This window comes from Larus michahellis, chromosome 4 (assembly GCF_964199755.1).
Source record: "Larus michahellis chromosome 4, bLarMic1.1, whole genome shotgun sequence".
Lineage (NCBI taxonomy): Eukaryota > Metazoa > Chordata > Aves > Charadriiformes > Laridae > Larus > Larus michahellis.
The window spans coordinates 45,500,793-45,640,517 of NC_133899.1; the positions used below are offsets into that span (position 1 = coordinate 45,500,793).

The window sequence follows — 139,725 nt, forward strand, 5'->3', positions numbered from 1 at the left end:
GATTTCTGTGGAGGCAAGGCCTCCTATGTGAGAACGATGATCCGTCAAGCCTGCCAATCTGCTCCTAAGGACCTTGACCCAATCTATAAAATCATTACTCTCTTTTCCTGCTTGAAGAGGTACCTCTTCAAGCATCACTTTGCATAGAGCTGTAAAAAAACCTGGTTTTTCAAATCGTTTAAAAATTACCTTTGAGTTTATAAACTCTGCATGCTTCTGGTGGGCAGGAACAGAGGTGACGCTTCCTCCTGTCCTCCATCCCCTGTGTTTTCCTTTGTACCTTCTCTGGGATATGTCAGTGCATTCAGAGGGCAGAAAAAGGTGTAGGGCCTTGCGGTTTTACAAATTCTTGTCATAGAAATAGTAGGTGCCTCTGCACTCACTGGGGCGACTGAGTCCAGAGGGATGGATCCAGATGGTGGATTCACCATCTCTGGAGGTGTTTAAAAAAAGGGTAGATGGGGCACTGAGGGACACGGTTTAGAAGTGGCTCTTGTCAGGGTAGGCTAAAGGTTGGACTCGATGATCTTAAAGGTCCCTTCCAACCTCAACAATTCTATGATTCTATGATTCTATGATTTATCCACAGAGTAAGAGGGTAGTACTTTGCCTGGCCATGTAAAGAGTTTTTTGTGTACAGTGACAGCACAGTAAAAATATTCAGGAGAGGCTGTTTGTACAACGTTAGGGTATGTCATGAGCATCTTCTTTCCTTCCAGTGGTGTGGGCCTGGATGTTGAGTTGCCTTTCAGCTTGCTGCTGGTAAGACATAGCAATCCTCGTGCCTTAGGCCTCATCCTCCGAACCTTTCATGTTATGGCCAGCTGGCCTGACCAGGATCTGCCAGATCCTAGCAGCTTCTTAACTCTGCTACTGCATATTATTTCCTTACTGGATGAGTGCAAGGGTGCTGTAATTCCCCAGTCCTAGGCTACTTATGTCCAATGTCAGGCTGGGAGCAAATGATCCAGTGTATGCCCTCGCAAAAGCACAACCTTAGCTTGTAACGCAGCAAGTCACTTTGGCAGTAAATGGCATGTCTTGGCAGAGTAAACGCCAGTCATTGGAGGCTAGTGACATTTCGCCTGCCACTATGTACAGATGCTCACTTGTTACAAGTACATGTTGCACTTGTCTCACGCTTTGTAGCAATCAGCCCTTTGCTTGGATTTTAGGTGAAATGGTCTGAAAAGGGACAAAGATTCATGGTGTGGGAGCAGCAGCTTAAGAAGTGGTTTTGATATCTGCCCAAACAGCCATTAGAGGCAAAAGAAATGCCAATCCAGAGCTGGCAGAGTGTTTTGAGTGCTTTGAGTGCACACAACTGCATGATGGAAGTGACAATCAGATGGTGCCCCAATCATCTTTTCTCATTGGAAAAAGCGTAAATGCACAATCATTCTCTAAGAGATAAAACTATTCTCAGGAAAAAGGTTTTGTTTGAGGGCTTGAGGGGGCTACTGAACAAGCCAAAACATATTTTAAAGAAATTGTTCATAACCAGTGCTTCTATTAGAAATTTCTAGGGGAAAACAAAGCATATCAGGAAAAGTGGAAGGCACTAAAAGCATAGACATGAGTTTAAACCTCTACTGGGAGAATAAAACAATCTTTTAAAGAGTTTCATACCCGATATAATTCTGTCTTTTCATGAAATCCAACCCCTAAATTATTTTGGTTATTCCACTCTCCAGAAATGGACAAGAAAGAAAGAATTTTAATTCTCAAAATAAAATTATGCTTTCTAATCAGCCTACAAAACTTTCAGATCCTAATGTTCCAAATACTACCATTATAATTTTTCTAGAACAATTCATAATTTGACTTGATTATCCCAAAAGACTGTTTCTTCGGATAATCTCATGAAACCAGGGCCTTCTTAAACTATTTCAGTTTTTCTGTTGACTCTGGCAAGGTGTTCCTGGAACTGCTGCCATCTCCACCAAGCTCGTCCAGTTGTCACTGTGGGGCCCTCTCCAGCATATGGCAAAGGAATAGATGCCCACACACATCCTTTATCTGTCTGCAGGAAGAGCTATGCTGCTACAGGCACAGCTGTGGATGGAGCATACAGCAGGGATGGGCATGTTCTGACTTGATTTAATACTGCATTTTGCCGGGCAGAAAAATATCCTGGTATAAAAATGTCTTTGGCTGAACCTCAACCTGCAATGTCAATCCTCCCTTCCATCCCCCTGCATCTCAAACAGCTGTGGTGCACTCTCCAATGTTACTCTAACGCCAAAATTTTTGCTCATATCACAGAAATTTTAGGGATACAAGCAAGTGCATGTGTGAGGATTTTTGGAATATCTCCCCCACTGTCGGTGGAAAGGCACCAGGATGGTAAGGATCCAGAATCCCTGCAAGAACTGGTGAATTAGTCACCTTTAAAGAAAAAAGTACCTGCCAGAAATTATCTTTAACACTCCACAGACATCTCCTTCCTATCCCATGTCAGCAAAATGTGCTTAATGGATCATACTGAACCTTTGCAAAATAGCAGCTGCTCATTTTACAGATTTAATAAATTAAAGGCCAGTTTCAATGGGCTATGGATCTGCTACTGCCAGACACGAATTGCTCCAAAAGCACATGTTAGATCTGGACTGTTCTGTGGTCTTCGTTTTCCCAGACTACAGGCCAAGAACTCAAGTTAAATGGCCAGCCATGGCAGTAGTGAAATAAGAGTTTGTCAAAATCAACAGAGAAGGTGCCACACTTGTGAGATGAGCTCAATAATACACATTTTATGGTTCCAAGCAAGAGCCCAGTTTAGGAAAAAAAGTCTGCATTTATTCAACAAAGGACTTGTAGTATTATTGCTAGTGTATTCTGAAAAAAATAAACATTGTTGAAGAGTTGCCTGAGCCTCTTCAGTTATCCACTGTTGAGCTGGGTTCTTAGCCATATAAGTCAAGGTGAAGTATTAATGATCTTCATCTAAGGAAGCACTCAATCACATCCCTAACTTTGGTATTATAACTAGTCCCATTGGAATCTATTGCACAGCACAAACGCTTAAAGGTAGACACATGTCTAAGTACTTTCCTGCCTAAATCCTTCAACTGAAGAGCTAATATTTATAAACAGGAGCCAAGCTGAATAAAAACAGAAAGTGATCCAGACCAGGCAAAAATGGGGACTAGTAAGTGCGATTGCAAAGTGTTTCCAGTCAAGGAAGAAAGTAGAGAGAGAATAAAGGGATGCAAGAAAAAGCTCTAGATGTAGATGCTAGACATTGTACAACGATTGCACTACTGAGTATAATGCAGGAAAAAGACAGCTTTCCCCAAATTCTTGAACACAATATTGCCACTGAGGAAATTAATTGAATTAGATGAATAAGAATATGAAAGTCCCCTTTGCAAACATAACTGCTCACATACACACGAATGCAATTATTTTGTGTTTAACTGACAGGAGAAATTTGTGTGTGAAATTAGCAAGGAGAAGAACTATTGAAAACAAACAACTAGCATGGGAAAGTGCTAACTGCACAGTCAATGCGGCAAAGATCCTGTGTTCTGTCTATGACTCAAGGAATAAAATAGAAAAGTTAAGAGCTCACACCGTGAGCTCCCAGCAGCGTGACTGTTTATGTGCAACAAAAGGACTAAATAAATACAAGGAAATGGTGAGAAAAAAGTTCCATCAGCAATTTTTAACCATATGTTTTCTAAAGAAACAGCCTCTGATGGAGCTTTAGCTCCACTTACTGGCTGTAAATTAAAGTCCTTATATACACTCAAATGACAGCTCTCAACTAATTTTTACTGCCTTCAGTCTGATCTCCTGCACTCTCCAGCTAAGCTGCCCCGACTGACCCTAGTGCGGCATAAATCAGAGGCACAGCAGTCCATAGAAGTCGATGAGGTCCACCTGACCAGCCACACCAGCATTCACCACATTCGTGGTGCTCCGAGTTCCCCTAGGCTACCCGCTGCTGCCAAGTGGGTCCCCACCTGGCAAGGCAAAGAGCGTAGCTGGGTACGTAACATAGCAAAGGCAAGGCAGGGTGAATGCAACTGTGATTCATGAGGCAGAGAGATCATGTAAGAGTCCTCATACAGTTGCAAGACATGAGTATTTATCTACACGAAACAGTGGCCCCGCCACCTCAGCACAACCAATGTCTTTTTAAATGTACTGCTAAAACATGCAAGCCTCATATCACAGAATCATAGAATCACAGAATGGTTCAGGTTGGAAGGGACCTTAAAGATCACCTAGTTCCAAACCCCCTGCCATGGGCAGTGATACCTCCCACTGGACCAGGCTACTCAAAGCCCCATCCAGCCTGGCCTTGAACACCTCCAGGGATGGGGCATCCACAGCTTCCCTGGGCAACCTGTTCCAGTGCCTCACCACCCTTACAGTAAAGAATTTCTTCCTGATATCCAATCTAAATCTGCCCTTTCAGTTTGAGGCCATTACCCTGTGTCCTATCACTCTACTCCCTGATCAAGAGTCCCTCCCCATCCTTCCTGTAGGCCCCCTTTAGGTACTGGAAGGCCGCCTCTCCCGGCTGCTATAAGGTCTCCCCAGAGCCTTCTCTCTTTCAGGCTGAACAACCCCAACTCTCTCAGCCTGTCCTCATAGCAGAGGTGCTCCAGCCCTTTGATCATCTTCATGGCCCTCCGCTGGACCCGCTCCAACAGGTCCATGTCCTTCTTGTGTTAAGGACTCCAGAGCTGCACACAGTACTCCAGGTGGGGTCTCACCAGAGCAGACTAGAGGGGAAGAATCACCTCCCTCGCTGTGCTTATCTAGCTTGGCTCCTTCTCAGCATTGCAACTGGATTTGCAGACTGAATTACCTTAATCCTCCTCAGTCTTACCATAGAGCACCTATGCAGCATGTCAGCACAGACGCTTAGGAAGAACCAGAAACATCAGGCATAAGATGAGCTGCAGTGGCCAAAAGTGGGTAAGGAAACAGCTGGAAGTTGGAGTTACCCATGCACGAAGGCCAATGGTGGACCTTTAGTAGGAATAGGTACAACAGTACCTATAGACAGTTGAATAGAGAAGAGCAGGGTAGCCTGAACTTATGGAATGTCCTATGAGGAGCAGCTAAGGACTTTGGGCTTGTCTAGTCTAGAGAAAAGGAGGTTGAGGGGCAAACTTATTTGCTCTCCACAGCTTCTTGAGGGGAAGAAGTGGATAGGGAGGTGCTGATCTCTTCTCCCTGGGGTTCAGTGACAGGACCCCTGAAAATGGTTCAAAGCTGTATCAGGAGAAGTTCAGACTGGACATGAGGAAGCATTTCTTTACCGAGAGGGTGGTCAAACACTGGAACAGGCTTCCTAGAGAGGTGGTCAATGTCCCAAGCCTGTCAGTCTTTAAAAGGCATTTGCAGAAAGCCCTTAATACCATGCTTTAACTTTTGGTCAGCCCTGAATTGGTCAGGTAGTTGGACTAGATGATCGTTGTATGTCCCTTCCAACTGAAATATTCTATTCTATTCTATTCTATTCTATTCTATTCTATTCTATTCTATTCTATTCCCACAATACTCTTTTATACCAGCAATATTCAAGGCAACCCAGCAGTTACCCATTCAGGCACAGGGAAGCACAGGTGATCCAAAGAGCTAGAGAGGAGCCCACCAGCAGAAAGAAGACAAATCTCTTCCAAAATAGGGAGAAGCACACATGCTGTCAGTGGTCCATGTAAGGGCATTGCACTACCCTAATTAAGCCTGAACAGTAAATGGCAAAAATCTCCTTACACAGCTAGAAAGCAATAAAAGGTGGACTCAGAAAGCTATGAGAAACTGTCTGCCAAAAAAATCCACACTCTTACGATACCTGTAGCATCATATTATCCTCAAGAATGGAAACAATGTGCTTAGTCAACCTCCTGTTCTTCAGTACGTGTATTCTGGACATGTGTATAGCTTTACAGTTGCTAATTTTCACAAACCTTTTCTGACCTTCAGCAGGGTGAAGCAGGCTGGGGATTTCCCTACAGATTTCCTAGCTGTGCTCCAGTTGTCGTGGGAGGAATCTAGTGTGAATTAACCACCTGTTGTTCCTGCTCACAGTCACATACTTCACCCAAGCGCCTGGCTCCCGTCACGATCTGACAGGCTGTGGTGGTACGTGCAGGCGGTGGGTAAGGCAGAAGCACAGGTGGTAGAAAACACTGTTGCTGTTATCACTCTGAGTCTGCAGGGAGTCAAGGCTACCTCTTGACCTGCTCATTTGAGGTAAAAAGACATCGCCGCACAACCATACTAGCCAAGCAGTCATCTTCAGGTCAGAGTTAACCGAACCCAACATGACCTTACTTCTGCTCATTTTTCTAGTGCAGAAAAGCTCAAAGGCATAATGCAAAGTCACATGTATTAAAAGGGACTACCTTAGAAAGGTTAGCTCTTCATTTAATCATACATTTCAGTTATTGCTCAATTAACATACCTCATGCATTTTCATCCCTCTATTACAGCTGCAGTATCTTTAGACCTGCGGCTGTACGGCTCTGTGCCAGGCATTTACTGTTATCTGCTCAGATAGGTAAATCACTTCCTCCAGTACAGACTGTCAGCACGTATCCTTTCAGAGGATAATTTCTGTGGTCTTTTATGAGGAAGTATGCGAGGTATGTAATACCGCGAGAGGACCCTCGTTTCTCCTCACCTCCCTATCTGCACTAGGGTTGAAGGTAGGGCAGGTTGTGTGCAGGTTCAGGACCCAAGATGACAGCACAGGATTCCCGTCTCTAAAAGTCTCCCGCTCATCAGGAGCTTTGGTCTCTATACACTAGCTAGGAGCTAGCTTCTCTGTCATATCCATGAATAAAACATCCAGTACAACACTTCAGAAGTTCAGAATGAGTGATCGCGAATTTCACAAGGAGATTGTCTCTATTAAAGATCAAATTATCTCTGAGATAATGATGAAAGATTTTATTCATTTATACAACAGCTTGTCATCATGACTGTATAGTACCATACATTAGAGTGCACACACGCAAAGAGCTCCCCAGGCAGTACAGTCTGACACAGGTCCAGAGAGAGTTAGCTACAACTCGTACAGGGCTTCTTGCTAAGGTGATCATGCTGCTTTCAGGACAAAAGCTAGTGTCTCCAGGCAGAGCTACTGCCCTCCCTATATGTACCAGCCTACTTAGTGGTCATGCAGAGGCCTCGGTCCCGTGCTCCACTGCAGTGTAGATGAGCTTTCTGTTGCTCATGATCTCAAAGAAAAGCATTTGTAAGCATTGCAAGTGAGTCACAGTTTTTGAACTCTAGAAGCATAGACTGTTTTTACTGCATCTCTGTTTTGCCTCTCCCAATGAAGCCCATCCATCACTTCACATTCAAACTTTACTAGTTTATGTGCAGTACAACTACTGCCCTACCTGCTTGTCACTGTAAGTGGATGAATCTTAAAAGCAATGTTATGGAAAATAAAAACTGGTCAAAACAGGAATACTGCGTGCCCATCTTTTGGGACATGACCTTCCAAATCCATAGGGAAGAAACTGCATATTAAACAATGGATGCACACTGGTGTAAAACTACTTTGCACAAGCAACTACCATGTTCAAGCTTAAAAGGCTGTTTGAATCAGCTGATAAAGTTGACATGTTGCTGTCTGGTGAATGGGAGCGTGAGTTCCTGTTCCCATGGCTCCATATGCAGAGCTCAAGGTCTATCTAACTTCATTTTCCAGTATAGAGCACAGAGGTCTTATGCTAGCTATCTCCACAGGGAAGAATTGTTCCCAACAAAAGCCAGGAGAAAAAACACAATCACAAAAGCCCTTCTAATAGAAATACATAGCCTTAAAGGACAACTTTGAAACTGAAGAAGGCTTTGCTTGCCCAGAAACATTCACCCATTTAATATAAAGCCTCAGGAAGGAAATGCAATAATCTACAATATTATCACTGAATTGCTGTATTATCTAAAATATGCATTAAAAAGTCACCCTGCTGTGAGACAAAATATCATTAACTTCCTGATCTTTAGAGCAGCCAAGTTCTTCAAGGGATACTTAATATCAAAGCATAGCATATCTCACTTCTTTCAGTTGACACGGCTAGGTACAAAGAATAAAAGAAACATAGGCCTTACTTCTATTAAGCATGAAAGCTGAAGACTACAACAGAATTTTTTGATCCTTCCATACCTCTGAAATGGAATAATTACACAGAAGAACAAATTCATCAGGAAATTGTCCATCAGTTTTCAGTTGGAATATGATCTTCGTTTTTCCTTTTTTCCCCTTCCTTCTCTATACATTCCTTCTGGTGTTTCAGATAAAGTTAACAGTGACGAAAATACACCTACTAGCTAGAAAAGCCTCAGGAATAAATGGATATGGTGTTCCCTAAGTGAAAATGAGTGGAATAGATTGCAGGATACATAGTTCGCAACTTGTGTGCAATTATTGAGAGTGGGATTCTTGTTCAGAAATGGGGCTCAATGTCTCTGTATTGCTTAACTCCTACAAAGAGTATTAAAATGGTGTAGAGGCCTTGAGCTGGCCAAGTGTACAGTTTTTCATACTATACATTCATACGTTATACTTATGGCAAATTCAGATGAAATTGGTAAGGATTAAGGGATTAAAAATCAATTTAACATTTAAATGTAGATTTTTAAAGTAATTCTTACCGGGTTCTGAGTCTGATATTCTTGAAAGACAGTGGGGGAATAGTAGGCACACTGTCAGGAGTCACAATCCGTTTCTACTTGCTGAGCATGGAAAAAAAAATGCCTACTGCAAAACAGCGGCAGCAGTATTGGAATATCTAAAAATATGTAAAGATCAAGAGATTATGGGAGAAGGCCTGCATGTCATCTTCTCTCTTCCCTTACAGGTGGAAATGAGTGAAGGGGACAGACTTCTGAGTCCACCTTCTCCTCACCATGGGATTTGTCACCTGCTCCCCCATCGTGGTACCACACACGCTTCTCCTGTGAAACAAGGTGCTGCACATAAATAGAAGGGAAATACAATCTAGTATGAATTTGGGGTCACTGTTCCATGAGGATTGCTCAATAATATCATGATTTATAAAAGGGTAGTCGTTTTGTCTTGATTACTATTACTAATGTGGAAAAGATAGTGGGATGTGGAGAAAATGGCCCAGAACAGGGAAGGGAGAAGTCTGGGCATGTAACTTGACTACTCCTTTAAAAAAGGTCTTTAAAAACTCTAGGTGTGTAGGCAATTTGGACTTCCAAGAAATGAAATGCCAGTATAGGGTGCTGTTGTACACTGGCTCATTTTAAGCTCTAGATACCCGTAAATGTCTCCTTGTGTTTAAGGGAGCTTAACTAACACAATATTTAGACACCTGAGAGGTCTATAAATCAAAAGCACATAAAGTAATCCCTTAGCATGCGTGTCAGATGGTCCCTGTTATAAACTGACTGAAACCTTAGATCACATTTGCAAACGTATCACTGTTTTCATGGGCTGCCCCTCTCCAGCATGATATTAAGTGATATTCATTAAAACCAGTGATGCAGTTTGAGTGAAGGGAATAATCCAGAGGTAGTTCAAAAGGAAGACACAAATAGCTCAGAAGCCAGCATAAAGCACGAAAGGACCATCTTTGTATCCCACCTGACAATGCAGTTTGCGGCAGTCTTGTCACAGCCACACTGCAGCACCAGGAGTGGTGTCAGCTAAATGCGAAGGCACTTTTCTTTCTCAATTCTTAGTCATGCTCACAGTTACTGTGTAGCTCTCACTCCTGCGGGCTGCGATCTGACAGCAAAAAAATAGGGCTATTGGATGAATTTCACTTGTCTCTCTGCTTAAGTCTCGGCTAATTCTTCAGCTGTGTCAACTGGGACTTGAGTGATACATAAAGCTTGCAGTGGCTCTCTGCAAAAGAATAAATTTCACTCTTTGGTACTGTATAGTTCACAGTGCCTGATTTTACCATTCATCTGAGAAATCTTTAACAGAAATCTTTATACTGGAAATATAAATGTTGGTATGAATGAGATATGAATTGAAATGTGGGTACATGAAAGCACCAGGAAAAAACATCAGAACAAGGGTCAAAGGGCTGGTGTGCATTAATTGATATAGAACACCATACCTGTGATTTTACGCAAATGACAAAAAAAAAGGAAGAAAAAATTAATTTAAATATAAGGTGAAGGTGGATAACAGTGCTGGAGCCATAAAATACTCAGATAAGAAAAAAGTGAAATTCATTAATTTTATCTAAAACCTGCATGGGGCAAGAACAAATACAAGGCAACAGGTCCAAACACCATGAAATCCACATAAAGGCATATGTATTTCTTACACTCCTCATTTTTAACAATGATAACATACCACTGCATAAAATTTTCAGAATGAGTCTATATATTTACTTTCTTCTTCATAAATAACTAATTTTCTCCATCCCTTTATTGTCTGGTCTCATTCTAGTTTATCAGCATCCTCTCTTTCTGGGATGTCAAACAGTGAAAGAAATATTTCCAGAGTTCCTTTTGTGTATACCCTATTCCAAAATTGTGCCTTCTGATCTCCTTGGATCTGTTTGTTTTGTGAGTCTGGTAACAAGCAGGTAAGCAGTTTGCAGCACATAGGGTAGAGGTCTTTGTTTGCAGTTCTGATGTTACTTTTTTAAAAAGGTGTTAAAAGAAGAGTCAATAGGTCCTTGTTGCTGCTTACCGCATGTTGCATAGCCTCTGGAGTGATGGGCATTTCTTCACTAGAAACATTTCAACACCAGAGACAGACCTAGGACCGCTACTGCTCTTTGCAGCATTTGCTTCAATAGCAGGAGCAGGAGATTTTGGCTCCTGCTATGGGAATATTTATGGGTGCTCTCCCTGGCCCTGCCACAACTCACTGTGAGAGTTTAGGTGAGCTGCCGACACGATCAAAGCACGGAGCAGACACATGTGTGATGTACAACTTCTACCTGTGGCAAGTTTGGAATAACCACTGTTGGCCCAAGAAGACTGAGTCTTCCTTTCATCCACAGAGCTATACATATGTCCAAATTCTAAGTTACAGCTGAGTGAAAGAGGAAGAACTCCATGTGACAGGTGGGTTATGCTGACAAGCTGGTGGGGACAGTTTGTTATCGTGCCTCTTGTGACTGCGGTAGCAGCAAACAGGTCATTCTCGCTTCAGCTTGATCTCATCAACAGGCTAGCAGCCAGCTGCCAAGAAGGTGGAGGCAGAAGCACGCTGTTTCCCAGCCTTGTGCTCACTGGGAGATGAAACAGTTGAAGTATGCGGGAACAAAGGCGTGCACATTGCACGTGGGCAATTCTCAGCCCGTTCCTTTGCTGTCTCTGTCTGGCACTGGTGCAGTTAAAGAATTAGGTCAAGTAACAGAACAGTCAAGTAACAGAAGACATTCTCTAAGTTTCTCTTAAAGATGTAATTGAAGACAGAGTGGGTTTGGCTGCCACATGAAACAAGATTCATGTAGGAAAGGAACTACTTACCCCATAAAATGTCACATTATTCTGGTCCATGAAGGAGTCTGCTTACCAACTTAACAAAAGTACATGAGGAAAGCAATGGGTTAGGAGCAAGATAGAGCATAAAGGGAAAAGGAGGAGAGATTAAATAGAATGAGGACGTACAACTGAGCTCTCTTAAGTCCACTGCCACATAACATAACATACTCAAACTGATTGATTGAATATAATGTCGCGATGCTAATGCAGAAACAAGAGAGGTGACCTGGCCATTTCACTATCTGCAGCTAATGCAGTTAATCAAGTTTCGACATTGTGGTTTTCTTTCCTTTTTGTTCTGCCCCACACTGAACCAACACAGAGACAGGATGTTCCTGCAAAGCAGCAGGGGCCAAAGAAGCAGATGGGGACAGGCCTGTTCCTCACTGGTCCTGGTACGCTCCTCACAACATCATTTCCTGTGCTTTGCCTTGTGCTGTTAAAACTCCTGCAGGCAAGGGAGAGGGGATGGCTTGTAACACAAGCAGAGCATGTGAGCTGTGACTTTTGTCTTTATTTCTTGTCCAGGTCCCTGAGTCATAGGATATGTGTTAATTCTCAAAGCAAGAAGATATTTCTCAACTGCTTCAACAGTCACATTTTTAAAAAAATAAATCTTCTGTTTCTTCTAGCAGCTCACAACTTCAGTTTCTGTTTAGATTTCTGTATTATTCTTACTATTGTTCAAATCAAGGCAGCAAATTTACTGGCACCAAGAACTGGAAGACTGACAGTGAGACTTGCACAGAGTATGCATTTCATATGTTCCGCCACGCCTGGGCTGGACTGACTGCATCCTCCCAGAAGAGAGAGCTGTTTTTCTTGCTTTTGTCAGACCTTTTCCAGTGCAAGGTTATACAAAGTTATACGCACCAGCCCATTGGAGCAGCTCTCATGAGGAAGGCCCTTACTGAACACCGTGGCATGCTTTCTGCAGCAATTACCTGGCTGGTGCTGTTTCCACATCTCTGCAGATTTTTGATGACACTAACAGAATGCTAAATCAAACAGAACTACCTTCGTTTCTGATGCATGAGAAACATGGTCACTGTGCAGCCTAAGCTCGCTCTTTTTGTGCACTTGAAGACAGCTTCTCCTATTTTATTCTGGGTTATGCAACAGAAGGGAGAACACCAGATGATTTGCCAAATGGAGAGGAATTAAACTGTGCCAAGTGCTATCTGGAGTTTACTCACAGACACATACGCCCATATCACAAACTGTCTCACTGCAATATTTTTCCACTAAAACTAAAAATGGTGCAAGATACATTATTGTGTACTTCTTCATGGATCACAAGCATCCTACATACTCCAACGCCTTTGTACCGGTAACGTGTGCCCTGCTGGTTTTGAAATGCATGTTGGTATGTCAGAAACTGGCTGCTATCTGTCAGCAGTGAAAGTGTTAATGCATCAGATACAATAAAGCGTCATGAAAAACAGCACCCCCACCAACTAAAGCTTATTTCTTGGGAGGCAGATAATGCCTTTCTTATCATTTTGACTAAAGTGCTATGAGTTCTCTTACAGTTCTGCTGATTTTTTACACCACACCCCAGCACCAGCTGTTCACATGCAGTGGGCACCCCTGTGTCCTGCAAAGGAAGAGCATTTGCAGGTCTGTAAGTATATTAGAAATGGCTGGGCTTTCAGAGCTGGGCTTGTTCAAATACATAGTCCATCTTGTAATTGACTGTCAGCTTGATTTACAATGGCAGTTGTGACGGGTTTGGAGATTTCAATCCAAAAGGCTCTCTGAAATAAACGAGGGGTAAAGTCAATCCAGTGAGGCAACTCGATTTGTTAATATCATCAAAGAACAGGGAATGGTTGAGGCAACACATCAGCCCCAAACAAAATGCACTCAGGACAGAAGCAGCCCAGATACAGGCAGTTTATAAAACAAATCACAACAGCTGTAGAAATTACAGAAGCAGATGGAGGAATGAAGGTCAGAAAGGGAAAATAAAAAACCCCATCTATTCAAAAGCAAAGCAAGGAATGAGCAACAACATTTAAGTTCTGAAGATTTTGACCTTTCAAATGCTTTATGTCATTTGTGGAAAAAGCTTCAGAGAATCCAAATTGTATGTTATGGGCTTGAATTGATGGCACTGTGAATCTTCCAGTCAACTACAGTTTGCTTCAGAAATATTGTGCCTGACCATTTAATTTTTGTAAAATCCTGAAACTCTGGTTAAACATTAGGAAGGGAGGTACAGGGGAAGGGTAGAAGATGCTGATGGAGACCTCCATGTTCCTTGGTTCGTCTCTGGAACAACAGACCCTCATCCTCACTCCCAAGGATGTACCTCTGAACACCTTGCATTTTGCAGCCATTGCCTTTCCATTTTTAAAGGGAATAGAGACACCCCAGATGCAGTAAGGTTATCCAAAACTGAGAGTATTAAGGGAAAACCTATTTTGCACCTCTTGTGAGAGCTTGTCAGCAGGTGGCAAATGTCAATATCTTGTTTTCCAGCGACTACTTTGTCAAGTCTCACTCCTGTGTTTAAGCTAATTTTCTTTTTTTAGACTAACACACATGAGATTTTTGCTGAACTAGAATCATTCGTGGGCATTTTTGGCTTTGTTCAGGTATAATAAATAGCAATAACAAGTAAAGCAAAGCTGACTTCAAAATCTATCACATGTTTTATACAGAAACTTATATATTAAAATACGACAGTTTTTGAAAGAGACCAAACAAATTAGTACACGAATTATGATCTTGATTCTTCATGTAGACCTGACTGACTGATTTGGATAGTTTATTACTTTGCCACAGGGACCTTCCCATCTCCCATTTCTGATTTCTGTGCTTTGCTGTTAGACTACAAGAACTCCATAAGTCAAACAATTAGCCACGTCAGCAAGCAGCTGCTTGGTAATAATACTTTATGCATGTCAGTTTTGAACTTGACCTTGCAAACTGCGAGTGCTGTGGTCCATCTCTAGGTTAGTACTAATGCTGTTGGTCAGGCAGGTTAACCCCTTTGGTAACTAACTCATGCACAGACAGACATTTGGTTCAAAATCAAAAGTTTCTCCAAAGTGAACTACAGAACAAGTCTCCTTTTATTAGCACTGCAGCAAAGTCACCTCTGTCCTCTTGCCACTGAAGAACAAGGACTTTTGAATGCCCGATTCCAGTCAGCAAGGGGACCATATACATATGCCCAATATCCAGTCCAAAGTCACATTCCTAGTGCTCCAATTTCTTTCTTCCCTTGTATAGCTTCTTCACTCCTTAAGAAGTTTTAATTATTTCTGGATTTAGAACCCTTTTTCTCTGTTGGGAAATTATGTCCATATTGTTTTCAGTGACAATGTTTACAAAAAAGTTCTTTTTGCAGCTAAAAAGGAGTATGTTTTTTAAAGAATATCATTCTGTTCCAATTTCTGTTGAAAAATATTTTACCTTAGAAAATCAGAGGAAAACATAAACTAAAAACTGTGTGAAAATATGTGTTTCAATTAAACTGATATACGAAAAAACAGATGGTGCTTTTCATCAACCTTAATTCTCCTTCTTTACAGCAACTTCACTCCTGTTCTCCTCATCTTCAGAACTTAGTGCGAGTTCGTTCAAGACGCATCACCATTCTCCTTCCACGACTTCCTGTCTTTCTGGCCTCATCACTGAAAACTCTCTTACCTTTCCATTCACACGCATCTCCTAATCTCATATCGTTACGTCTTTCCCGTTTCTCACTACTGCCAGAGTGCCTTTCAATCCAGACAAAAAGCAATGTTCTTGCCTTAAGGCTCTACCACAGTTTCTCAAAATATATTAAGCTATAACTGTGCTCCCTGTTACACAAACCCAGATCCATTAACTAGACATTTTTTTATGATTCCCTTGACTTAAGTCATTGAATTTTTTGTTTGGATATTATCACTTACCTGGCAAAAACCTATGGGATCTCATTAAAATTGCTTTCTTTTGCCCTTCTCCCAGAAGACAATGTAGGACAACCATATTAATTAAAATACAGATAGATCCCAAAGTCTCAACAACACTCCTCATGAGGATCATGCTCATAAAATTTTACCCATTCACATTCCCCAGGATCTGGGTTTATTTTTTTGGCTGCCTGTAGCTCTCTTGGGATTGTTGGCTGGGGACTCTGGGGGAAGGAAGGAACTGCTGCAGCTGCATAATGCTACTGAGATAAATCATTTAGCACATTTCCATATACAAAGGGCTTTATTAAAGTCATTTAAATACGGCCAGAGATGCTGAGGTTCAAAATCTCCAGAGAGGTTAAAAATAAAACCAAGATGAATATGGGATTTGGGATTTGACAACAGCAGTCTTCAGGACACTATTACAGAAAGGGACAATGCAAAGGAGATTCAAACATGGCATTTTGGGATGGTAGAGAAACAATGGAAATAAAGTATAAAGGAAAAGACTAGGAAAGAAGATACATCTAAAACAGAAGTTTCTCAAAATATTGGAAGTCTTTGAAAACAATCCAAAATGAGCATACACCAAATATGGTATCATCATTGTGTTGTGATTGGGAAGTTGACTTAAACTAGACTAAAACATGAAGAAGTAGATGCTTCCTCCAAACCAGTTGTTCTCCGAAATCAAAAAAAAAAAAAAAAAAAAAGAGGAAAAAAAGAAAAGAAAGAAAAAAGAAAGATGAGAAAGGATGAAACATAAAATAGCTGGAGTTCCCCAAGAGATGAGATGCAGCTTTCTCTGGGAAAGCTTTCTTTACAGGTTTCTGAAGAGTCACTGCTTTTTAACACAGACATCCACTCCCCAGGAAACTCCACTCCTCAGGACTGTCAAACCCACAGCCTGGCTAGCAAAGTGCAGTTGCTTGGAAAGTAAGTTTCACTCTAATTCTGAAAGAACTGGCAATTGTTTCTGCCTTGTCTATGCTCTGTTCAAAAATGCGAAGACAATGTCTTAGACTAAGAAAAGCTCCTGTGAAACAGTGAAGGATTTCAAAGGATAGCAAGGGAAGACAGTGTAAGAAGGAAGGGCTGGCAAAAGCCAGCTTTCTGCAGGATACTGGAAGCCTTTGAAATAAATTTGGAAAGGACATTCGCCAAGTTCGGTAGCATTTGTATGCTGACATCTGTATAGAAAAAATCAGATTTTGAGTTCTGTATCTCCTTTGGATCCATCAGCTTCTTGACTGCTACGTCTAAGTTCTACTTTGAAGCTGGTGTTTTACATGCTGAAAGGAAGATGAAAAGATAGATAGAAATTAATGCATATGCTCAGTAGAAGGTTCCTGTGAACATAAAGGAGGGAGGACTGAGAGCCAGAGACTAGCTCAGTGTTCAAGAACAAATCCAAAATTATGCCATTGACATCAGAATGCCTATTCCGGTTTTTGCTGCTATAACTGAGACCAGAATCCAACTTTATTTAGCGCTGGTCAAAATTTCTTCATTGTAAAGGTATGTGCCAATTCTGGGTGGTCCAGCATCTTCAGAGAGAGTCTCTACATGCACTGCGGCATTCCTGTTCTTGGGACAGAAAACTAAATATAATCTGGGGTTTCCGAAGCACCAATGTTCATACGCTATCCCTCTACAGGAGCCATTGCTCTCCAGCTGAGGTCAGACTTCCTGTTTCACAAATAAATGTGAGCCAGCAACCTGTTTTCTCACCTTCCGCTCAACCTTCTTCTGCTAATCCATGTAAAATACAGTAGGAAATCTAAAATGAGAGGGCAATACTACAAACAGACTAAAAAAGCAAAGTTCTCCAATGGAGGCTTTGAAAGTAAGCACCAGGAAACTGGAACATAGCCAGGATGTACTGGATACCTCACTCCAGAGCCTGATTCACTCTAAAACGCCTGAGAGAATTTGTCATTGCATAGTGGCTGCGATGCTCCCCAGCCAGATGTCCCATAGCACAGCCCTGCCAGCGCGTAAATGCTGCTCTGCTACCCCATTGTCTACCACGGGGGGATTTCTGGAACACATGGGACATGCATATCTGGTGTGTCCTCTGGGTAGGAAGCTGTTGGAGAGAGCAGGGGAAAGACACTTGTATCTGCCACTCAGAAACAACTTACCAGGTGCTTGCTTGATTTCAAAGCTAGCGTAATATTTCTTTATACTTTTTTTTGGCCTTGCTGCTGAAAACGTTCTTATTTCTCTTACAAAAGAGAGCAGAGCTTATTCAGCTCTCATGAAAATCCATTGACTCATGTTAGAGATAAATTTGCCCCTCAGGACTCAAAAGTAAGCAGTCAAAGCATTCTGGCATGCAAGGAATCGCTCCTGGTCCTAAAATCCTTCCTGGGGTAGAGCATATTCTTCCTCTCACCCACGCAACCAGAGAGCTCTGCTAGCTGGTACGGAGTAGGAAGCAGAACAATATCTCTGCATCTTCTCCCTCTCACCTTGCTTTTTTCCAATCACTATTCCACCTGACTGTGCAAGAGCTGCATGCTGAGTGATGCTCAGCCCTTCCCAGACAGGGAAAGCAGGAAGGCAATCTCCTGTCCTTCCCTCCCACACTTCCCTCAGCCCCAGTCACTTGCCTGAATACTACCAGACCAAAACTTACCCAGAGACTGTAAAATCTTAGAGGTCCTCCCAGCTGACAGGGGCCGTGGAAACATAACATGAATCTTAATGCCCTCCTATTGGAAGTGTCTGGGATCTTCCTTGCCTGCCCACAGGCATTTATTGAGGTCAGTAAAACCACTCTGACATTTATGTGTTGTTTGCAGAAGGAAAAGGGTGGGTAAAAGACTTATGTTGGAGGCTGAGTCTCCATTTTATCAGGAGCTATTTGAAGAGTGCTATTTGAAGAGTCAGACTAGATTTAGCAAGGTGGTTCAGGAGGGATCAAGGGAGCTTTATTTCATATAGTCCCAACTTGAGGAGCAGGATTGCTTTACCTGAAATTGCTCTCGAGCTTATTCTGAGCAGAATACATGTGGATTTTATGCAACTTGCCACCATCTTCTGTCCTTAAAACCCTTTAGCTGATGTCTCAAAATTTCAGCCTTTGAGGATGCGTTATTTGACTTTTACAAGACAACCTCTTTGAAGCACCAGGGTACACACAGAAGCCTGATAGTTTCAAAAAGGCCCAAAGCGACAGTATTAAGTAAGCACAAAAGCCAGGGTTTTCTTTGACATATAAATAAAAAATACGAAATTTCCAGGGAGAAGTTCCCATCTTTATTTGTCTCCCAAGCAGCTCAGGCAACGGCAGCCTTTATCAGATCACCAATAATGGGGATAACACTCTGCCATTTTGGACCGTCACTGGAGAATAGAGCAATCAGGTCATCAGACAGGAGCACCTGGTTCGGCCATGGCAGCGGCAGCTCTGACAGGCTGCTCTGCAGCTCGGTGAAGCCTAGGTGCCTCACAGAGTAAGTCCCCTCCAACTCTTCTGTTTGTCCTTTTGAACCCATCAGAGGGGCTATGCTAAACTAGCCTGGCCTTCTCACCTTATTGGTGAGGTTCAGCAGTTTTCCTTAGCCCAAAACAAGGAAAAGGAGGCAAACAAGGTTTCTGCTGAGAAATCACATTTGCTTCATCCCTCCTTCCCAAAGCCCCAGAGTGCAGGAATTGGAATCTAAGACCTAGGTCCTCTGCTCTGGTGCTCACAAGTTCTTTGAAAGTTATGGCCGGGTTTTTACCAAGGACCTGAAAAAGTCTCTTAACTAACACAAGGCTTAAAAGATTAACTCATTGCTGAGACCAGACTGCGATTCTCCTGATTCAGCAGTACTCGCTCAATGTGCTCAATGTGCTTGTACATTTCATCACTCACAGCCTACGTAGATGACAGATGGAGACAGACAAAGTGGTGATGGCAGGGGTCGAGGGTGCAGTGTGTCTTTTCCTTTTTTGTTCCTTAGTCAAACAAATGGCCAAATAACACCCTCCAAACTCCCCCATCTCTGCAAGTTAGGGGCGGTTACAAGATGTAACATTCATTAGTTCAATGGTTTGCAATGTACCTCAAGGCTCAGCTGGTATTTTTCATGTGGAATTAGGTAAGAAAATATAATTGGAAGGCTTCTTATTTCTCTGATTGTACTTGGGAGTTAAGTGAGAAATTATGCATTGAAAAAAATATTATGTCATAGTAACAACCCAATAAACCTGACTGTGGAGGTTTTAAAGAAGCAGAAAGCAATGAACTCTTACTACTCACTTGTAGGAGCATTTCAAGTAGTCCTTTTAATTAGCTTTTATCCTTGACCACTTTTTCCAATAAATTAATTTTGCACTGGTAAAAAATAAGGAAGCAAGAATCTTGGAAACCAAAGTCCTCTAACCAAAGAATAACTGTAGCACATGCAGGAGCAATACAGTCTCTCCGTATTTCATTATTGTCTTTATCTTCTTTCTCTTGGTGCCAAAGAAGCAGCAAAGCAACCTGTATCCTTTATTTCTACAACCTTTCTATCCTATATATCTTCATCCAGGTCTTTGGGTGTGAAGCAAGAAATGCAAGGCTTGCTTCTAGGTCACCTCTCTTTAATGCACTGATTTTAATCCATGGTCCAGCTCTGCTGGCCTGTTGTCTACATTCTCTTTATTCTTTGTGTCAAAAACACTTGCCGTAGGTGCCTGAAAGAGCTCCTTGTGCCTTTTTTTCCTGATCTTCTTGGTTGCTAGATTCTTCCAGCTTCTTCCTCTGCATCTACACATCTATTATCATTGACCCTGTCATTTTCTACATTTCATTCACTGTGAACACATCCATTGTACAGTTGTGGCAATTGTGTCTCTTCATATCCAACAGCTGCATCTCACCCCAGCAATGTCTGCATTTGGCAATCTGCATCTATGAAAATGCAATAGTAATGGACTATAGCAAAGATTCTGTTGCTACCCATAGTGGTTCTCATTTTCTGACCTTCAATGGGTTTTCTGCTCCTGCAGAAATTATTTTCTTTGCCAACTTGGAAGCTAAAACTTTGCTATTTTTTATGGTGGTTTTTTGCTTAGCTCAGTAATGGTCTGTTGTTATTGTCCAGAAGGGAGCCCCAGGTGGGATCTAGGCCTGAGACATCAGCTGTTTAAACAAGTGGAACGGCTGTCATTAATCTTTGCTTCTGGAGCTCATAACAGGAAAATGGAGCAAGCAGGGAATTGGTTCTCAATAAAAGAAGCGTCCTTCAGCCTCACACAGCTTCATGTCCAGCCACTAATCAATATATATTGTTCCCATAGATCACAGTAGCAGCAGGTGAGAAATTGCTTGGACTAGAGGCTTGTGTAGAGTGGACATGGGAGGATTTCCCATGCACACTACAGACAAATCAATCTTCTAGAATAAGACTTGAAAGAAGTATCAGAAAAAGGCAAGAAATGATACCAAGGATGTTTGGGAACACATCTTTTGGGGGGGATGTTTAAGACAGGAAGAAAGTCTGGTTCTTGTCATAAGGGTTTTCTTGTACTTCAAAGATCAATACAAATATATTAGAAGATATGTCTTTGCAAAAATACTGGTAGCTGAGACCTAACTGAAAAGTGTCACCCGCCTGCACACCAGGCCCTCCTTGTCTTAATGACTCGTTCTTGCCGGTGTCTCAAACACCTGCATCCTCTGGTCCACATAGGCCACGTTCCTCTATATTGCTTCTTTGACCTGCCTGCTTCATCTTGCCCCTTTCTCCTCTCTCCACTGAATCTCTCTTTGCCACACAGGGGCCGTATTCATCAGTAAAAAGTGATTCTTCCCATCTACTCGGGAAAATTCCTGAGTGCTCTTAAGCCGATCCAGCCTCCCTTCTGCACTCTTGAACTGGCAAAGCAGTTGCTACAGCAGCCCGTAAGAGTGGCCCCAAGACGCGGGAGACTGATACTGCTTAGATATAGGAATGTAATCTTCAGATTACTGCTGTCTGAGCCCACAGAGCTGAGTTCAGTCTGGCTGAGGCACCACACTGAAATATGACAGGGCGATGTGTTAACACAGGTTCTGTGTTAACAGCAACCAAAACTCTGCAGTTTCAGAACTACACTTCTTACTACAAGAAGGCTTTAGCTACAAGTAAATCAATTTTTCTTCAGGAACAAAGTAAAATATCAGCAACATTTAACTGGACCTGGTGATCAAACTCTGTGCAGAGGCTGCTATTTCATGGCCCATAACAATCTTTTATCTCTTTCCACTGCTGGACAGTAGGGCATGTTAGTTCTGGCATACACTGGGTTGCACAACTCTGAAGGAATGGTTTAATGGCCCCAACAACTGCCTTTTCTGTTAAGAACAGAGCGTACCTTAAAGTGGGCCATGAAGGAGAGTAGAAAGGTTTTAATGGCTGAGAATTTGCCCAGTAGGTAATGCAGCCCCTGTGTTTTCAGCTGCTGCGCGGGAGAGGTTACAGCAAGAGGCGTTTCAATTCCCAGAAGGAAGAAAGCACTTCTGGTTATATTACCAAGACAAATAGTGCAGTGAAATCAGTTCTGAGAGACAAGAATTGGTCCCGAAAGATTGACTGAGTAAATTTTCAATACAATTCAATTCATATGCTCCTTTGGTACTTTCTATTTTTCCCTCATAAGCAGCTGGTAGGCAGTGCAGAATGTGGCAAGCTTTTTTATATGATTGATGGTTTAGACTCTTCAATTAAAAGCATGTTCGCGGGTTTGAGCAAATCTCTGTGATGAGGGAGAAGGAAAAGCTCCCTGTGTGTAAAGTAAAAAGTCCTATTTTGTGTGTCTATTAGCACCTTTGCTCCTGTTTTAATTCTGTCATTATTCGACCAAGGGGATAAGGCACTAGAGCACGCTGCTGTTGGCTGGAATTGTGATATACAGCTCCTCTCCAGCACAAAGTCCGCACCACCCTGCCAAGGACATGGGGAAATCGAGCGTGAGCTGGGAGTTTTGCCATTGCTGGTTGAAACTGGGTGCCACTGTCACACAAGGACAGAACATGCTGTTGTTCTTGGTGCCTTTTGTAACCCGTCTTATCATTTTCTAAGGGCCTGGCTAGGAAGGGATAAACTCAGGGAAGCTGTGTGCCACTACGAGCGTGAACATTTTTTAAAAAGTGGGAAAAAAAAGATTATTTCTGCTCTGGGCTTCTGCCCCTCTACTCTACTCTTGTGAGACCCTACCTAGAATCCTGTGTCCAGCTCTGGAGCCCCCAACATAAGAAGGACATGGACCTGTTGGAGCAGGTCCAGAGGAGGGCCATGAAGGTGATCAGAGGGCTAGGGCACGTCTCCTGTGAAGACACGCTGAGGGAGCTGGGATTTCTCAGCCTGGAGAAGAGAAGGATACACCTTATAGCAGCTTTCCCGTATTTGAAGGGCACCTACAAAAAAGCTGGAGAAGGACTTTTTACAAGGGCATGTAGTGGTAGGTAGAGGGGTAATGGCTTCAAACTGGAAGAGGTCAGATTTAGATTAGATATCAGGAAGAAATTTTTCACTATGAAGGTGGTGAGACACTGGAACAGGTTGCCCAGAGAAGTTGTGGATGCCCCATCCATGGAAGTGTTCAAGGCCAGGTTGGATGGGGCTTTGAGCAACCTGGTCTGGTAGGAGGTGTCGCTGCCCATGGCAGCAGGGTTGGAACTAGATGATCTTTAAGGTCTCTTCCAACCCAAACCATTCTATGATTCTATGATTTTATGATTATCATCCAGTTCCCATTTTCTCCTTGAGAGCACTGTAAATGCCCACTGCTGGGGTACCTCCTCTTCCAAGCTGAGGAATACACCACTTTGGTTTGGCAGATCTGGGGTCACAACCCACCCCCAATGTCCCTGCTGGCTGCTGGGGCTGCGCGCATGGGCTAAGCGGATACTGCCGGCCTGCTTCTGAGCACTGGGACATCACACACATGCCGCTTTGTTTTTACAGACTTTTTAATAAGCGCTGAGACCAGACACCTTGGATTACTGTGCTGCTAAAGAGAGCCTGGCTCCTGACAGTAGGTTTGAAAAGGACATTTCACTTGTTGTTGCTGAATGAAAATAACTCATTGAGGACAACATGCAGTGAATATTCAGATTCCCTGCAATTCTTAAGATAACTAAACTTGCATATCCTATAAATGGTAGCCTGTAACTTGTCCCTAGCACATTTTTTAATGGGATTCAGTGTGTTTGGTACTTGGCTATTTCTTTTGCTCTCTCAAAAATGAGATTTTGATTGATTCATTTTACAAATTGCCTTTTATTATGGTCAGGAATGCTGAGAGTGATCATACGCAAGTTTTTTTCTTTTGTTTTCACAAATTTATTGCAAATTACACTAAGGAGCATCTTATTGAATGGCCAATATCTTCACTGCCTAAACAGTCCCGGGATGAAAAATGCCTGCTGTCTGCTGGCTGTGAGAAAAGCAGACTTTTGTAACCATGTTGCTATTGGCTGTATTCTGAGATGGGAATTCACTGACAGTTATTTGCAAGGTACCGAAACAACATTGTAAATTGGCTTGGCTCCAGCTGTACTTCGGAAAGAGTGCATAAACAGTGTATATCATTCAAACCCGCCACATTTCTGAGATGTGCTTTTGTTGTAAATTTGGGATACAAAGCCATGTTAATGCATCTATATGGCTTCGGGACTCCAGGTGTTGTTACTTCAGTTAGCTGTCATGTTCTGTTAATCTAAGGGATGTTCCTACAAAACTGCATCTCACTAGCTAAATCTGAGTTATCCTCTGGAGGTGCCTCTCTTTCTTTCCCTTGATTCTAGATACTTCAGTATATCTTGATCCCCAGTAAAGTACCTGACTTAAACATCTCAGACTAGATGTAATGAAGACGGTTGAGTGCATCCCCACTGAGAGCCATGGAAATTGATGCAATCCTGGTGCAGTCAGAGAGATTAAGACTCTGCAATTTTTAGCAAGATTGCTAAAGTGGGCAGCATACAGTGGGCACCCTTTGGGGTGCTGAAAATATTCCCATTGGCACAAACATTATCTCTGGTTCAGAGGTGGCTTGGCCCTCCTGTATTCACTTTAAACATATTTAGAGAACAAATCAAGTGAGCAGTCCTTTGTATGGACTTCTGTGGTATGAGGCAGGAAGGTGGTTTAATCAACAGAGGCTATCACGGAGTATAAGCCACATTGTTGTATCATCTCCACCACTCGAAGCCCCTTGCAGGTTGATGGATTGCTTCTCAGAAGGGTTTCTCATGGCCATAGGCTGTGTTCCGGGGTGATAAGCCTGGCCTTTCCCTCTTCTGTTGTCTGCACTGACTTAGGTCTGAAATGTACATGCCCAAACCTTACTCGAGTTTCCCTTTATGGCAGCAAAGATAAAACCTGAGACATGCAGCAAGGACATAGCATTAAATTATTTTGACAGAGCTAAGATTACTTGCCCAGAATGTCAGTCAGGAGAAAGCAAGAAGACAAGCATAAGTACACTGATAAGGCAGCCAAGACTGGAGTTCAGAGAAGCATCTTTTGAGGTGGAAATGCAGCAGCCTGGGCACAGAGAGCTTTTTGGAAGAGGCAAACCTGGTAGCATCTGCAATACTATGCCTTGAATCCTGCAAGACTCTGAGAGCACCTGCCCTTTGAATGTCTATGGCTGTTGAAGATAAGCAGGACATGAGCAATGGTAATTAGTGTCTCCCTATCTTTTGTATGCAGTCACACAGTTCCCAGTACCATGGTACATACACCTTAAAACATTACTGTTTAAGAATGACTAAATCAATTTTTATCGGGATTTCCATCCATTTCTTATAAATATTCATGTATTTAGTTTCACAACACAGCTACAAGGTACAGAAGTATTATTATTTCTATGTTGTGAACAAGGAGCATTTCAGGAGATGCAATTTTATGCCTGTAGTTTAGATCACATAGATGTCTGACTCCCTTATTGCTCCTTCAAAACAGGGATTTAAGCACCTGAATGACCTAGGCTGATGCGAGCACGAAGTATTACTCCTCTGAAGGGACAAGCTAATGCCCCAAAATCTCACCACGTTCTGAGTTGACGGTCCACATCAACTCAGAAATATGTGCAGTGTGGAAAAGGGGGCTTGCACGATCTTAACTTCTTGTGCCATTCCTTAGCCAAAAGACCATCTTTTCTGTGTATTGTTGTTCCAGTAGAAACTATGAGACTGTATCTTACTTTGTTTAAGTGGAAATAAGTCTTAAAAGCGTGTAGTGAAGTAGCAAGTGAAAAAGTTCTACTTAATATATACGGTTTAAGCTCTACCTGCATAACTTCATTAAATCTTTTCAAAAAAAAGGGGATGTGGGAGATATTAGGGGGTTTATGCAAACAACCTCACCAAGCAGAGGGTCCTTACTACAGCCTGTGAAATTATTAGCTGCTGACAACACTCATCATAACTCCAGGCACAGCATCATAGCCAGCCATGGCTTCTGACTATTCACTTGCAAAATCTACATCATGCCTTCAGTACCTTGGTGATCAGTAGTTTCTTTGCCCTTCCCTGAATGGATGAAGGTGTAGAACTAAAGGGCTATGGATGTTTTTCACCTGTTCTTAAAGTTAGAATTCTCGTTCATAGCATTGCCACTAGAATAATTGCTTATTAGATTTGTCATTAATTCTAGTTCTTTTTAATGCATTAGCATAGAGGCTCGAAGAACCAAGGGAACAGAAACATTGGAAGCTACTTCTCACACATCAGTGAAATAATAAAACACTATGAACTGAAAGAGGAACATGAGCTTAAAAGAACAAATTGCATCTGGAAATTTTATTTATGTATCAAAACTAATTATTGCAAGTTCCACCTCGATAACACTTGAGGATTTCATTACAAAATCTAATTGGACTTATATGTGCTCTAAAAGTTTTTTATCTTTTAATTGGTAGCAGAAATCAAAGCAATGAGAATGAGAGACAAACTTGGTATTTGTTCCATAAACTCATCTGGCTTCATTTGCATTTACATGGTTCTTTGGAGCTACTCACAGCACAGGCTTGTATTAGCATGCCAAAAGAGAATCTGCTCCTGGTCCTTCAGTTCAGTGCTTCAGAAATTCGTCAGAGTCATTCAGCCAGTCAGATCTTAATTACCAAAGGATGCTACTTCAAGTCAGTCCTGAGTATCCTGCCTCTCCTCAAGCTTCTCTGGAACACGTTTGGAAAAAAGACAAGTAGCAGCTGCTGTGCCGCACTGTCCATGATGGAGCTGCAAGCCTACTTTCCCAAGGACGAGTGAGTCCTTGAAATAGCTCATCTGAACTAAGTTCGTGGGTCTGGACCATAGCCCTTCTAAACTTCACCCAACCTGGCAGCATGAATATTTTTGGTTGATTCTGCCTGAAATGTAGCCAGGCTGAAACAGCTCCTTCAGAGCCCCTGGATGTTAGGAATGAGAGTGACCAAATTCTGTCTGCACTGCCCAGTACTCTTTTGTGCATTGACCCCCACTAATGCCCACACAGCAGGCACCAAAGCCAGAAGCACTAGAGCTGTTCTGTCTAAACGGCCCAAGTTAAAAATGAAAGATATGTAAAAATATACAAAAATGAAAAGCCTGTAAGAACTCCATCCCCACCACCGCTTTTCACAGTACCATACAACAGTTACTGGAGCTGAAACCACTATGAGTGAGGGTAAGTGAACTATGTCTTGAACTGGTGCAGAGACGCTTCTAGAGTCAGTGACGAGGAGATGGATTCCTCCAGTTCAGTGAATCAGTAATAGCTGATTTCATTAATACTGAGGTAGCAGTACCAGCAACAGGGGGATGTAACCCACCGGCACCTTAGGACTGATGTGCAAAAGCTGGCTAGATGCTAGTGCTACTGACACGCAGCACAGCGTGACAAACAGCGGGGTAGAGGTGGCCTACATGGAGATGGAGATGGTAACTGCTCCAACGCTGGAGGCAGTAATGAAATGGTGGGCGGCTTTAGGGCCCCAGTGGTGAGACCAGCAAAAAACCACAGGTTGGTGACACCAAAAAGTCAGGCAGCATTCTTCCTCTGAGCTCAAGGTGAACTGGCCTGGGTGCATCCCTGTACCTTATGTTATAATATCTGATATCAAGCTGTAAGTGGACACAGCAGCAGGAAGGGGGAAAGTGGTATAAAAGGGCCTCTTGAATGTTGAGCATTTATGCTGGCAAGTTGGAAGGCTGAACGAACAACAGCTGCCAAAGAGACTGAAGGGTTTGTGTTGTACTTATCATTCACTTATTCTTTACTTGATTTGTTGTATTTTATCAAAGACTAGCTGTGTCCTTTCTTCCTTTCTGCTTTTATTTTATAGGAAAACTCAATGTTTATGAAGGAAGTATTGCCTGTCAAAGTTTTCATTGGGAAGTATTTAATCTTCCCAATTTTCTGTGTGTTTGGGCTGTGTATTAGATCTGTAAGAAGCCTGCACTGGTACTAGTGACCCAGCCTGGGAGAAAGGTTAGAAGTGTCAGAAGTGTAACACCTCCCAGCCTCTCCGTTTGCAACTGTGAAAGTTGCCAGTCCGCCTTTCTGGTTCTCCAGCAAAAACAGGGTAGATTTTTTCTAAATTTGCAAATACAAATAACTGGCAAGCTGCATTCACACCACAGACGGAAGCAGAGAGCGTGCAGGAACATTTTTTTTCGGAGTCTGTTGATCTCTTTGCTGTCACCTTGCTCTGTCACCTTGCAGTGCTTCACTTTGCCAGGTAGAAAAAGGAGACCACAACACTTACATACAGATTTCCAGAGGGTAAAAGACCAAACTGTCATTGTTCAGTTGCTTTGTGAACCTTTAGAAAAAAGTGACTCAGGAAAGACAAAATGTGATGCCGACCCCAATGACACCATCATTTTCTCTGTGTATGTTCCTGGGATGTGTCCTCCACTGAAGAAACATTTTGCTTCCCATGGTGTTTGGTTATAAATTGAGTATAAAGGAGGAAGTCTTTCAGGAAGCTACTTTATTTCTTTTTTTCCAGTTAATTCTAACTCTCACCCTCTCCTTGAAATGGCCCAAGGGCTTCAATAGTAGATCCTTCCCTTTCTTTTCCAGATATTAATTAAAGAGCTCAATCTTCAATGCATTTATTATAATAAAATAGCCATGCAGCGTAAAGCAATCTAATTTTCCCTGCTCCACAGAGGCCGACAAAATGCTCACTTTGGGGCCTTAATATAATGAAAGACCTGAAGAGTTATTTAGAACCACGCTGAAGATTCACATGTTTGAGTGAGTCACGGGTGTTTTATTACACCCTCATCATTACAAAAAAATGCTTATTCTGCGATGAGTTCCAGGGTGACAGAAAGCAGGCACAGCATGCTTTATAAAAGCACTTGTAAGAGAAGCCAACATTTCATAGAAAGAATGTGCAGTCCTGTCTCTAAATTTTTAACTTCTCCCAACGAAACAGCTGCAATACTGGTTGTGGCCTGTGATACAGATGGGCTACATAGCAGCACATTTCTTCCTGAATCAAGCAGTAGTGCACTGTACCAGGCCATATAAATGGACAGATGGGAGGGAAGGCTACAGCTTCTTTCTCACAGTTAGTATGCCCAGTGGCGGTGCTGGGAAGTAAATTTTGCGCTTACCTGCTATTTTTCCTATCTGAGAAAATGAGGATTTTTGAGATATGATTGTCCTCACTCAACATTAGATATTCCACATGACAAAAGCTGTCTGAAATGTCTCACCTGCAGTTTGTACGCTACCAGATACAAAAACCAGAATACGTTACCACAATACACAAACCCATAGGAAACCAGACTTCATTAGCTCATTTGCTCTCAGAACTACATGTCTATTTACAGTGGTAATTCTCTTGCAAAGAAGCTCTTCATTGCGTGAAAGTTCTCCTGCATTTATAATCCTCTGCCTGGAACATCCTAATCCTCTGTTTGCAGAGGGGTGTCTATACTTTGAAGTGTTAAATCGTTGAAAGAGGACACTTCACAGATCAACAGCCCAAAAATGGCTTTGGAGCTTTGGTGTATCAAAATATATATGGGGGACTGATTTCCCCTGCCTAGGTAATCATTTTACATCTGTGCAAAATGAACTTCAAGCTCTTCCATTCTGATTCAGTTGAGTTCTGACACCCTTTATGGGTTAGTTTAAATGACAGCATAAGCGGCAAGACAACAAAAAATCCAAGTGCTGTGATATGGATATGCCAGCTTAAAATGGATAAAGCAATAATAAAAAAGATGAGCATTGTGGCTTTCATGCCAGCAATCCTAATATAATTTACATGCTCTACAGGAGTCACAGAAAAATAGGGACATAGGATTGGCAGGGGCTGCCTAGGTCATTGAGTCCAATCCTCTGCTATCACAGGCAACAATGTCATATAATCCCTTTCATAAATCCTTTGACTTGCCAATGAAATGCAGCAAACACAGGGGAGAACACTGCAGCTGTTCAGAAGAGCACAGAAAAACCCACAGCCTGTTTACAATTAAAAATGCAATTGAAGTTATACCGGCTTTTAGTAGGGATGAACCAAAAAGTTTGGTTTAGCTCATCTCTGACTCTAAACTTTTCTGACATCCAGATGGGAAAGGGTTACATGTGAATATCTGATGCAAGAGATTCCCATTCCTCTTTCACATATAAAGCAGGACTATGAGAACTGAGATTTGATTTGAGCACCAGCGTGGTCAAAAGGTGCCCATGGATCTTGAATAATCAAGATTGGTTGAAAATTCCCCTTTATACATCACTTGAAGTATATTCAAGATGACATTTTACTAGGTTGCCTGTTCGCTCCAGGAGAGGCTAAACAAATCCAGAAGAGAGAACAGACCAGCTTAATTCCTGTTTTGCACGGGATATCAGAGGCATTCATCTCTGACATGGAGAGTTCTGAGAAAACCACAAGTGTTTCCCATAAACTTGAAAGTCTCTGTTCTATTTGTGATTCAGACATTTAATTTTGTCTTGCTCCTTTGCAAGTTACGTATAAATAACCCACTGCTAGTTGAGTTGGCTGCCAGAAGGGCCAAATTCAATGGCAAGAGAAAGGGATTAGCTGGAATGGCTCGCTGGGACCGATAAGACTAATGAGGAAACAATCTGTATTGTAAACTTCTATAGAGTGCATGTTAAGCAGTTTAACCTTTTTCTGTCTCCTTGCCCATGGCTGAGATTTCTGTCTGTATCTTAATAGGGGAAGCATAGGTCTCTCTTTCAGAGCTCTTCATGCTCCAGACTGTATTATTAGCCAAACTATAAGCACTAAATAATCAAGACATTTGAACCCATGCCAGAAGCAGAAGGTTGGACTGTTTCCTAAGCCAAAGAGGGCTGGTCCCTACTTGCGCCCTACAGGAGGTGATTCTCAGTGCCACACTGAACAACCAAGGAAGAGATCCACAGCTGCAAAGGATCTTCTCATCAGGCTTGTTCAGTCTGGACAGAGAAATGGCTGTTTTGGTCAGCAGGAGGTAAAAGCTGAGAAGGTGTTTCAGTGGCTCCCTGTTGTCACAAACTCAGAGTAATAAAGGAAGAAGTTTAGCCAGTCTACAAACTTTGTCATGAACTTTACTCTTTACACAAGCTAGTCACTGCTTCACACATTTTGAAAAAGACAAAGTGGGAATTGAGGCCAAGCCACTGTGCCTCTCCCAAACTGTCGTGAGATAACATGACGCCTGTAACGTTGTTCTAATGTGAATATTGCACTTTTGCTGTGTATTGTACTCAGTTTTCCCTAGTATGTGTAAGATTGTATTGTAATTGCAGATTTTCGTTATGAAAGGATATAAATATACTAGAGACCCAGTTGCTTGAGATTCTCTAAAGAATGTAGAGACAAAAGAGGCATTACATCAAGGAGCTGGTGCTCATTTGGGATATATTACAGATGAGATGTTGGGGAGAGAGGAAAATGGCCAGTTTATAGAGTTTATAGAATTCTGTCAAAGATGTTAAAGATAACAAGAGGGTGTACATAATGAGCTCCTCTGGCCTCTGAGCTTTGGAAAAGAGATGAGAGAAACAAAGAAAGAATGTGAGAAGTACATTAAGAGTTAAAGCACTGGCACAAAATGATAAGTGAATAACTTCTAGCCTGGTTTCAGCAGCTTTTACAGAGCAGATATGCCAAGGAAAATTATGGAACTGAAAATCTAGGAGAATAAAAGAAGTAAGAAGAGTGAAGTTTAGTGCTAAATTTATCTGGAGTGTTACAGTAATGGCTTGACTTACGAGGAAATTCCTCTTATACTTACTTTGCTCAAAATACAGTGTTGGCATTTCTCTGTGTGTGTATGACAATAATTTCTTGATATTTATACTCAGTAGACTAACCTTTCTGCAACATTCCCGTCTACTTCTAAAACTTAAATTTTAGTGTTTTTTCTCATAGGAATGAACTGACCTACAGATAGGTAACTGTTCCCTTGCATGTTTCCATGGCCCACACAAAATTAACCCAAACCAGTCATGCACAGAGAGCATATGCTTTTAAGGGAGGTCAAGAAATTTAGAGGTGAAAAGCACACGGGCAAGTAAGTCTCAAGGAAAATAGCCTGGGTTTTGTCAAACTGACTGCAGAAAGAATACCTGAGTGCAAATGCACATGGCAAACTTAGGAAAGGCTTTGTCAGCAGGCAAACTTATTAAATACTCACACTTCTTTAAGAAATCCTTAAAATACATCTTGGCAAGAGGTGGCAAGGCTGATATTTCCTGAGATTAAAGGCAAGGAAGGGAAAATTTCTAACAAGGGTAACAACAAGTAACAAAACAAAACAAGGTGAGAAAGGAAAGAGAAAATAAGATAAGGCAAGGAGGTCTTCTAAAGGAGGTCCAAGCCCAAGGAGCATAAGTAAGCAAACCAAAGCAGGGAGAAAAGGATCAGGTATATTCACCTTATTCATAATACTAGGAAAATTGCTCAATGCTGCCATATGTTGGAGAACAGAAAGAATAAAAGAATAAGGGGTAAAGGAAACAGTAACTAATTATTATCTACTTCGTGCCTCTCCTAGTAGCTATAATTGCAGCAGCAACTAACTTGCTTCTCTTCCTCTGTCAGGACAGAGGAATACTGACGATAAAATGCACTCCAGTAGTGAATGGTTCCCAGTACCTTTCCTGCAGACTAGCACTGTCTATCCATGGAAAAAACACCTCCCACATCAGTTATACCAAAGACACGCTGGGCTGTTCTGGAGGGAATGAGATGTGACTCTGGTCTCTGACCATTCAGTCATCAGCTTCCCTGTTCAGTGCTCTCATAAATGCACTGGTTGATACTAATAGGGATGGACCGAGGAGAGGAAGGACTTGTTTCTTTCCCAACTTCCAGCCGGTGCAGCAATGCTCACCTGTGTACATGACATAAATGTAGTCTGCTGGTGGTTGTCTCAAGTCTACCTCCTGCTGGGCAGAGTTCATTTCTATCTGAAGTACAAGAGCAGAGCATATTGCAACTGTGGAAATGTCACCAAATTACAGCAAGGTGAGCATTTGCAAGGGAAAAAAGGCATGCTAGCCAGCAAGCCTTTTCAAAGCATGTTAACAAATCCAGCTTATCTCACATGCCAGCTCTCCCCCGCCCCATTCTCATTCCCACTGAATAGACACTAATTGAAAATTATGTTTTCAATGTGAAGCCTTTTTCTAATTTGGTCTTGTTTAGAAGCATTTAAGGATCCTATGGTTTGTTGTATTTCAAAGTGATTTGCATGAACTCCCTGGGGAAGCCAACAAAGGGCACTGTCAACATTTTGCTGGCAGACAGCAAGGGTTTCTACTCAGCACAGAATATTCATGTGCTCCAAGGAGCACAGATTCTTGGGGTAGAGGAGACAGCTGCAGAGCTCCAGTGCAAAACATCTAGGAAAATGCTGTAATATCTGTTTCTTTCCAGGGTTTTTTACAGTCCTTTAGCAATCCTAACTTCCCTGGTAGGCACAGGAGAGCTCTATTGAGTATTTAAATAATTAAAAAATACTTTTAATGGGAAAGGTAGACTTGCCAATGCAGTACAGTTAGATGTGCTCACAAAGATGCTTTCCGGGCTTTAAGTCACATGTATGCATGACATTGCATACTCTAAAATCTTTTCATGGAATTCTATACACTTCCACACATTTATGACACGTGGGTATGCAAAGTATAAAACATTTTGCAATTTACCCAACAATATATATAATCATGTACCCAGGCTTGCGTTACACATGTGCCTATATATATGGCACACGCATGATGCCAGACATTTTGTATATACACATATGTGTGCGTTACATTATACACGAGTGTCTTTACAGACCATACAAGGCACAGGAACAGCTTGCACCTTACAACATGTACCTGCAGGATCTGCATGAGGCCAGCCGTGCCAATAAAGTTCAGATTGCTTATAACTGTGTGCGTTAACAAAACCTGTGTGGTTTATTACATCTTCCAATCTGTATGTACACAATACTTGCCTGTACATTCATTTACTTAATACAGTATGGTATTGAGGAGAAAAACATTAAGGAGTACAGGGAAGTCTTCAGAAAACAATTCATTAAACACAAAGCCCAGTTCCTATTTTTATGAGTTTTTCAGGTTAGTGTAAGACCTGATCTACATGCAAAAGTTTAGCTGGCGCAACTAGGTCAAGAACATAACAAACTACCCTATTAATTGACATCCCCATGACAACAAAAGTCTTAGAGCTATGCCAGAAAAAAATTCTTTGGCAGTCTAATTTCTCTAGTTCAAGAAACAGAAAAAGGTAAAGGAATATTTTGCTTCTCTTTTAGGGTAGCTGGAGATAGAAATTACCATCAAACTTTTTCCACTGATAAAGGCCTAAATCTACTTAGGATGATTTTTCTCAGTAGAGTGGCTCAGAGCATTAGAGGGTTATTATTTAATTCAAATCTAGCCAAGTTCCAAGGAAAGAAAGGGATTGGATACTCAGAGATCCTATTTTGAACTATGATTTGGAGCACAGTAAGTGCTGCAGACTGTGGTTTCTGTTGCCAGGTTTACACAGCTTGATACAGCCCGATACAGCCCACAATATTTCATCCAAGTGGCAAGGACCTTTTATTATTAAGTGCTACTTTGAACATATATTCCAAGTATTCCAGGTATTCCACCCCCACTGCTGGGATTTTTCTGAAGTACCTCTGGAGAACATTGTCAAAACCAGCTAAAACCAAAACCCCCAGATCTTCATCATTCTTCTCTCTCTTTTGTCACCGTCTAGCTCCTTCTGCATAGCCGGTGTCATTTTCACACTCTTATCAGCCAGCATAGATGAAAACACTGCTCCATGCCATCGCAAATGCCACCGCAGATAAACAAAAGCTGTGGAGAAGTTTTCACAGCTTGCTGCCATGTGGCTTTAGCACTGCCAATCTGCCGCTGTGCTGTGGAGCCACTCTCTCGGTTTTGGAAGCAGTGGCAACAGCTGTCTCACCAGCAGCAGCCTCAGGAGCCCTGGAAGGCATGGGACGCCAGGATGCTCCGTGTGGGAGCTGGGTCAGCATCCATGGCTGAAATGCTGGTTCTGAATTTATCAAGCAAGAGGGAAGTGGTGGGGAAGGTCCTGGGACAACCATCAGCATCTGCTGAGTTCCCGGGTAAGACAGACCAAATTTTTGGATGTTTGGGCAGGGTTCAGCTCAAATTCACTGCTGCCTGCCCAAGCACCAGAGCTCCTGTGGGTAAGCTTGCCGTCCTTGTTCGCCCCGGCTCAGTGTGGTGCAGACAGATCGGACACAGGTGGGCAGTGGCATTAAAAAGGTAGTATCAACAGATGTTCAGAGCTTGTTGAGGGCTTTGTAAACACATGGTTGGGCACCTGAAAAAAGAAATGTTGGATGTCTGTTCTCTCTTTCTCCTGCACAAGGTGTCAGAGGCTGTTAGTAGAAATGGGTCCCATTGCCTGGGGCTGCAACACCTGGATGAGCACAATGGCAGACTTACTGATATGAATGCAGATGGTCTAGAAACAGTCCTGACTCTGATAACGCCAGGGACTCTCAAACTCATATTCAACAGAACTGCTGATTTGTTCCTGTCACCGTAAAAAACATTAATGTTGTTGTATTCTCCCTGTAATCCTGGAGAGACTTCTCACCCTTTATGTGTGATTAAATCTTTTATTTGATAACATGCATGCTAGAAAAAAAGTTGTTTAATTATTTGTAGCTAAAGAATAACATTACAAAGCAACCGAGTGTCAAAAGGGGAAATGTTGCTGCCTTGTAGTAAATGAAAATGCTGTGGAGCACATGTGACTGTGTTGCTTTCTTTCTGTAATATTCCATTAATATTGCTATGAATTTTAAGACTTCAACAAGGTATTGAAAGCGAATACTTCATGGATGGTAGCACAAATATTTTATGCAGTTATTTGAAATATTTCACAAAACATTAGATGAGTATTTTGTATGGTCTGATTTGTGTGACTCCAAAGTTACATCTTATTCAAGTTGTGGAAATACTTCCTTGGAATGGCAGGGAATATTTCATTAAATATACCATGAATATTCATATGAAATTGCATTAAAAGTTTCATGTCTAGCCATACTCCAACGTTTGGAAAGTATGTTTTATGGAACTTTCCTTTTGAAAGTTTCCTAAAAATATTACTACCACTTTTCAATTATGCTCATGTTTAATTCAAACCATTTTTGAAAACAGTAACTTTCTTTTTTAATGGTTGTGTAGAAGTGAAAGGGGTTTTTGACAAGTATGAAAAGCAAACCCAGTCATTCCTTTAGTGACAGAGGCTAGAATGACAGGACAGAAAATCCCATCATGAATCACAGTAGTTATTGGCACTGATGTATAATCACATGAATACCAACGATTAAAAGAAAGACAAGTACAGAAAGGGGTTCCCTCCTTGGCAGTCATAAGGGAGCTCGTACTTCAGCATTGCAAGCACACTATCACTTCCTCTCTAGCCCTTGTACCTGGGTGACCAAGACCTCTTCCTTGTCGCTATGCCAGTCAGTCCTATAGCTCCCAGTGTTTCATTGCCCTTCCAGCGGGTTTCCCATAAACTGTTGCAACTTCCATATCCTTACTCTTCAACCTCCCCTTGACCATTTCATTACAACTTTCTAAACATCCTCCTCCCAATCTGCCTTCCAAGGCCCTCTGAACCTCCTCCTTGCCCAGAGTCTAGAAACTGGCTGAAAGTAAACAGTGGGTGCTGCTGGGCTACTGCAGTCATGCTCCAGCACACTGACCCTGAACTGGCAGCACGGAAATGCAAATGCCTGGAGTCAGAATTCAGAGACGAAACCTGCCTGAATGAGCCCAGAGAAGCAGCACGCTCAAGTTTAAATGTCCCAGGAGGTAGGAGAGATCACGGCATGGCAAGTCGATGATGACCATGCTAGTAGGGAGGCACGATGCATCTGAAGTTCAGCCTGTAGAAAATTAACATCCTAATCATTTTATATCTTTTCAAAAGGAAAATGGTGTACTCGTTATCTGTACCATTAATGTGCTTTAACCAGCAGTGTATACATGTGGAGGTCTTCAACAAAAGTAGAATAAACTCAGTATAGACCAGTCATCTGTCCCCCTTCCATAAACGCTCTTTGAGCTGAACAACTTGTAGATGTTACACCAATTTTTAAGCCTTTTTTGCCAAATATGATATTTCACAGTCATATTTTTCTACCCTTCGAGATCTTTCCTCTCTATTACTGCTGCATGAACGTTCCACACGAACAAGAGAATCAAATTGACTCTGGCAAGGGCTGAGTTTTCAATCTTTACACAACCTTGCCTGTGTGGAAAGACACAACATTCTGGGCTCCAAATAATAGTGCCAATTAACTACAGTTAACATGCAAGGCACAAATGCTTTGTCAGGGCTGTGGCAGCTTCTGAACTACGGAACAGAGTGAGCATTACTAACAGGCTCACAAATCATTTAAAAGGACACTCTAAGATTTCTACACACCGTAGCAGAGTAAGCAATATCACAGAATCACACAGAATCACAGAATGGTGTTGGGGTTGGAAGGGACCTCTGGAGATCATCTGGTCCAACCCCGCTGCCAGAGCAGGGTCACCCAGAGCAGGTTGCACAGGAACGCGTCCAGGCGGGTTTTGAAAATCCCAGAGATGGAGACTCCACCACCTCTCTGGGCAGCCTGTGCCAGTGCTCTGCCACCCTCAGAGTAAAGAAGTGCCTCCTCCTGTTGAGATGCTCAAGTTTGCGCCTGTTACCTCTTATCCTGTCACTGGGCACCACTAATGGGCTGTAATTTCCTAATACTGCCCAATTCAAGATATGAGCTTAAACCAAGCTGCTGAAAGCAAACCCTCTCAAACTCTGAGATGAAATTTCACTGTGGATGCTTATAAGGAATCAATGGAAGTATGGCTGGGAGATTTTTTCTTTAGATATTCCAAACATCCTGGTATGGTCCAGTCATAATAGCTATTTCTACCCCCAAATATGATGGGTACAATCAGACTGCTATTACACGTACAAAGGCAGCAACCTGGAAAAAAAGCAAAAAAAATTTAAAAAAAAATTAAAAAAAAAAAAAACCACTTTATTTCTCCAATCTCATTTTCCAGCTGAATTTGGAGATGTTACTTGGAAGAGCCTAGGTGTAACGTTTTTTCAGACAGCAATGCGACGCAGTTCCCAATGCTGCGCAGAAATCGTTTAATAACGTCTCGGCATTGCTCCGTTTATGGGAGCAGACACCACTTGATGAGACACGCTCCCCTCTCTGCAGAGCGGGAACTTGGCAGGGCCGGCGGCAACCGCGGCGGGAGCGCCCGGCCGCATCCGCGGGGACAGAGCGCCGCCTGCTGCCGCTAAGGCCGCGGGCCTGGGCTAAGGGGCCTGCGCTGCGGACCTGGGCAGGGGGCCTGGGCTAAGGGGCCTGGGCTGCGGATGCTGCGCTGTGGGGGCCTGGGATGCAGGTGTTACACTGGGCTGCCGGGCCTGGGCTGCGGGACTATGTGGGGCCTGGGCTGCGGGGCCTGGGATGTGGGCCGGTGCTGTGGGCTTGGGCTGCGGAGCCTTGGCTAAGGGTCCTGGGCTGGGGTGCCTGTGCTGTGAGGCCAGGGCTGCGGGGCCTGGGATGCGGGTCTGGGCTGCGGGCCCTGGGATGCAGGGCCTGGAATGCAGGCCTGCACTGTGGGGCCTTGTCTAAGGGTCCTGGGCTGCTGGGCCTGGGCTAGGGCAGTTGTGCCCTGGGGCCTGGGCTGCGGGTGCTACACTGCAGGTCTGGGATGTGGGGCCTGCACTGCAGACCTGGGCAGGGGGGCCTTGGCTAAGGGTCCTGGGCTGGGGCGCCTGCGCTGTGGGGCCTGGGCTGCGGGGCCTGCACTGTGGGACTTGGGCTGCGGGGCCTGCACTGTGGGGCCTGGGATGCGGGTGCTATGCTGTGGGGCCTGGGATGGGGAGCCTGGGCTGCAGAGCCTTGGCTAAGGGTCCTGGGCTGCTGGGCCTGAGCTGGGGCACCTGTGCTGTGGGGCCTGGGCTGTGGGTGCTACGGTGCGGGCCTGGGCTGCGGGGCCTGCACTGTGGGGCCTGGGCTGCAGGGCCTATGCTGCAGGGCCTTGGCTAAGGGTCCTGGGCTGGGGCACCAGCGCTGTGGGGCCTGGGCTGTGGGGCCTGGGCTGCGGGTCGGGACTGCCGGGCCTGGGCTGCAGGGCCTGGGCTGCTTGTCCTCACACCAGGCTCAGGAGCTGCCGTTCCTCTGGCAAAAATAAGTGGGCAGTCTTGCCAGGGAGGAATTTTGAAAAGAAAATCAGATTACGCTAGAAGGAATCTTGGGGAAATCTCTGCATGGCTGAAGACAGCAGTTAGACACTTCTAACCATACTTTTAATGTGGGCCAATAAAAGGCTTTAAAAGGTTTTACATCTCTGAACATTTTTATGCGTTCACTGTATTCCCTCATGGAACACCTTTTCTTGAGAAATACTAAGAATTTTTTAAGATGGATGGGGGATAATTGCTGTATCCTATCATTTGTAAAACCGAGCTGTATTAGTGATTCAAGCCCAATTCTACAGAGTGAGAAACAGAAAATTAGAAGAATTCAGGACTGATTGCACACCTGGTGTAAACTGACAAATGGACTCAATTTCAGACACTTTAATAACCACTGGGGATCTTGTCCACGGAAACCTTCCAGGTTCAGTACCTGCGGATTCATGTGATTAAACCACTGTTCCAATGTGAAACTTTGATTAAGCGTGCCTTGTCCTTCTGTCATGGTCACAACAGAAGTCTGTTATTGCCCCTGTCTATGGCTTTGCCTGAAGTCTGTCGACCACAGACCAGGGCAGTTGTGGGACCAGAATGATTTTTTCCTCTGAGGAGAAATGCAAATTTCAGTGATTTTACAAGTAAACTATTTTTCCTCTGGAGAATCTGCTGAAAATTGTGCGGAGATCTGCAGTGATTCCAGTGTACCTGGATTAGTGGGCAGTGCACAGGAATGGAAGTCAAATTTATAATGATAAGACTTTGTTATCAAAAGAGTCCGTAACTTATCATAGGGTGCTTATCCACTGGCATGAGGAGACTGAAAAGAAAGAAGAGTGGAAAATCCCGACTGATGGCCAGATTAATCATGTTCCATGAAACTAGGAGGCTTGCACTGCAGAGTCTAAAAAACCTATGTTGCCATCCTCAAACGTGCATTTCAAGCTTTTGAGTTTCTAAAGATACATTTCCGGCTTTAGCATATCTCAACTTTAACAGGCCGGGAGGTCCCTAACTTTGAAAAATTTCAAACAACGTCTCCTGGACTTGTAACACTGTCAGCTCTTCATTTATGTTCCTTCTACATTAATGCTAAAGACTAATGGTGACTAATTTTAAACAGGTTCACTATAAAAAATATTTCATATATGAGTAAGGTAAAAACTAGAGACTGGAAAATGGAAATTGCTGTAAGGAGAGTAAAAACAGAGATAAGAATGATGTAAAGCAACAAGGAAACAGGTGAGAGAAAACCCAAGAGATATGGAAGAAGAACAAAGTATTATGATACAATATTACAATACAATATATATAAATGCGATTAAACTATTACATATACACTTAGATATAACAATCTCCCTGTAACATAGATATAATTAACCTCCTTGTAGTGCAGCCAGAGGCCAACAGCGGAGTTCCCCTTCCTTTTCCATCACTCTCTGGTACCTCAGTCGCCTGTTCGGCTCCACCACTGAGTGCCAGTCCTTCCTGGAAGCCACACGGCCCTCCACTCCCGCTTTCATTCATGCCTACTTCTCCTTTTTTTTCCTCCACTTTTTTTTCTCCACAGCTCTCATACAGTAACGTATAAATGCTACATATTTATCTGATTATCAATGTTTGCTATAGAATGTAATCACAGTTTAATAACATGCTGTTGAGGAAACAAGAAAAGCAGATAACGAGGCACCTGCATCTATGTAAACATTACTGGGGGTGTAAAAAGCAATTAAATGGGAGGTTCATCTTTCCTCCTTCCTGGCCAAGTTGTAAAAGCTTGCCGTGGCAGTGCTGATAAAAGTGATTATAAAGCGTTTTTAAAATCTGCATTCAGAGGAGATGCTGCCTGGAGGATGTTGGAGGGCAAGAGATTGACATCTCTTAATATCTGCCAGGCTGCCTGAGGAAGCCGCTCCTTCCTAGAAAATGAAAGGTTGAGGTAAGCTAATCATGCATGTAGCTCTGTGGATGCATTAAAAATATGTTTCTCTCATGTTAGGTTTTGTTCCCACTACTAAGATTAGCCAGCATATTCTTTTAAACAGATTACTTTGGGTAAATGCGGTGGTCGGAAGCACACCAAGGATCTGAATCTGAGAGCAGCCACGAGCCTCCGCGCCCTCAGATCCCGTCAGAGCACGCAAGAACCACACAAATCCACCTGGTAATGGCACCGGGACACAATTCAAAGAGGGGAAGAAAGGTGTGTGACTGCCACATCACTGCCACCGATGTGGTCACTGCTGCCACTTGCCGAAACGCTGCGAGAGCAGAGGAACAAGGAAAGGAAGGGAAATGATTGATGCCGCTGTGCATCCCTCCTGCCTGCAGTCTGCCTGCACGGGCTCTGGAGAGAGACCGGGGCTTCAAACGCCTCCGAAAGCGCCCTTCATCCTGCTGGAAAATATATGAGGGAGAAGTCCAGTGTTTCGCTTAGCTCGGCCTCAGGCTGACGTGAGGGGAATCCTCTTTCATCTTAAGTGCCTGTGAAATCAGCAGGATGCTAAAGCATCTTGAGAAGAGGGGAAGACATGGCTACAGCCTTTTTAACTTTTGCCACAATTTCTATTTAGGTCATTTGAGAATCCTGTGTGCATGCTGCCTCCATTGACATTAGTTGCAGATATTTTGGTTTCTATACGCTGGAATTAGCGGGCATTTTCCTCTGCAGGAAAAGATGAAAGTCACCAAATCACAGGAAACCATCTCCTTACACCAGGAGATCCATGTGTCACAGGCACTTCCCATATGTTTTTTTGTAGGATTTGCATACAAGAGACAAAAAGGGATACAGAAACAAGTAGCTGGGGGAAGAGAGCACTCGGGGAAATAATGAGGAGTGTGAAGAAAAGCCCACGGGGAAAAAAAAAAAAAAGAAAAGGAAGGTTGCATAAGGAAAAGGACATGGCACATCCCTGAGCAAATGCACACATCCCGTTCCGCTCCCCTGACAACAGGGAAAGCCGCTGGGTGCCGTGAGTCAAGACTGAGCGCCAGGAGGACAAAAACCACCTAATTTTGAAACGTTTTTAACTGCAGGCGTTTGTGAGGCTCCGTTATGTTTTGCGCCCCGGTTACGAAAAGCCCAGACGCGAGCCCGCACGCAGGAGCCGGGACACTCCTGTTTATATTGAGCTGTCGTTTAATATCATAATATCACCTAAACTCCATCGGTACACAACACATTGCGGAGGGGGGAAGCACGGTCTCCCTCCCCCGCCTTTACCGCGTCCCGGCAGCTCCACCGCCAGCCGCCTGGGGGCGCTGCGCAGGCGCCAGTAAAGGGCCGCTCTAGGGCTTCCGCGTCGTTGGTGCTGACGGCGGCGGCTTGAGCGGTAACGGCGGCCTGAACGGCGGCGGCGTCGTCATTGGCGGCTTCGGTTGCAGCGGCGGCTTCTGCCCCTTCTCCGCCGCACCATGCCCACCGTGGAGGAGCTCTACCGCAACTACGGGATCCTGGCGGACGCCACCGAGACGGCGGGCCAGGTGCGGCGTGGCTGCGGCCTGCGAGGCCTCGCTAGGCCTCGGACTCGAGTAGCGCCGCTGCGGGGAGTTCCGGACTGGAAGGGCTGAGGCGGCGGCGGCGGGGGGGGTCGGTGGGCGAGCGGGGTGGCGTGCCTCCGGAGGGGGTGCTTGCCCCGGCGGACAACCGCCTAACCTCCGGGGCTGTTCTCAGTGTAGGTTTCCTCACGACCGGGCCGCGGGGCGGGTAGAGATGAGCTTCGCGCCTGCGGTTCTGCAAGGACGGTAGCAGCTCTAGTCGCTTTTGTAGCATCCTCCTCCTTCCGTCCTGTCGGGACAGGAGCTCTCCTTTTAAATGTGGCGTCGCGGATACTAACTAGTCATTAGCTAGAGCCAAATTGCTGTTTGCGTGAGGACGGGGAGATTCGCCTGGTGAGTTCAGGCCTTGAAGACATCGGTGGTCATCCAGATCTGATACTGTTCCAGAGAGCTTCTAGCAGGCTTTCTTGCTAAAAGGCTTGTTGGAGGAAGGTGAAGTCTGTTATGGTTTGAGAACTGCTTATAGGGTTTTTTTTTTTTTCCTTAAGGCAAGAATGGAAGGTCAGTCCTCACAGCTAAAGGAGATTTCTACCTGTAAAATCCTGGCAAGATCTGCCGTTTATTTATACCGTTACTGAATTAGTTGAAAAAAGAGTATGGCTTAATATATTGCCGGTACAAAATATTATGGTTAGTTAAAGCTAGTTTTTTGAATTGCATGAGGCTCTCATGTTAGTACTACATGGCTACCTGAAAAAGTAACAGATTTTTTTTTTTTTTTTTGGTCATAACATATGTAAGTAGTTGCACATACCTGTCAGTGGATTTTAAACGAGATATTACTGTGCAAGGTCATTTGGAAAGTTCTTTAAGGGAACAAATAATATGGTCGTTGTTTAGTTTTTATTTTTTTTAATTCAAGTCTGTTCAGTTTGCTTGTGTAATTATGCCCTAGTGCAACAAAGCACCATTGCAGGCAGTCCAACAAAAACATCATCTCAGAGTCAAGCAAAAAATGCAACTAAAGTGTTGGGAACTATGTGGAGAGATGCAGAATAAAACAGATGCTATTACTGTCCCATCTTACAAATACATAGTCCATGATGACTTTGACTATTGTGAGTTGCTTTTGTAAGATAGGAATGGCCATCTTAGGTAGAACAAACTCCAGCGTAGTTAAGAAGTGCAGCCTGTGAGGGTGAGTATGGAATGATGATTCCTGATACACTGTCACAGCTTTGCAGATACAGCTGTGGGCTTTCAGAGCCAGAGGTAATGTCTTTGTAATTAGTATATCTTGCTAGATTGTTCTTCAGCGAACTTTTCTGATGCTTTTTTTAACTTGTTATATTTCTGGCATGCAGATGTGCTGTGGCAAGATGTTCCATTAATTCATTAACCTTTGTGAAGGCGTTATCTCCTTTGAACTTGTCATTTCGTAATCTTATTTGATGTCTCCAATTTTTGTATTCTGAAAGCCATGAGTAATTGTTCCTTATTCATCCGCTTTATCTCACTTATTGCTTTATTATCTCTTAACAACCTCATGAACGTGATCTCTGACTACATAGTCTCCCTATCTCAAAGAAAGAAACTTTGAACATGAGGAGAAGAGCAAGGGGATAACCAGAAGTAGGACACTAAGGGGAGTAATTTAAAAAATCATAATCATTCAGCTTGTAAAAGAGTGTTTCAGCCGAGAAGGGGCCTCACGTATGATGAGTCTACCTCATGAGTGGCATGAAAGTGAGAACTTGAAAAAAACTATTAGGAAGCAGGCTTAAAATAAAGGGGAAGACAAACTTTTCTCTATAACACATTGTGAAACTTGTCACAGGACATTATAGAGTATGAATGAGTTCAAGAACTAATCTAGAGAAATTAGTGGATGATTAGTCAATTAACAGTTATTAAAAATAAAGGTCTGGATTCTTTCTCTGGCTTAGGACGTTCCTTTGTTACAGACTGGGAGGAAATGTGCAAAACTAAAGGATCGCACTGCTTCTCCAGTTGCCTGCTTTTCTTTTGAGCATTCAGTGCTGCCAGGTACAGGGTAAAACAAACTTCTGCCTGAACTGTATTTTGCCTGAATGACAGGAGTAGTTAGCATGCAGTAGTACAAATTCATGGAACACAAACTACTCTATTTCATTGCTGTATGAATGCTTTTTTGGTATGTATTAAGTAATTTGTTCTACAAAAAAGTTGTTCTTAATGTGCAGTCTGAGAACCTGTGACTATAATAATGGGTATTTCATCGTTAGTTTGTGATGGCTCATTCCTGCCTTTGCTGTTGAGTCCACTGTGTTGGCACGACTACAGAGGAAACCAGATGGGGATGTGGATCAGCTGAAAAGCAATGATTTTTTCCCCCTGGTTATTTTTCTTACATATCAGTGTCTCAATCCAGTTCAGAATCTGGCAACAGGGAGACCTGTCAACAAGGTGTGGGGAGTGTTTAAGGAGCATTGGTGCTGTGTTACAATGCAGTTTACTTAGAGGGAATTAATGCAGCGTACTGCTTTGTAAATTAGTATCTCTTTTTGCTATGGGTGAACTTCTGTGTGGAGTAGGGGTGATGATACATGTGGCTGCGGGAAATTTAATGTAAATAAACAGTGTCCTGTGCTGTTGATGTTGCTGTTCTAAGTAGGATAAATTGTCTATAAAACATTCTTTTCACAACCGTGAGGAAAATTAATGACGGAAGGTTCTGATTTCTGCTAGCATCCTAATAGTGCTGACTTTTATTTTGCAAACACATAGCAAACCACAACAAAGACTTTGATTTATTCTAAAGTTTCAGTCCTGTGGGCGCAAAATCAGAAATGCCTGTGTGATTCTAGTTCGAGCAGCTAGAGAATGTTCCACTCTGGTGATTAAGTGTTTATTTCTATATTTTAACTGGAGGTTTCTTTTTTTTTTTTATCTATTCTATGTTAACAGCGCTTTTAAGAACTATGTTTTACCTCAGATTAAGTTAACCGCTTGAATAGGTGCCAAAGATGCTTTAGTGCAGTATGCATTAAAAAATCATTCCTGATCCATTCCAGTGGCACAGTTGTTGGGAGAGGTAACCTCTACTTGAGAGACAATAAACAATCAGACAGAAGGCAGAAACTCCTTCAAAAACTGCCCAAGTTCAGTGAAGGTGATGAAGTAATTCCTTGAGTCTGCATTAATCTAATCACAAGTGGTGTGCAAAAGCTGTTAGCCTCAGGGCTGGCAATTTCAACAGTAAGCACTTGAACAGACGGAGGAACCAGAATAACAGTAAAAAACAGTCAACAGAGGCAAATTTTACTAAATTGGCATGGTTATATTGGTCTAAGAGATAACTTTATTCTTTTGTGTGAAGCTTGTATAATACAGTTTACCTAAATACCTGAAGTGAATGGGAGAGAAAAAAATCCTTTCCTTGGCTTGAGAATATCCCAAGATTTTTCTGTTTATGTACTCCATTTTTTTCCTTTCAGCATAAGGATGCGTACCAGGTGATCTTGGATGGTGTTAAAGGAGGTGCCAAGGAGAAGAGACTTGCAGCCCAGTTTATTCCTAAATTCTTCAAGCATTTTCCTGAGCTAGCTGACTCTGCTATCAATGCCCAGTTGGACCTCTGTGAGGATGAAGATGTTTCTGTAAGAATAAGGACCTTGTAGCAGCAAGTTAATGGGTTGAATTTATATTCTGTTACTCTCTCTTTTTTTTTTTTTTTTCTTTTATAGGCTATGTCTTTTGGGAGGGGAGTGTTGGTCTTCAGAAAACTTAAGAATACTTAGTTGTATTCCTGCAATAGAAGAATCTATTGTGTGGTAGTGTGGGAAGATACATCAGTTTTCATTTGTCTCTCTCATTCCCATCACTGATCAAAGGAATAGCTCTGTAGAGAGAAACTTAAGATATGGTTATTTGAGTATCTATTATATTTTTTTCCTTTCAAAAAGACCTTTTTGGTAATTGATGCTAATAAATCCTGCTGAGAGGCAAGAAAATTTTGTTCACACCTGAGAACCATGTGGATGTATTTCTGAATGTATTATTCTTGCAGAAGTCTTGAGATGCTTCATGCTGCTTCTGTGGTGGTGTTAGAAGCTGTACCTGTGAAGCGTCTTTGGATATCAGATCTTAAATCATTTAGGCAAATCATTCAAGGACGTTTGTCAGTGCTGGGAACAAAACCTAGAGGTTATCTCTGCCCTATGCACACCTGGAAAACTGTGCTTCCTATTAGCAAATAGGACTCAATAATAGGACAGATTCCAGCCCTTTGTTTTGTTGATCAGATGAATGATTTTGTGAACAGAGGTGTTGTTTGAATTTGTTTTTTCTCCAGTGCCGCTTAGGTCTAAGAAAAATATATTATTTTCATCATAAATACATAATAATAGTTTCATAGCAAATATGAAGTTTGGACTGCCGTTGAAGTCTGAAACTTGAACATAGATTTCTGAATACGATACTCATATTAAAAGAAGTTGTCATTTTCTCAGATCTGGCTGATTTTTCTGCCAAACTTTGGTAGATGAATTGCCTGATTTTTTTTTATTTTTTTTTAATTGCTTTAACTTCTTAATTTTTTTATTTCCCTTATACTAACAATTGTGACAGATCCGGCGACAAGCAATCAAGGAATTGCCTCAGTTTGCTACTGGAGATAATCTTCCTCGGGTAGCAGACATACTGACCCAGCTTCTACAGTCAGGTAAGCGGCTTCGATAGTTTCCTGGCTGATCTCCTTGTGGCCTACCTAAAAATGTATACAATTTTGTTATGTAAAATATTTTCTGTTGATTCATAGTTTCTTACAAAGTAGTCTGTCACAGTGCTGTTTGTGTCCTGCTTCTGCTCTTTCTCCCCCCGCTTCAATATTTACTGTACAGTTATGCTGCTACTTCTGCTGAAAGGTCACTAATTATCCTAATCTAAACTGAAAATCTTTCCTTTTAAATATAACAGATTTTTTTCATTCAATTTCTCTGATAGTATCTGTAGAAAAAGCTGGGGGGGGGAGGGCGGGGGGGAGGGGATGAAAGCGCTGTTATGGACTGCAGCAAATTGCCTTCTGAAAAGAGTTACTTGATTTCTAATTCAGGTACTCAGGAAGTTTAAAAATCCTGAAGGCATTTTCTTCCAAAGAATGTGGTTTTGGTACAAAATACTTAATTCAGAATTTAATATACAATATGTTGGGGGTTTTTAATGTCAGTAAGTTATACAGTGCTAAATATTAGATGTTCAAATTTGTATTAAAACTGCATCTCTAGGCTTCTCAGAAGAGACTTTTTTTCTTGATACTTGCACATTTCTCCATTTAGTTCAAGAAGAAAATTTTCTCCCATCTATAGGTACTGTAGACTACTTAAAAGTTTATAATGACTTATTTTACCTTAATTTAGTAAAGGCCAGCTTGTTTATTCAACTGTTCCTTAAAATTACTAGATATATGGATTAATCACTTCCCTTCAAGGTTTCAGTCCTATCAAGTTTGTAATGTTAAAACTTTTGGCAGGGAGGCTGAAGGAGGAAATGGCTTTTTGTTTTTCTTCCAGCTTTCATAGTCATGGTTTTCTACTTCCTCAGTCTAGTAGTCGTTAAAAATACAAGTTATATTGTTTAGAATTAAATGTTGAGGATAGAATACTTTTTGTGTGATGTCAGAAATCTTTCTTTGTTTTTCTGCTCTTATGTTTGCTTTTTAAGGATATGTATTTCAAGTGTTTTTCTCTCTTCAGATGATTCCGCAGAATTCAATTTGGTGAACAATGCTTTGCTCAGTATATTTAAGATGGATGCTAAAGGTAAATGTCGCATTTTTCTAGAAATCTCTTTTATTAATACTTTGCAGTCTGTAGTAGGATGAGAACAGGACTCAATTTTGTATGTTCTTAGCACAAGGCAAAAGTTAGACACACATACTCATTGATTGATTGGTTTTACAAACAATACTGAACTCTTTGAGAATTGTGGATCTGAATTATACAGACTAATGAAAGAACGTGGATTCTTACGTCAAGCTACGTGAAAATTGCGTTTTCTCTTAAAAGTTAGTATAGCAGTTATTTTAAAATGTGTCATGGAGTCTTACAGGTGGAAATGTCTCTTTGCATAGAAGGTTCAGCTCTTAACTTCTAAAATAATTTGCATTACCTGATTTATTCTCCGTTCAGGGACTTTGGGAGGCTTATTCAGTCAAATTCTTCAGGGAGAGGATATTGTGAGAGAGCGAGCCATCAAGTTCCTCTCCACAAAACTGAAAACCCTGCCTGAGGAGGTGATGACAAAGGAGGTAGAAGAGTTCATATTGACTGAATCAAAGAAGGTGAGTGTCCTATTTCTGTATAAACTTAAGTATTATTTGAACCATTCCTTATCACTGGCACTGCTTTGGAGGTCTGTTCGTTTAAACCACATGTAGAGCATTAAGCACTGTACAAATGCGGTCTTCTATTATCCTATTCTGCTACAATCCAAACTTGGCAGTATTTTTTTGTGGGAATGTTAGAACAGTGCTAGGCTCCTCTCATCTTCTGAGAGTAACTTTTATTAGAGTCATAGAAACATTCACGTTGGAAAGGGACTTTGGGAGATCACCTCAGTGAATCATGCTCAGCTGAATTGAGATCGGATTTCTCGGTACTTTGTCCAGTTGGGTTTTGAAAACCTCTAAGGGTTTCCTATACTGTCTGGGCAACCAGTCTCAATGTTTAGTTATCCTCAACATGATTTTATCTTTTTTTTTCCCTTTATCCAGTTGGAACCTCCTGTTTCAGTTTTGTTATCATTGTCTTATTCTCACCGTGTCCACCTCGGTAAAGAACGTGGTTCCTACTCCTGGTGACTTGTTCTTAAGTATCAGAAGATTAGTGCTAGGTTGCCTCACCCCCTTATGAGTTTTTTCCTTTAGGCTGAAAAATACCAGTTCTCCTCACGGGTCGTGTTCTCTAGACACTGATCACCCTGTTGAATGGGCTTTTTAAAGCTTATCAACAACTTCTCTTACAGGAGGGCCCGACACTAGGTGCAGTATTGCAGATTTGGTCTAATGAGGGCATAGCAAAGGAGAATCCTCGATCCCTTTGCTTCCCTCAATCTACTGACTGTGCTCTTGTCACAGCCCAGGACACTGTTCATCACCCAAGGAATGCTGATGACACTTACGCTGTCCCCCAGAACCCTCAGAGTCTTTTCAGCAGAGCAGTTCCCCCTCCAGTCAGTCTCCAACGTGTGCTGTGCAGGGAAGTTAGTTCATTCCAGGTGCAGGACTTGGTGTTTGTCTTTGAATTTCATGAGATTCCTGTGCATTCCCCAAGCTTAGAAAAATACAAAAATATTAAAACAACCAGTAATGAGTAGATATTCGTTTAGCATTTATTCTGCCTGAGGCATACGATTTTGTTAGATAAGAAATTTGTTCTTAAGGTTAGAGTTCAAGAAAAATTATGTTGCCTATGCACAACTTGATGTCAGTTACTTTAATTTGGAGGCACATACAATTATGCTGCGTATTTTCATGTGTTCCTTTAAACTTGTGTTTTTTAATAACTAGAAGATAAATATTTGCATACTTTACCTTTTCAAATCAAGTAGGTTTGACTTGAAGGTTTGCAAACTATCACCATAGAAATGTTTTCTGGTGTTCTGTTTAGGTACTGGAAGATGTGACAGGTGAAGAATTTGTTCTGTTCATGAAAATATTGTCTGGATTAAAAAGCTTACAGACAGTAAGTGGGAGGCAACAACTAGTGGAGCTGGTAGCTGAACAAGCTGACCTGGAACAAACATTCAATCCATCTGATCCGGATTGTGTGGACAGACTTCTGCAGTGTACTCGGCAGGCAGTGCCGCTCTTCTCGGTATGTATTTATTTGCTTTGCATGAGGAATATCATGGGAAGTCAACAGTTGTACCTTCTCTTCAGTGTTCTCAGCAATTATTTTAGAAGGACAGCATATCAGTACTTCTCCACCTTCAGCTTCTAATGTATTAAAATGTTGGAAAACATCCTTAAAGCCTCCAAATGCAAAGAGCTTTTGTGTTATTCTCTGCTCTTCAACATTTAAGATGTTACAGTGAATTTTGACAAGATTCTTACGTTAGGTTCATACGTGTATGAGTTTGATTATTTCAAGTCTAGGGCCATGCCATTTCAGCACTTAAAGCCCTATTCTTAGGTTATAGGCAATCTTTTCAGCCTCTGTTGCAGACCCTCTGAGTTTAAGCTACGTGGAAGAGTGTCTATGTTTTAGGAGTTAGAGGGAAGTTTAATAAAGCTATATAAGGGTGGCAGAGTAATGAGGGAAAAACATTTTATTCAGGCTACTCTTTGAGTTTGAAGGAATTGTGTGTGGTGTTTTTTGCAGAAAAATGTTCATTCCACAAAATTTGTTACTTACTTCTGTGAGCATGTTCTGCCAAACCTCAGTGCTTTGACTACTCCAGTGGAGGGTCTTGATATCCAGTTAGAGGTAAGCAAAAGCTAAAATATCTTTCAAATCATAAAAAATAAGCATCTTGGGCAAAGACAGCTATTTTAAAAATTACAGTCTTCTTTCTTAAGTGGTTTTCAGTTCTTGGCTTGGAAGAAAACTAGCTACACTAGAAAAAAAAAAATGTTTGCCATGTTGAGGCATGACTGAGCATTGCCTTTTAAAGCATGTGTCATTTGTCCCAAGCTTTTGAGGCAAGGCTAGCATAAGTAGATCACTGTAATAATTTTTATATTACTGTCAATTTTTTTAAGCACATAGCATTTACTGAAATGATTGTTGCGTGGCTTGTGCTAATTTATCCCCCTAAGGGAGTGGCTTAATGTCTGTAATTTTGCTTACGTTAATCAGTGCTGCAGCTTCAGTTAGATCTCTGTGAATCTCACTTTGAAGGTGAGCTGCGCTGCAGATATGGGAGCTGAAGTTTTGTTCACTTGTTGACTAATTATGCTTGTTGGGATTAGACATGCAAACCTGTGTTTCTGAGGACATGAAAAACAGACTAGGCATGTTCCTCCTCGTATTCTTTCCTGATGTTTGGGAGGGGTTTAATTGTAATAGCTGACCTCTACTGGGCCAGCCATAGCAATGTGATAATCACTTTTAAGTTGAAAGTTAAGTCTTTGTGCTTTTCAGTTAACACACAAAACCCCATCTATCCTTATGTGTAGGTTTTGAAGCTTCTTGCTGAAATGAGTTCATTTTGTGGTGATATGGAAAAGCTTGAATCAAATTTGAAGAAGTTGTTTGATAAATTACTGGTAAGACTAATTCAGTTTTTACTCATGTGAAAAAAAGCACTTTAAAAAAAGTTTTCGTCAAAACAAGTTATTTTTATCTATTAATCTCTTTATCCTTTTTCTGAAGTGGCTATTTCAAAGATAGCTCTGTCTGTGATATAAGGTCAAATATCATTTTGCAATTCAAAGCCTTTGTAGAAATAGAGAGTTGTTACCTGCATAATGCTTTTAATCCAGTAAACTCATGTGGTTTTATTCTTTTTAAATTTTATAGTCATGAGAGACTCATGTTGATCTCATTAAAGGCCGTATCTGCGCTGGCAATTTTAAGCAAATTCAGCACTGTTTCAGAAGCATTGGTGGCAGTACATTGTTGGTTCCTGTGGTAGCAGTGCAACCATAATATTTCCTTTGAGTCAGAGGTATCGAGTCATGTAAGTGTAGGCAAACCACCTACACCAGGGCTTCATGCAGCAGTTCATCACGTTAGTATAGGGATGGGGGATACTTCTTAGATTGTCAGCATAAATAAACTCTCCAATTCAAAAACTGCAAAAGAACAGTCAGTCTGCATACATGTGTCTCATGCATTAGTTTTTCCTTTCTGTTCCTTAGGAGTATATGCCTCTTCCTCCAGAGGAAGCAGAGAATGGGGAGAATGCTGGCAATGAAGAGCCCAAGTTGCAATTCAGTTATGTGGAGTGTTTATTGTATAGCTTCCATCAGCTGGGTCGTAAACTCCCAGACTTCCTCACAGCCAAGCTGAATGCAGAGAAATTGAAAGACTTTAAAATCAGGTAATCATTTAGAGGCAAGTGATAGACTTCTATTAGAAACTGTGAATTATTATTGTCTGGATGCCAAAGAAGCACAAATCAGGTTGATAGAAGACTTATTTCAAGCACTTTTCCTAAGGCGGGGTAGGGGGGCGAGATTTCAGTTTTGCTTTGCTTACGCTTTTATTTTATGGGAATATGTAAAATTTATTAACAGATTGCTTTTAAATTTTTTAGGCTACAGTATTTTGCTCGAGGGTTGCAGGTGTATATTCGACAGCTTCGTCTAGCACTTCAAGGAAAAACAGGAGAAGCCTTGAAAACAGAGGAGGCAAGTATTGTTCAGGAATTCTGATCTTTCTAATTGAGCCTACAGAAGTAACCATTGGCACACATTAGCGGGCTGTAGTCTGTTGTAAGTGTGCGAATAGATTGAGGGAATAAAGGAAATAATACTGCTAACATCTATCACAACTACATCTTACCTGATGGTGCATTTTGCAAGCTAAGATGATCTTTTAGTTTCTACTGTTAGTTACTCTCTGCCTCCAGATGTATTTGGTGTAACTGCTCTGTGTTTTGTTTTGAAGGAGAAATTTTCATATATTGGGGGGAAAAAAATTTAGGGGGAAGTACACTGGAACATTAAAAGCAACTAGTTAGTGTAAAACTGCAAGAAGCCTAAAGATAGTTGTAATGAAAACTCAGAAGTTGCATGCTGTTACTATTGCTGTAGCAATTCACTAGGAAGAGCAGTCAGTTTAATGTTACGACTTCATCGAATGCAGTTGGCGTAATTAAAAGCTACTAGAATAGGTGTTCAATAGTGTTTCTTTTTTTACAGAACAAGATTAAAGTGGTTGCCTTGAAAATAACCAATAACATTAATGTTTTAATCAAGGTAAGTCCTCACATTACGAAGGAGTAAATTCACACAGTAGAGTAACCTGTGCAGAAAAAAGGAATAGATTTGAACTAAGCTGTATGGTGTTAAGTTAGTCAGTGTTAGCCAGCTCAGGGTTGCTGCCCTCTTTACTGTTTCTGAGGAGACATAGATCTGCTGTTTATGCAAGGTGCTTAGCCGCTGCTGTTGGGATAGGGTGTTGAGGCCCTTTTTTTGCCCGCCAGAGAAAAAGACCTTGCTTTAGGGATCTCTGGATTCTGGATGAGCCTTTTTCCTTGTCATTTCCCTTTCCTGCAGTGGCAGGGAGGGGTAAAGAATAGTTTGAAGAGGTGCAAGGAGATGTAAAGGAGGGAGGAGGAATAGCAAGCTGCTATACAAACCTTTTTTCTGCAAAGAGTCTAGGAGAGATGAGCTGCAGAAAATTTCTTCCATCCAGAACCCTTGAAACCATTCTGATTTCTTCTGACCACATTCTCGTCTCTTCCCTCACTTCTCATCTCTCACCCTCAATCACCGTGATAAACCAAAAACTTTGCCCACGGTATCGAGAAGTATATCTTTTACCATCATAGCAGGGATACCAAATGTCTCCCTGCAGGAGCCATTGTAGTTCATTATAAGATGCTTAAAGTGCATAGGGGGAGAGAAAGCATATTACGTCTGTATAAGACACTATTCTGTTAATATAAATCTCATTTGAATTTCCTAGTATGGGCTATGACAGCCAGATAAGGTAGGTAGTTACTGCTGCCTTCTCCCTCTGCCATGGGACTTAAAAAAAGATTTAAGACTGTTGGAAAGTAACTGTTACTCTGGAGTCTCAATAAGTAGCTAAAATTTTGAAGTGCAATTGACATGAATTTAACTGTAGAATAAGCTGTCCGATTTTGCCTCCATAGGATCTCTTCCACATTCCTCCTTCTTACAAAAGTACAGTTACGCTGTCCTGGAAACCAGTACAGAAGGCAGATGCAAGGTAAGAGGTTTTCATAAAAAAAAAAAAAAAAAAAAATACCGGTATTAAGTTTTGCTGTTTTACAAAATAAAGATCCCAAGCTGTGTATATATAAAATATGTATTATAGCTACATGTTTCACAACCAAAAATTACACCCATCCTGGAAGGAATTAAGGCTGTGGAGTGACAATCTTAGTCTTGCTTTAGGGATACAATAGGCTGAATCAACTGGAGACGAGCTTACGTCCTGTTTTGAAGTATTATTCAGGGCATCTTCATTAGCTGCTGCTAGCTTCCAGTGGTTAATCTTAAGGCTGAACTGCTATTTCTGTACTTGTCACCACAGGGATGTAATGATCTGTTTTTGTTTTCTTCTGCCAGTCAAAAAAGAGCAAGTGAAGATACAACCTCAAGTTCACCCCCAAAGAAGGCTTCGGCAGGACCAAAAAGGGATGCCAGGCAAATATATAACCCTCCCAGTGGAAAATACAGCAGTAATCTGGGTAGTTTTTCTTACGGTAAGTTAGGCAGCTTGGAAAAACTTTGTCTAGTGACGGTTGCGCCTTGGGGCAAGGGGAACAAACAAATTAAGCCAACTTACAATCACATTCTCAGAAGATCAGATCGTGCCATCACCAGTTTTTATGTGCAATGGTCTCTTTGTAGCTGTTGATCTATTACAGTGTTTGAGTGTTACCAGCCTATAAACTATACGTCATTTGCAAGTTAGTTTTAATAGTGTTTTAATACATAGAGTTAGTAATTGAACTACTGTGTTCTCTATTATGACACACAGCACTCACACCCCAAATTTCCCATTGGACAGATGAGTTTCTGCAAGTGGCAGAGCTGGGCCACCTCCTGTCACATGACTGGACCTGTGCCGAATTCCTATTACAGCCACTGCTGATGTTGCAGACCTGATCCAGAACTCCTGGGAATTGCCGGGTTCCCTGTGCATACAGACAGTTACGTCCTCATGCTCCCAGTCAGAGCGATTCTGTCTCTCTGCAACTCATATTTCTGGGTAAAACATGAGAGCAGTTGCGGACTGGATGAATAGGCCCAACAATGGCAGCAACCTATCCTTGTCTTCCCTGTAGGCCCATTGGTCCTACCTCTGTCAAGTAAACAGCCTGCTATGACAAATTACAGCCATGCCCAAAGGTTGAAAAAATGATACAAAGCACTGTCTTATATATAAAACAAGGACAAAAGATAAAATCTTCTGCAAATTTCTTACTGCAGACTTCAAGTGATACACCTGTGTCTTTTAAGATAAGCTTTTAGTCCTGCGGTTCTGAAAATTAGGAACTTTTAAATCAAAAACATTTTATTGCTTGCAACTGTTTCTTGTTAGTGAGATGCTTAGGCCTTTCATCAGCTTTTGAAGGAGAATTAGAGTTTGATATATTTTCAAACACGTCCAGTGAAACTTTTAACAAAATATTTTGTGGGGGGTTTTTTTGCTGTAATCAGATTTGTTCTTAACAAAGGGAAAGGAAGCATTTTCTACAGTTTGTGTGGTATCTGTCTATGTCTAAGATATTTTTTAATTGGATATAGTTAAGATACCAGCCCAGCAAAAATACTTAAGTATGCTGGTGATAGCTTATTGCTAAGGATAAAAAAGGACAGATAGACTGGTGAAGTTGGGTTTTTCTATCATTTTATAAAATCACTAGGAGCAAGTCAGACAAGCACCTCAAGACTGACATGGTGTTACTGGACAGAAGGATAAGCTAGGTAGCCTAATGAAGTTCTCTACAGACCAGTTTTCAATTCTGTGATAAAGGATTGTCCCAAATATAGTTCTAAATTAATGTGACAGTTACGTATCATAGTATTAGTATGCAGAAAGACTACGTTTAGTGTAGACAGGCTAGTTCTCCTGAGCTCCTTTTATGATTGGTAGGGTCCATTGTCCATCAAAGCGTAACTCTGAGATCTTATGGTACATAAGCAGGATTAGCCTCAGGCACTTCAGTCAGACTTCAGTACCTCCAGTGATTGCTATTTAATTTTAATCCGTATCCAGCATAAACTCTGTATGAAAAATTTTGACTTTTATTTCAGAGCAAAGAGGTGGTTTCCGGGGTGGAAGAGGAAGAGGCTGGGGAGGACGTGGTAATCGTAGCCGAGGAAGAATCTACTGAGTAAACCACTAAATCTTCCATGGCCCTGAAGGGCTAAAGAGAAAGTGCTACTCAGCAAGTTTGCTTGGAGTATTGTTTCCTTCAAGGACTGCCTTCCACTAAGACTGACTTAAATGTTCTTTATACCTTTGTATGTATGATCTACTTTTCTAACGGACTACAACTTGTCCATAGTGAAACTACAACTGTATTTTTGGATGCTTACAGTCAGCAGTTTTGGGTTCTTATTTTTGAAGTGTCTTCAGGATTTATTCAAAAATGGAGAAGAGCATAGATGTTTTATCAAAAGCTACATCTTGACAGTTTGTATATTAACCTAAAAATCAGCTACTGCATAACTAAAACTATATAATTGAGTTTATGTATTAAGTAATGGACAGGAAAGGCATGACAACAGAGATAAGTGTCAGATAAGGCTTAGCAGCTGAAATAGTCCTTTCCTCATCTGTAACCATATTTTGCAATATGTGGAGAAGAGTACCGTTGTTAAATTTGCTTTGATTTACTTTTTAAAATGGAATTGAATGAGATACATGCTGGTTTGTTTTTTTTTCTAGTTTGCAATATGGATGGAAATTTATTTTGCTTATAGCATGAAGTAGTCCTTTTACTTAGAGATGTGGAGAATGTGGTGTTTCTTGGTTTGCACATCTTACTCTTCTCCGTGCATTGTAATGCAAAAGTGATGTTTTGCAAATGAATTTTTAATGTTTAATATGAATATGTGCATATAGCTATGCCATGAAATTTCAGTAAATGAACAGGAAAAACAAAACAATAAATGACTAAAATTATTCCAGGAATGGGTAAAGACTGATGCAGTGATTAAGCTTTGTAGGCTGGAGCTGGACCATAGCAGTACCTGGCTCTTTTCTATGTTTTGCAGATTTCTGGATTAGTTGGCACTTGAGGGTTGGTTGTTGTTTTTTTTTGTTCTGTGATTACTTTTTTTTTGTGGTTTTTTTTTTTACCAATACAGTTACATTTTAAAATGTATAAATAAAATTGTATTTTGTGTAACATTGAAAAATACCAGCTATGTAGTTCAATTTAAGTGGAAAAGGTAACAATTCCATGCTATTTTTTTCCATAGCAACTTGGGATTCTTATTTACTGGTGTACACCCAGAAAATACAATGTAAGAGCACAATGCTTTTTTTTTTTTTTTTTTATTCTCACTAATCAAAATTTTTACTTCTCAGGTCATTCAACATTGTAAAGGAATTAGCAGATAGTAAAAAGAAGTCGAGACAGAGGAAAAGAATTTTAATAAGTGTTCCAGGGTGTGTTGATGTAAAATAGTTTAGGCTTTAGATGAATGAAGATTATTTCTTATCCTCCTTTTTCCTTTGTCCAGCCATTTGATATCCACGGACACAGACAAATGCCTGACAGTGACGTTTCCCCACCTAGTTCCATTTGTATTTGCTTGTGAATCAGGTGTCTTCATTAACACTTTGATATTTGTCACTACCATCAGAAGGTCAGAATACTGAAACTATGTCAAAGTTAGAGACATTGCCAATGCTAAATTAGAAATCTATTTTTGCTTAACTCTGGAGCAGTAGGCAGACAACTTTGGACATTCCAGGACACGTGAGCTGGCTTTGTATTTCTGATTACATGCCAGCTGCAAAACTCAAGATTTGTCACTAAAACCAACAAACTTGGCGAAGAGCTTTCACGGACAAATTCATGAGATCAAAACATCACTCTGAAAATAGGCACTAGATGGGTAATAAGCTTCCACTGGGGGGAAAGAATAGACATTTTGCACTAGTGGCTATAATTTAAAAATGTAATCTCAAAGCCTAAACATAGCTTGTATTTAGGCTAATAACTAGGTACTAGCAGCTTATTTTCTCACTGAATTTTGAGTGAGTTTTCTTTACGGGACTCCTGTTTTTCAGAGGTGATGTGCAAAGTTCTTGTGGCCTCAGAAGTAGTTAGATTTCCCCACCCACACACAGTTTCATATTTAATTTTAATGCAGTGAGTTCTTGTGGAGACACCTGTTTGCCATGTTGATGAATTGTAAATGTTCCCTTGCGCTTTTGGAATAAATTCATTTTGTAATTTTGTTTGGCTCATTGTTTCCCAGTTACTCTGCAACATTTTGTGTTGGCTTAGTAAAAATGTACTGTGGTACCTTTTTGTTTTAGTGACTTACTCCTTAGATTGCTATAGATGCAGTGAGCCGTTTGCTACTAACAAACATCTAACAAGACTGCATCAACTGTTTCAACTTTTAAGAAACTCAACTTTTAAATGCAAAATTTTGTATAGGAATTTAAATATTCAGCAAAAGTTGCATGTCATACATCTTACTTTGGAATTATTGTGTGTAAAGGATTCATTAATTGTCTTATTCAACCTCCTAGATGTTGACAGTGCAATAAAATTTGTCTTACGATAGAGCAAGAGTGCCTTGGAGCAGCAGCCTGGGGGTTTTTTTTGTGAAATATCTAATAAGCCTGATGTGAAAACTCTGGCAGCACTACGAACTGTCATACTTGTGGGAATATGTTCTTTGTCCTGAGAGAAACTAATCCCTTGCATTAGTTTAACCACTCTGACACCATTTGTAAACTTTTTTTCTTGTTTCTACTTAATGGGTTTGAGTTACAGGTAAAAGTTTACTGTTCAACAGGCTCTGGGGACTCCAGCATCCCTGAGAAGCTGAACTCTTGCAGTTTGCTTGCAAACTTGGAAAGCTTGAACAGACCCACGTTTGAATTTGGCAGCTTTTAGATCTCACTGAGGACCGGGAGACAGGTGGCCGCTGCTGGGTTGGTGTTTACCATTAACTGGCACAGGAAAGGAAAAGTTTAGATTTTTCTGTGTCACTGAAAAGCATTAGAAGAAAAAAGGGGTGTTGTGTTTTTCAGAGCTACCTTCAACCGTCTCCTCGGTGAACTGGCATTAACTGTGGACAGCTGCAGCTACGGTTTGGTTTGATTTGGGCAGAAAGCCGTTTCCTCGAGCTGTCCTGGCAAATGTTTCAGCGTGCTTTAATAAAGGCGTTCCGCGCGGCGCCACCCGCTGCTTGTTGGCGCTTAAAGTCAGCCTTGTGCTCCGGGCAGCGGCTCTGCCGGTACCGGTGCCCGCCTGACGCGCTCAGTGAGCCGGACTCGGCGCCCCGGGCCGGGGTAGGTGCCTGTGGGGCAGCCGATACGCAGCGGCCGCAACACGGAGGCCTCGCTCTGGCGCGGCAGCTCCGGCCTCCTTCGCCTAGTGGCTGCCGCAGGGCGGGGCGGGCTGCCGGCGCCGTCTGAGGTAGCCACCTAGGGCCGCCCGGTTTGCGGGTGGAGCGGCCGGGGCCGCCCCGGGGCCTGTCCCAGCACCGTCCCCTCAGAGAGGCGGCACCGCCCCGCCGCGCGAGAGACCGCCCGCTCGGGCCTCCCCCTCCCAAAATGGCGGCGGGGGCGGTTCCGGTTCCGGGTGGTGCGGGCAGGCCGGGATTGGGGAAGATGGCGGCGGCAGGAGCGTCCGGGCGCGGCGGGCTGGGTCGGGCGTGGGTCTTCTCTGGCTGGGCCCTGGGCCTGTGCTCGCTGCTGGTCTCGGGGACGCGGCCCGCCGCTGCCACCACCCACTGGGTGGTCACCGAGGACGGGAAGATCCAGCAGCAGGTGAGGGGCCCGGCGGGCGCGGGGAGCTGCAACCGCCGCCTGCCCCGGTAGTCGCGGCCCGCTGAGGCGATGGGGAGAGCCCGCGGCGCCGCTCACCTGCAGCCCCTCTCACCCGCAGCCCCTCTCACCCGCAGCCCCCGCCTGCCCCGAGCTGTGCGGCGGGGGGACGGGACGCGTTGGTCCCTGCCGGTCCGAAAGCCGCTGCAGCTGGGCGGGCGGCGGTGCTCACCTGCAGCCTCCCTGGTGGCTCCGGCTCGCTAGGCCGTGCCGCGGGGTCCTGTGGTCGTCGCGGAAGCGGCCGGGCCCCGACCCTGACCCGTAACGCGGGGCTGTAACCTTCCCGTGGAGTGGGAAGCCCTTCGCCGTGCGGCCGGTGCCCTCCCCGGGGCGCCCCGCCGGCTCCTTTGCCGCCGCCCGAGTTACCCGTGAGTTTGCGATTTCTCACATTCCCCCGCGCCCCACGTCCCCCTGGAAGTAGGGAAGAGGAGCGGTGGGATATCCGCGGGGTGCAGCAGCATCACGGCCTTCTGCGGTGATTCTGTGGGTTCAGTCAAAGCCTCTGACTTTGTTACCAGGCCGCGCTGAGAGAGCCGATGTGCATTTCGTGTTTGGGCTTTTTCTTAACACGCTTTGCTCCCTTGTTGTCACAAGGAGAACAGCACCATAAATCCACTCTCGTCTCAGATCTGCTTTGCTCTTAAGCAGAACTGACAGTTCAGTTTCCTTCTGGAGCCGAAGAGTTAATCAATTGCTGTAGCAAGCAGTGTGGCCTCCCCCTGTAAAAAAGATTCGTGTCTGCTAACATCACCTTCCTTTGGGGAGAATTGTTGGTGGTGTCTCCCATCAGAAAGTATCAGGGTCATCAAAACAGGTGGAACTGGCTTTCTCTGCAGGAAGCCCCTGCTGTCTTTATGGGTCTTGGGCACTTCAGCTGTCTGCATGAATCCAGGCACTCTCTCACCCTAGTTAATCATGAATTGAGGAATGACAACACTTCCAGTGCTATCTTGCCTCCTTTTCCCACTTTAATGTAGTATGGAAGTGGTGAGAGTATATGATAACAGTGTAGAAGCATCTGTGTATGTATACTAATTGTATGTTATCAAATTTGGGTAAAGTGTTGATTTCGATTATTGCATGCAAAGCAGCTGTGACTTGAAAAAAATGAAATTAGCTAAAATGACTTGGAAATCTGATTAGCTAAATTCAGCACTGATTTTTAGAAATGGCTCTTTATGATGTCAGTTAAGTGATGGTACAGGTAGAAACTTCCACTGTACCATGGCTGTGCAGTAAGCTGTTCCATTACAGTTACCAGTGCTGTCTGAGCAGGGGCATTCCCGTGTTCCGTGTATAAAGTTCTAAAGGACTATAGCTGAGGTGATAAAATAATATCTATGGAATAACTTCTCTTACCTGTGCAGTTAAAATTAATCCATCCATTTCCGGCACAGAAACTCGAATTATAAATATGGTGTCAGTTGGAATATGAGGAGCTGGATTCTTCAGTAGTGGGTTATAGTGCTGCTAATTGTCCAGCAAGTTTTTTTTGTATTAAGATGTATTTCAGCACCTGTTACTGTCATATCCCTGGCTCTTGTGCAAATGATACTTAAATTTCGAATTTCATTTTTTGCACTTATTTGTATTTTGGGGGATGAGAAGAGTGGGTATTTTCTAGAGTGAACTCGAATGGTGTTTTAAATGCCAAAATGTAATTGTGGTTCAGTAGTTAGCAGCAAAACCATCAGATAATCTCCATTGTCCAGCAATAGGAAGGAATTGTCGTTGTCCCACTCTGGGCTGGTGCAGCCTCACCTTGAGTACTGTGTGCAGTTTTGAGGCACCTCAGTATAAGAAGGACATCAAACTATGATGTCCAGAGGAGGGTGACCAAGATGGTAAACTTAAGAGAAGCAGATGAGGTCACTTGGCTTGTTCAGCTTGGAGAGGAGAAGGCTGAGGGGTGACTTCATGGCAGTCTAGAACTTCCTCAAGGGTGGCAGCGGAGGAGGGGTGCTGATCACTCTCTGGTGACCAGCAACAGAACACAAAGAAATGGAATGAAGCTGCATCAGGGGAAGTTCAGAATGGACATTAGGAAAACATTCTTCACTGAGAGGGTGGTTGGTCACTGGAACAGGCTCCCCAGGGAAGTGGTCGTGGCACTAAGCCTGTCAGAATTCAAGGAGCATCTGGACAATGCACTTAGTCATACGGTTTAGTTCTAGGTAGTCCTGCAAGGAGCAGGGATTTGGACTCGATCCTTATGGGTCCCTTCCAACTTGAGATATTCTATGATTCATGGGCAATGGGATGCTTCATAATTGATTTATTAATTCGTTGGTAGAACCACAGTATTCCAAAACATTTGAGCTATCCTTCTGCTAATACTAAGATGTAAGTACGTATTAATAGGACATAAGCCTAAAATGTCCCTGCGGAGCATCCCTTTCTTCTAACTTTTCCTAATAGTTTAAGAATACTGTTTGTTAAGTTATTGTGAGAACATTTAGCCATTCAGTCCTTCTCTCCAGCTATTTTTACTTTGTGCGTTTTCAGTGCGGCTTTTGTCCACATTTGTCTCATAAACTCTTTGGCTGTGCAGCTTCTTGTGTTTCTCTGTGGTATGGTGTTTCAGATTCTCAGCATACATAGAGCGTTGCCTGTTATCTTATTAGCTTGTCTACTAGTTCTAATTAATCTACTCTTGTTTTGTAGAAAAATATTGTCGCATCGGATTTTTCCGTAGTACTCTAGACTCCTCCTTTGAATGTCCAAGTATTGATCCATTGTGCTAGTTCTTGCTACTTGCACAGCGGCCCATGTTTGGATTTTGAAGCACCTTACCTACTAGAAGACAGCTGTCTGAGTCAAGACTTGCATTTGGAATAAGCTTCAGCTGCTGCTGGTTCAGATACAATAGCCTAAATGGGGTCACAGAGTAACGTCACCTGCCCTACAGCTCAAACCAGGGTCAGCTAGATCTGGTCGCAGAGGGTCCTGCCTGGATGAATTTTGCGTCCAGGTGGGGGGTTTTGATGACCTTACTGGGCACCTGGTCCAGTGGTCGACTGCTACAGTGTGATTTTTTTTTTTTCAGTCTATTCTGATCAGGATTTCCCATGTAGCAACAGATGTATGATGCCTCTCACTGTCACACCTCAAGAAGAGTCTGGCTCTGTCTTCTCTGTACCCTGCCTTTAGGAAGCTGAAAACAGCAGCAGCATCTCCCTGCAGCTGAGCCAGCCTGCTTCTCTCAGCTGCTCTGCGGGTTACACGCTCCAGGCCCTGCACCACCTCGAATGGGCTTTGCTGTCCTTGAAACTGGGGACAAAGAGCTGAAGCAGGTGCGTTCTCACGGATGCCTTGTGGAGGAGGATAATCACTCCCCTTGCCCTGCTGCTGCAGCCAGTTGGCGGCCTCAGCTGCAAAGGCACACTTGGGGGCTCATGGCCAACTTTATCCCCACCAGAGCCCAAATGTCCTTTTTTGCAAAGCTGTCTTCTGTTGAGCCCCAGCCTTTCCTGCTGCACGGAGCTGTTGGATCCCAGGCGCTGGGTTTGTGCTTGCCATTATTGACTTCACAAGGTCCCTCTGAGCCTGTGTCTCCAGCTCTCTCTGTAACCGCACCCCTGCCCCACGTTTGCAGAGGACATCGAGCTTGCTGAGGCTTTTTTCCCCCAGTATTGATTCCAGAGGGACACTGCTGGTGACCAGCCACTGTTGGACTTTGCACTGCTGATTGCAACCCTTCCAGCACAGCAGTCTCTAACTGTAAGTGGCTAGTACTGTCTGGCGGCTAAGAGTGGTTGTATTAATTAGCATTTACATTATTTAATTTTCGAAATATTAGCATTCTCAGTCTGAAACACATTTTTAAAGATTGTCAACTTTACACAGAGAGACAGGCTTAGTCTTCTCTAGGACTACCTCAGTTTATCTGAATGAAGCCCATAGGATTGATTAAGATGTGGGCAAAACTTAAGTGGTAGTAAGACCCAGATATTTACCCTGCTAAATGTGCCACTAGCTGTGGATGTCCAGATAAGCACCGATGACAAGTGAATTCACTGCAGCTTTTAGTTTGCCACTGTGAACCAGTAGCAAACTGTTTCACTGGTTCTTTCTTGTTACCAAAGCACGCTATGAGTGAGGAGCTGAAAGCAGAGGTTACAGATCCTGGCCCATATACAAAATATAATAGCCAGAATCTGTTTGAGGGAATAAGTGTGAGAATATTTTATATTACTGCCCTAAAATCTCTGCTAGCTGTTTCTCCTTGTAGTGCAGCAAGGGTATAAGCCTTTAATATGAGACTATATTCAAGTGAGATTGATTTTCCTGTGGCATAAGGCAGCTAGCAGTACCCTGACTGAGACTTGAGCTGGAGTTCCCAGTGGTATAACAACCTGGCAGGGGTGGCAAAATTAAGGCAAACGAAACAATTTTCCGTACGTCAGCAAGATCTTCTCTAGTAAATGGGAGTGCTTGCTAACTAGGCCCTACTGTTACAGTTTCTAGTGAGCATTGCTGAATGAAGAAACAAATTAATTCCCAGCAGTGCATGTAGCATTTCATTGTCTCAGTAAGCTGTCAATAGAAAAGCCATCAAGCTGTATCTGTTGCTGTAGTAGTCTGTTTTCAGGTCAAATACATCATTCTCTGGATCAGTTCATATTCTTCTTTTGGTCTGAGTCCACCTTCAAACGTGTGTTCCTGCAAAGCCAGGGACTGAGTAATCATCTCTTTAATGAGATTATATCTGCTTGGTGCACATGTTTATAAGCCTTCTCATTTCACAACTCGTAGTATAAAGTTCAGGCTAATATATAACTGATTTTAGACAGTGCTTGTCGGCCAGTAGGGAAACTAGTCACTCTACAGAAATACTAGTGTACTTCAAGAGAAGGGAGAAACTTGGCGTAAAGAGAGGACAAACAAGTGACAGATTAGATGTAACGCAGGAAGCAGTTTCAGTAGTCGTTCATGGCTTTACTTGTGGGGACCAGCTACTATCATCTCTGAGACCTGACATATCAGAGCTGAGGTAGGGTCTTTCTAAAGATCCCTTGATGGAGGCGATTGAAGTTGAGCAAACTGGCAGGGACTCAAAGGACTGTCTTTACATCAATTGCTATAAACGCTGAAAAAGTTAGTTTTGAGTAACTAAACTAAAAGAAGCGAAGAAACCTACCAGGCAGATGGTCCAAGGCAAGACTGGGGAAGTGTTGCCAGGAGCAGAGAGCCTCTGGCAAGGAATCTGAGTTGGCAAAAAGTTGTTTTGTTTTTAATGCACTGTCGTGTGTTTTGAAGCTTGTTAGAGAAGATCTGGAGAAGAGAGTGAACAAGCAATGCTGGTTAGCCTGTTTGGGGCTAAGAAGATTAGCTGCTCAATAAATGTGACATCTGAATTTCATGCAGTGCAGTAGTGGGCTTAATTCTGGCTTAGTACACGCAACGAGGGGAGACATTGCCTAACAGTTGTTTGTTTCGTTGTGGATTTGAATGCAAGTGTGCCTCAAGTTGCAGCAAGGCAAGATAATTAATGGATTGCTTTAGAGTTGGTTAATGCACTACTGATGTCTGTCGTCTGACTGCACGCATATGCTAACAGGTTGAGGTGAGAACAGTGGTCCATGCAAGACCACACCAAGACAAGAGGAAAAGCAGCCATCCAAAACCAAGGAAAGCTGAAAATCTAGTGCAGACAAATAAAAAGCTATTTGTTGCTTAAAGCATTTTCTGCAGTATATTAAGCAGTCACTCAGTCCTGTCTTGAAAATGACAGGTGGATGTTTGCTTTGCTCTTTCTCTAAAGGTTAGTTTGCTTGGCTGTATGACCTCTTTCTTGACTGAATTTCTTACTCTTCCAAGTCTGTTGTGTGCTAAACAAAACAATTGTTCATTTTTACTGAAGTGTGTAATGTAGCATGCCTTCCCCAAAACAGTTGCCAGTAAATGTGCCTCTTTATGAGTCTGTGCAAAGAGACCTAGGCTGGAGGTTGGTGTGAGTCTACCACAGTTCGTGAGATGTCTTCCAGCCCCAGGGTGACGAGCTGAAGCATGGTGATTTTGAAGCATACATCAGCTTATCCTCACGAAAAGGGAAACTTGTTCTGTTTTAAAACTTCTCTCTTGATCGTCAAAAACTGTGGGATTTAGGCCTTCATCTAGTGTGAAAAATAATAATTAAAAAAAACCCCACATTTATCTTTAATTTTTCTGCCTTTTCCTAAGTGTATTCGAAAAGTTTGAACCTAAACACTTTGGTGTAGTGAATGGCTGAGACTCTTAATGTCCTTGTCCCCGATGGGGTGCTGCTGACCTAGAACTGCACCAGCGCTGCCTGCTCGTGGGGGAGCACAGCCTTGTATTTCTGTGTCGCTGTGAAGGTGACGGCTAGATCCGAGCTTGATAAAAATAGGCCTTGTGGTAGCTTGTATGTGGAGCGCAGTCAGGAATGCAAATTTTTTGTTCTTTGGGGCAGTCGTAGAGAAGTAGCTTTCACTATTCTCAGCTCAGCAGTGAAAGATTTGCATCTGAGGTGGAGGAGCTGAGAGGCACATCCGAAGGGAGGCTGAAATACATCTGTTGGTGCCCATGCCCCTCAGGCCTGCCGCAGTCTAGCGGGTAAACTTGTGCCAGATTTTGACTGCTGACAGCAAAGCTTTGATACAAAAATGTCTGGATTTAGCCCAGCATAATAATACATGCCCAGGTGGTTCAGTTTTAAGTCCAGAAGGCCCCAGCAGTGGCTCTGACCGTGTGTAGGCACCATGTCCTGCTCGCTCCTCCACTCCTGGTGTTTCCGTACAGCCTTTGTCCTCTGGGCACAGGGTGGCTCCCAGGTCCCATTTCTCTTAGCATCCTCACACTTCAATGTCCTGGCCTCTCATCCTGTTTTCCATCACTCTTAAAATAAGGGTAGGACAGACTGACAATATGATACGAATCAGCTGTTTAGAACTGATTATTCTGTGGTGAAAGCTGTGCTTGGTGCCTGGCATGCCTTCCCTGTGTTGTAGTGAGGTGGGGGTTGCTCTCTTCTCCCAAGTAACAGGCAATAGGATGAGAGGAAATGGCCTCAAGTTGCACCAGGGGAGGTTTAGATTGGATATTAGGAAAAAATTCTTCTCCAAAAGGGTTATTACGCATTGGAACAGGCTGCCCAGGGAAGTGGTGGAATCACCATCCCTGGAGGTATTTAAAAGACATGTAGACCTGGTGCTGAGGGACATGGTTTAGTGGTGGTTTTGGCAGTGTTAGGTTGATGGTTGGACTCAATGGTTTTAAAAGGTCTCTTTCAATCTAGAGCATTCTGTGATTCCATATTGTGAGCTTCACAGCGAAAGTATAGCCTGGAAGTGGCCCAAGCACATGTTTGCATGAAGGCCCCATCAAAGCCCAAAAGAACAAATGCAGCAGGACTGTGAAATCCACTGTTATTTCATGTAGTTGAACTCTTCTATTTTATTTAAAAAAAAAAAAAAAAAAACAAAAAAAACAAAACCCCAACATTTAAAGCTGAATCCCTACCTGTTACTAACCAGTTAGGAAATGAGAACGATGGTGTAAAGTACTTGCCCAAAAAATATGTCACTGCATAAAGTAATTTCCCTTAAACTTTAACCAGAAAAATGAATGGGTTGTCTGCTGTTCATTTGCTGAAAGAATTACTGCTCAGCTTTAACCTTTTTTTGGTATCTTGTGAGTCTAATTAGTATTTTTTCCTTTTCTGTAGTTTCAGCATTACAACACTTAATATTTTTAGAAATCTGCAGTGATCAGGCAGCAGGAACCAATCTGCCTCTATGAAAACAAATACTTGTTCATTACAGATGTATGTGAGTGATCTCTCCATCTCTTGTTTTCATTCAGCTGAGTGTATGGCTGGCATCTGTTTGGCTACTGTAGAAAATAAACCTTAGCTAGAATATAGACATTGGGAATTTGTTTTTTACCTTCAAGTATGACCAACAACACATTGCAGACAAGTGGTGTGACAAGTGAAGTCTTGTTTTCCTTTGATGTATTTAGATCTGTTATCTACAATACTCATAGCTGGTGTGCTCTCTGGAAGTGATCTCAGTTGAGCAGACCTATTCAGTAATACTGCAACTTTGTTAATTTTAACGTTTGAAGTGCTACAGTGTTTAAAATTTCTGTTTTCCCTGTTGGGCAGCTACTCTTAATACTGTCCAACACCTTATGCTGTTTTGTTAACAGATTCTGCAGCTGTAAGCTTTTAAATGGCTCAATTCTTATGATAAAAACTTAATTCAGCACCTTTTTCTGTGTGACTTTTTCGGTGACATGCCTTTGAACAGCTGTCTTCGGACAGTCCCTGCTCATCGTTTGAGTAAGCCACAGCATATATTTTCCAGTTTTGTAGCTTGCCTCGCACTGAAACCTATACAGATTTTTTTTGCAGCTTTTTCAGAAATGCCATGGTAACATCATGTTGGGAGTGCAGGGTATCTCAAGACAGCAAGAATATACCAAAAGGCAAGCATCAGTTTTTAGATCCTTTGCTGCCACTTGAAACTGCAAGGAGTTCCAGCCTATATGAGTGGGAATTGCCTTCATTCAGCAAGTACGGTGACAAAAGATCTACTATCTATAAAACAAGTATGAGGAGTCTATTTAGCTGTACGCCATTGTTTGATGTAGTATCTTTTCCAGCTTCTTTCTGTCATAATCTGCCTTCTGCATGTAGTAGAAAGCTTCTAGGACATACAGAGGCACTACCAGCTGTTCTGATTTTGGCGTTCCTGTGCCTCAGTTAACAGTGGGATTTCCACATTACTTTAAAAAAAGCATTACTTAAAAATAGTTGACTGAGGCATTCATTGACCCTCATCTTAAAAAATTTACTTCCTGTTGCAATATATATGGATTGTGGGGAAGAAATATACTGGAAGGTTTGGCAAAACTTCCAAGTGTGATTATTCAGAGACTTCAATATATGCAGGTAACATAAGAGACACCCTAAAAATTCAGGGTTTGATTCAACTCCGATGTCTATTTTTGTTACACAAATTCTGTGTGTTTCTTGCTGAATCAGGTTCTTGGTGTACTTTGTGACAGTGAATAAATTTGAACTGTGCTTTATAAAGAAACTTTCACCTTTGGGCAAAGTTGAACAGAGAGCGTTTATTCTGAAAGGGGTTTACTGGCAGGCTTTCTGCAGGGTAGCTATAGTAGCCACCAGTTTCAAGGAAAGCTCTTCAGCACTATTTTTTGCCTGTTTACTGTGTTTGAATCGAAGTCAGATTCTTGCATTTCAAGCACTTCATCTCCAGTGCCACAGTTTCAGCACTTTGGGGGACGAGTAAATGAATGTGGTGCTCTGCCATCAGCCTAATGCTTTGAGTTAAAAATGAGTAAGTTGGAAGAAAAGTATGTTCTGGTGCAGGAGTCCCCGCTCTCCTCACCGCGAGGCTGTAGGTGCTCTGCAGGTTGACATCTGTTCCGTTTCAGTGTCTTGCAGGGAGTTGCTTACATTTTGCAAAAGATGAGCTAAATCATAATATCTGTCTGTTTTTTCACTCTTTTCACACCCGTAATCAGGTGATGCGGCACAACAGACTTTGCATGAATGGGTGAAGATTCTGTGGTGTTAGCGGAGCACTGTCCTATTGTTGCATAAAAGCAAAGATGCCATTTCTAATGCAATTTGAATATATGGTAACGTCCTCAGCTCCTGTCTTAAATGTGACAGGAAGCATCAAATCTGAAGTGGTTTTTAACACTGGGCGGGGGGGGGGTGTCGGGCCGGATATCTGCAACTTTCTGTGTGGTAGGGGAGAGTGTGTAACACACTAAGGTAAGACTAAGTCCTGCCTGGCAATAGATTCAATCCCAAGGTAAAAAGAAGTGTCTGAGAACACCTGGGTATTTGATTGCAGCTGTCCCAGTGTTGAAATAAAACATGACAGCTTTTGAAATAATACCTGCCCTCTATTAAGGTTTTAACTGTTGAAGTCAGACCTATGCTGGTTTCCAGAGCAAAGTTTTGTTCTGTTTTCCTTACTAGTTAGTTGTTTAAAAAATTAAATGCAAACACTGTACCACACACATCTTCAGCAGTGCTCAGAACAAATACAAAATTTTGTTCATTCCAGCAGTCCCAGAGCTGTATCATCAGCAATCTGGTGAAGCTTAGTAAGGTGGGGGCCACATATGCCCTTTATTTCGGAGCAGGAGGCTTTCAATACACAGTTATTTGCAAATACCTGAGTTATCATAGAAGAGGGAAGCCACGGGTATGAGCTAGTAAATACATACTGTTTGTACCATAAGATCATATGCAATTGTGGATATAATGTGCTCTTTCCTCAGAATGATCCAGTACCATTCATGTTGCTTACTGTTTTCTGTCTAAAGAAATATTTTCTCTAATGGATGCAATGAAGATGTAGTTCAACTGTGCAAAGGTAACAGACATAAAGAAAGGAAAACTAAGTTGATATTTTATGCAGAACTTCTCTCGTGGAACCAGCCTTTTCTTGTTTTGTTTTAGATACTTCCTTGAGACTGGAGGCGTTTCCACAACCAGATCAGTCTCTGGGTGATTATTAAATGGAGGCGGCAAGCATCTGTAAGAGCACAGGGATGACGTGAGAATGAATGAAATCAGTATCTTCTAAATCTACCTAGAGTCTTCAGAGGATTTTTCTTGTAGCAAGGAAGGGGTGTAATCCAGAACAGTCTCCACGTATCCATTAAATAAATTTCATTTGTACTGTAGTATTTCTGACTAAAGAATTATTTGACAAGTGAGTGAAGCTCTGAGGGCTTTTCTAAGTCTTTGGGGTGTGTTGTCATTTAAATTTTTCTAAGCAGCAGCCCACAGGAAAGTTCTGGCATGTTTTATGTTTTTATTCAGGGTATAATTTTCTGGGGTCTGGAATATGGCTGCACCTGGAAAGCGGGCAGATGCTAGGTGGCACTCAAGCATGGGCAGTACCAGCAGCGAGGATGGGGCAAAGGGTGAGCGCCTGGAAGGTGAGCCCTGCAGGGCTCCAAGTGTGCATTCTCGATTTCAGCACGTGCTGCTGCCCACTTGTCTTTACTGTTGCTGCTCTTACCTCTGCTGTGTAGATTTTGTGGATGTTATATCTTTGTTTGCTACTCACTGTGCTAAATTCTTCTTGAGGTGGCATTACTGCCCTTGATGGCAAATGCAGTATTAGTGCTCTTCACGGCTGAGTAGGTCAGCTTTGCCTTTTTCCAGGTGTAGAAACCACTGGCACTGTAAAACAAAATGTTTGATCGGGGGGCGGGTGGAGGTGGGGGAGGGAGGTTGCAAAAAGGTGGATAATGAACCAGAAATCTTGACAGTATTGCTGGCTGGATCTGAGAGGAACAGGTTGTAGTTCGAGAGCAATGCGGCTGTCGCTATGGAGAGGGGGGTGATGAAGTGCTTACCTGAGGCCGATTCAGAGTAGCCTGCTGATCTGGCTGAAAACTAGTTGTTTAATCTTTCAAGTTATTTTTCAGCTGAATTGGCTGGCCTGTTTCTCAGTGGAGCTACAAGATTACTGGTAGTAAGAAAAGGGAGGAATCCCCTACTTGGCAGCAAGGTGATTTTTTGCATCAGTCTAAGCAAGATTGGGAAATTGCACTTTACATTCTATGAAATTCTGAAGTTTGAGCACCATCATCCTCCAAACTGATGCCTGTTGAAGACCGAGTTGGCGTTATTTTCCCCATTTGCAGGCATGATATCATAAGGTCTCCTGTGGGTTTCAGTTAATAGTCTGTTTTCTTTTGTGTCATATAACATTTTTTTTGTAGACCTGAATGCTTTTTATTTCCTCAGTTACTGTTTTGTAATGCCTTTATACTGTAAATTTATAAACTGAAGAGTATAAGAACTGATAGAGTATATTCGGCTCACTTTTACAAGCTGCCAAAGGTGCTCTGAAGGCATTGGATGTGCTGGCTCAAGTTTCTTGTGCAAGCCTTGTATCATTGTCCAGTGTAGCTGCTAAATTTTTCCATTAAAATTCTTTCTCAGAAATTATTGCACCTAAATTGGATTTTAATTTTTAGGAGCTAATAATAGTCTTTACTCTGGTAATTTCTTGCAATGGAAGTCTTGAACTTTCATAATCAGAAATTATTAAATGTAAATAAGTGTAAGGTTGGATTTACTACTGAAGCTTTGGTTTTAGAGCTTTATGTTTACACACTGCATTGGTTTTAGGTAATGACTGCTAAGGTTATTTAGTAATATTAACTTCCTACTAGGTTGAAGGGTTTTCCTATTATTAGAAAGTGCTCATTATCTCATGACAACCAGAGGTCAGATCCTGGAAGTGTAAATTTGGAGACTAAAGAAAAATATGCATGCTGCTTAACTTGAGATTATTTCCTGGTGGATTGACATAACTTTATGAATTAATTCAGCACCATGACTGTTCGGTTGTTGTTGTTGTCACTTTGATTTCTGCTGCCAGGTAATAGTTGATAGGAATTTGGTACTTTTTGCATTGCTTTTCTGTCAGCCTGTGTGTGCTGCTTTGGTAACATAACTCTCGAAATTCCCAAACACTAAATTCAGACCTAACTCTCATGAGACTGTTTTATTGAAAATTATAAGCAGAAGCTGTACCTGAATAGCGTTCTGTTTCTGGATGAATGATAAGTTGTGAGATCCTTCGTCTTCCAGAGTAAGACTTTCTAAATGGTGGTGCCTGCATAACTTTCTGCAAAAAATTGCTCCCCAGGTGCAGTTTGTCATTGAAAGTGGAGCTGATAGTTGACTTTGCTCTCAGTGTCTGTGTAGTATCATGCAAGCAGCCTTTAGTTGTCAGAGGAACAGTGCTGTTTTGGAATGGGCAATTAAGTGCTTTAAACACAGTAAAACTTTGCCTTATTTTCTTTGCAAATTCATCTCTCATTTGCTTGCACATACCACAGTAGTTTCTTTAGCAAATGAGGCATGAACAAGTGCTACATTTAGTACGTAACTCGTTTTGTGTGCAATCAGTTCAAAGTGAGGTGGGGCCCATAGGAGGAAATGAGAAATACGACAGAAAGTAAAATGCTGTTGACTTTAATACTTCAACTAACAACATCATTAGGTTTTTTTATATGGTATTTTCTGTGGTTCTCTGAATCATTGTGGATACCCTTTATTGGCAACAGTTGAATCCGTAATTTCCAAATTCATAGTGTAAAAATTAACTGGTGTCAGTAGCATCCATTATTTTCTATTTATCTGGTGATCTTAGGCAATTTCTTAAGGCCGAAAATGAGTTACGTGTAAGTATCTGGACTGTGTAGGTAGCCATCCACCAAAACAGCTCCATGCTAAAAGAAGCAGTTCATCTTTTGATTTGGAAAGGAATGTTTTGCCCAATTTATCCAAAACCACCTTTAGGGTTGGTTTGGTTTTTTTTGAGGTATGGGGGAACAGATGTTTTTGTCTCAGAGGATAGGATCCTTACTGAGCAGGATCGGTAGCCTCGCTCAGTAGGGAGGCTTGCAAGGAATCTAGACTTCACAGTCCGGAGTCCAAAGAAAGTAGATTTGAGCTTCTTATCTTGACTTGCAGCCAAGAGAACATAGCCCAAGGCGTAATCTGTTGACAGGACACATTAAAATGACCAGGAAATTTGCTGTTTTCCTACTGGAGATGCAGTTTTCTACAATAAGAGAGAGTCCCAGAAGTGTGTTCAAGTTGTTCATCAAGGTGACAAAAAATTAAGAGCTGGAGCTCAGGAGGTTCTCCTGCACATGTGTATATGTCAGACTTTTCCATTAAATTCTAATGTCACCAAGTTTGGACAGATTTCATGGGGGTGGAGAGCCCGTGTGGAGGTATCAGCACAAGCACATAGGTACTGCTTACATCTTCATGCAGTAGCTAGTTCTGTACTCTGAAAGCTTGAATGGAAACTGAGCATATCCAGGAACGACTTGGTGTAGATTGTCTACCATAACAGTCACTGTGTTAAAAATGGGAGATCTTGCTGTCCTTGTCACCCTTCTTCCTCTCACCCTTGTCATCACATACTCCTGTCCATTTCCTTGCTTCTTTTCTCATACTCACTGAATCCTCCATGAGCTAATTTAATTTATTAGTTCAGATAAAGTAACTGATAGGGGATTGTGTCCTGTTCAACTATTGAGTTTGGGTTAGCTCACAAGAGAGCCTAGTGGGTGCTAGAGCTGGCATGCAGGACTAGCTGGTATCGCACTGACAGAGTGGAGGAAATGGGGCTGGAACCCTGGAGGTGAGCCTTCAGATCAGCTCAGCTGCTCATACACCACCTTCTCGACTGTAATGACTTTCCCACACCTACCCAGGCAGGAGAATTGATTTGGTGTGAGGACGAGGCCGGGGTATTTCAGCTGCGGAGTGAAGTGCCATAGCTCACTGAGCTCAATTACAGACCAGTAAAGGTCTGGCATGTAACCACTTTTGTCTGTGACTTACCCATAATGTCACTCTTCATTGAGCTGCTAACTCCTGTGCCTAGCTGCGGAAGCTGTAGCACCGTTTTCTATAACAGAGTTTTCAGTCTTCGTCTGCTTACCTCTTGATTTTGTTCATTTACTTAATCCTGAAGGCAGTAGATCTTAACTCTAGGCCAGTGTGTTAAATTGTTTGCATGGAGGAGTTGACTTGAAGCTGAGGTACTTTATGCCTATTGAGGGACATGATGGAGGAATTTTAAAGCTATAAAAGAAGACAGGTTTTTGCGATTCAATTTAAGGTATCTAGTATTTCAGCAGTGGGTACTCTTAGTAATTTTTTTTGTGATAAATTTACTTGCCTCTTATGCTTAGAATTTGTGTGCCTGAATAAACTAAAATAGGTTTAAAATTAAAGCGTGGTTTGAATTGGATTCTCAAATCACAATGTTGTTTGAAATACAGATTTAAAATATGGAGATTATATGAATGCTGAGTGGCCAGAAGACCTCTGAACAGACAAACTGTAGTTGAATGAACGTAACTTATTACCTTTTAAAATTGCTCTAATTAGGAGAATGTCTTACCTTATGAACTGTTGAAATGTCTTGCAGGTGGATTCACCAATGAACTTGAGGAACCCACATGATTTGGTAATACTAATGAGACAAGAAACAACAGTTAACTACCTCAAAGAACTGGAGGTAAAGCATATTTCCAAAAATACAGAAATTTTTTTCATGAGATTTTTAGTGATAGATTTAGATGGGGAACAGAAGTCATTGTTGGCATAATTGTGCTTCAGTGAAGGGATGAAGAATTCTTCAGATCTCAAGAATTTTGTGCCTTAAGTTTGCTCAATTGGTTATCATTGTCCCCAGCTACATCATTCACTGTTGTTATCTATAAATCCTAACATTTTTAAGTAAAGTCATTTAGGTACTGGATTGTGTAGCTGACCACTGTATTCCAGAACTATTTGTAGAAGTGTTGTCTTAGATTTGTTATAGCTGCTATTTAGAGTATTGCCTGTAGGCTGTGAATTTCCCTGTGCTCATCTCTGTGTTTGTAGGGCCTTTCTTTCCACTGCTCTTTCTAGGACACATCAGAGAGCAGGTCACCTCTGGTTTTCTTCAAACCCATTTATTTTTGAAAAAGGCTCTGAAAACACCTTTCTGAAAATGGCTGTAATGAACCATGAGGTTTTACAGAGGAGGAAAAGGGTCCAAATATGGAAGAGTTGACACACTGTTAACAACTATTTTTTCTTTTTCTGAATGGCCTACCATGAATTTGGAATGCTATTAGCCCTCTTTTTAGGTACAGCAGGAGAAATGAGGGGCTGTTTAAGTCATATTATCTCTAATGAAAGTATTTATATTCCATCTAAATAAAAAAATGTCCTACAGTGTTTTAGATTTCCTTCAAATGGACTTTGTTTTAAGGAAAAAGTTGGACTGTTCAACTCCTAGCAACTCTAGCATTTGCTTTCATCAGTATACATTCTTCTGTTTCCTTTTTTTTTATTCCTACAGAAACAGTTAGTTGCTCAAAAGATTCATATAGAGGAAAATGAGGACAGAGACACAGGGCTGGAACAAAGGCATAATAAAGAGGATCCGGACTGCATTAAAGCAAAGGTGCCCTTGGGGGACCTAGATCTATACGATGGCACGTACATCACCTTAGAGAGCAAAGATATCCGGTAATGAGATGCTTTATATTTTAAGATTTTTACTGAATGAAAAAAATCAACAAAACCTCTAAATGCAATTAAAAAGAAAAATACTATCACTGACTGTTCTTTATATGACAGTTGTTTTATTTTGTGTTAGTGTGAAAGAAAATTGAAACAACCTTTGCCACTAATTACAAAAGGGTACAACACAGAAATGCTGTCTCCCCCAAACTGTCCATGCCCTACCCTGAAACTTCTCCGTTCTGTTCCCAGCCTCCCAGTCAGTTCTGCCACTGTAACTCTGTACTGATATGACCAGACATGTGAATTAAACTGAAGTGCACCATGTAGAAGGGGGTTGAATTTGCTTGAGTGTTCTTTGGGTATTTTAAGATAGATACACTTCTCATAGTGGGAGCTGTCTTGACTTAAATTTGAATGAAATTCTGTTGATTACCAAGCTGTTGAACCTTCTGGTCATGCACGTATTGCTGTGTTTAGCAAATAAAGGATGTGTGGACAGTCTGCTCGACGTTCAGCTTCGTTGGTAATTCATCTTCAGGGCGGACTGTTTTGTTTTTCTAGTTTTATTTTTTTTAATGTAATCAGATGAGTACTTGAAGTGGGAAAAAGATTAATTTTATCCTCAGATACCTTCATTTGGGCTTCTCACTAATACTTGGGATTTGTTTGTTTGTTTCAGTTGCAGAGTCTTCTAATCTGCATGCATTGCCATTTGCCTGGTAGAGAGATCATTAATCATAGTAGTGATACACTAGGTTGACGCTGATACATTTTGGAGGCTGTCCAAATGTTGATGTTTTCTCTAAAGCAGACAAAAATGTATTTACTTTATCCTACAGTGATGACATCCTGATAAAACTGAAATCTGGGAAGACATCAGAAATGGTCTAATGTGCTCAAAACCAGAATTTTTTTAATGGTCAAATCGGAATACTGTGTCTGTCAGCTACAATACTGTCTCTTATGAACTTTAGCAGTATTTTAATCTGGAGCCTGCTGTGTTATGTTGTTATGTCCTCAGCCCTGAAGACTATATAGACACAAAGTCGCCAGTGCCTCCAGACCTGCAGCAGCCTGACTGTACAAAAGTTCTAGATCTTCCATACAGCATTCATGCTTTTCAGCACTTACGGGTAAGTGAGCAAATCCATGTATGTTTGATTTATTTTTTTTTTTTTTTCCCCCTCAGGAAGAGGAATAGAAAACTCTTACTGGCAGTTCTCAGTCAAGGTTGAAAAGTATTGTAATCTTTCAAGACTGTTTCAGACTCTTTTTCTTAAACCACAGCCATGCCCCACTTAAAGTACCTGCTTATAGGAGGGCAGTTCCATCAGTTACACAGATCCTGTTTCTCTTTTGTTAGTGTTTGCCTTATTTTAGAGAGCAGTGTTAGGAAAATGGAGTATTTTGTTTTCATAACACGTTTCATTAGTAAAACAGTAGCTTTCATTGGAAATTATTCTAACTTGTGAATTGTTTCAGTTGAAAATTGGAGGGTGCTGAACAGGGTCATTAAACTATATGAAGATCCAGGGTCAGAACATTGTTTGCAGACTTGTCAATAGTTCCTGACATACTTGACTGTCTCTCTGGTGTCTGAATGCCAAGCCCTAACCCAGAGGATGAGATAATTGTTCTTTACTAGTACAAAGTTCATCTGCTTTAGAAAGGTTCCAGTAGAAGTGTGATGCAAAAATTGTTTTTTTCAAGAGTATTGTATGAGCAAATTTTCTAAATTTGGCACTGTTGGCACTAAAGCAAACAGACATGGCTTTAGTGCTTGTATCTTGATATTTATTTTATTACAAGTCTTTAAAATAACTTCTCATCTACAAATAAGTAATTTTCATACGAACAAAACAGGAGCTGAAGCTCTCTAGCTCTGTTCCTGGGTCTGGATGCACTTTTGAAAGGAGTATGTGGTTTGTTGGGGAAGGAAGAAAAAGAATAGGAGATGTAGGGATACTTTCATAGTGTGCATGTAACTTGACAAACATGAGTTAAGTGCTTCAGTGGTCATTAACGAAATCAATAGCTGCCAGGTATACAGTGCTACCAGAAATGAATTTTTCTCCTATAGCATTTATAAGCAGAGGCTGCTTTCGGCTGTTTCTAGTGTTTGCCTATCTATAATAATATATATTATTCATCTGTCAAAGGTGACATTATCCTGTCAAGTCTCTAAGATCTTGATATAAAAGGATAATAAGAATGTAAAATAATCAAGCTGTAAGTTTTCCTGGGAGTCATGCTCTTGTCTGTGTTTCTCTACTTTTAGTTAAAGTCTCAGCAAATACATATATTCAATTTTTGTTTCAGGGTGTCCAAGAAAGAGTTAATCTTTCTGCACCCTTGTTACCTAAAGAAGATCCAATCTTCACATACTTATCACGGAGGCTGGGAAGAAGTATAGAGGAAATAGGTCATCGTATTTATGATGGGCTAATGAAGGTATGAAACTGTAATCTTACTGTACGGACAAAAAGACTGCTAGAAAGGTCTTACAAGATTAGATATGCCTGTTCATGCAATCAGATCCAGTACTAGTTTTGCACGTATGTTTTTGGTTTACATTTCGGTTACAAAAGGCAGACTAAAAACATTTTCTGCTAGGTAAGCAGAGGTAGGAGAAGGCATCAGCAAAGCCAGTAAATAGATACTTACTGTCATCTTTAATGACTCTTGTATTTGTGTGGTCTGGCAAGCCACATTCATTGCTCTCTCAAGGTAATAAGAGCTTTTAAACAAAAATGCAGGTACTTAAAGAACAAAGATGAAATAATAGTACTGAAATGTGTATATTTTTATGAAATGCCTTCCTGCAAAATGTAGAAACTCTCATTGAACTCCGGCTAAGCTGTTGATGCTTAAGCTACTGTCACTTCTCGTTTCATTTCATTTTGAATTTTTACCTGTCTGAAAGGCAGAAGTTCTGGTTCTTTAATACATTTATATGCTAGTTTGTTCTTCCTGAACATTCACAACTATTGCCAAATGGCAGCTTTCCAGAGGAAGAGAATAACTTAGCTTAGACAACAGCTCAGCTTTCCATCCCATAGTAATTAAAGCCCTGGTTAACCCTTTAGTTCATGTCTTAGTAGTTAGGACAGTTCATTTGTTTCTCTTTACTGCAGAACTCTTCTTCCTGGGTACTCTATAATATGGCTTCTTTTTACTGGCGAATAAAGAATGAGCCATACCAAGTAGTAGAATGTGCCATGCGTGCCCTTCATTTTTCTTCAAGGTAAGAATTGCTAATTGACATTTCTAGTTATCCTAGTTAGTAAATAGGTTTTAGTTTTTAAGACTGTTTCCTAAGGAATAATCCATGTTATTTGTTCTTAGTCTTTATGTGCTATACTAGGCATATGTATAGTTTAGGCATTTTCCTATCAAATTACATATTTACTATGTGACTGAGGAATGAATGTATCCTTGTACGTGATTCTTACACAGTCTGACCTTCTTTTAATGTCTGCTTTTTCTTTTCTTTTTCTTTCTTCTTTTAGGCAAAATAAAGACATCGCACTGGTAAATTTGGCAAATATTCTGCACCGGGCTCACTTCTCCGCAGATGCAGCTATTGTGGTTCATGCAGCGCTGGATTACAGTGACTTCTTTACCAGCTATTACACTTTGGGAAATATATATGCAGTAAATACTATCTTTATTTTCCGAGGCTTGTAGAAAACCAAATACTATTTCATCTTTCTGGCTTTACTTGTCATGCTTTACTCTTTTACAGTGTATCTGGTGTTCCACGTGCATTTCACACTTAATGTTTAAGATTCTGTCAAGATATTTTCATCCAAAAGTCTGTCTTTCAGCCAAGATTTTCATCTGCGCTTAGAAATAAGTCACAGGGAAATTCTGCAGCCTTTCTTTAGCAGATGTAGTGGCTTGAGTTTCAGAAACAGCAGGCTTCTTGTTACCACAAATTAAAATTTGAGTTAATGACTTCTTTAAAAATGGAATTTTTTTTTATTAGATATTACTGAACAATGGCTAATTCTCTCTCTCGGTCATTCTTCAGATGCTTGGAGAGTACAACCACTCGGTCCTGTGTTATGATCATGCTCTACAGGCCAAGCCAGGGTTTGAGCAAGCTGTAAAAAGGAAGCATGCTGTCCTATGTCAGCAAAAACTTGAGCAAAAATTGGAAGCCCAGCATAGGTAACTTATGAAGCATCCTAGTGGCAATTCATACAATCTCACTTCTATTGTTCTGTTGCAGCAATTATTTACATTTCAAATAGAATAATGATTTTCAACCTTCTGTATTTCTTTGACTATGCAATAAAATTATTCATAAGAATACTTTAATAAACCCAAAGTTGATTTTGTACAGCACTGTAGGGAAAAGCTGATATTTTTAAAAGCATTCAAAGTAAATCTTTTCTACTGTTGAATTTTCAAGATCACTTCAGCGAACATTAAATGAATTGAAGGAATATCAAAAGCAACATGACCATTACCTTAGGCAACAAGATGTTTTAGACAAGTACAAGCTCATCCAGGAGGAACAAATCTTGAGGAACATCATTCACGAGACACAGATGGCAAAAGAAGCTCAATTAGGTACAACTTTTTAGACTTCACGCTCTTTATAGCAATGAAGAATTGCACATATTCAGATTAATGTGGGGACGTAACTTCTTTATATAGTAAGATGGCCCTGAGTGGCTGTTGTGCTTTGCTTATTAAAGCAAGGGATTGCCATATGTTCTTGAACAGGGTTGGTTTTGAGTCTTCTGAAGACAGAATTTTCTCTGTGCTGATTAAATAAATAAAAAGGATTGACCAAATTGAGGGCAGAGGGGTTGACTGTATGCTGCCTCTGTCTCCTCGGAATCCTGACTTACATAGCAGAAAAATGTTTTGTGCTCTGCAGGGAACCATCAGATTTGTAGACTGGGCAATCAGCAGCATAGCTTGCACTGCCAGTGGGACCAGCCTGTTCGTTATCACCGCGGAGACATTTTTGAAAACGTGGAATATGTTCAGGTTTGTCTGTGAATTAATACCACTCCTTTAAGTTGCATCACATTTGCCTTATTAGCAAAATAGTTCAATTTTTTTTGAGGCTTGACAAAGGGAGTACATTTTGGGTGTGGTAATTATAGTGAGAATTCATTTAGTCTGCTTTCCAGAGAGTGAAGTATTTAATGCTAGTTTCTTTTGCTAGAAATACAAGCTGAGATTGACTGTGGATTATAGAAACTTAGAGGGTTTATTGTTTAAGACTTTGTTTTACTTAAAAAAGAGAACTATTAGAGTTATTTGAGTTGAAAAACTTTATTTTAGTCCAAAGTCTTAGTTTCCTGTGAGATATCAACTACTTCTGCATTGACTCCTTTGCCTTTTCAGCCTGCGTAGAACAGCCATGTATTTCTTTCTAAGAAGTACAAGAATCCCCACTTGAGGAATTACAGCTTTCTCTTACATAAAGATACTACATTGCAGGCATGCTAGCAGGAGCGTAACATGTTTAATTTTCCAGTTTAGTTTCCTTTAGAGAGGACAAGAAAAAGCATTAGGCAGCTAATGTTAATGAAGAGGCAAAGGTTTTCTAAGGTTTTATGCACTCTTGTGCATGTGGTATATAGAACAAGAGTTATTCTTTAGCGGAAAGAATATTCCAATATAACAGCTTAAAAGTCTTTTTAAAATAATATTGTATCAATCATTTAGTTCTACTACATAAAATGTATCATAATATTTTTTGTTTATTACACTGTTGTATGACTCAAGCCAGGCAATTCTTGCATGCTCCTCCCAATTTAATCTCTTTTTCCTACCAGAAGGAGCACAAAACTGCCATAAGCAATTAACAAATGGGAGAGCAGAGCTCAGTGGTGTTGAATCTAGTGAGTGCTTTTGCAGCCCAAAAATTAGCCTTTGTGAGTAGTAATTTGTGAGTATTTGCTGCTTGCATATCTTGAATTACACAGTGTACCAAGGAAATCTGATACAGCAATATTGAGAAGTTTTGGAAGCAGGGTGTACACTAATACCGAAAATCCATAATGAAAGCCACCCAGGCAACACTGCTGCTGTGTTAGAACTACAGATAAAGAATATGGTTAAATTTATTTTGCTATGTGGAATGTGTTCTGGAGTTTCCCCTTAACTAGTTTAAGAAACCGGAATAATTATTTTTAATTATGCTGTGTTTTCTGCTTAGATGCTCTTCCTATTATAGTAATTATAAATTCAGATTATCAAGATAATTTTGCAAGCCATGAGTCTTAGTAACTCTGACTTGAACTAGAGCTGCAGTTTACATACGTAGATTTTGTTTGTTGTGTATTAGGAATGTTTGCTTGGTAGCTTTAACATTTTTTTGGTGATTTGCACTTGTGTTTTCATTGTTGACTGACTTACAACGTGAATATTACTTTTCCGTGGAGTGGATCAAGAGGCTTAAATTTACATTTTTTTCCTGCTACCCAAATTTCAGCTCATCAGTGAGGCTTAACATAATATAAACGGTGAATGGGGAAAAATAACGTGCAGAAATTCAGCCAGTAATATACTATATATTTTCCTTATTAAATATTGGGTTTCTGTCGTTTCTAGTTTGGTGAAGACTCTTCAACATCTAGTATGACATCTGTGAATTTGGATCTTCATGCAAACCAAAGCGACCACAGCCAGTCCTTGCAGTCTTCCCCTGTTGCTCGTTCTGTCGTTTCAGTGTGGAGTGTAGAATCCAATAGAGTGAGTGGAGTTGTGGAAGAGTGAACCTTGTCCTTATTTATGTGAAACTTCTTAGCATTTGGGCTGCAGGTTTGATGTATGGCAGCACTTCAGAACGTAGCGAATTTCTTCAACACATAAGCATTTCTGTAGTTTCTCTGTACCAGTTTCCTGTCATTTGAAACTCTACTGCAGTGCAGAGGGGGTTGTCCTTAGGTACCTTTGCAAACCATACAGCTGAGTAAAGATAGAAAATGGAACTGCTGTTACTCCAGAAAAGATAATAGTTTAATAAATCTCTGCTCTTTTTTTACTCCAGGCTGTTCCTTATGTTCTTATTAGCTTGTTAATTAGAATATTAAAAATGTTGAGAAAATAATAAAAAATAATTACTTTCCCCTTTAGGAAAAACAGCATATTCTTTGGCCTCATCGATCAGACTGCATGAAATCTTTCCCCAAAATTCCTGATCCAGAAGAACTTCCAACTTATTTCCTGCCTCCAGAAAATAGGGGATTCAGGCAAGTGTTGATTTTTTTTTTTTTTTTATTATATTCGTAAATTTTCACACTAAAGTCTTAATGAACATTTTCTTTCTGGAGAGGATGGATGCAACTAGTAATCAACAGCACAGATGTGTTTGGACCTCCTTCTCTGGCTGTTCCACAGAAGGGAGGGTGTTTTCCTTTATTATTGTCTTTACTGTAACAGTCAGATACAATTTCATGGTGATTCTTCTCTGACTGTTAGTACAAGGTGAATACATTAGATATCTACAGTATTGCTAAAAGAATGAGGATTTAAGCGCAAGCCTGAATGTCTTCTAGAGTATATTTTTAAAAAAGACCATCAGAGAGAGAGAATGAGGTGTCTATTTAATAACTACAGTTAACTGTTGTACATTGCATACATCCTCTTAGCTTTAGTTATGATAACAGAAAATTGTGAAGACCAGAAAATGCTAAAAGAGGATTATGAGTGGAAAGCTCCGGATTGTTCCTTTGGGATGGAGGTAGAAAACCAGTTTAGTTGTAGAATTGTCAGTAATACTTGCTATTACATAGGATAAAATAAATATGTCTGTGCTGCAATAGCTACCTTACATAGATCAATGCAATTTCATAATATCCTGCTCACTTAACAACATAAGCTTTCTTCTCCTAGTCAGTATAATTCTAGTATTGAGCAGGTGTTAAAGCAAAGATTCCCACCCACCAATGTCCTGAAGCTTCCTTTGAAAAAAAACAATGTTCAGCTTAAAAAGTTTCTCGCAAATAGTATAGCTACCTCATGATGTTTTTGAAATCAAACTTTAGTTTAAAACTTCAGCATTTTCTTTTTTACTTATCTATTTATTTCTAAACTTCATACAGTTCTTATAAGCATAATATGAGAATCTTCTGTGTCTTATCTCTACTGCGTTGTCCATTATTTGCAGGTATTCTGTGCTTAAAAATGGAAAGTAAAGACCTTATTTATTGATGACTTTTCAATGGAAGAGTTGTCCTTGAACTTTACTGGTTTGCTACTCATATCTTGTGGCAGTCTACAGTGTGAGATTTGTCAGTTGATAATGTAGCTGATTCTTATGTTTATGTATTAGTGACATGCAACACATGCTATTAATTTGTCTTGGTTCTCCTTATTGCTAGAGTCCAGCCAATCCTGAGTATCCCAAGAGATACCATTGGGCATGCAGAAACCCAGGCACCAGACTGTTCTTCCATTACTGATGCTCGTAACAATGAATCTCTAAACATACTGATCAAGGAACTAGACAGTAATCTAGATTTGAAATTCAAGATGCCGGATGATCAAGCAAGACAAGTAAGAGACATTTTCCCATTGATTCTCTTCTATTTTAAAGTTCTCCTCTCTATTGTCTTAAAAATCTTACTCAGAACTTCTCATGTTCTGGTATTTAAAAGATTACTTGATATCACAAGCCAATCAGTACTTCCAAAAGAAGGGAACCAAGTGCTTTCCAGTAGAGCTGGAGAAAGGGAGAACTTGTCACTCAGCATAAGACTTGTTATCTGACTTCTTTCAAATGCTGACCAAAAGTACACAGAGTAGGAAAGTTAATTTACTATTTAAAATTAGTGCTTTCTTTTAAAACTTCTAACAGTCCTTTGACATCATTCAACTTCTCGGGGTTTCCAGTAACTACTGTATTCTACCAAGTTGGTAACTTTCGGCTGAAGTTATTCCTTCATACTGCTTTCTGGAGATTGGCTGCTTTAATCGTTACATGTTCACATCACCTATGTAGAACAATTGTCCACCCCACCCCGTACTAAAGAAATACTTAGGGAAGTAATACTTGAATGAACAATACTGTAAAACTTCATCAGTTGTTTAAAAAAAAAAATTAAAATCTTTTTCTGTCCAGGTCTTGCATTCTCGTATCAACAATCAATCTATTACGCAGGCAAAGATAGGAGCATTTCTAGATCATGCCATGAAAAAGGTATGTAAAATCTGTAGCATGAAATAAATTCAGAATTCCTATTTGAGGCTTTTTTCTATACTTCCAAAGAAATCAGTCAGTGATGTGCAAGAAATAAGCTTATTTGCTGCCTGTAACTGAGATGAAACCACCTTAAAAATCCATGTTTACAAGTACAGCACAAACATAGAGAGAAGTATCCATTTAATTTAGCTTAGTGTGGACCAAACAGACCTGTAGTTATAGTTCTTGTTGTGACCGCAGGACATGGAGCAACAATATATTAGCTAATCCTGGCACCTATTTGCTTAACTGAGAGAAATAGCGTGGAATTACTTCTCCATCTTTCACCCCTCCCTGCATGCCTGCCTTTTGCTCTTCCTCCTCCTTCTCCCCACTACCGTGTGTCATCCTCCACCCCACTCTCCAAAGAAACTAACCCACTGTCAATCATCTGTCAAGATAATTAGCACTCTGGGGCAAAGAATATACACCTGTATAACACTTTGTGGAATGCCACCTCCATCTTGTGTGGGGCCTTTGAGAGGCATCACAAGTCAAATGACAGGAGGCATTGAGAATAGAGGTTGATGCATTTTGACGAGTCAAGCTCATATTTCTGAAATTCTCTCTTGTACAAGTTGTGGCAAGGCAGTGTGTGTATGTATTGCTTTTAGTCTAAAATCAGTACCGTTTACTATGTGCATCTGTCTTACCCAGAAGAAAAATTAACAGTAGCAGTTGATTCCTGTTGTTATGCTGCTCAGAACAGTTCTATACGTGTCTAATGTCTTAACTGCTGCAGTGCATAGGTATTGTGTTTTTAACTGTAGTATTCTGTTGCCTCCATGCTAGAAGTCTGAACTTCTCAGTCATTTAGATGCTAATGTAAGAACACTGTTGTGTCGGCATGCCTGTTCTGCTAATGATAAACTTTGTAGAGCAGGAGTGCTGCAGTTGGTATTTTTGTATTGGGAAAGACAAAGTGCCAATAACTTGCTGATGATTTAGTTAAAGAAAGGTCATTGAGGCCTGCGTATGGAGTGTAATTCAGTGAGGAGGTTAGCATGAAAAACATGCAAGTAATGTTATGTATGCACATTGCAAAATCGGGGTCATAAATACTCTTACAATTACAGATTATGTAAGGTATTCCAAACAAAGAAGTAATATATCCTATCGCTATCTTGCAGTTCATCTTGAACCATAGGTGGAACCTTCCAGTGTGAGGTTGTTTTTAAAATCTGGAAGAAAATCTTTGTACTGATTAACTTTTCCAACACATTATTACTGCAATGCCAGTTGTATTGTGTTAATACAGTACTACTGTGAAAATCCTTATCTGTTCCATGTCTTTAATCCTAGCTGCATGTTTTTTACTCATGCATGCATTTGGGCTTCAGATGTGTAGGTTGGATTGGACATTAATTTCAGTTGTTGCCTTTATGCTTTAAACTCTTTGTAGAATTGGGTAACATGGAATGCTGAAAATACTAAAAACGAGAATGTAAGTGTTTCTGAACCATTTCAAACTGATCCATCTGAAAGTGGATGTTTTACATAGCTCTGTCCACCTCTCAGTATTTTACAGTTTTGCTATTTTTCCTGTAGGATGAGTGTTTGTTTTTTCTGTTATAGGTGAAAGAGGAGGAAGGAATGTTCAAGGTGCATTTGACACTTTCTCCATTCTTCCACCTGCCCTCACTTGTTGCTTGCTGGTTTATAATCTTTAAACAGTATCTAATGCATGTCACTTGTCAACTTTCATCAGACAAATAGATAACTAAATCTAAGAAAAAACAATTCTGAAACCTTGAATTGATAGGAAATCTTGATGGTGGATATCGGGCCTGGAAGCACATCTAACTACAATTTAAAAGCTGCCGGGCCTTCAAATTGTAATTTCTGCATAGATCTGTATTAATGTAATTTTAAGACTCTGATGTGGCTCACAAATGTTGCTTCCTGAAGCGAGCTAACCATTATCACTTGTGTATTTCAAGTGACTTTGTGGTGATAATATAAGGCAGTCATATGGGTAGAGCGTGAGCCGCAGCTGCTACTAAATTACAATTCAGACTGTAAATAGGGTCAATTTGAGTAGGGTAGAGCAGATTGCATAATCTGCTAGCAGTCACAGCAAAGTGTAATTTGTATCTACTTAATAAGGTAGTATGCAAGAGCCGAGGTTTGTATGTTTCTTACCAAAGAGCAGGCAAGTCTGTCTTCCTGAGAAACCTCTTTGGTGGGTGTTTTCATTCTTTTCCCTGACTCTCCTATAGCCGGAAGATCCTCTGTGGCTTGTGCTTAATGAAGCTGGATTGTACTGGCGTGCAGTTGGAAATAGCACCTTTGCTATCACCTGTTTGCAAAAAGCATTTAATTTGGCTCCACATGAGTATCAGGACATCCCTCTGGTCAATCTCGCTAACCTCTTGATTCATTATGGTCTTCATTTGGATGCCAGCAGGCTCCTGCTGAAGGCTTTGGCCATCAATGCCTCTGAGGTAAGATGATGGAGTTTGTGTTCGTTCAGCAGTGAATGTTCTTTCCTTTATTATTTTCTAAATACATGTTACTTGTGCTTGCTTACCTGTGCATGCAGTTCAGCTTCCACCTTGTGATTTGCAACAGATGTTAATTTTCATTTAATTTATTGATCACACTGGGGATGATGCTGATTGCTGAGAATATAAACATCTAGAGCAGAAGTTCTTCTAAAATAAATGACAGGCTCTTTGCCTCCCAAAGCCTGTATTATGCGCAGTGGCTCCAAGGAATCTAATCCTTGTGTTTTGGCAATGTTTTCATCTAAAATAGAGATCCATAATGCTGTCAGCGTTGTGTCTCGATTTTTAAAACCCTTACAGTAGCACGTATGTCACCAAGATCTTTGGCTGTATAGACATCTGTCTGTGCCACTTGACTTTTTATCTATACTGTTTTATTTGTGCCTAGTTTTTATCTATATACCTAGAGGAAAAGCTGTGTTCTAGTTGGTTTTATGACTTTACTTTCAATCATAGATTCAAAACAGGTTTTTGTATTTCTGAATGGTAACATTATAAACGTTTTGTAGGTTGTCACCTGTGTCACATAAAAAGTTGCTGTATAATCTATGTAAACTACTGGACTGGCCAGAAAAGCTGTGAACAGGAAGGGCAGGGAGGAGGGAGGCATTGTGGGGTAACCTTTTCTCTGGCGAGTAATTCTGGTCTTACATTCGAGATACTTCAGTATGAAGTTCAAGTGACTTTTTCCTGTGTGTCTAGCTCTGTAGTTAGATAAACAGAGAGCTTAAACCTGCCAGGCCACCAGTCACCTAGCATGTAAAAAAGCAAAAAAAAACAGAATAACCTTTTTCAGTATAGCATCGAGGAACAATTTTGCAATAGTTGGAAAGGAATCTAGCCAACTTGGGTGGCAGGTAAGAGTGCAAAAAGGAACTACAGAAAGAACTGCTTGAATGATGTGCCTTAAGAAGAACACTTGAAAGCACAACCTTGGAGGGGAGGGGCCTAGGGATCCTTAGGACCACGCTGTGTGAGTAGGGTTTTTCTTCAAAAATATTGGCAAGTTCTACCTCATTACAATAATGCCTGGTCCTATTTTTTTCAGGCATTCTTAGTCCTGTAATACCTATCGTATCAAAAAATCTGGCAGGAGGATTTGTACTTGAATAGTATTTCCTGGAATATAATGGAAAGTAAATACAAATTAAAATGAATTACAGCTACAGGGAGCGAAGGACGTGTTACATTGAAAAAACTTTAAAAAAAAAATAAAAATCCTGTTGCTCAGCTTGCACCTTTTTCTGAATGATGTTTAGTAGTACAAGCTAAGATCAGTTTGAAAAGCTCTCAAGCTCAGTTTCCACATTTTCAGGTGATAATGTAAAATTGTTTCAGTGGAAAAAATGACTGCTAAGTTACAATATTACAGTCATTATTATAGCATTATACTGTTAATTGCAGCAAATTACTCTGTGTAAGTGAAAGAATTTTCAGTCAACAAACAAAATATAATGCTTTACTATATGCCTGTATTAAAGTGCTAATTAAATTCTACCCAGTGAAAAAGGTGTTTATAATTTGTACTTTAAGAAAAAATACTTCATTTAGGGAGACTAGCCAAAAGCAGTGGAAAAAAAATCTTAAGTTTTATAAGGAATTGAAAGTAAACATAAATGTATACCCCTAAGCTAGTGTGACATTGGTGTTTTCAGTAACCTAGTTCTGCTCGAGTAAATCCTGAACGCTCTTGACAAATGAAATGCATCTATCCTACTAGAACTCTAGTAATATTTTTGTGTTTTTGCTGACTTCTAATCATTTTAAAATGTCTTTAAGCATTTCAATTTAGCTCTTTGCTACTCTATGCAGAAAGCATTATGTTTATGATGGGTTATAAGTAAGTGTTTAATGCTTCATTTCAGCTTGTGTGTATTTAACATCTGTTTTTCATTGTAGGAAGATGGAATCCTGAACACAACCTTATGTCAAAACAGCTTTTGTTTAGCACCAGTATATCAAGCTGGTAGTTCTCCGTTCTAAGAATAAGCAGTCCCTATTTGAGAAGTTTTCTAAATTCTTTTCAGCCAAATTGGAGAGGGTATGAATTGACAGGGGTTTTCCTAGGTGGCTTCAATTTTGAACAGTGACCATACTTATGCTAGGGTATGTTGCTTTTCTCTTTGCAGCCGCTGACTTTTTTGAGCCTAGGAAATGCATATCTGGCTCTGAACAACATTAGTGGAGCCCTGCAGGCCTTCAGACACGCATTGGATTTGACGACCAAGTGCTCGGAGTGTGAAAGCAGCCTGAAGATGATCCGCTGTTTGCAGTTTTATCCATTTCTATACAACATCACCACTTCTGTGTGCAGCGGTAAGCAACTGCTGAAAGATGGACCACAAGTGAAATAGTGTCTATCTGTCTTGGGTGTTGCACCTGAAATTCATGATTCCTCTACTTTTTTGCCCAAGGATCTTCCCTTTTGCTTTATAGTGCTTTCTCCCTGTAAGGACCAAGGTTGAGACACTGCTTTTAATGGATAAGTTACAGTCCATTAAGAAGTGCTTGAGGATGACTTCAATATCTAGAGGGCTGCCACTAACTGCAAATTACTTCCCGAGTGTGTCAGTAATACCTTAACGGCCTCACCGGTATCTCTTACTGGTAAATGAGGAATGCTGGATTCACTGTTTATGGAAGTGCACAGCTACTGCTGCTAGGCTACTCAACAGCCCCTTTGTACATCCTTTCAAATTTTAGAGTCAGATGGATGTATTTTCTTAAAGGTAAAGAACTTGCTGAAGAGCAGCTTAGTTTTAGTTCATATCTTTTCAGTGTGTTCAGTACTTTGGATGTCATTTTCTAGTGTTCAGTCTTTACAGAATAGACTACATTGTGTCTACATTTTTTTTATATAGGTCTGTGGACACTGCTTTTAACCCTCCAAAAATCTGTGAGAATAATGACTTTGAACCCAATTTCTCCACCAAAAAAAAAAAAACTTTAAAAAACTTGAGATAGAATGCTTTGTTGGCCTTAGTGGCTACTTGTATTAAAAAAAAACCCAAACAACCCAATAATAGCTTTTGGAGATGGATTCTTGCATTTCAGTGAATTCCACTGGCATATTTCAAGTATTTTGTCTATATTTGCATGTGGCTAATATGCTGCTCATTGAGCAATCCTGAAGAACATTTATGAATATATTTTGTAATCCCTTCTCTCTCAAATTGTTACTAAGGTATCTTTCCATCTAGTCTTTCCTTTGTTTTTAAATGAAAACCTCACACGAGAGAAATACTTTTGATTTTTAGTATTGTCGGGACTTTCTTGGAATTATTTTTTTTTTAATTCCCTCTCCAGTGGAAAGACATGGAGAAACCCCCTCTGATTTAACATCTAGAATTACACTGTGTAAACATAGGCTAGAGGCCGTCATATCTCCTGGTACAGCATGGATGATGCCATTGTAGGTGAAACTCCAAGAATATGCTATTAGAGTAATACTATCTTTTATGGCCTTACACATTTTTGCTCTGACAGCACATCAGTTGTGCAGAGAGACGAATGCTGTTTGGCTAAATGTCGTGTAGTTAGTGGTATTATGGCCCAACTGATGGGTCTCTAGCTGACTTCCATAATGTCAACTCTTACACTGTTATCTTTCATTGAATTTCTTCATACCAGATTGCCCTTCCCTTAAAAATCCCTACAGATACCGTAAGCAGTAGAGGGACTTGCACGTATCATCACAAGAGACACGCTCACTGTTCTGGGAAAATAATTCAATGTTTGTTTACTTTTTATTAAGATCTTCTTTAAAAATGGCTGTAACTTACAAGGTTAAGGTTGTTCCAGTCAAACCTTAATGAGAACCACTTGATTTTGAAGTTAAGCAGAAAGTAATTTAAAAGTATATTTACAGAACTGAGATGGTAGCAAGCAATGGCTGTATTTTACATCTTTCTTTTCTTCTGTTTGCTTTTCTTCCTTAAACTTGTTGTAATACTTAAAAATACACTCCTCTAGTTTGGTTAATTCTTGGCTGCTCTTTGCATTGATTCCTGATCCAGGATGTTGGTTTTGAGGTCAACTATTACTGCATATACTGTTTAGGAAGTTTGTGTTTCTTAAATGTGAGGAGAGACCCATATCAAAAGTGCTTATGAGAAAAGTGTTTTCTTTCCTTTTCGGCTAGCTTGGCTGCAGGTTAACAAAGTGAGGGTGAATATATTCATCTGGTACATTTGGGTCGGTTTTGTTTGTTAAAGAATCTGTGAAGCTGCTAAATCAAGAAAGCGATGAATATGCCTTAACACGTTAATTTGCTTATTAAATTTCAGTATTCCAGTGTTTAAGTATTTCACTCTATATTTATATTTTTGCTTTTTCCTGTCTTAATATTTCTTTCTCTTCATTTCTATTTATAATATCCTTTAGGTCGTCTTTTGTCTGAGTGCAAGAAACCTGAAAGTATGAACCTGACAAAGAGTGTAAATGTTCTTTGTACGTTCTTGTGCAGAGTGTAAAATAAACATATTAGTTAATTCAACCTTGATCGTGATTTGTGATCTAAGTCAAAACTCAGAATTCAGAAATGGAGAGGTAGATTTGCCTGTCTTATTTTTATAAGGTTGGGGGAAATTTTGTTTCCCCACTGTAAACTACAACTGACTCAAGAGCAACCTTGGCAGACTGTATGAAAGTGAGGTTAAGTCTCCAAAACCAGCATTATTTCAAGAATGCATGCCCAGAAATCACACTTCACACTTTGAAATATCCTGAAATTTTGGGAGTCTTCTGTTCATCCTTCAGTCCAAAGAAAACAATTGAAAAGAGATTTTAAGTTTGAATTTTGACCTTCCATGTGTAATGCAATAGTATATACAATTATTCAACCACTACATAAAACCTAAAAAATGCAAACTGTATTTAGATGTTAGTATTTAACATTACCTGTTGCACTTACAGCATTTGTTAAAATGTTATTATCATATAGACTTACAAGATTCATAAAGCAACATAATCTGCTCTTACTTGGCTCCATGACAGACTGAAAGGCATGTTTTGATGACAAGATGCAAACTTAACACTATTTTTACACACCTGTCTGAATGCGCCTTTAGGTAACAGAGCTTATGCACATTTTAAATACATGGATCAAATGTATGCTTGACAATCCCAGTATTGCTGGATTGTTACTTCAGGAGATTTTCACAGCCATATCATGTGTGGCTGCTTTGGGGACACCTGATACTGAATTTAGTTTTTCCTCTCGTTGTTATACACTTGGTGGCACATCATAACTATTTGTATCCATCTCCTTGGAGATAGATATGTTATGCTGAAAAACTTACCAAGAAATTGGAATGTCAAATGTTGTTTTGGTAAGCAGTCATTCAGTATTTCTGAAAGTAACAGCAGCAGGGTTGCCTGTGCATTGGGTTATAGGCCCATGTGATAGCTGTGGTTTTGCTTCGCCTGTCCAAAACCTCTGTTCACAAGAACTGAACTAACTAGTGAGACATGGAGTTCCTTGCTCTGCTGCCATGAGACACTGGCAGAATCCAACAAGTGGTCATGCTAGCATGGGATGGAATATGGGATCAAAAATCCGAATTTATAGTCTGATTTTTGATTACAGTGTGTGTCTGGTGTAAATTTCAAGTAAGTGAAATAGGAATTTTCTCAAGCATGTTGGGACATGTGCAGTTAGCACAGGACTTTGGAAGTGTGATACACTAATGCTGACTTGGATGCTTGCCTGTATGCTCCTGTCTGTACTGCTGCCCCGTACTTTTTTTTTTCGAACTTGCCTCTACTCTGGATAGAAATTTGTATGTCAAACCCAAGTCACTTCCTGCATATGAGAAGAGGAATTAAAAACCTCAGACCAACACTTTTCTACTTAACTTCTGCCTCCTGTATTGAAGTTTATATAAATGTCTGTCTTCATTATAAAAGGACTTCCAAATCTGCAAGGGTTTTCGGTGGTTTTTTTCTTATAGAGGGGGTATGTGAAGTGTCCAAAACAACTATATCATGTATGACATGTATTTTAGGCAACTGCAGTTGCCTAAGTTGCAACTGACATGGATCCTATACAGCAACAGTGCTGCAGTATTACATTTGCCTGTATTACTTGGACCAACAGCCCACATACTGCCTTATTCCCAAATAAGTGAGAAAATGGTCATAAGACTTGATTGTTATGGGAGAATCCTGTGGTGGTCCTTCCAGAGGTGACTTGGCAATGTTAAGGATGTTGCTCTACTGAGTCATCAACTGTTATGTTACTGGCAAGTCAATTCCTGAAGGAGATTAAGTAGAAGAAACTTTATGTTGCTTGACGTATACCTAAGCAGCCATACTGACACACAAATAACGGAACCAAGAGACTTGCATAATGAGTGTAAAAAAACTTAATGTGAAAAACATGGTCAGCTCTCAGAGCTGCAGAAATGGGATACTTTGGCTTTGTGCTGCTGCTTAAGCCAGTAGAAAAAGCCAGCATTATTTTTATCTGATGTTGAAATGGTGCATTGCAAAGATTGGTTTTGCACACCTTTATGGCTTAAAAATTGCAAGTAGCTTTTATCGTGTGATAAGGTCTGTAGAGCAATATCCAACTAACGCCTTAGGGATTGTTCCTGTGGCACTTCATTGGCTGATGTGAACATTCAGATGTTGTCAAGCCTTATTAAAAGGTTACAATATACTAAGCATATTTTTAGTGTGATGGTCAGCTGGCCGTTGAAACGTGCTGATCTGTTAATTGCTGTTGCATAAGACTTTTCCTTATGTGTGTAAACAGAATTGCTGCTTGGAGGAGCAGAAGTCATTTGTACCCAAAATATTTTTATCTGACCATTAGCATCTACCTCTGACAGTTGCATTCATTATGAGCTTATGCCCTTCGCATTCTTTGAGACAAGATCAAAATTGGAAGTCTTAAACTTATTATTGGAGTGAGTTTTCTTGCTACTGGATTTCATGGAGGTTGGGCTAGATGATCTTGAAAGGTCCCTTCCAACCCAAACCATTCTACGATTCTATTCAAAACCTGAAGCACAACTTGTTTCAAGCTTCAAGTTTCTTTAGTCTCACTGCCTTTCATTACTTGGCAAGATAGTGCTTTTACAAAAAGCTTTGTGCAGCTTTCTTGGAAGTAGTGGCAGTGTGAGTATGTTACGAATGTATGTGCATGCCATGAAGATATCTGAAGGCTTTTATGTAGTGAGTGTGTATGTTTGAAAGCAATGCATACTTCCTTACTTTATGGCTTAGTTGTGTAATGTATACAGCAGTAACTTATCCACTTTAAGTATGGTTTTAGTGCCCTCTTGTGGTAGAAATACCCTACACCGCATGAAATCGAAAGTCTGTTTTATTTCATCTACTTCCTCTTAAAATAAAACATGGGGAAAAGGTATTTGATCTTTTAAGTGTATAGATTTTCCGTTGTCTCCCAGCACTTAAGTTCTTACAAAGTTAATAAGCTTAGACCTTTAAGCAAATTGACCTGAAGAGGGGAGGTTGACCGGAAAGGAGAATCTCTGCTTGAAACTGATAGTGAGCTTATGGACAGATTAAATAACTTGCTTAAATCAACATCACAGTTTAAGCCTCTGACTATTAACAGCTGCAGTGACTTTGAATTCCCTATAGTGATTTCAGATACACAAACACTAAGCAAAAGCATCATTACATGTTCTTTACAATAGTGTGTTAAAACATAAAATGTGAAATAATTGGCATTTTTAAATGCACCTTTCACTTACTCGGTGATCCCCTACAAGTTATGACTGACCTGATAGTCTCAGCAAGGGGTTGCTAAATTTTGTTTCTATTTGCTATAGCATGAGGTCCTTTTAGACATTTTTATCATCCTAGCATTTTAGTTTCCTCCTTCTCAAGCTGCTGTGTCTCTTTCCTCTGAGGAACGCTCATCACTTACAGTATTAATAGGTGGAAAGAGGGGATGTTTACTCTTGGGGCAAAGGGTGTTAAGCTTAGCTCAGAATTTAATCTTGTTTTAGTTGAAGCAAAAGGCCAGAATCTATACCAGTTGTATGGGATTCTGAACTGAACACTACTGTATGTTTAAAATTCAGCTTTTTCTTTCTTTGACTTGCATATCATGTGAAGGCAGAATTCTTGAGTGCTCCCGAGCCTTGTTTAGACTCCACAAATGTTAGTACTTTGGTATGTTAGGACTCTTATTTATCTGATTATATTAATGAAAGGGATGGGATCTGTGACCATTCATTTATCTGTCACTTTTACACTCTCTCCATTGTCTTATGGGAAAGTTCATCTGTATAATCAGAATAGTTGACACCAGTAGGGTTGTTTAAACAAGCAGAATTCTATGAAGCATGTGAGCAACCTGTCAGAGCAATCAGAAACACATCGTGGCAAATGTTTGCATTGTCATTTAGTAGTAGCATAGGGAAAGTGGGTTCTGTCTTAAACAGTATCAGTACTTAAAATCAATGTTATCATTTGAAGTGAAGTACTCAGTTGCTTATTTCTACCCCCTACATGCTCATGTGTGCCTACTGTTCACCCTGCAAGTTCCACTGGCAATCTGAAAATCAAGCTGGATTCTTTCTCCCACAAGCCTCTCTGTCAAGGGATACCACACAGTGTCAGTCCGTCTGAAAGAACTGTTGCTGCTCCACAAATGGAATCTAGGCCACCATATCTGGGGTCTTAGGAGTAAGAGGAGGTTAAATTGTACTTGTGTAGAATGAAAACATCTTACTGAATGGAGGCAGGTGGGAGATACGGAGAATGAGGACTGCTTTTCATCCTGTTGGATGCAGATATCCCTAGAGGGTGGGGATGTCAGGAAATGTCAGACATGCCTCTGACTGTAAGATCCTGGAGAAACCTTATATGAGAATGTGCTCTGTGGGAGTAACATGACCCAGTTATTCTTTCAGTTTTGTGATACAGTTTCTGCAGCACCAGCCCAGCGAGGAGCAAAACAGTTCCTACCTTTGCTGCAGTAATCACGGCTTTCCTAGAATTTTAGTACTGTGATCTGGAAGATAGTTGACCAGATGCAGGCTTTTTGATACCTTTTACTATTTGACTTAGTGTCTGCTGTATAAATCAGATCTTTCCCTGAAAAGTCCTTGTCTAGTGTCTCTTGAGTAGCTGAAGGTGAAGGACCATGCCAAGCTCACTTTGAAACCTGTCTTTCCTTTCCAAGCTCCATGTATTTTTATTCTCAAAACTATGCAGGGGTGTCTCGATTGAGATTCTTAAATTTAAAAATCAATGAATGTGGTGCTATGTTAAACATGGCATTTTTAGCTACGCCAGTATTCAAAGGCTGTATACCCACTGCTCATGCACATTGCTTCCAAGCTACTGCTTGCTGGAAAGCTGTTACGCATCTTTAGGGTTTCTGAAACCAGCAAACAAAGCGTGCTGTCTTTAAGTATATCTCTATTGCTTGAATATCACTCTTTTTTTTTGCGTTTGTTAAATGTGCTAATAGGTGAATTTGGTCTGCAGCTTCTTTTTATGCCGATGTTAGGTGATTTCTTCACCTCATGCAAAGTCTGTCTTGCTAGCTTATGTACTTACTCTGCTTACTTACCGCATAGCAGTGTACCTAACAACTTCTCCCAACAGTCATGAGTCTCACTTTGCATCATGCACTGCTAAGAACGGTATGCCTGCAATATTTAGTGTTCTGTATTCATTCTGTCTTTTCCCATGATCTGAAGGTCACGGGCTAGCAGAGGAGGGAGAAGAAAGTCATGGCCTCAGCTGCAGGAGTAACTGAGGAAATGGGGATAGCACAGTGGAACAGAACTTAGAATTGTAGGAGAGTTCGGTGAGAGTTTACTGATGCAAAACTATTAATTTATGAAGGAAAAGCAATACAGTACTAAACTAAATATAATATGACATTTCCCATTTTTATCTGCCTTTATAATGCAAATGGTTCTTCACGATAAGTTATCTGGATCCTTCAGTTACTTCAGCATAACTACGTGTTCCTGTAGTAGAAGGGGGATCATCAGGGGTTAGAGTGGAAGGGAAAAGGTTTTCTTTCCAACTAAATATTTCAAAACTGATAGCTTCCGTTATCAGATGTATAACATTTCTCTACAATGTTTTTGGTGGGTTTTTTGTGATAGGAACTTAGACAACACGAGACATTTGCTATTTGCTACTGTCTGTGTTGCCTTCTCTTTTTAGGAAGCTGCTTTTGCCAGTGGTGGTTTCTTGCAAGTAGCTGCTAAAAATTCTTATTGAACCTGAATAGTGTGCACTACCTGGAGCTGGACCTTTTTAAAAAGGTCCAACAAATGCATATGTTGAACAGCCTTTTTAGGAGGAATAGTAATTCCCCAGCTACATCTCCAGGAAGATGTAGTTTCACAAACAACTTCATAGTAAAGCTGTACAGACTGAACTAGTGAGTTGGTTAAAGCATGTTTGGAAGAGAAAGACCATATGGTCCCCATGTATGGGAGAACTGACAACACATAGTTTAGTGTCATTAACAAATTGCCAAGACCTCGAAGGCTGCATTCACTTGGCTTAAATCTGAGAACTTGTAAAGTGGTGATGTGTAGCCTCAGCCTGTAATGAGTCATGTTGGGATTGTCTCAAAGCAGCATGCAATGCCATGTGCTCGGATTAAAATGAGTGCTGCATGCTGAGCCATGGAGTGCCAGCCGCTTAACTACCCCTCATCTGTCTACTTTATTGATTTGTTTTTTCCTTTTAAGGTCGGTTGCTAATCTTAGATTAATAAGGGGGAAACCTACCTGACAAGTTAACACATTGTTTGAGTGTGTCTGCTTTAATCCCCAGTTAGGAGGAAGATTGCGTGGATATCTATCCCAAGCAAATCTGTAAATTGTCATGGATCAAGTCCATTAATCTGCTCTTGTTGAGGAGTACAACCTAGTGAAGAGATACACAGATAAACATAATACAGCTTATGAAAAATATTTTCTTAAAATAAAAAATGTGAAATCGGGTCCCTGTGGAATACTGTTCAAATTCCAGCATATGGTGCAAACCTTACAGACAGAGTGATAGTCAAAAGACAGACACATAAGGCCATTACTTGGCTTTATAATGTCATCCCAGTATGTTGAGAGAAGTGGAAAGCTACAATAACTCATAATGGGGTTAGTTAACTGTTGTGGAGTTCAACTACATGATGCCACTTGTCCTGAGTGGGTTGCTCTTGTACTTAAGTCCCTTTTAAACTTGAGTTCATAGGTGCTGTAGGATCTAACAGGATCTAAAAAAATATTTACTGTTTAGCATAATAAGAGGTATGTAGCTTATGATGGAGGAAAGATTAGAAAGAGAGCAAAACAGATGCAGGCCAGTGTTGCCTTTGCTTATGCTAGTGATCCGTACACTAAGAATTTCCCTGGCTTAATCAGAAACAGATTTCAGAAGTGCGTTGTGTGCAGGGAACTAACTGTTAGTCATTCGATATTCATAGCATACATCATACTGTGATCTAATGTAGGTGAGGTTTTTTTAATTAATTTTTTTCTGTGTTTTATTTATCACTTCTTTGTATTTCATAAGGAGAATTTGTGTGTCTTCATCAGGGACTGGTCTGTTACGCAACGGTGAGGTATTTTTCTCACTTAGTATGAACAAGAAATCTGGTTATGTATTGTTGGCAATTGTTTATGTTTTGAAAGGTTTAATCAGAACTTCTGTAATAAGACAAGTAGATAATCTTTAAATCTGTAGCTAAGCCAATTTAGAGGCATCTTTTGGCTACCAATCATATTTAAAAACTATTTCCCTACGAGTGAGAACAGGTTTTTTTTACTGTATAATCCTCTCAATTGAAAACCTGTTGTTGGAATAAATAAAAAAAAAAAAGAACTTTTGTATGCTTCATTTTATGTGCTTGAGTCTAAATTTTGGCCACATAAATCATCCTGATGTTTGCTATGCATCAAACCAGTGCTTGTTATGTAGTGCACTTTTCTCACTACTTGATTTTGAGCATGCCTGTCATCATCTTTGAAGGGCCACTGACCCCTTATCTAAGGGGGGAATTTAGAGAAGAGGTAGGAATTCATGAAAATCAACTTTTAAAGTACTTCATATTGCTTTTCCTAATTTGTTCTCTATACTTAGCATTTATTTTTCAGTTAGCAGTATGTACTGTCCTTTGAAAATGTTTATTTTTGTCCTGTAACTTCCAGTTTTGCAAAGGAGTGTTTATGGTAAAGGGAAAAGCTAAAAATGAGCAGTGTTTCTCTGTGGGCAGTAAATACACCAAAAGCTTAGTCTAAATTTTGGACACTACACTCACCATTCCCTGCCAGTACCCACACTGATACTTAACTTGAAATACTTGACTGGCAGTGTGCCCAGGTGGCCAAGAAGGCCAACAGCATCCTGGCCTGTATCAGGAATAGTGTGGCCAGCAGGACCAGGGAAGTGATTGTCCCCCCTGTACTCAGCACTGGTGGGGCCCCACCTCAAGTACTGTGTCCAGTTTTGGGCCCCTCACTACAAGAAAGACATTGAGGTGCTGGAGTGGGTCCAGAGGAGGGCAATGAAGCTGATGAGGGGTCTGGAGGACAAGTCTTATGAGGAGCAGCTGAGGGAGATGGGGTTGTTTAACCTGGAGAAAAGGAGGCTGAGGGCAGACCTTATTGCTCTCTACAGCTACCTGAAAGGAGGTTGTAGAGAGGTGGGGGTTTGTCTCTTCTCCCAAGTAACAAGCAGTAGGACCAGAGGAAACGGCCTCAAATTGTGCCAGGGGAGGTTTAGACTGGATATTAGGAAAAATTTTTACACTGAAAGGGTTATTAAGCATTGGAACAGGCTGCCCAGGTAGGATAAACTCCTTCCCCTAAAGGGTTATCAAGCATTGGAACAGGCTGCCTGGGGAAGTGTTTGAGTCACCATCCCTGGAGGTATTTAAAAGACGGGTAGACGTGGTTCTAAGCGGCATGGTTTAGTGGTGGGTTTGTCAGTGTTACGTTGATGGTTGGACTCGATGATCTTAAAGAACCTTTCCAACCTAGACAATTCTATGACCAGAGAGGGAACTTACTACAATCTGCCCTTTGTTATTCCAGAAGAGCAGCTATAATGATAAGTCAGTAGTAGATACATTGGTTTTAGTGATTTAACCAGTATGTTACAGCTGTAAAAGGTACTGGTGGTACGCTTGTGTTACTGGTGTGGAGCGTGGTCATGCCTTGTTGAAGGAAGCATGATACTGTCAGGTTCAGAAAGAGCACGACTGACCACTGGGTGGGCTGTTTTTGAGTCTGCAACAAAGCTTCGAACAATTTAATGCTTCTGCAGACATAGATTGCCTGTCTGCTTTATATCTTTCCTGGTCCTATAGCGCACAGTGAATGTGTAGTAGGACTTGTGTGTTTCTCTTCAGTTAAATACAGACCTATCAAACATTCACAGGTCAGTATTGCATAGTCAGGCAATTGTAATTAAGAACTACTACTTTTCTTCTCCCTTTACTTCCCTGCTCCATTTGTCACTTTGTTGATTGTCTTTCACTAAAAATAAACTGAGAACTCTGGGGGTTTTTTTTGTTTGGGTTTGTTTTGTGGGCTTTTTTTACGTGCTTCTATGTGTGGAAAGCACCAAATTTTCTTTGCTTCTGGAGCGCAGTCTATCTTGTAGTTCAGCAATTATGGCTCGTGACCTTTCTGTGATGTTTTTAATGACACTCCTGTTTAGTCATAAGTGGTTTGCAGTTTCTGCTTTCAAAGCTCAATCATGGGACTTATTTTGAACTGTAAATACTTATTTTTTCAGGAAGACAGTAAGAAAAGGAATGCATGAATTTTAGAGCAAAATCTTAATAGAACTATGTTAATTTATAATTAAGGTGAGCAGAGCAGCAATAGCTGCTAAAGATAGGTCTCTTCCCTAGTTACTGTGCATCCTGTTCCGTGTAGAACTCATCTCAAAACAATTGGCATGGATTTTTTTCCATTAACAAATGTTTTGCAATCAAATATGTGTTCATATGTGACTGGAATAACACGGTTGCTGTTAATAGCTCACGAGATCTTTAGGAAATGATCATGTTCACCTTGAAACTTAAAGGTAATTTGAATATGCAGTGTGTTAATCATCAGTGTTAACACTGCCATGAAAGTCAAAGCTTGTGTTCTATATGAAGGATGGTCTCTCAAACAGCACTTCCCTGTAACGCTACCCTGGCTTGTTAATGTCATATTGCAGTGATGTCACCATGGTGCAAAAAGGTTCTTCAGGTGCTAGTTTGGCCCAAAATTTGAGGACTGAGATCCCAGTAGTTTTAGATGCATGAAAGGGTCCCGATAGGTGAGTTTGTTCATTCCAGAATATTTTTGTAAACTCTGGTAGACTATATTGCCTGTGATATGAAGCACTGAACGGGACTTGTTAGCACCCCTAAAGTTTTCACATAACCTAGGAGCAGCATTAGTTGTTATACATTTTCGTATGTAAAGTGGAAATATGTGATCCCCTTTGACTTGTGTCTCTCTTCATCTGTGTAAATAGTGACTAGCAAAAGTAAAAAGAAGCCTGCTTATTGATGCACTGCTCCTGAAATGTCTGAAGATGAGACTATTCATCTGCATGCAGGGATTAAAACCTATTTCCACTAAGCTCAGTGATACGTCATTCCTGCTATAAAAAAGGACAACCATCTTTACTAAATTTCACTGTGAGGAATACTAGTTTTGAGCATGCATCAAAAAATAAGTATGGAGTTAATAATTCCTGTAGCAGCTTGGTTTCAGTTTGTTCTGTACTCTGACAACTCAGGTATTAGGCTGACTTACATCTGTATTAAGTACAGTTCTCTCTTTTTTACTGTTTTAACATAAAGGGGCGCATCATTTAAGTGACACTTATCTCCAGATAGCTTGCATTTTGCATAACCTAATGCAAGTCACTGACTACAGCAATAGTCACTCAACTCTTGTAGTCATTCAAGAGATAATCCAGCTCTGCTTATTTCACGTGGTAGGAAAAAAATCAGTACCTAACATTTTAAATTACTTGACTTTTAGTTTTAAAGCATTGCTCTGCCATCATAGCTTCTAAATATAATTTAAGGAAATGAGTTTGTCCCACCCCATGAAGTTAGGGATTTAAATTTTTTTAAACCTAGTCTGTTGGAACATAAATGGTGGAGTTCTGGAATACCATATTTTGCAAGCTCTACACTGACAATCAAACAAAGAATAAACAGTCAGTAAAAACTCTGTGCTGACCAAAGACACTTGGAGATAATTTTACTTTTTATTTCCAATGCTGTTGATCTATCTTAAGTTGCTATACAGGAATCAGATGGTGAAAATATTTATGGAGGCATTGTTCTCTCTGCCAGGCATACCAAAAGGCACAAACAGCTACAGTGGCAGTTAATTTAGATTTTTAAAACAATCAGCGTCCTCTTTAATGGCAAAGTTTGATTACTTTTGAGACCTTCTTCAAGGTGCAGCACTTCCATGTGATACACTGGGGGCATGGTCTGTTCTTCTTTCCTCTTTCCATACTTTTCACATTTGTTTCCTTGCTCTTTAGGTAAGCGGCTTTCAGTCAGAGGGTCTGGAGTCACCTAAATTGACAGAAGTTTGCTCTTCAACAAACAAAAAAAACCCCTACATTGTACTAAAAAAGTTTGTATGTAATGAGGGAAGTTCATAATTGCTTCCAAGTGTGACTTTTCTGAGAAATGTGGCAATATGAAGCATGGTTCAGAATAAATATTTGTTATCCCCTTATAGGTGGGACAGATCTTCAATGTCAGTTGCTGTATCACTTCTCCGTCCTACTGTTTCTCCTTCCTTGCTAGATGTCAACACTCTGGGTGTTTCTTTCCTTAAACTAAGTGGTTTTCAACTTAAAAGTTTGGAATTATCCAATTCCTAAACAAGAACCTAAGTCTCACTTTTTGTTTGGGTTTTTTTTAGCCCTACAAACTGTAGTAGGTATCACATCTTCAGTGGGCATTCAGGAGGGGTCCTGAAAATCAAGCAGGTGGTTAATATTAGATGGGAGGGATGATCTAGCTGATATGTTTTATATTTAAAACGTGTGCCGTGCTAGTGCTGTCTAAGTGCATTCACATTGGCCACAAAAATTACAGACTAGAACAATACGAGAAAGAGGCCTTTAATATCTAACACTGTGTTATGCTTTTAATCTCCAAGGTCTCCATGATGCACTTTAGAGTTTGTATTTGCTTTTTCTATCCAATAGATTGCTTTATAATTTAGGAACTATTCTCCTTTTTTTTCCTCCCAATTTCTACATTGACCTGGCACAATCAGGCTCTTTATTTGTATTATTTCCACCACTTAAATAAAGCCCCAGACACTTACTTTGTGTCATCTCTATAGCATTTTTGTTTCACTGCCCGGAACATAGTAACCAGGTTTCATAATGCACAAGGTAGGACAGACTCTGATCCGCTTTTCCTCTGTGCTTTCTTGGCTCTGCAGAATCAGTAGGAAAAGTGGCAATAGCTGCTCTAGGAAAATGAATGAGCAAGAAAGTGATCCTTCTGTAGTAAAGTTTTCAGGATGGAGGAAGCTGAATTGATCAAGTACTATGAGGTAGTTTTAGATTTCTAAGTTTTGTAGCTGCGTCAGGACTTTACACCTAAAATTCACATGTGCATATTTAGATAACCAGAACATATGTGAACTGTTAATTAGCATAGCTGAGCAGTTGTAGGGTGACGGTCACTGTTGTCCTTCATGCAGCTAAGGTGTTGTAAGTATTGCAGTGGTACAGCTGATGTTCTGCAGCCAGTGCAGGTGCCTGGAGTTCGGGGCTACATTGTTCCCTTGCTGGTCTCACGCTCCTGCCTGGTGGGTCTTCCCTGTTGGTCTTCAGGCTGATACAAGCTATAAAGTTGTGACTTGCAGTGTTTCAGTACCACCAGCTTCATGGTGCCCTCATCAGAGATCTTGAACTTCCATTGGTTTTTCAACCGGCATTTTTTTCCTCCTGTGACGTCAGACAACTGAAAGCAGCAATTTGAAAAAATTAGGCTGCTCAGGTTTCTATATATAGCAGTTCTCAAATCCCAAGAAAGCCAGTACTCTCATCTAGTCTGTTTTTAGCTGTCAGTGTTTGTAGATTAATATTAGCGGAGTTGGTTTTAAGTAGAATTTTAAGTGTCTTTGTGGTTGTTTTTTTTTTCCTTCTGCTTGCTATTTCCAGCTTTTTTCTCTTTTTGGCATTTTTATTTCAATTAAAACCAGATGTCTGTTTTTCAGACCCTTTGCTTTTTGCCTTTATCCTAATGATGAGTTGACCTTCAGCAAAGGGAATTGCAGTCATCACATTACTGAGAAGCACCTGACTTGCATCAAAATCAGCCAGGCTTGATGTTAGGCAGGGGGACTAGTTTCAGCTTTAGGTTTCTGTGCACACTATTTCTCATAAATTAAAGAGGATCTCCATATATTGAAGTGATTTTTATTATTTTTTTTTTTAATGAAGACCAATTTTTATTGACGACATGGGGGAGATGGGGAGGGGATTAAAGAAAGTGTCAATGACTGATAGAGTAGGAAAGGCAGACTGTAACTGTGTGGCACATGTTAGAAGAGTTTATGAAGTTAACTGCTTCTGTTTTACGTATTTACTCATAAAATACCATTGTTTGACTTCCTTTATATACAGCAGAAAAGGTAGGGCAAGAAATAGTTTTCACTGGGAGTTTATGAATACATTTTGATTTGTTTGATTTTGGTAACACGCCAACATATGCATAAGCACACACACAGTGCTGGTCTGTTTCTTCTCAAAAGATGCCACCTGAGTGTTCACAGATGTAAAAGTTGAGAGCGTACAGCAAAAAGCTATAGTTTGGCTTTGCTGAGAAGTGGTGGAACAGGTTACCCTTACACAAGAGTTACAACCATCCCCTCGTCCTGCTGCGCCTGGTAAGAGTGAGACTTAACAATATTCTTTTGTAACACAGGATCATTGCATGTAGACAAAGGGAGTCACTGATCTACTTTGTTCACATTCTTCATATTATATGCTGCCAGTTGAAAAAAATAATGCTTTTGATATGCATGGAGCGATACAATTCACATTCATGAGGGTAAAATGGGGAACATACTTAAGAATCTTTAATTTAAGCTTACTTTGATTCGCTATGTGCTTCTTAATTCGTTTGTATATGTATGCTATTTTCACTCACAAGTGACTTGAAATAAAGGAAGGAGGGGTTTGAGAGCAGCAGCTTTGTGCATGGGATCTGTTTTTCTCGTTGGCGAAAGGCTTCCCGTGTGATGAGAGGCAGGTGCCCTGGTCGATGTCTCGGCCCCATAGCTGTGCAGTGGGGCAGGTCCCAGCCTCTCGTGCGTCTGGAGAATCCTGTCTCTACTTGTGGGGCTCTGGGGGTCGGCCAGGGGAGCAGCTCTCTAAACACCTCTTGCCCTGGAACACTGGCAAGGAATTACTGTTAGAAGATCTGAGGTCTGTAGTTAAAAGGTATATGAAATCAAAAACATTGCTACAAATTGCAGGTGGCTACCCTATAAACTCTCTGGAAGCTTAACAGTGTCTCGCTGAAGGATGCTTAAAGGCTAGTGTTGCAAGTTTGTACTTTTTTTTTTTTTTTAACCTGCTCATTACTGGCGTTACATTTGGATTTTTCCAATGTTATTCCTAGATCTTTGCCTTTGGTGGAATGTGAGCCTGTAACCTGACCACAGAATTATAGATGTTAGATTTTCAGCTGAATAAACTTCTGATTTTTGTCACAGATTAATACTCATGGCTTTTGTCTGTCTATTTAGTGAGCTAGTCTTACCTACATACTGTCTGTTGCTGGCACAGAAGGTCGGAGCCTGGCAAGCCCGTATCAGTCTGCCTTGGCCCTTTTTCTCTTGCACGTAAGCATGGTGAGCATTATGGTGCCTAAGTGAAGTTCATACAGCAGGCAACCCTCATGTGTGGTGCATTGTCACTAAAAATATGTCTTGGGAATGCTCATTGGAGTGGCTACCAGCACGCAGTAATTTCCTACATAAAGTGCAACCTTCCCTCAAGAGAGAACTGATTTTGCTTTCATTAGTAGTTCACAGTATATCCCTAATAACATACTTTCCTGTAACTGTTTTAGGTGATCTGCCTTGTCAAGAGGCAGATCAGCTTTTTAATCACTGAATGAAGTCTTTGATACCTTGTGGAATTATTCTGTTAATCCTTATGTAGAAAACTAGGAGACTGTAGCTTCCGCACTACGGCTTCTGCGCTTGTATCCAGGAGGAGTGGTTTTACATGGTGTATCATTAAATTTCTCTCTTTCAGGCCACTGTCATGAGAAAAATCCAGATGGCAGTCATGACAAGGAGAAATACTTCGATGACCACCATGAGTCAGTTACAACAGTGACAGAAGGACACTCTGAGGGAGGTACAGAAGATCCAGAAGTTCTTACTCAGAGTTTAGCAAGGGATCCCTCCTTCTTGAGACTGGAAAGTAAGTCAACCTTACAAAATCACTTCTGGTAAATGAATTGGTTCTAGATTCTTCAGAAGAGCTGTCTCCCTTCCTCCAAGAAGCTATGTTTTCACCCCCTTTGAAAAGTAATAAGTAACCCTTAAAACCAGTTTCATTCAGTTCCCTGTTGTCTTTTCCAAGTGTAGTATCAAAATGCATTCAATAAAAAAAAATTAGATCAAGGTTTAGACATTTTCCAGAGTAAAGGATGTAGTTTCTTGCAAGAGTCTACAAACACGTTGATTGTACCTCAGTGAATTCTGTATCAACTGTGCCAGACAGAAGGGAAGAAAAACGGTGTCTATGGTTAAGGTACAGAGAGCTTTGTTCAGTGTTTAATGCACATATATAGAGAAAAGACACCACCTATTTACTCCCTCAAACAGGCAGAATTCTGGTTTGGAAAGGAAAATTATGAAAGTGGTCTAGAATTGTTGATTTTTGAAGCAACAGTTGATGCTTATTTGCAGTGGAGAAGTCTTCATTCTCCAGTCCCCTTCTCCTTTTGCAGCATGCAGTGAGTAGTGAGTGATGTTTGGTTTGTGCAAGTTGGAAAAGCCAGATCACAGAAAAAAGATCCTTCTTATACAATTTGTGGAAGCACTAGGAAGAGAATATTTGAAGTTTTTGTGGTATTCCCTCTCAGACACAGTCACTGCAGAAAGCAATGGTTCAGAAGGAGTGGAGGATTTAGAAGATGATCAGATGTCTGAAGAGATGCTGGCTTTGGTGGATGAGTTTGAAAATTCTTGGCCTCAGGAAGCTTTTGAAGGGGCGCTGGAGGTAAAAGGTCGTCGTATGGACTTGCAGGGAATCCGGGTCCTAAAGAAGGGATCTCAGGATGGACTGGCTAGCTCCTGTTTTGGGGACTGTGGTGATGACGATGAAGCCGAATGGGTAAGTTTGGATGAGCTTACTTAAGTCTTGTACCAACTTACTATTGTGGAGGAGGGAAAGATGAGGACAGTTCAGGGGGTTTAACACTGGAATATATAGAGGAACGTCCCCTATGGGCCTAAAAGCTGGTTCATGGCTTGTGTGAAATGAACAAGTAGTTTCAATCGATCTTCTAACAGAAAGGCCTCCACATCACTAAAAACGACATCATACGTCTTGATTATTAGCGGCAAGAGCTTTGGTATTGAATGATGCTGGGTGCCTTCAAACTTCTTGCTTACAGTTACAAAGGAGAAAAGTTTCTAACCAAAAGTTCCAGTTAGCATGAAACAATGAAATATCTGTTGTCATCATGTTACAAACAAAATATATACTGAAAAATGCCTTTCAGTTCCACAGCAGTTAAATTGGTTTTCTCCTATGTTGGAGACTGAAGTTGTGTACTTTGTTTGCATGGTGTGATGCAGTGAAAGTGAGCAGGCTTAGAGAATGGGTTGAGATGGGGAGGGAGGGAGAAAGAGAAAGATGTCATCTGGAACATCTTTGAAATTGAATCTTTGGGCTAAAACCGGTAGTGTATTGGAGCTGATAACACTCCTAGTGTTTCTTACTGTTAACCTGGCCAATACTGTTCTTTTGGTAGATCACTTTTCAGGTCAAACGTTTAAAGAAACCAAAAGCTGAAAGCTTGGATCTCCAGGAGCCAGTTGGGAGAAACGGAGAAGAAGGGACTAATGGAGAAAATGAAAACTTTTACCAAACTGCCCTGGAGATTAGTGGACCAAAGATACCTTCTCCTGGACCAATAGGTAACCTGCTGCTTCTAGAGAAAGCAAGTCATTTGCAGCTTTTATATGACGTTGGTTTGTTACCATAAATATGTGTCACAAAGACTACGTAGTAAAATATGCCTTCTAGATGAGTACAAGGAAAAATTAGAAATCTCTTCTCTCTGCACCTTCTTCATGAAGTGCAGTGTAACTTTGTCTGCTGAGTGAAAGCTTTCCAGTTAATTCCCAGAATTTCTGGGGATGAGGTGGTAAGAGTGAAGAATGAAAGAGGTAGATGTTATGAGTAGAGGTAGTAGAAGAGAGAAGGGCGTTTAATGATCTTTTTCTTTAAAACTGAATGGGCAGAGAAGTTAGTTTACTAGATGAGAGACACCCCTTTGGGGACAAAGGCAGGATGAGAGCTTGATTTGATTACTGACTAAACGTAAGACATACAACTCAAAAACAAAAAGCAGAAAGCTTGGTCTAATAAAAACAAAATAAATTTAAAACTGTTAAGTGTTCTGCTGTGAATTGGTTTGGTAATGTTATAAGAGAAAACTTAGAGACTGTCTTCCAGAATACTGGAGCTACAGAAGAGCAGAGTTTTGCACCAACATAGATGAGGAGGTTTGGAGAAAGAGGTGGAGTTTTTGCTAGCTGAGAAACAGGAATTGGGAGAGTGGTCTACTAATATGGTGCAAGCTAGTTCCACTGGTGCGTTCATGTGGGCAGAAACCATCAGCACGTGATTGCTACCAGCAGCACGTGAGAGCTGCTGGAACCTAATGATGCCAAAGAAGAGACCAAAAAGAATGGAGGCTGATTGCTTTGGTCTTACCTTGATTTCAGTGGAGCTAAAATCTAATGTTATAAGCAAAGGTGTATTCTCCAATACATTTTAGTCCTTGACGATTTGATGACCTGGAAAGTGATTTCAATTTTGAAGGCTTTTGCATTAAATCTTTAACGAGCTCCTTTTTTGGCAACTGACAAATGTAAGTTATTGAATTAAATATTTAAATAGGGGGGAGGGATTACATGAAAACAGACTATCATTTGTGAGTGCACATTTGTCCTTTCCTCGATATATCTTCTCTTCCCTTGAGCTACTTTTGTGGCTTTATTACATAGCATCCCTTTATTGTAAAGTAGTTACCTTCCTAACGCTCCTGTGAGCAGTGTCTGTTGACATCCTCTTTGCAAGAATTAAATCATCAAAAGTTTAAGTAACATATTGGAGGTCACCTGGGGAGTTCCTGGTAGAACAGGGAAACCGCAGTAGCTGTCCTGTGTTTGACTACATCTCAGACTACTGATCTAGCTCCGTAGCATTTCCATACCTCTCGCTGTCTTTTGCCATTCATGCAAAGAAAAACTCACAATCAGATAGTTCACAGTGGTGGTGATGAGAACTGATCAGTCCCCTCTGAAGTTTCCCAGTGTTTCTCAAAGTTAATTTTCCTTTAATCAGAATACTTTACAAAAGACATTACAGACTTCATCGTTATTTTGCAAAACTATGGTGAAGCGGCTTACTATACCTTGGATGGGAAATAGCATTTACATCCAAATGGGCAAAATTTCAGGTAACTAAAAATAAATACTGAAGTGCTGCCTATGTAGCTGTTGCAGTAGACTGGCACGTTGTTAAACTTGGCTTCCCACTATGTAAATTTACAGTTACAATGAATTTTTCTTATGTTCCAAACAGTTCGGATGTTCCTGATATGAGAGGAAATGTTTTCCTCTCATATCAGAATACAAGTTAACAGTGTAAACTTGTTAACACAAGCTGGATTCCTAGGACTTGGTGCAGTATCCACCAAATGTAAGGGAAAGATTTCAGTTAGCCTTTGGTTCAAACACGAAGATCAGTTCTTGTTTCTCCCAGTGATCTATTTGTTAACATAAAGCAAGTTATTTAACCTTTCCCTGCCTTGGCTAACTTCTCTGCAAGATGGGAGGGCTGAAGTGTAATTACTTAATAGTTTCAGAAATGTTCTCTTCTTGAGTGTAAGAGTGTACGAATGCGATAAAAGCCACTGTATGTCTTAAACAATAATCATTGAAAAGAAGCAGCAGTATTTTTCACCCTGGATTGTCAGAAGATAGAGCAATCAACTTCTATGAGTTTTTACTGTAGCTGTGGAACATAAATGATGAGTCACTTATGAACTTTCTTTAAGGACATTTAAGTAGAGACATTACCTGTAAACAAGAGTGGTGATTGTTCTTAATATGTAGCTTTTGAAAAAGTGTAATGGAACAGGTTTTAAAACTCCACCTCCTAATCTGTCCTGCGTAGGATCCAGTTCTGTCTTTGGATCCCACAAGTTCCATTCAGTCCATTTAGGGTCAGGAATGTTCTTAAAGAAATATGGCTGCAGGACCGTGACTGCTGCAACATAGGGAATGTAGCTGCTGGTGTAAGGTATTTTCTAAATCATTGTACTGAAGTAGAATGTCTTTCTGCTTCCAGACAGTTTCTTCTATATTTTTTTTCTCCTTTCTCAAGGGAAAAGGCGTGACTATCGTAGCCTTGGCTGGCCAAGTCCTGATGAATGCCTGAAACTCCGTAGGGTAGAGCTTACAACTGTAGCCAGCACATGGCTTGCTGTTTCCGCTAAAAACATTGAGTAAGTATCTTGTTATATGAACCTTAAATAAGTTACACAAAGCAAGACAGTTACGTAGCCCTCAGTGTGCATAAACTGAAGACTTTAGTATTCTTGAAAGTAAGAAAGAACTGCCAGGATTTCAAAGAAGTTTGAAAACATTATGTGGTATTTCATCTGTAGACTTGCAAAGAAAAGTGCAAGTACAGGTGGAAGATCTGGTTTCTTTTGCTTCTTGAGCTACTCAGATGAGATTCTGCCAGGTCCTGGGCAGTTTACACTCACTTGAGAACTTTGTAATGACTCTTCTGTTTTCTTCTCCTGACTGATTCAACTTGTTTTATGACCTTTGTAGCATTACAGAACACATTGATTTTGCCACGCAGCTGCAAGAACCAGCCATGGAGCCCCTTTGTAACTCAAATCTACCAGCCAGTATGCATACTTTGGACCATCTGCAAGGTGTCTCTAGCCGGGCCAGCTTGCATTACACTGGAGAAAGTCAACTGAAAGAGGTATGCCAGAGTTGAAGGCTGTCACACAAAAATGGCCAGATTCAAGGTGCATTTAGCTCAGCGCCTCTCTCCAGAAGTGACCTTCAGTGAGTGAATGCCAGTATAAAACTGTACGAACAATGCAGGCTGAAAGCAGTATTTTACCAGAATGTTTTCCTGGCCATCTACGATCTGGCTTGAGGGAAATCCTAAAACACCGTTAGTGTGTGTGTATTTATAGCTCTTGATGGATGAATTAGTGAAAGAGAAGTCCAACTGAGCATACATTAACTTCTAGCATTCTTAGTATTCAGTGCCATGGAGTTACAGCACTGTGTCATGATAAAGATAGGCAGTGATGTTTAGGTTGGAATAGGTTACAGCATTTGTAAAAGGCTGGCGACAAAAGCAACCAACAAGTGAGGAACATCTCTTACAAGGTTCCAGTATCTAAGCACTTGTTCTTCCTCTTCCGCAGGTGCTACAGAATCTTGGCAAAGACCAGTACTCACCACAGTCGTTAGAACAAGTTGGTACTCGAATAGCCAAAGCTTTGGAAAAGGTATGTGCAAATGAGGAAAATGAGAAGTCTGGGCTTACCGCTCGTGACTGATGTAGTGGTCAATCCGGTCTCGAACAGTTTGTCTGAAATCCCAGTCAAGGAATGTATTAGTAAGTGGACTAGGGATTTGTGTCTATTCAGCATCTGTAATGCCCTCACAGGTATTTTGTTGAGCTATATCTCGTGCTTATGCTGTCAAGTGTCTTGCATATCTCTTTACTAAAACTTAAGCTTGTCAAATTTCCCAGCGTTTCCAGCCCTGTAGTGAGCAGTACTACTGGTTGTTGATATATATTAAATTATTTCAATGGTTCTCGACCCTCTGCTTTCTTTTTGTGCTACATTGTCTTGGAGCTTATGGAAAGTTGAGTTAAGCCATGGCTCAAGCTCTCCGGTTACGCTCCTGGCATGCAGCAGTCAGACAGCCGACAGGCAGGGGCTTCCTCTCTTCCCTGCCTGCTTCCTTTTACCTTATGCAGTGTTCGGCTAAAGAGTCCGATGGGTTCAGGCAGAGGTATGGCACCATGTGCAAGGCCACGCTTCCCGTTCTCCCCAGAGAAAGATGCTTCCCGTTCTCCCCAGAGAAAGCCAAGTGTCCTAGCTAGGTTAAGGCTGCTTAGGACCTCAGCTGAGGCCCTTAGGAGGGGATGATTGGGGACATAGTTTTCCCGGGATCTACAAGGTGCGTAAGGATGCAGGCATTGTTGTTATATGTTTACAGCTAGTGGGGAGGATATCCCAAACCACTATAAAAAAGAGGGTGCCCCTAGCCTATTGTACCAAAAGCCATCTGAGGAACTTAATATACTTTGAAACTAAAACCAGTATAGCTTGTCACTCCCAGAAAGTAAAGATGTTACTCTTGTGCTCCTGTTACAAGACTTGGTTTCTTCTCACTTTGGATGTATACTAACTTGTTCTCCTACATGCTACAGTTACCCCTGCAGACAGCAAGCTTTATCCAAATAAGCTGCAAATTTAGTGCTGAGACCAGAAGCAGAATTCTCAGTAAGGCTAGCTGTGTTGAAAATAAAATGCAGTTCTTCTGTCTCCAGGCTCATTCAGTATTCACAAGAGCTAATCAAACAAATCAAGATGGCTACTTATGTAATTGCATATGTGAGCATAAACATTCATTTACTGTATCTGAGTCCACAGAATTCAAGCACATAGTATTTTCCTTTCTAACACGTGATGTGGGAGTCAGCCAGCTAGAGGCACCAAAATTAATCAGCTAGGCTTATCAGGCTTCTACTCTGAGCTGCATCCCAGAGCATCCTTTCTCTTTCCAGTGACTACAGAGAGCCTACGAGTCCAATCAACTAACTTAGCTAAATTTTTTGCTTTATGGTGGGTAATGTGTATACACATCTAGATGCTCAGCATCAGACACCTGGCTAGAAGCTCTTGTGGCTGCTGAAACTGTTGTTGCTTTTTAAAGCTACTTAGCTGCTATTCCTTTCTTAAGAAAATGATGTTGCCTTTGGAATTTGTGTTTCATTTGGCAGTCTCACTTACCTTGCTGTTGCATATATGCTGTTAGATAAGAAACTTTTTGCTGCTTTGGAATAGTTTAATGCAATTTTTAACTGTAACACCCTCTACCTCAATATATCAAATAAATTGGAAGAGTGAAAGACAGGAAGACTGTTCACTACAGGTGTTTACATGACTGGGTTTTGTGTTCTTCTTTTGCCAGAATCAGACTTCATGGGTCCTCTCTAGCATGGCAGCTCTTTACTGGAGGGTGAAAGGCCAAGGAAAGAAGGCAATTGATTGCTTACGGCAAGCATTGCACTATGCACCCCATCACATGAAGGTATGTACACATGTGCCCACTACTCAGATGAAACAATGTTTTGCTTGTCACAATAGAGCTTTCACAGACTATAGTTAAGGCCAACACTGTGTGTATCAAGTGTCTATAATGTACTAGATATTAGCTAGTTTTGGTGAGACCTCAAGACTTTCACCACGCGTTTAGTGTGGACTGTCTCTCTTTTTTTAAAAAGAAAAATAATTTTAAAAGACAGCTGCAAAAGGGGTTCAGTGGCATTTCCTGCAGTTCAGTGGGTTTGATACCTTTCTGGGCAATGTGGGCTTGAACTTCTTCCTGTTATGTACGACTTTGAATCTTCATCAGCCTTTGTCTGGACAGTCTTCTAACCTAAGACGTGGGGAATATATTTTCTGGTTGTGCTTTTAAAGAGGGGAGGAGGCAATATGTAAAGGAACAACATGAATGCTTAGATCTTACGTGTTTGGTCTGTCAATCTCAGCTGGGCACTAGTGCCTGACTTTGTGCAGCAGTTCTGTGCTTTACTCCAAAAAAGGCAGTGCTTTAGACAAAATCTTCAGTTAGTGTTTCAGTTCAGACTGAAGTGTCTTGTACCCTTCACCTTGCCACATGGTATGCTGAGCTTTATAATGTCTATTCTTATACACCAAGATCCCCCTTGCAGACTGGTAAATGTGATATAGGCTCCTCACTCAACGTTGCAGATTTCACTTTGGGTCCTGAGCAACGTATTGTGCAGCACTGCAAAATGTATGCTCCTTTTTGAATCTTGGTCTTAAATTCTTCTCTGAAAATCGAGAGACATAGTAGTTTACACTCGGAGGATATTATTAGAAGGATCTAGCCATTAACAGTAGAAATGCCTCATGTATCTATGTATCCATGTCCCCTATAATTCTGTCTTTTTGCACTTGTCCTTTTAAAACAAGGTTGGAACCAAGATCTAACGCAACAAGCTCTTGCTTATTTTCCTGTCTTTCCATGTAACTGGGAATGGTTCCTCAGAAATGGAGCCTTTAGCTGTGTGACTTTTAAGGGTCAGAGTATGGATTGGAAGCTACAATTTGGCAAGATTATGGTGTAGTAGTGCTGTTTTCTGGAAATGTGATAAAATGTTATTTGGAACTGGCTGACTCTCTGAATTTGTGCCTTGTTTTTGTCCTCCATTCTGAAGCTGCCTCCAGAGAAAACTGTGGGTCTTGTTTGTAAGCTTCGACTTGAACTCAGTGAGCGTTAACACTGAATTAACAGCTATTTAGTGTTTTGTTTTATCCTCCTCTTTGGTTTTATGCACTCTGTGTACTTTCTCTTGCGTTGTCTCTTGTAAATCAGAGGTAATTAATTTTCCTGGGGGCTTCTTTTGTGATTCTGACTTCCATATCTGCTTTGCAAACATGAATGACTTATCCACCAAAGGTACTCCTTGCCTTGTGGAGGTCAAGGAGGCAGGGATCAAATACATCCAGAATTTTTTATTGTCCTGTTGAGGGCACCTAAGACTTGTTACTAAGCAGTATTTTGTCCTTTGAAGGTGTGAAGCCCAGCTCCCAGAGAGTCTGTTATGGCTGTCAGGGCTCAACAGTTTTGTCAGTCAGACAAGGTCACAGTCTGGAAATCCACAAAATAAAAACATGTCATCGGTGGCCAGCTGAGAAAATTTTATAGTGTCATATAGGAATTCTTTGGCAAAGGCAGGATAAAAACAGTGCATCAGTTGCACTAATGGTTAGACCCTTTTTTCACTTCCTTGCAGTCCCCTTTTGTTCATATTTCTTCCCGTTTTATGCAAAAGCTGAAGGAGGATGCTCAAACAAAACAGATTCTCTTCAGTCTCTGAGAATGCATCTTATCTTTTGGGAGAAAACTAGTGTAACAGCATCTGAAAAATAACTGTACATTCTAGGACGCTTAAGTGAGTTAATTTTTGAGTTGTTTGTCTATGCAACAGTAGTGTTTGTCACTCTTGTGAGCAGATGTGTGTATGTGGGGTTTTTTGTTTTTAACTCGGGTCCAAATGCCCTTTTATAGTAAAATAGGTCTGGCTAATCACTTTCAAAGTCACCAGATAATAAGGTGGGTAGTAAGCAAGTGAGAGTGGCCAGGTGGTGGAGTCGTCTGTTTGTCTTCCTAATTCTGAGACAGTTTCAATGGAAAGAACCTCACTGTTTATCACTTCCTCTTCTCTTCCAGGATGTACCACTAATAAGCCTAGCAAACATCTTCCACAACGCAAAACTCTGGAATGATGCCATCATTGTGGCTACCATGGCAGTGGAAATAGCGCCACACTTTGTGGTTAATCATTTCACACTGGCAAATGTCTATGTAGCAATGGTGAGTGTGCTGTCACCCAGTTATGTCTGCCTTTGGTATACTATATATATACATATATATATATATATATATATAAAAAAAAAATCTGTGTGTGTGTATATATATATTATTCTCACAAATAATTTTGAAAGGAGCAGCATTCAAGAAATTGGGGTAGGATAAACAAGAAAGAATATTTTTTTTGAATGCCAAAACTCTTATTACTCATTTTACTCTTATTACTCATTTAGTACTTGAAGGCCAACGTTTTTATAAGCAGGCTTCAGAATGCTCTCTGTAAAGCTTTGCTAAAACAGTAGCAAATGATTGGTAATTTGGGTTGGCTGCCCGTCTAAACACAGGATATTTTTATAATATTGGAAAATTAATGATAAATTGGGTCTCTATCCTGAAGAGTTGAGCTTAGCGTAATAAATAAAACTCTGTTCACAGTTGTGGTGAACAAACACAAGGGAAGTTTAATTTCAGCATCCAGATTATCAACACCCCAAATAATTTACAGATTAAACTCAAATTTCTTCATACTGTCTATATATTCTAATCTGCAATTTAGCTTTTAGTGCTTACTCTGAACACAAAATGTTCGTTCCTTTTATCTTATTAATGCTGGATTGGTTCTCGTGTGTTTCATCCTGATCTTTAACAGGGCCAGCATATTTGAAGTGTAAAAGAGGCACCATTAAACTGAGACATAGTTGATATACGTATATATAGATATATATATGTCTGTGTCACAAGTATTTTCAATTACACGTTATTATGTATCCCTGCGAGTTTTCATCACTTGTCATAGATTTGTCTTTAATGTTTTGCTCCAGTGGTTGAGGGGATCACAGGGCAAGTTGAGCAGGTAATCATGTATTACGACTATCAGGGTTGAGAAGAGTTGAAATGCATAGTGCTGTCAAACACACAATGGAAACAAACTGAAGAAAGGCGTGACTTTGTTTTATTAAGGTACTACTGCTGACAGTTGTTCAAAAGAAATGAAGGAGAAGTTTGATGCTTGAGTTGCCAATGTCTTTTTAAAGTTAGCACAGTGCGTAAGGATAACTTCATTCTCCCTGGATCTGAGAGATTTGTCAATGAAGCCCCATATTCGTTATAAGAAGTGACTAGCAACAGGACAAAATTCATCTTCTGGATCAAATTATACTAACATAAAGACAATTTAGTTTCCTTACGTCATATTTAACCCTACTGTATTTGAGAGCTGAGTCTGACCAACAGGTTGTAGAATCACACAGAATCACAGAATGGCAGGGGTTGGAAGGGACCTCTGGAGATCATCTAGTCCAACCCGCCTGCCAGAGCAGGGTCACCCAGAGCAGGCTGGACAGGAACGCGTCCAGGCGGGTTTTGAATGTCTCCAGAGTTGGAGACTCCACCACCTCTCTGGGCAGCCTGTTCCAGTGCTCTGCCACCCTCAGGGTAAAGAAGTTCCTCCTCATGTTGAGATGGAACTTCCTATGCTCAAGTTTGTGCCTGTTACCTCTTGTCCTGTTGCAGGACACCACAGAAAAGAGAAGATGTCATACTAATTAATAGTATAGCATTATAGAGGCTAACATTCCTTTATTGGCAGAACTTTTCAGTAAGTTAGTTGCCTTACAAAAGGGAAACAGTTGGCTGTGTTAAGGACTGAGAACTTTGGATGGATACTATAGAAACTATTGATGTGGGAATCTAAAGGAACATCAAAATAATATCATATCACAGCAAATGTAAATGATTACATCTAAAAATGGAAAAATCTGGTTCTTGTTTTCATTGCTGTTTCTCAGTGCTCCTACACACTAATATGGGATTTGTCTCTAATTTCTGCTGAAACTATTAAAATACACTTTTTTAAAAAAGTCAAGACTTTACAACTCACATTGATCTAGTTAGTGTTTATAATGTGTCTAGAAATTAATATTATCTCTACTGCACAAATAAAGTTACTGAGGAAAGGAACTTAAGAGAACAAAAACAGCGGTGAAAGTGACTGAAAAACCCAGAATGGTTTGGGTCTTTTCCCCTCTTGTTTTTCTTCTAATACACTACTGGATGTTGGCCTACTTTCCTAGTTAATAAAAAAGCAGGGTGGCATAGGTAATTAGATTTCAGCTATATAAAAATAGGTGTTACTTCAGCATGAATGCTTCTTCCTACCATTCTGGAGTCCAGCTTATCAACTGAAACTGTTTAACCTACTGTATGGTCTTTTAAGTTTTGGGGTTGTTTTGTTTTGCTTTTACTTTCTTTATTTCAAGTCATCTTTTAAAAATAATTTAAAGTCATTTCTAAAAATGTTAGCTTTTCAGCAAATTTGATGGTTTTGCGTTGTCCAAGATTTTAAAGCTTTGATCTATGTAAATTCTGACTGAGGTCTACTATTAGCAGGAAAGGGTGAGAACATTGGTCAATAACGCTCAGCAGTGATTTGACTCCCTTCCATGGATTATGCAGAATTGGGCCATTAGCCCAAGAAAATATCAGAGTTATTTGGGGGAGAGGGGAAAAAAATCCTAAAGCACAAGGACTGGTTTAGTTACTTTTGTGCATACCATACTACTCAACTACTTAGGACAGGAAAGGCATAAAAAATGTGTTTAGTGTTTTTAGAATCTGACTCTTTGCAATCTTTCATTCTTTACAGGAGGAGTTTGAAAAGGCAATGAAATGGTATGAGTCAACACTAAAACTTCAGCCGGAGTTTGCCCCAGCAAAGAATCGAATCCGCACCATTCAGTGTCATTTACTTATGAAAAAAGAGCGACGGTCTCCTTAGAGATCAGCATCTTTCTCTTTTTTTAAAAATGTCATTATTCTCTATTCTGCTTTTAAGTGTGCTAAGATAAATTGATGAATCAAAATTTTTAACAAGACTTTTTAAAAGAGATGGGATTTGGATCAAGGGTTCTTTTATTTTTTTTTTCTCAAATATAGGAGCATCTTTGGAAAACATATTTCACAGACCATAATTTTAAAACATCCGTGTAAATATTAAACAGAGAAACTTCCATGAATCCATGACCACCTGTACCAGGACCCAGGCACTGTTAGTTTTTCCTTAATGCTCAGATTGGCATCAGCATCCAAAATAACTGGCTTCATGTCTTACAATCTAAGTCAATGGAAGTGCAAAGCACATGCCCGTACCAAATAGTAAGAAGAGATAATCAGCAATTCATCCATGTGAAACTCATGCTTTGTCCAGTCTTCTTCACTCCATACCACATTACCTGCTTTTTTGGAAGGAGAGGGACAGGATTTTAAATGTTTATAAAAAGACATTAGGATCATCAAGCATTTCTGGAATTGTTTATTTCTGTTGGGGGATGAGGAGGAAATGAGGAGGAGGGAACAGCAGGATACTAAAGTCAAAGTGTTTTTTAATCTTACTTGCAGAAAAAAAAATTGGTAAAAATCCCAATAAGATGTTTTACATTGTCTATATATTCATAGCCCTCTGCCTCCCTGAGTGGTTGATTTACTAATTCTTTGTTCACTGTATTTCTAGCCATTTCGGAATAAGGTGCAAGTTTATGCTCACTCTGAGCCGCACTTTCAGCTGCCAAGGAGGAGGAGGGAGGCGGTGTCAAGGTATCATCAGCAAATAAGTCAGGTGGAAGATTTCCAAATCAGTTCTGTCTTTGGTTGGTGGAGGACACGATTCTCCAGACATTGTTGAATCAACAAGGGCACATATTTGAAATAAAATAAATTGTTTATGAACAAATCATAGCTTCTCCTCTAATGTGTGTGTCATGCGCCGTTTGCAAGAGTCTAGGCTTGGGGAGCTACAGCCTTTCCTCAGGAGCAGACAGAACTGGGAGGCAGGAAAGCTTTTAACACTCCTGATTAGACAATGATTTTCTGCGTATCCGTGGAAAATTCCCTGCACCTCTGCGCCTGACTCCTTTTCCATGGCAGAAGGAAATAAGGGAAAGTTAACTAAATCAGCTGTCTCTCACATAACCTACCCTCCAGCTATTAATGCTAAACATACTGCTTAGTGATTCTTCTTACAGAACTAACAATGTTTATGAACTTACTCTTTTTCTTTTCAGTCTTTGTCCTCTTTCAGTGATGGCAGTGTGGAAACTATGACGTCAATGTAATTTTTTTTCAATAGTGTAGTTTTCTACTTCATTAAAGGATCCCTGAATATTTTTATATGCACTTGAAGATGAGCAGTTCTAATGCAAATTTTACCTGGTTTATTGCAAGTAATTTTTGTTCATCTACAAAGCCTGACAGAGGTATGAGCAAGTGCTGCTGTCGGGTATATTTTTATTAAAAATGAATTAATACATTCGTTTTTTGTCAACAGAGCCAACAGCGTGTCAGATTTTCTTCCCTTTCCAAGGCTACTTGAAGGCTGGATGCTGTTGACTGGAGACAGGCGTAGCTGTATCTATATAAATTCCGAGAGGAAGATCGGTTTCTGGAAGGTCTGATACACCGCCACTAGAATCATGGACTGGGATAACGAATTACAGAGATTTCTCACATAAAGGTGTGGGAAGGGAAACCAGTAAGGCAGGTACAAGTAAACGGGAAGACATTCCATTCGAGCTAGAAAAAAGTTAGAGCAAAGGCTTTTCCTTGAACTAAGGCAGTGTACAGAGCGGCTGCTTTCATTCAGTTTCATTAACTGATCTGCTTTACTTTTATATTGGTTGATCAATACTTGAGTGTCACTTAAACATATTTGGTAAATCTTCCATTTCACATGCTAGCTTTAAAGCATAATATGCAAAAACTTTTCTTGGTACAGAGGATCCACCTTGCTGCTTGGTTTCCTAATGTGTCATATGGTCAAATCAAATGACGGCCACATGCTGAACTCTTCTACTGCATCTGTCTCACTGATGATAGGAGATGCTGGGATTTAAGTGAAGAGCAAGGCTGGTCCTTAAGAACCTGAAGCAGCAATATGTGGAGCACAGATGGTCATCCTTGGCTTTGACAAAAGATGGAGTTAAAATAGACCTTTTCTGGATCACCAAGGATTATTCTCATAGACGGCACTTAAAATTAGCCGTTAATACTCCTGTCAGTTTACATTTTGCTTACTGCAATATTTATTTTTTTTAATTAAGAAATGCAGTAAGGTGCACTGTATACCAACATCACACAACAGGCAGAAATGGTAAGTTTTGTGTGCGTCACCATACTATAGATCGGTATTGCCACCAAGGAGATAGCAGGCTATTGCTCTCCTTGCTCTCTTTGCATTTCTAGAGAACTTGCACATCATGAATGGTTCTGGAAAACTGCAGTAGTCTGACTTCATGTAATTTTTTTAATCTTGGTTTAGTACTTTAAAGGAATGTGTTCTGCCTTACTCTCGTAAAATTTCTATGTACGGCTGTTCATTTGCTACTTGGCTACTGTATGCTGTATCTGCCATACGACTGATTTTAAAATAGTCCATGCTTCCCTCTTAACTGTATTTTCAGGAATTTTAGGTAATTTCTCTAAGTGTACTGCCGAAGCAGTACATAAAACTGAAGGAGGGACGCAAAAAAGATCTACTCAAGCATAAACTTGACCTAACACTAGCAACAGAGTGTGTCTTAAAGATTTCACCGATTGATGAATCTGCTGGAGAATGATGTCGAATGGAAGGCTCTCCTTTCTCATCTCCATGTCTTTGAGCCTCCTGTATAAATACAAAGAATGGTGGTTTTGAGTGGTTTGGCTGTGTTCAAATGTTAGTCAAAGAAAAACTAATTATGCTGATCTTATGAACAGAAGACAAGTTAGGCAGCGTGTTGAAGGGGAAGCCAGTGAATTTTTACAGAGCAAAGGTGCAATTCTCTGCAGGATGAGCTAGCTATTTAAGGATGGCATTCATCTCCTTCCATTTAAGCTATTTTAAAATAAGCTAAGGTAGTTGTCTAGGCTCTATCTTCAGTAAATGGAAAAGATTATTATCTTGAGAGGGTGATCCACCCTCCCTGTTGTACAGCGTGACAAATTGCCTGTTTGAGCTGCCTGTTCCTTTCCATTGACTGTTGAGGTACCTTTGACCAACTGAACTTCAATATGATTTCTGATAATGAGACTTAGTAACTCATCTCATATTGACTGGCTCTGCTAAACATATCACCAAAGCAGTCTAATTTAGGGATGACATAACCATAGGTAAATGGCAAAATCCTCTCTTCTCCAAAAAGTTTATTTCTCAGTTGTTTTCAGAGCATACCCAGAAATTAAGTATAGGTGGGGAAAAACGTCTCCATTTGTTTGCAGATAGCATCATGCACCTGACATCCAGGGGCTTTTGGAGGCAAAAGTTAAGGGAAGAGAATCAGATACTTCTGTCTATGGAGTGGTGGTTTTGATTCGTCATGGATGGCACAGTTCTACTGCTCAGGGCTACATTGATGCCATAGAAAAAAGAAAACCCAAAAATACCACGTTAGCACCCAATGCGACTATAGCATCACATTCAAACAACAGATTTTACAAAGCAATGGAGGCTGGGATCTTAATTACCATCACCTGTGGACACCTTGCATCACCTATGATGGCCAATTTTTGTAACAGAATGAAAATACTACTCAGGAAAGTTTCCTGATGGAGCTTAGAACCTTTCCCCACTCTCAAAGCCTCCCTCCTTCCCTCTTCCAGGAAAAAGATTAAAAACAAACAAAAGACCCCCATAACGTCTCCCTAACAAATGTATGATACAGCCAAAGATGATATATCAGCTCTGTTGCAGTATCGTGATGCTTTTGCTTCCCGTGCTTTTCAGTAGCTGCCATGAACTTGTCTGGCTAGCAATTTAGGATCTCCTGGGTTTAGATCTGCTTCATGAATTGTAACGTTCCTACCCTTGTCACTGTCCTCCTGTATGACGTTAGGCAAGGCATTTCCCCTCCTCGCTCTACCTCTCTCCCTCCCACACGTTGTCTGATGTCTTTTTAGAACATATGGGGGGTTTTGGAGCTGGAATCATTGCTGTTTCTGTCTTCGCATGAGAAACAGTTGTAGTGCCAGAGAATACAAACAGTAGCAACGCAAAAACAACTGTGTGGAGACCTATGAAGCAGGGAAGAGGAAGAGTTTAAGTCTCTGTATCAGCACTGAAAGAGTGAAAATGCTTTAGAACTTCCCTTGGCATTCGGAAAAATGCAAACTCCTTCTCCAGAGCTACTGGATGTTGTGTGGCGGGTTCAGGGCGGTCCTCCCATCTCAAGCATTACTTAGAGGTGTCCTTCTGGAGTGCTGCAGGTTGCCTTGATTTCTTAGAGGACTGGTTTGGGTCAACAAGACTCTCTTGAAAGAAACGTCCCCAAAGAGTAAGCTTTGTGGGGTTCCTTTTGTTGATTTTTTTTTTCCTCTTAATTTGCTGAATGTACTCAAGTGTGCGCCAGTATTGATTCAAACAAAGCAAATGGGTCTATGAACACTGAAGCTTATGAAGCTTTCCTGTCAATCTGTGGTCTTCTTGCTGAAGTCTGCTGTCTGGTCGTTTGTGAGAGCCAACAGAAGCTTGTCCTGCAAATGACTACCAGGAAAGAACAGGCAGTGAGCTTAAAGGCAACTTATTTTTATTGTTATTTTTAGGGAATCTGCACAAGAGTGGTACAACCCATAGTCCGTACATATGACGTTAAAAAAGTGAAAGTCTGAATGAAGTGAGAGGGTTCTTGTACTTTAAGCTTTTCTCATTTTTAAGTATTGAAAAGCTCAGGATTGATTAGGAACAGTGTTTTGATAAGGGTGACTGCTTAAAAAAGCAGCCCCTCGAACTTTGCAAGTAGTTGATTTTTTAAACCTTCTAAACCTAATGACCTGCTTCTAGATTGCAGAGCAAAAATAATAGTAACTGAGTTCCGTAGTCCCAAGGGAGGTGCAATGACAGTGCCACGAAAGGAACAGTTTCAAATACAGGTGAACGAGCTTTGTGGTATTTATAATCTAGGGGGATTGTCTTAAGGCAGGTGTTTTCATTTGCTGAGTTTTTTTCTTTAATCTAGTTTCAGGCTGCTCCTTCCATGTTCAGTCCTTCAGAATTGGGTTTTTACTAGTCTAATAGAGTTTTGCTATTTATATTTATTTGTGCCCACGGCATGCCAGGTGTTCCACAGAAGAACCAGTCTCTGCTCTGAAGGATGTACAGCCTCGGACGTTGGCCCACAGTAGACTTCCAGTGGTTACAGACTTTGTGGAGCTCGTTCCATGGCCAAGGATCAGACAGCTGTTCAGTCAAGCCTTCTGGCTGCGGTCCTTCCACAGTAACACCACTGCTGGGCTTAAAATCCAAACAAACCGCATTTCTCTGAGAAGACAGTACTCTGCCAAATCAAGCAGTCATCGTTCTAGTACAATTTAATAGAAAACTTTCAAGATGAATTTTTGACTATTCTGCTTTTTTTTTCTAAATCCAATCTTGTCTTCTCTCTACAATTGTCTAATTCTACTGTTGTTTTTTATAAAAACAGATTATTTCCCAGAGCTGCAGGTGTTACAGATTACAGTATGATAGCATGAGTTACCACTATGTCTTATGAGTGCCTTTTGCTGTACCCTGACTTGTTGAGGAGCAAAGAAGTAATATTTAAAAGTTATTAAGAGACACTAACTTGTGGGCAGATGCAATCCAAATAAAATGAATGGATGGAGGAATCCCAGATTAAGCCAGTTTTATCCAATTGCCGTACTAGGAGATAAGGTAAGAAATCACATTCTCCAGGAACAGGGAAAAGAAACCAGGCTTTTGTGGTGAGACATTCAGAGGAGGAAGAGAAAGCTCCAGGTAAAAGCAAGGAAGCCGAGGGTCCTGCTTTTGTAGCATCAGCGACTGTTTCTTATTGCAGGACCAGACAAGGTAAAAACGACAAAGAGGTGGCCTGAGTGAATGGTTCCTTCTGGTTGTCTGGAGTAGTCAGGGAAGAAGGACATCTGAGAAGCCACAAGTCAATGCTGAAAAACGGCTGCAGACGGTGGGTCACGTAGTCCTCTGCGTGTTGAGATGCGCTGTGTGTCCTCGTAGTCTTTGGAGGATGAGAGCTGCAGGCGCAGGCACGGGTGCCGAGGGGTGAACATGAGCACAGAAACATCCCCCGGACGATGGGACGATAGGTCCCAGAGCAGCCTCCCCGTGCCAAGGGAAGTCCCCGCGCCTGGGGCAGTGTGCCTGCACTGCTCTGCCCGAAGGGCGGCATCCCTCCCTTTGAACACGGTTGTGTAATACTGCGGAGTTCTGTCCCATGACTTTGTCAGGTCATTTTGTAAATTGTAGGTATTTTAGCATCCATAGTCACCTCTGGCAGGGAGTCCCAGAGTTCAGCTTGGTTTCTGGTGAAGGAGTATCTGTTTGTTTTGAACCTGCTGGTTTCATGTGATGCTTCCTACTTCTTGTATTAGAAGAGACCACGAAGAGTTGTTTTCCCTCCCCTTTTCCATTACAAGCTTATCTAAGAGAAGCCTTTTTCACTAAACCGAGGCCTGACTAGACTTGGTTTGGCTTTTAGCCTATGACTTGTTTGGGAATGTAGAACACTTGCTCAACAGCAAAAAGGAGACTGTACAGCATCTGCAATCTGCTTTTTTTCTGACTTTTCCACCTGGTTTGCAAATACTGCTGGAAAAGCAAGGTCAGGATGTGACTGGGGTAACTGAGGTGTTGACACTGGGGTGGCCAGTCTGCAGTCCACACACCAGATGCATCTTCTGTCCCACTGGCTCTCGCCCTCTTTCCCGGGGCCCTGCAGGTGCAGTGGGGTCTGTGTGTTGTCCTGCGGCACGGGGACGTGCCTGCAAGCGGGGCCACCTGAGGGAGAGTTTTCTATGCAAGCGGAGAGCATGATGTCATGGGTGTATGTCCCTACGCATGGACGGATGCACATATTTGCATAACAAAAAGTACATGACACGTGCCCTGGCTTCCCATGTTACAGAAGCAGGACACCTGTTTGCTGGTCATTTGATGATCATGCGTCTGGCCATACAAGCTCAGTGGGGTCACAAACAAATGCTTTTTGGAAGGCTTTGTACTAATGGCATTGTCTGCCCTGCCATACCAGTATCTTTGGGTGCCAGCATATTGAACGCGTCGGTGTACCACTATGAGAAATGACCCTGTGTTTAATTGTGACCACGGGGTATAAAATAAATCACCAATTCATTCACTCAGCTGGTTCTATTAACTATTAGACTGCCATAATGAGCATTGGTACTAAAACCTTTGTAATCTGTGTGTTACCTGTTGATTACGGTAGTGCCTTATGGTCTTTTTCAGTGAACTGAGAGAGGTGAACTGAATGATCTTCCATAGCCTAATTAATTAATTCCCGACTGTCATCACAGGGCAATTTTAATTAATTGGAGCAGCTTGGTCAGCACATCAGGTTGCAAGAGCTCTGCAAGGGTTCTTATCCTCGTCACTGCAGGTTTACATGGGCCTTCCTTTAAACTTCTCTAACGACAGCCCCCTTCCACCCGTGTACAATAGCCATCCTTAGCAGCAGCAGCACTAAAAGCTCTTAAACAACTGGGTGGCCACAACCTGACTGAAGTCCTCTCCAGCTTCTCCAGCTGAGGCGGAAAAGATAGCATTTCCTCAGGAGTGGATCAGATCAGTGCAGCACCGATGCTGGTATCCTGACAAAGAGCCCTGTGTCCCCTTTCATAAACAGGGTGTTTTGTGCTTTTAGAAACCCAGAGTGTTTCTTATGAACCACTTTCCCCTAAAATGTTTCAAAGACATTTTGACCAAAGGAACAAACAACTGGGCGTATTTTAGTGTAGGCAAGGCTTTTTTTCCTTTAACTGGAGGACCTGCAAGAGCAAAAAAAGAAAAAAGAAAAGGGGGGTGGGGTGGGGGGTGGGAACCCTGAGTGGAGGTTTCCTTAGAAACTCTTCAGAAGAGAAGCCAGGTCAAATCCCTTCTGTGCTGCCCGTAGTTTCAACCTTCCTCAGTGCTTGGTGGAGGAGTAGAGCCTGCCCATTAGCTATGCGAATCCAGGGACAGGGCTTTCATATTTCTTTCCCTCTTTTTATTTATTGTCTTAGCCCTGAGCTTTTTTTTTTTTGACTTTTGACTTTTTTTTTTTTACTTTTTTTTTTGACTTTTTTTTTTTTTGACTTTTTTTTTTTTTGGGGTGACTGAGTGGCAGTTGTAGTTCTTTCGGTCTGGATAGCATGTCCTAGCACATCAGGTCACTGTGATTTGTCTGTTCAACATAGAATCATTCAAGGTAGTGAAAAAGAAGAACAAGACTTTCTAATATTGTCAGCGTGGCACTAGGAAGTTTGAGAGGGGAATGAGAAGTGTCAATGAATTCGTAATATTAGTTAAATAGATGATATTTAGTAGAATGAACCACAAGGGCACAGCGGATAAGGTGGAAATGAATTCATCCCTGTGACTCTTTCGCTTCCAGGTGCCACCAGCAACCCTCGATTACCATCTTGTACCCTTGCTGCCACACTACTCCTGAGGTCTCCAGAAAAATGGATCCTGGCTTGGTTTTGGGGTGATGAGTGTTACTCTTTTTTATTTTATTTTATTTTTAATCCTCCTGGGATCCTCCCTTGTTCACAGGGAAGTGGCTTCTTCTCAGGGCTGTGGTGACCACCACCTTTAGCTCCCAGGCACCCACATTTCTCTGTGTCCCACTTCATCCACGTCGCGCAGCCCAGCCACCCCTGCGAGCACCGCTGCCAGCTCTGAGCAAGTGAGGAGACAGTGAAGGTCGAAGGAAGATGGGGCTCTGGAAAGAAACCAGGCAGTGGCAGCTGTCAGCCTCTAAGTGCTTCCCCTCTTCCTTACCGTCTCCTCCAGCCTCTTAGAGCTGCTGTGTGGGAGGAAAGAGCAGCACCAGCAGCTGGAGGGAGGTGGGAGGAGTGGGAGGAAGAAGAGGGAAGAGCACCTGGGGGCTGAGAGCCAGCCTCGCTGTCTGCTCCCTTTTGCAGCCCCCGCCAGCTGTGGTTTTGTCACCCACCAGGTAGCCAAAGGGGCTGAGGAACACGTAGTGGTGTGAGCAGCGGCTCATGGGGCGATCCCCTCACCTCCCTTACCGTGTTTCTGCCTTTCTCCATGCCAGGAAAAGAGCCATTACTGACACTGAACCACTCCAGCACTATCATTGCCTCATTCCCTGTACCTCTAGGTTAGTGAATGGGCAGCTGAAGCAAAGATAAGAAGTGCCCAAGGACAAAATGATTACTGCCCCTTCTCCAGGCATATTTGGACTTGGATCGACGGTCCATCCAACTAGGAGCAGGTAAGAATTCTTCCATCCCAGTACACCTGTCTTATCCCACAGACTGTCCCAGTATCTTCCGTGGGGAATCCGTGTGATGTGAGAGCCTCGCAGCCCTGCGCCAGTCTGGGAGCATCAGGTTTCCCGCTCTGCAGTCGTGCCCCCTGCCCCTCTCCTCCGCCACCGCAGTCTTGGTCTCCACTGACTTCTCTTTCTCAGGTCCCAGTTTTTGCCCTGCCTGGCTTTGTGTGACAGTTTTGGCCCTGGGCCTCCCCGGCAGGGCAGTTTTGTGCCTACACACCCGCAATGCTGGAGCCTCCTGGATGCCCACCCAGCCCCCACCCTGCCCGTCCAGGGGGTCCCTGGGCTGAGCCCCTCGCTGCTGATCCATGGCAACTCTCCTTTCCCTGTTGGGCTTTGACAGTGGGACGTTTCCCCCTGGGGCGAGGTGGCGACGGTCACGATGACTCCCCAGTACCCCCCGCTTCGGGGTAAACTAACACCTCGGGGGGAAGCCTTTCACGCCGGGGGTGTGGAGGGGTGTCATGTCGCAGATGCCCCGGTCCGCGCCCCCTCCGGGGGGGCAGAGTACCCGGCGCCCCTCGCCGGCAGAGGCAAAAGCTGCTCCTGCCGCAGCTCGGCGGCGCCGGAGGCGGGGGGAGCCCGGGGCAGGGTCGGGGGCGGCGGGGAGGCGCCTTCCCCCCGCACGGCCTGCAGGTGGCAGCCGGAGCTCAACTTGGAGGCGGCGGCGGCGGGGGAAGCCGGGCCGGGAGGGGCAGCGCCCCGCAGCCGGGCACCGCGGCACGACACGGCACGGCCGCCCCGTCGCACCCCCGCTGCCGGGCACGGCCACCCCTGTGCCCCCCCCGGGCAGCGGGACCCCCCTTCCCTGGGGGCTGCTGGGGGAGAGGTGCCCGCCGCCGGGCTCCGGCTCCCGTCGGTTTGTCCCTCTGCCGTGCTCAGCCCACCCCCGCACAGAGCGGTTCCCCAAAATGTGACTCGCGGGTCCTTAAGGGTCCCAAATCTCAGCAGCCTCCCCGGTGGGTGACAGGCCGGGTCACCACAGCACGGCCCGACCCACGCGTGGGGCACGGCAGGACGGGCCCCACCGGCGCGGTGGGGCTCAGCGCTGCGGCTGCTGCCCCCCCCCCCCCGGCACAGAGCGGAGCCGGGAGGGGGCTGCCATCGGAGAGCAGCCCCGGGCGGCCGGGGAGGGCCGCCCCCCGCTCCCCTCCGTGACCGAGGTGCTCGTGGGGTGCCCACCTCTGCCCAGGTTCGACCCCCTGCGTTTCGGGGTCGGGGCGAGGGGGTGGGGGTGGGGGGGTGTCTGGCGCGTTGTCGGCTCTTTTGGCGGTGGAAGACCCCGTGGCACCGCTGTGGGAAAACCAGGCTTTGCTGTGGTGTTTCTGAGACCCACCCTGCGTGGGGCTGCGCACCGCCTCCGCTTCGCCCCCCTGCAGGAGCAGCTCCCTGGCGGGTTGAGCAGCTTTAGCCGCTCCGTCAGACCCGGGGGGCCCCGTCTGAGCTACTCGGGGTGCGAACCCCCGCGGCCCCTCTGGCCGGGGCGCAGCGGGGCTGCCGGCCGCTCCCCGCCGCCGCGACGGGACGGACGAGGGGCGCGGCGGTGGCCCGGCAGCCCCAGGCTGGTAGCCCCCGGCTCCGGTGCCAGCTCTGGCTGCAGGGAAACCACCCGCCTCGCCCCCGCCGCCCGGCGAACGGCCCCGGGGGCGGCTGCGGCTTCCCCGGGATGCTGAGGGGGGACCTTTTCCACCGCCCACGCAGTCTGGAAACCGGGGCTCTTTAAAAAGGCGGGGGATGCGGGACCCGGGGTGCCGGGGGTGGAAAGACGGGGGCGGTGCGGTGTTACCGGCGATCCCCTCCCGGGCAGGCGGTGTCCAGCGCTGTGTTTCTGAAGGGTTTCTGAGGGGTTTACCTACTTCAGCTCTAGATAGTGCGAGGGAAAGGTCTGCGCATCAGGAGATGTCTCCTGGCGGCCCTCACAGCCCACCGAAACGCTCCTTTGTGCCGGCTCACGCCGATCCGCCCTTCGGGCTGCGTTGTGCAATTCCCTCGCCTTTCACTGTAGGTTGTTATTTTGGCCCAAACCTTAGTCACAGCTGGGCTAATCTATATATGTTTCACGAATTTCACGATCTTTCCTTTCAAGTTGACCCTCCTCAGCTCCCTTACCAGATCAGTCCCTCACCTCTACGTGCCCTCCAGCTCCTCACGCCAGCCTACCTCCCCAGAGCTCAGGGGACAGCCTATTCGCAGGGAGTTCCCTGCTCACCTTTCCTGCCTCTGGAGGAGGCAGAGGCGTTATCCAGCGTTGCCTCTGTCCTGAAATGTCTGTAATTCAGACCAGAAGCCACCTCAGGCTCTGTCAGCTTCAAACCTTTCAGGCTGGATTCACACTCAGAGAACAATGACAGCGCTTTCTTCCAAACTGATTTAAATTCAGTCAAAAATCAAACAGAGGAGTCACGCTTAGGGCTGGGCTTGGCTCAGGACCTGGGAGCGAAACATCGGAGCTTCTCATCTGTTGGTCACCAGTCCTGCTGAGACAGGGAACAGCTGCCTGTTTGGAGACCTAGAGGGGCAGAGCTGGAGAGGTGCTGCAAGCATAACCCACCTCAAGTCCCACGACCATTTAATAGTCCCAGCTCAGACCCCTGGAAGGTGGTGGGAGATGAACTGGGATTTTGCCCCTGCAGGGTGTGGCACTGGCACTAAAAGCTAAAGTACACAAGCCATGGACACAGTGGGGACTTGTCCTGCCCGTGTCTACGATGTTCTTTAATGTCTTAGGGTACGTAGGGGACTGCAGTCTACAGGGCTCTCAGTCTGCCCCCCATTTGCCAGCTTGAAATGCTCTTTAAAATGTATTAAAAAAAAAAAAATCCAAACACTATTAAATGCAAAGAAATCATGAAAAACAACAAGGAACAAAAGCTCTCAATCCTAGCTGAGCACTGCACAGACAGGAACCTGCTCTGACGTACATGAGCACCCCATAGGGATTAACTCTCTCCTGCCCAACAAAGCCAGCCTTCTAGTTTCTACTTTGCAGCACATTTTGTGTGCTATAAATGTATTTAATCTAGCCAGATAGGGAGATTAAAAGGTACAGGCTTAGTACCTATCTGCAGTTGCCTCCACCCAAAAAAACCCTCCACAACCCTGGTCCAGGTTTTTTCTGCCCATATAACAGGTCCAAAGAAATTTCCCTTATGAAGCAGACACAAGAAATAGGCAGTGGAAGTCTAAAGCAAAATGAAAAGGAAAAGCTCTTGGAGTCATTTTCCCCTTTGCTTTCCTGTAGTAAATATGCAGAAGGGAGGCTATTGCACGTCTACTACCAACCGGTTAATATTTTGCTAGCCTCACCCCTTAACTGAGGTTCCTAAAGCCCTTTGCAGCCACTGCTTCGTTGCGTCTCAGGTACCCCCATCTAGGAGACAGCTGGTGTTATTAACCCCCCTTATACAGAGGGGCAATGAGCCACAAGGGGGGACTTGTGTAAAGCCACCTTACGGGCAGTACCTGGAACAGAAATTAGGAGGTGGGATTCTCAGTTTTGACTTTAACCTTCAAGTCAGGTTTCCTCCCTTTCCCAAACCTGCAGTGCCAGACCACTGCAGTATCAAACGTGCAACAGCATCCTCCATCTTCTTGCCATCGTTGGTACGACGTCGGGGTGGAGGGACGTGCAGCCTGCAAGCCTCCAGACTCTCACCTGCCTTTCTAGGAGACTGTCATTTAGAAAACTGGACTAGGAGATTCGCGCTTTTGGCTACCTGCGTTATCCTTCATTTCTACAATGGAGCATCATCGCCGAGGAGGGAATTACACAGAAATTGCTTGCTTCAGGTACTGTGTCACTGCATCTGTCCCATGTTTAAGCACAGTGAGAAGGTCTGATGTTTTTCCTGATGTACCACATACTCCTATTCCATTTTTTTCCCTGTATCTGTGGGCAATTCAAAGTCTTACCATGGGACCACCTGCACAGGGATGCAGCCCATAGCAGGTCTCAGCTGTGGCTGCAGCCAGAAAAAATGGGAACAGTGTAGAAGAATTTTTCCATTGCCGTGACAATTAAGGCATAGCATTGCCTAAATGAGTTTGTCCTTCTCACCCTAATCAGCAAATTTTGAGCTCTCTTTTTTTTTTACTTTCAGGTCTGACTGGACACAAATAGCATCTTGGGGTGCCTGACTGGTATCTGCATGGGAGATGTGTAGACATCGGCTCTCTGTTTCTCTGATAACCACTTACCATGCTACAGAATGGGACCTGAGCAAGAGGCTCCATAGCATCTGAGATGGCAGTGAAAATCCCGTGACAGAGGGTAGATCCTTGGAGACAGGTAGGTCATAAGAGGTATGATGTTCTCCTTGGGAAAGCCAAGTGTAAAATATTTACTAGTTTTCACTTTACTGCACCAAAAGAAAATTACAAAAAAGGAAATTAAAATTTCTCCCTCAAAAGAAAAGGGGGAAATGGCTTCTTGGGAAGAAGGGATTTATGGTAGGAAATTCCTCACGTCTGCACATCTGTTCTAGAAATGGAAAATGTTCACGAGCTGTATCCAATCACTTAATTGAAATATTTTCCTAAAACACCACCTCTACTTTTCTTGATTCTGAGATGGTACTATTCTGAATCTGTACTTTGAGTTCATTCGAAAATGAGATAACACCAGGTTGAAGATGCCCAGTTAGCATTGCAGGAATGCGGTATGAGACATGCAGGTGTTACATGGTATGAAAAGTATGGTGGACTGATGCTGAATTCAAAAGCATGCCAGCAAGTTTCTGGCTGATCTTGCTAATCAGTTTGCCTTGTGTTTATTGTGTTTGTGCTCTCCACGCGTCAGTGCAGTGTAGAAGTGTTGGGGGAAGCACCATACCTGACATCCTGGACTTTTCCAAGCCTCCTGTCTTCCTCTTGACTGTGCCTCAGGACTTTGCCCTTTGTGGGTATCTGTCTAGGAGCAAGTGCAAAGTTTGAAAGAGAAGTCTCTGAGGGTATTGTGGCACAAGATGGGGGAGGAAAGAGGGAGAAAGCAGAAGTTGACAATCAGAATCTGAAAAAAACCACTAGTTTCAGGCTTGTGTTGCTCAGAAGCCACTGTTTGGTGGCATTTGACCAGAAATGAGAACTTCTCAGCTAAGATCAAGCAGACATCAGCATGGCTCAATGTTTCTTGAACACTACAGAGGAAGGTTTAAAATCCCTTTAGTGCTCCTAATTGCTTAACATTTATCTACCGCTAGAAAGTACAACAGAGACTGGTTTTCATATTGGTTTAAGTGTCCCAAAAACTGGGGCTAGAAACCTAAAATCTTCCTCATCCATGGCCCTCCTGTTAGCGATGAGACCACAGCATCACAGATCCTCTTAAGGATCTTAAGTTAAAACCCCTTTCTTCCAGTGCTGCTCTTCATGTCTCAATTTGCTAATTGTGAATATGGAAACTTGATAGCCAGAGACCTCATGCTAGAGCCTTACAGATCTCCAGATTACACAGCCATAATTAAATTGAGGAGAGCAGAGGGAAAGGAATTAATATTATTAAAAAAAAAAAAAAAAAAAAAAAAAGAAAGAAAACAATGACAACCTAACCCCCAGAAATCAAATCCATGACAATGAATTTAAATGTATGGTATGTGGCCAGTGACATATGAGTCACTTGAGCCTATCTTTATAAGAGTAGCAAAGTATGAATAAAGCACCCAGCTGGCATGGTGCCACTATCCCTGTAGATATATCAGAGCATAACAGCAGCCTGCGTTGTCAGCTAGAGGCTTATTGTCATCAAGGCCAATAGAAATCTTAGTCCTGGTGCTCGGGTAAGAGTCATCCTACACCTCAGCCTCCTATCGCAACTCTTCCTCGGAGCTGTCTTCCACAGCTGTCTTTCTCTTCGTTGCCTTTACACCCCCGTTTGATTTTCATGATCCCAAGAGAGTTTTCAAAAGCAGTAATAGTAGGTACCTGGGTCTCTTCCTCTCGTAGTTACATTGCCCACAACTCTAACAACTCCGCAGTGCAGGTTCAACCTACGCTTGCCTTAATGTTTCTCAGCTAACTGGGAAGCTAGTTGCTGCTGGCCGGGATTAACAATCCAATGCATGGCCATGAAGTCCCTTTTACATGGTGTGACCGCAGACCTTGGCCTGGCCCATCCAGGTTCTCCATTTGGGGACATGGATGTGGCCAAGGCTGAACCATTGCACTTGCTTTCTGCAGCACAGAGAGGTCCTCTGTGAAATGGAGATTGTGGCATAATGGATATTGGCAAAGCCTTTAAAAAGGTTGAACTGACATCTGTGAGGAATGACGTTGGTTACGGTTGACCCTACTCCAGCTAGCAGCACAGATTAGATATGCAATACAGGTGCCCTCCAGCCCTGCTGCTCTGTGACAACCCCCTTAGAGCCGTTTCCACCACGATTAGCTTGATGAGCCATCACAACCAAAACGTAAAGAGGCAAGAGCCTTTCTCAGTTTGGGAAGAGAGCTCGTAGTAAATTAGTGTACTTCCAAACCTCTGATTGTGTAGATGCAGATATGTCACAAATGCAAAAGTTGGTACCCTGCCACAATTGAGACGAGGGTCCATCTCATCTGCTGCCCAGGAGCAGACAAGAAGGAGGTTGCGAGGGCAAGATTAGTTTCCCAGAAATAGCTGGTCTTCTACACTACGCTGTTCTCTACCAGTGGCTGACATGGCAGCCGTGTTGTGCTAGAAGGTCAAATCCATTCAGTTCCCGTGCTGTGGCTCCAGTGCCTGGGGGCTCGCACAGCACGTATGCTCTTACCCCCGCCTCCAGCCCCAGGTGAAGCAGCCCTTTCCCTTGGGGAGGGAATCCTGGAAGAGGGAAGAGTTTGCATGAGGTGCCAGATGGGCGGTGGGAGCACAAGCCCAATTACGTCACTCGAGTCGCGCGCCTCAGCCCCTAATCCCCAAAAGATGGGGTCTCTTCTTAGTGGCTCTAAATGGGAGTAATGCGTGAATTCCCAAATGAGCGAGGGAATTATGCAACGGTGAGGCAACTGATCTCATGTTCGTAGTACTGGGGAGGCGAGGAGGAGCCCTCCCCCGCGTCTTACCCGAGCAGATAGTGAGTGGGGTTTCCTTAATGGGAATCCCTCCACTGCTTCTCCCCCAAATCCCTAGCTCGTGCGTGTGGGGTGTGCCGTCTGTGCCTCAGATGGGTGGAATGAGGCTGTCAACTTATTTTTCATTCAAAGGTTTAGCTGAAGATAGATTTGAACTCCACACATATATTTAAAGGGAAATTTTTTCAGCAAGTGTAGTATGCTTAGCCTGAAATGCCCACCTCTATCCACCCCTCTCCCTCTGGGGAAAGGAGGCAGCTCAGTTCTGTTGCCTCTCACTATATCTGTTTGTAAGAAAGTTGTGAGGGAAAAGCTCAAATATGTGGGCTGAGCACTCCAAGATAAAAAATAAAAAAAACCCAACAAACCCACCAAGATCCTCACAGGAGAGCTGACAGCTTGAGGTTCACCCTGATGTTGGTGAAGACCAGTTGAGGAAGGGGCAGGGCTTTGTCCATTCCTAGCGGTGTGGGGTGTGTGTGTGTGCAGAGCAGGTTAAGAAATCCTCTAGTTAGGAGCTCCTCCATGTTCCCAAACTTTTCAGCATCTTCCGTCATCTAAATTTCATTTACTCAGAGTTCAGAAGCATTCACAAATCATGGATTAATCTCACCCCGTGGCTTCCCCAGCTACTCCTGCTCTATCCTGCTGGGTAAAGTAGCATGACTTACCCAGGTCAGACCATGGGAGAAGCAAGAGAAAGCCTGAGGAGCACCTGCTCCCAGAGCTTTTCTACCTGTCAGACTACGTCTGTTCTCTCTTCACTTCAGTGTGGGGCAAACTTGGCACCTGAATGGGTTTTGCCAGGAGGTAGGCGTGTATTTGCATGTGCAGATCTGATAATGAAGTAACTGCCATAGTTGGTGAAGGCTACCTCCCTCCTAGGAGGCCATAGAGGAAGACCACCGTCCCCGTCTGGTGTGGCTGGGGAGCGGGGCTGCGCCCTGACCAGGAGGTGGGGACAGGGGACAGGTCGTGGCCCTTCAGGAGTGGATTTCCCTATCGTCACCAGGACACCCCTCTGGGGGAAGAGCTAGAGTCCCCCACACCAGGTGTCTGAGCCGCCAGGCTGGAACCTCCTCTGCCATCACCTTCCCAGGGACCAGAAACCCTTGGGCTGGGGCTGACTCGGCTCAGCAGAGGCTGGGAGGGGGGACACCCAGGCAGCCCCACCAGCACCAGGGCCAGGCAGTGGCGGCATGACGGCAGGCATCTGCCGCCCTGAGCCCTAGGTGTCCCCGCCTGCTCGCCGAGGTGGAGGCAGGGGCTGCCGGAGCCCCACTGCCAGATGGAGTGCAGGAGTGACCATAACTTGGAGGGGCCCGTGTCCCCCCACCATGCTGGGCCTTGGTGGAGGAGGGCGGCTCTGACTGCTATGTCCCTCCACGAGAGAGAGTAATAGGAAAATTTCTGGGATTTCTGCTTCTGTAAACCCCCCTGCTTGTGAAATAGCTAAGCAGAAACAACGAGGAGGAAAAAAAATTGAAGCATCTTCTTGATCACATGGAGTGTGTTGTGCTAAGATGGAAAAGCTGGCTTTGTGTCCCGGCAGTGTCACAGATTCCCTCTATAGCCTTGCGTGAGTCACCCAACTTTCATTTACCCAGCTATAAAGTAAGTGTAGAGGGCTTTTCCTTTTGTCTTTAGAATTATTTTTTTTTTCCTCTTTCTCTTCTTTTCACATGTTAAGCTTCTTGGGCAGCCTCTTAATACTGGGCATGGATAGCTCCTAGCGTGCTACGGTGCAGATCTTATTTGGTTGTTTACCTCCTCTCATAACATAAATGAAAATTCACTATTAAAATCCCTGTATGAATACTGAGATTGGGAGAGGTTATTTTGGGAAGGACAGGATGGAGGGGAAAAAAAAAAAAAATTTTGTTAAAATGCAGACACTGCCTTTCCTAAGCCAGGCTGAGTTAGCATCCCAGAATTAGGTAATAAATGCTACTTTTTCATGTGTCCATCCCTGCTTTCAGTCACTCTGAGCTGAACCTTTCTGCTGCAGTGTATGTTCTGTCCTCAATTAAAAAAAGGAAAAAACACAAAATAAAATAACCCCCCAATAATATAATTCTTCTCCCACTGCCTGAGTCTCTGCACCAGGGAACTGTGAATAATCTCCCAGTGCAAACAACCCCCTGTGTAAAAATAGCAACACAACTGCAAACTTCAGGGTAATCACTGCTTGTTTTCAAAATATTTGTTCTGCTTCTGCCCTGTCCTTTATCTCTCAGGCCTCTATATGTCACTAAAGCAACATTTGACAGTTCCTCGCCAGGTCTGCCTCCTCCCATGTGCTCCACCATTATTAATGGAAACAATCTCCATCTCTGAGTATTTAAAAATATACCCTTTTCTAAATATAGGCAATCTGCGTGCGCTTAACTACTACAGGGCAGAATGAGAGGGACCAAAATATTGACATGCACTGGGTGTGTATAATTTGTTTTGATTCCTGCTTTCTCTCTCCCTCTCTCACCCCCCCCACCCCATGCCAATCTATATATTACCCACACACCTTGGTGGAAAATCTGTTATTATTTAGTGTGAGGAATGTGGCTGCCGCTTGGAGCCTGGCTCCAACGGAGTTTCCTTTGTTTATTTTTCCATCCTCTGTCCAAACGGTGTCAATGAGAGCGGAGCTTACGGAGCTATTTATAGCCTCTCGCCACACTAGGCTGCACCTTGCCAGCAGCAGCAGCGGCAGCGGCAGCAGCCGCCCCCGGGGGGGGACAGGAGGGGACAGGGCAGGCCATGGGGCAGGGCAGGGCACAGGGCCCCCGGGCAAGGAGTGGAAAGCCTGGAAGGCAAGGAGGGGCAGGGAGCGGAGCAGAGGAGGTATGTGAAGCAGGAGGGGGCATGGCACGGAGAAGAACAGCAGATGGACAAGGGGAGCCATCTCAGACACTTGGCGGGGGACAGAATCTGGAAGCACCAAAAAATTGTTTTGGGAGAGACTGGAGGAGGGAGATGGGAGGCAGCTATTCCCCGGTTAGGATGGGGGGCTTTGAATGAAACCGTCTTGGGGCAACCCTTGCCTGGGATCTGGGAGTGCCTGGGGGCTGGTCAGAGTGAGAGCTGCCTCTTGGGAAGCGGACTGGGGGGATGCAGAAACATCCCATCTCACCCAGTACAGAGAGAGAGAGTTCAAAAAAGAGCGGTACCGGAGTTTGTCCCACGGGGAGAGAGTGACTGGTCCAGTGAGAGTTACAACTGGGACTGGGGGATTCTGGGCTTGTGTGGACAATTGCTGCAGGGGACAGGGTGCAGGGCGTGCTCCCCACCCCTTCCCCGGTATTTTCCCTGTTTTGGGGTCCCAGGCTCTGCCCTCAGCTGGAGTGGAGGGGCAGACCCACGGCATGTGTGCAACAACCCCCCTGAGAGGGTCTC

The 139,725-nt window shown here is 41.9% G+C and overlaps 2 protein-coding genes across 4 annotated transcripts; both read left to right on the top strand.

Annotated features, from left to right (window-relative positions):
• The first annotated feature begins 42,359 nt into the window (after nucleotides 1-42,359).
• API5 (apoptosis inhibitor 5) lies at nucleotides 42,360-58,662 on the top strand. Of its 3 annotated transcripts, none has more exons than XM_074584313.1 (15): nucleotides 42,360-42,548; nucleotides 46,040-46,201; nucleotides 47,172-47,265; nucleotides 48,296-48,361; nucleotides 48,731-48,882; nucleotides 50,210-50,416; nucleotides 50,924-51,028; nucleotides 51,721-51,810; nucleotides 52,405-52,586; nucleotides 52,803-52,896; nucleotides 53,410-53,466; nucleotides 54,369-54,445; nucleotides 54,808-54,944; nucleotides 55,253-55,394; nucleotides 56,503-57,607. In XM_074584313.1, exons 1-14 carry the CDS (start codon nucleotides 42,480-42,482, stop codon nucleotides 55,348-55,350), a joined length of 1,590 nt encoding a protein of 529 aa, XP_074440414.1. In that variant the 5' UTR covers nucleotides 42,360-42,479; the 3' UTR covers nucleotides 55,351-55,394; nucleotides 56,503-57,607. The 3 variants fall into 3 exon arrangements, with proteins under 3 accessions (XP_074440414.1, XP_074440413.1, XP_074440416.1); XM_074584312.1 differs by having other exon boundaries at nucleotides 55,223-55,394; nucleotides 56,503-57,380; XM_074584315.1 differs by lacking the exon at nucleotides 55,253-55,394 and having other exon boundaries at nucleotides 56,503-58,662.
• A 1,312-nt stretch (nucleotides 58,663-59,974) lies between these two features.
• On the top strand, nucleotides 59,975-120,722 carry TTC17 (tetratricopeptide repeat domain 17). Its single transcript, XM_074584316.1, has 25 exons — nucleotides 59,975-60,211; nucleotides 75,256-75,345; nucleotides 76,177-76,346; nucleotides 77,365-77,476; nucleotides 78,663-78,794; nucleotides 79,478-79,587; nucleotides 79,853-79,997; nucleotides 80,377-80,516; nucleotides 80,761-80,921; nucleotides 81,235-81,347; nucleotides 82,923-83,063; nucleotides 83,448-83,563; nucleotides 84,695-84,869; nucleotides 85,435-85,512; nucleotides 87,774-87,998; nucleotides 90,191-90,377; nucleotides 107,331-107,501; nucleotides 108,169-108,419; nucleotides 109,063-109,228; nucleotides 111,708-111,828; nucleotides 112,163-112,322; nucleotides 112,780-112,863; nucleotides 114,563-114,682; nucleotides 116,852-116,995; nucleotides 119,637-120,722. The coding sequence occupies exons 1-25, from the start codon at nucleotides 59,996-59,998 to the stop codon at nucleotides 119,766-119,768; spliced, it is 3,660 nt and encodes a 1,219-aa protein (XP_074440417.1). The 5' UTR covers nucleotides 59,975-59,995; the 3' UTR covers nucleotides 119,769-120,722.
• Nucleotides 120,723-139,725: the final 19,003 nt, after the last annotated feature.

Bases quoted from the DNA above. Each gene is read 5' to 3' on its own strand.
- API5 (XM_074584312.1), top strand. From the start codon at position 42,480: ATGCCCACCGTGGAGGAGCTCTACCGCAACTACGGGATCCTGGCGGAC. The intron at 46,202-47,171 runs GTAAGAATAAGG...CAATTGTGACAG, and splicing joins GTGAGGATGAAGATGTTTCT to ATCCGGCGACAAGCAATCAA. The intron at 47,266-48,295 runs GTAAGCGGCTTC...TTCTCTCTTCAG, and splicing joins GACCCAGCTTCTACAGTCAG to ATGATTCCGCAGAATTCAAT.
- TTC17 (XM_074584316.1), top strand. From the start codon at position 59,996: ATGGCGGCGGGGGCGGTTCCGGTTCCGGGTGGTGCGGGCAGGCCGGGA. The intron at 84,870-85,434 runs GTAAGAGACATT...TTTTCTGTCCAG, and splicing joins CGGATGATCAAGCAAGACAA to GTCTTGCATTCTCGTATCAA. The intron at 107,502-108,168 runs GTAAGTCAACCT...ATTCCCTCTCAG, and splicing joins CTCCTTCTTGAGACTGGAAA to ACACAGTCACTGCAGAAAGC.